Here is a 144,179-nt window from a genome sequence, read left to right as displayed (position 1 = left end):
GATGACACTTTCACAACACGCTTAATCCAATCTACTTGGAAGTGGCTGCCAAGAGGGGAGGTCCGACTCTGCCTTCTGGCAGCGTGTTCCCAACCTCCCTGCACAGCAGCCCGCAGCTAATGCAGCTACACCTTCTGCTCAATGAGGGAATTAGTACCACTGAAAGCTCTTCTCCTCCACTCATTTTGATCTTGATCAGCTCCCTGAGTCTGGTAACTCCATTCCTGCATGAGCCAGCAGAACTGGAGGGTTGACAGGGCTGGGATGGGAGTCAGGGGATGGAACAGGACCAGCCCTCTTGGCACTGCCTGAGATTAAACCAGTCAAGAAATAGTCACTGCTGGGTCTTAAAATAAAAAGACCTTCGAAAATAGTGATTGTATTTGGTTGTTGAAATGAAGGCTTTCATGACTTTATTCACCTGGATGAGGAATTATTTTAGTCTTTGGAAAATACCATATACCAATACCAATGAAAACTGAAAGAAACCTACTGCCTGTTTCATTATAACCACACTACTTCTCAACTTCTTTAAATGAGGCTTTCTTTTTTTTTTTTTTTTTTTTTTTTTTTTTTTTTTTTTTGCATTACACTGAACTTGAACACAAAAGCCAGTATCAGAAATGCCAAGGCCATGATGTGCCAGCTCCCCTGCTTATCCTTATCTCTGCTCAGGCTCGCTATAGGCTGTGTTTTTCTCTCAGTGTGTGATGCTACAGTTAATAGGAAAGGCAATTATTAGGGCACGTCAAAAGAGGAGCACTGCACACATCAGCAACAGAAACCAGCTTTCTACATTGTGGGCTCTGCTTTCAAAAGAGCTATTTAGACACTGATATTTCTCAAAGTATGGATTGGTGATCAGCCATCACTACTGAAACATTTTAAAAAGGAAAGTGCCTCCACATGAAAAATAGCATGTTAATAAAAGAAGCCAGGTTTAATTATACAATTCAGACAATAAAATATCATGAAATCACTTAATACTCCCGTCATTAGTAATTGCAGTTCAGTTCAAAACTGAGAGCTGTCTGGGTGACAAAACAATCTTGGTTTATCACAAATTTCAGCGAGGAAAATTCTCAGAGAGAGGGGAAAAGGAATTGGAAAGGACATACCTTGGCTACAGGGTGACAAAACTCCCCACTGCCATTCTCCCTTCCAAACATTGTACAACCTGTAGTAAATCCCTGAAGGAATGATTCACCTTGCATCTGTCTGCCTGCTCCAGCACATAAACTACCAACCAGAAACCAATCCCAGAGCAAGGGGCTGCCATGCTCCTGTGCTGTACCCTGAGTCATGGCTTTAGGCATTCTGCCCATCTTCTCAGTTCAAATACAATGGGGAGGTGAGATGCACTTAAAAAGGCTCAGCTAAAGTGTCTAAAGTGTCTGGGCCTGTGGGATATTGGCCCTGCTGTTTGTACCCCAAAGTTGCTAAGATATAACAGGCCAGAACAGAAAGACAGAATCATTTTAGAATCAGATGTATGTAGATATACAGGATAAAAAGATACAACTGATACTATGACAGACCTTACAAATATGGGACAAGCTTATTCACTGTTTTGTGATTTAACACAGAGGCACCTGCTTTCTCTGTAAGTTCTCTAAGCTTCTACTGTGCCATTCCTCCAGGACAAAATTCAAAAGCACAAGAACTGGAAGGTGCTTTCCTCATTCATCACTCTGGGTCAAATAAGGATATTTGAACAGGCAAAGAATGTTACTCCTTACAAAGAGTGCTCATTCTGGCAGTTGGCTACTAAAAAAAAGATATACGATTACTGCACTCCTATTTACAGATTTCCTTTTGGAAGGGCATTTATAGCTTCATTCCTTAAAACTAATTTTGACCTAAACTTGTCATGCAAGTCTGTGGTCTGGAAAAAAAAGAATTGCAACATTAGAACTAACACATTCAGGTATTTCTGCTTGTTTAGGGGTGACAATGACAAATGACAGAAAAATGCATGCAAAGCTGGAGATGCTGTTGCAATGCTCACCTTGATTGCACTTCCCTCAGATTTTGTGGCAGGTTACAACCCATTGTGCCCTTCTATTTCTCCTGTGCGTACTATCGCTTAAGATCTTTGGAAGCAACTGATGTTGTGTGCAGGAAATTGTGCAAAGCATTTGACACTGTCCCACACAACATCCTTGTCTCTAAACTGGAGAGACATGGATTTGATGGGTGGGAACTCCATGGATAAGGAATTGCACTCATTGAGTTGTGGTCAAGTGCAGAGCAGTGACCAAAGGTGCTCCTCAGGTGTCAGTGTTGGGACAGCACTGTTTAAAATCCTTGTTGGTGACAGGGACAGTGGCACTGGGGCACTCTCAGGCTGTGTGCTGTGGCCCCCATGCTGGAGGGAAGGGATGCCATGCACAGGGACCTGGACAGGTTGAGAGGTGTGAACCCTGTGAATTTCAACAAGGTCAAGCACAAGGTGCTGCATGTGTGTCAGGGCAATCCCAAGCACAGACAGACAGACAGACACAGGCTGCATGGAGAATGGGTTTAGAGCAGCCCTGAGGAAAACAGCTTGAGGATGTTGTTTGATGAAAAGCTTGACATGATCCAGCAATTTGTGCTCACAGCCCAGAAAGCCAAATGTGTCCTGGCTGCACCCCAAGGTGCAGGTCATGGGAGGGGATTCTGCCCCTCTGCTCTCATGAGACCCCACCTGCAGTGCTGCATCCACTCTGGGATCCCCAGCACAGGAAGGACATGGAACTGCTGCAGTGAGTGCAGAGGAGACCACAAAGATGATCAGAGGGGCTGGAGCACCTCTCCTAAAAAGACAGGCTGAGAGGATTGGGATGGTTCAGCCTGCAGAAGGGAAGGCTCCAGGGTGACCTTAGAGCAGCCTTCTGGAACCTAAAGGGGGCTACAAGAAAGCTGGAGAGGGACTTTCGACACAGGCATGTACAGATGGGACAGGGGGAAATGAGTTCAAACTGAAAGAAAATAGGTTTGGGTTAGATATTAGGAAGAAATGTTGTTACTGTGAGCATGGCAAGGCACTGGCACAGGTTGCCCAGAGAAGCTGGGATGTCTCACCCCTGGAAGTGCTCAGGGCCAGAGCGGATGGGTGTTGAGCAACCTGAGCTGGCAAAGGTGTCTCTGCCCATGGCAAGGAGGTTGGAACTACATCTCTTTCTATGCAATTCTGTTTTTATGATCATTGAGCTCTTTGGAATATGGTACCTAACACACTGTTAGCTATATACAAATAATAAAAACATTAACAGTTTAAAGGTATGAATAATAAAAGCAATACCTCCACTCAATCCCCTCCCATACTCAAGACTTCAGGGAAAGAAGTCAGTGAGGGAAAATCGCTGCAGACTTTTCTGCAGAGAGATTAGCTCTGTACCAAATCCAAAGGCACAGAAAGGAGATGCTTTCTATTTCTTTCTTTTTTTTTTTTTTTTTTTTTTTGTTTGTTTTGTTTTGTTTCCTGGTAAAACAGGGTGCAGAGCTTAAGTACATGATAATAAGATCCTAACACAACCTTCCCTCTGACCACTAACATCAGTGCATCTTTCAGCAAAGCCAGTCTGCTGATGACTCATGTTGTCTTGGTGCAAGAGCCTGTGCAGGGGGGGAGGAAACAAACCACAAAACACGAATATCTTGATCTAGTTAGAGCCCTCTGCAAGGAAGAGCTTTCAGAGGGAAAGTAGGAAGGTGACAGCCTAGCCTGACTCAGCTTAATCTGCTTCCATCAAGCACTGACCAGCCCATGATTCTTGTTCTTCCCATGAAACTCACACCCATCCCTTTATTTTTATGGAGAGAGAGAGAGAAAAGCATGGCTTTTTCCCTTATTTGTCCTTCTTTTGTATACACAGAAACAAGAGATTACTCATGAGCTGTAATAACAGATACTGCACTTTTATATATAAACCAATGCATGCCATGAGCAGTGTCCTTGAGGCTCCTTGGCTGTGAGATAACTTCTGCTGTAATCAATTTGTTAGTGCAAACAGCTCTGAATCTCATTATTTACTGCTCTTCTAATGTCTGCCTTACTCTGTATGGAGTCTGTTTCACTTAAGTGAGCTAAAAATGACAACTGCTTCTCACAGTGCATATCCCATGTTTTGAGCATTGCTGGGGTAGTTTGGCAAGTTGTCTTTTTGCCTGTGTGTGGCTAAGAAATTAAGTCACTTCCCAAAGTATTTGAGATCATAAAGATACTTTTTACATTAGACTGATGTAATTTGTCATTACACAAGTACCAGAATAACTTTATCAGAGCAGCCTAAAGGTTTGCTGAACTCTAAACAACTGGGAGACTTAAAGTGATCTGGTCCTTTAAAAAGAAACATAACTCCTTAATAATAAACCTAATCGTTTTAGATAGTGCTGCTGATGGAATATTTTCCCAATTCAGCATCTAACATACAAAATCTGCATTAAGACTCTGCAATCTCATCTTTGCTTACTGCAATGCCAGGAGTCAGCATTTACATAATTGCCTGACCACCCCACCTTTTAGGCCAAGTTTGTTTTACACAACAGCCAGCAGCAAAGTCATCCCTGGTTTTATCTGTTGCTGTCTTCCCCCTGCATTAAGCTATCACTTTCTTGATCCCAAGAGCCTCAATGCTCTCCCATGACCTTGAGAAGGGGAAGCTCTGAAGCAGCTCCCAGGTGGGAGGCTGGTGTGGCTCTCAGCAGGTTTGGGATTAGCAGGGCTGCTGGGCCCACACGGGAGCCTCGTGCACTCCAGCAACTGCAGCTTAGTCACAGACACAGCAAGGCAAACCCTTGAGTCACACAATCCTCCTCCTCTTACCCTAAGTTTAACCTGTAAGGAAATGCCACTTTTGCTGCCCCATAGCACAAGATTTCAGCTCCTCTTCCACCGAAACTTTTCTCTTGTGCTCTGTTCTTAGAATGCAAAGGGAATGGATGCCATACTCATGGCTGTGCTGTGCTAATGTAACACTGTTTTTCTGACATTACTCATAGTCTAAATCAGCATCACATTGTCTCTTGTGCAACATTTAAACAGTATTGTCTGAACCCACACCAGGAGAAGTTATGGGAGATCAGAAGGGTGAAACTGCATGAGCTGCTTTTGTCTGGGGTTTCGAGGTGCTCCCCAGCAGGAGCTGTAATGTGGTTTCCAGCTGGTGCAGAAGGGAGCCACACAGCAGAACAGGTTCTCCCTCTCCCCCTTGTCTCCAGAACACAACTTCAGCATCCAGCACAGGGCCCTGCACCTTTCACACTGCATTAGTTCCACTGCACAAAGACTGGCAAGCTGACATGTTAGGAAACCAGGGTAATCCCTCGCCTTGTTCCTGACTTTTTTCCTGGCACCTTCCCAAGAGGAATTGAAAACATTACAAAAAGAACAAGCATCGCCAAACTAAAAATTATCCAGCCTTACAAAGCTGTTCTTTACCGAAGAAAGGAAAAACTTTCCAAAAGGTGTATTTTTAAACATAGATTTAGGCCAAGTGTTTTAACTTACACAAACATCTGCCAACTAGTACCATGTCTGGAGTGCTCATGTTTTACTACAACATCCTAACAGTTGGGCTGAAAAATAAAGTGCTAGGGAATATCTGAATTTAAACAAAAATATCCTTGAAGTTAAGAGAAAAATTATTCTATTTTTAGAAGAAAAACCCCAAACCAACACTACCAAACAAGGCCTAAATTTGATGACAGTAATACAAAGTGAAATCTCAGTATGTCTACAAACTTGGCATTTCAGTGCCTGAGATGAAAATTTACATGTAAAGACTTACATATTTATTAAACATTTATTCTCTGTTATATATTGGATCACAACCAGCAAGTGCACTTTAATATCAGAACTTAATGTTCTAACACAATACGGACACCCAGTTCTGAGGTACTTTACTTGACAAAATGAAAAAAAAACAACTAGAGAGAAAGAAATCAATACAATCTGGATAACATAAAACCGATTAACTCCTGGTATCCAAGGAGGATTAGAGGAAAGAAATGCAGAGAGACCGGGGAGGCAAGTCTGCCAGACCTATTGGAGGGAGAGAAAAGAGCTCCCCACAGTACATTAAGATACTTCCCGAAAAAAAGCAAGAGTCATTGCTAGGCTTTGCTCCAACTGCCATGAATCGCTGCCTGCAGAGTAACCATGACTCGATCTTCTCAGATTTTGTTAAAGAGCCACTGACCTTCAATCCAACACTCACACAGAGCAACTGCACTGTGCAGCTGGGAACAGCTTACTAAAATTCAGGCCATGTATGGTTAAGTTTAATATGGTGATTCAAACATTTTAGATATGCCAAGTTACCATCGCTGCCTAATTGCTTTGATGGAAAGAAAACAAAGGCACAAAACCCCCTCTTCTTGCTTACAGATTTCTGTATCTAGTAAGGCAACTCTGAATGCGACATAGAAGAAAAACAGAAGAATTCCAGATGTTAAAAATATCATTTAATTAAAGAAAGATAAATCATACCAAAAGTTTAGGTCACTCTTCGTTAATACATTTGCATTTATTTTAGAATATACTCTACATCTGAGTAAAAAAGTTTTAAATAAACTCCAGTACATGTACAACCACAGGACCCGCCATCTCTCCCACAACAGAGGGATGTTCCTTAGCTCTCTGGGTTCCCTCCGAGGTGACAGAAGCAATTTTGTGCCAGTTTCGTTACGTTCATCGGCTTGAGTGGAGCCTCCTTATCGGCCAGCATCTCCACCACCTCGTAGGCACACGGGTTCAGCCTCCCTGCCGGGGCGCGCACAGCGACTGCTCGCCCCGGACCGTACAACGAAAAAAACACGGAGGGGGTCAAAATAATTAATAAACTAGTAGTGATTAATTTACATTTCTTTCTCTCTCTTGTGCGTTGGTAGAAAACCTGCTGCAGTCTCGGGAGCGCGCAGGGAAGCCCGGGCCCGAGGCGCTGCCCTCGGCCACCGCAGCGGCGGCGGCGCCGGGCGGGGACGCGCCGCTCCCGCCGGCTCGGAGCCCCTTCCCCGCTCCCCCCGGCGCTCAGTGCCCCCAGTTGCTGACGCCGATCTCCTGCTTGTATCTGTTGGTGAGCACGTTGGCCTTGCGGGTGAGCTTGGAGAGCACCGAGTGCAGTCCGCTGAGGTGGTAATGGAACTGCTGCTCCAGGTCCTCCTCCCCCTCGCCCTCCTCGGCGGGCCCGCCGCCCAGCTTGTCCTTCTTGCGGGCGGCCTCCTCGCCCGCCGGCGGCTGCACCACGCCCCACTCGATGTCGTTGCGGATGGACTTGAGCAGCATGTAGTGGCTGTACATGTCCCTGCGGGAGAAGTAGGCGCCGGGGTCGCCGGGCGGCAGGGCAGCATCCCGGGGCGGGCACACGGCGCCCGCCGCGTCCAGCTCCTCCAGCAGCAGCGGCACGTCGCGCAGCAGGCTGGGCACCATCACCGTCTGGTCCATGTTGTTGACGGCGCCGATGAAGCGGTTCATGGCGTTGAAGAGGGAGTACTTCTGACTGTACGAGTCGCAGATCTGCATCATGCTGGCGGCCGGGCAGGCGTGTTCAGCGACGCGGCTCGGAGCGGACCAGACCGCGGGGCTCCTCCGGCGGCGACCTCCTCCTCCTCCTCCTCCGCGCTAGCGGCACCGGCCGCCCTCCGTGCCGGGCTGCGCTCGGCGGCTGCTGGCGATCAGAGCCCTGCTGGGAGGCGGTGGCGCCGGGGTTAGAGGCTGCTCTCCGTCTCTCTCCTCCCTCCCCCAGCCCGCCTTCCCGTCCTCCCGTCCCCTCCCGCCAGCTCCTTCTCCTCCCCCGCCGCCTTTATCCGCGGCCCCGCGTCCTTCCTCCAGCCTTGCCCTCCCCGTCCCTTCTCTCACCCTCCGCCTGCCCTGCCGCAGCCGCCGGGGCTCGCTGCCGCCGCTGCCCTCCGTACAAAACCGGCCAAAACGCTGAACTTCCCCGCGACTCCTCCTGGGAACCGGGTGCGGGGGTGGCCGAGGGGATGGCAGCCCCACCGGTAACTACAATTGGAGCGGTCCCCGGCCGCCGTGCCGCGGGGAAGGGACCCACCGTAGTTCGAAGCTGTTCCCCGCTGCCCGTGGCCGCACTCCCATCCCCGGCGCCGTATTTATAGCGCGTATCTTACAACAAGGTGTTCCCCAGTGCCACCCCCCGTGCCGCCACGACAGATAAAGGCGGCGGGCGGCGGCCACGGCGGCTCCGCCTCTCTCCCCCCACCGGGGGAGGGCGCCGGGAGCAGAGCCCGCACCGCGGGCATCCCGAGGGGGCCGGGCCGCGCCGGCTTGGCGCTGGCGGCGGAAACTGCGGGGCTGAGGCCGCAGGGGAGCCGTTCCAGAGCGGCGGCGACTCCCTCACATCCTAACCCTGGGACAAGGCGGCGCCGGTGCCGCCGCGGGCCCGGCTCGCAGCAGGAGCACCGTGCCCGAGCGGCGCTGAGGGCCCGCACTGCCTCCGCCGGGCGAGGCCGGGGCGGGGCGAGCGGCTGCCGGGTGATTGACAGCCCGTGCCGCGGGACACGCGGGCCCCGCGTGCTGCCCGCGTTCTCCCGGCCCGCCCATTGGCTGCCGGGCGCGCGGCGAGCGTGACAGCGGCTCCGCCCCTCAGCGCGCCGCGTGCCCCAGCGCCAGTCGGAGCGGGCGGCCGGGCGGGGAGGACGCGGGGGCTGTGTGAGCTCGGCCAGGCTCGCGTTGCCACCCCTCAGCAGCGCGCCAGGAGCCGCGGCTTCCCCGCGGCCACCCCGCGCCGCGCCAGCCCGGGGGCGGCGGGGGGAGCCCGGGCAGCCTCCGGGCAGCCTTTGGGCAGCCTTTGTCTGTGTCCCGGCGCTGCGCGGGGCGGCCGGCATCACCCCACAGCCTCACCTCCGGGCCCAGCCAATCGGCGCGCCGCCGTCCTTTCCCCGCCAATCAGCGAGCCCCGCCAGCAGCCAATCGGAAACAAGAGCGCCCCCCCTCAACGCCCCCGCCCTGGTAACAGGCGGGTTGGCCGCGAGCGCCGCCGCCGGTCACGTGGGGCGGGGGGTGGTTGCCATGGTAACGGCGGGAGCATCGCCGGGCGGGCCGGGGCCGCGCCTCCCGCATCCAGCGGGGATGCCGGGGATGGACAGCCCGGCCTGAGAGGGGCCCGGCACCCTGCCCTGCCCGCTCTGCTCCCCACAGCCCCGGGAACCCCCGTCCCCAAGGCAGGAGGCCGCTTCCCTGGGTAGCAAACCCGGGGCTGGACCGCGGGCAGCTCGTGCGCTGCAGATACTCACAGTGAAGGAGTAGCCAGAGATACGGGCTGGTATAAAATTATGAGTTGTTCGCAGATAATTCACTACGGGGAAAAGAAGAAATTATCTCACCGGGCCAGAAAATTGGCCGCGACTTATATTTGCATCTTTATATAGATGCAGTGTGTCGTTAATAGACCATTAACAGTTTTGCTGCCTTTAATTGAAATGCAGCCTGCACTGAACGTTCAATACATTGGAAAAAGCAATAAATCTTTGGAAACGAGGGGAATTGGTTTATTGTCCAACTTTCTAAATTAAAACAATTAAACATTTGAAGAAATTAAAACTGAAGTCTTTACCTGAGGTTACGACATACTGGCTGGGGAGGAGGAAGAATTGGCAGAAACAACCCAGCTTGGAGCTGCAAAAGGAAGAAGTATGTGAGTCTTCAGTGTGATAGTATTTTATGAATTAGGGCCTGAGCAGGAAATTTGTTTCCCAAGAGGTATAGCCACACATTCTGCTTTCAACTGTAAATATTTCCTTATTTTAGTGAGGCATGTGCCTCACCCGTTAGGCTGAGACAGATCATACTTAAGTCAAACTTAACAGCATAAAGGAATTTTTTTTATACTTTCCTTATGTTCTGATTGATTTTGATATGTGACATAAATGTCCCTGGTACATATAATCTGCATTACGAACACAACCCTGGGTAGGTTTGATTGCTCTTTGGTTCAAACAAAACAAAGGAGCACATATTCCTTACTCCAGTGGTATGTAATTGACATGGCTGTGCACATGAGAGGAAAAGAAATGGCACTTGAGGAAAAGATGATCCCATTTAAGGCAAAAAATTTTGTATGCAAGTGGCATTTGTTTGAAATGTGTCCTGTTCAGAATGTTCTGGTTATCGTGGCCATGCAGACCCTGGAAGGGGAATCAGATGGAAAGCCCTTATCGTGCCCTGGGCAATGAGGAAGTTTGCATATGTTTGCTATCTGGCAGTTCAAGAAAGTGTAAATGTGCACCTTTGCCCAGCGTGGTCCTGGATAAGGCACCAGTAGTCTTTATCCAGCACCTCAGCTGGGTGGAGCACTCCTGATGTACAAGCCCAGCAGTGTGAGGTGAGACACCTTTCTGCTCCAATAAACTTGGTTCTGCTATTCAGGAAAGCAGGAGTCACATAAAAGTTACTATATTAGCTAAAAACCTTTAATTTTCCCTGAAATTAATGAGGGCTGGTGGTGTTCAGCTCTTTCTGGACCAGAGCCTTCTTTCTTTCTTCTTGCTGAAGAAGATGAGGGATGAGCTATGGCTGTTACTCTTTAGCTGCTCCTGTTAGTGAGCTATGAATGGCATTAACTGTGTGACTTAGCTGTCAACCTCTCTTTAGCCCCAGGAACACTGAGGTTAGTGCCACAAAGGTTGGCTATAGGAGCAGAGCTGCTACTGGCCTGTCTCCTCTGGCAGCATTAGCAGCTGTGCAGTGTTTTTCAAGTTAAGACAGATGATTCTGTCAGCTTGAGTGGGTTTTCATACCATTTGCAAGGCCTATCTAATTTCTCTGTTCAGTGGCAACAGGATAACAAACCCTCTTTGTTCACAGCTCTCCCAAGACGCGTGCTGGCACAGGAGAGGTGCCCCTGGCACGCTGCAGACCAGAAATGCCTACACTTTGGTGGCTATGAAGTTGTTCTGCTGCACAGTGTTTGCAAAATGAGATGAGATCTTGCGTGGGCAAGAAGTGATAAATATGTACAAATATTTAGTGTTGCATTCTTCAGCCTGGGAGTGCCATTTGGGCCAACATTGTAAGGGCAACATCTCTTGGGAATTTCATTTCCTCTCATAATCTGTTGTCAATGTGACATGGCAGATTAGAGTTCAGCCTTGGAAACTGAGAGTTGTGTCCTTCTATTCCTATTTGACATACATTTTTGCTCAAACTTGTGAGCTGCTCCCATCATTTTGGGGAGCAGTACAGATGCACACATTTAACACTTCTTTCTCTTTGTGGAAGCAAGTCCAGTTGTACCAAACACTGAACTGGGGAAACCCGTCATTTCTCATCCAGAAGGAATGGATGTAAATTTATCATCTTAATTGATGCCTCTCCATGAGGTTCATATAATCAGCCCTTGTAGCTTAACATGCTAATGAACAGGGTAAGTAGAAATCTAATATATTAAAGGAATGCAGACCAATTTGTCTGAGCCCTGCTGAGACCTGCAGTGTAAGTTTTGCAAAGATTTGCTCATCTCTCTCCTATCTTTCACTTAGCTGCCTTTTACTCCTCTTTCTGTTGATCCTCTGTGAGTGGAGTGATTCTCCAAAGTGCACAGAAGCCTCTGTGAGGATGTGCAGAGGGGTCAGGAGGATGTTTGGAGGAGGCAACAGTGATGGTAAATCCGCTTTCCCTCTGGCACTTTGCACGAGACCACACACTGGAGCTCTGTGTCCTCACATCCTGGCATAGAGCAGCAGTGCACAGGGAAAAGTGTGGGATCCAGCAGGAGATCTGCTGGCAGAGGGATCAGGGAGCAGGGCTGGACAGGTAGGCAGCTGTCTCAGGCAGCTCAGCTCCTGCAAAGCCCCTCTGAGTTGCCTGGCTGCAGTTTGCACCCGGATCTCTCCAGGTCTGTCAAATCCTTGTTTCCTCAGCTTTCCTGGAAATCATTACATACACAGCTTCAATCTGTTTGTCAGTTACTCTGGATTTTCAGGGCCTGGGATCCTCTAGCTAGAGCTGTGAGGTCGAAACAGGCTGAATCCTCTCCCTCCTTAAAGGATAGATGCTGCCACAGACTGTTTGCCTGGTGTGTGCATAGCATCCCTCTCCCTTGTCTCTTGCCAGCCCCATCCATCTTCCTGGAAGCTGGTCTGAGCAGGCACTGCAGTGTGCAGTGCCCAGGACAGCAGCAGCCCTTTTCAAATGGCTCCTTAGTGCTGCCATAATAAGCCTGATAAATAAAACATGGCTTGCAGACATGGATTTACTGGAGAGGGCTAAGGGGGCTGTAGCTCCCTCATTAGTATCTCCCGGTGCAGCATGTGTGCTCCTCATTATGTGGCACAGTGGCGGTTGTCTAGTCATCCATGATGAGGCTGCAGCCACTCCAAGGATGCACCAGGGATCCCAGGGATTCTTTTTTTTTTTTTCTCCTGTGTTAATAATAGGAATTTAGAAGGAAAAAAAAAAAGAGCTTGAATAGGGGAAGAATCCTTGAAGAGGATGAAGGGGAGAAGATTGCAACTGGGTCTGATTTTTTCCTCCCTTGCGTCTCTGTAAGTCAGCAGCAAATGCAGGGAAATCTGTATAGTTGTGCTGATATGGAAGTGGCATGAGCAGGATCGAGACCTCTGCACTGCACAAACTCCTAATTTGGGGAGCTTTGCTTCTGTTCATTCTAAAATGCTGCTCATAAACTTGTGGCCTAAGTATAAACTGTAACATCTCCCTCACAGCTTTTGTTTTCTGTTCAAGAGAAAGGATGCAATTTGGCTGATTTCAAGTCCCTCAAAGCTGGGGACTGAGGAATCTGGGTTAATCTGAGCATGGTTTGTGGAGGTTTGATCCAGCTTTTCTTTCTGGCCGCTGTTTAAATCCCTCCTACCTCCCGCATACAAGTTGCAACTGCATCATCTTAGTAACCCTGTGACCAAGAGGCATGAGAGTCTCCTGTGAGACTGTAATCTCACTCTAAACAGCTCTCTGGTGGGTGCTCCTGAGTGCTGATACATCATGCAATTTTCTCCTTTAGAGGTTTGCCGTGTCATCTCCACCGTGATCCCTGCCCTGCCTGCCCAGTGCCGGCGAGCCAGAGCCCAGGGCCTGCCTGGGAGATGTTCCTGGCACAGCTCTGCGTGCCTGGGGCATGCCTGGGGTCATGAACAGTGACAGCAACATCTGCCCCTTCCTCTTTGCCTCTCAGCCATGCCCTGGCAGGAAAGGAACCTTTTTAGGATGGCAGAAGACTTTAGTGGTGTAGCAAAGTAATCCTCAATAAGCTCAGGACTTTTCTGTAATGGTATTTAATATGCAGATAGTCAAACGAATGCCGCTGTGATATATTTTTATGGACAAATATTATATATTAAGCCCTGATTTATACGTTTGAGCGTAATACCTGGGGCTCTGAGGAGAGCCTTTAATCTCTGTCAGCAAGGCAGCACGCATGCTAAAGCGCCGAGTAAATCTGCACGGGAGTGCTGAACTGAGCGCAGCATATATCAGAGTTCTTCTGCCTGATAAAATTAAATACACCAGGCCACCTTTGTGTGACATTACTGGGCTGATTCGCAGGGGCTGACAGCAGGAAATGCCCATCTGTGCTTCCCACTCTGACCCAAACACACACCATTTCTGCTGCATCCTAAGGGTGCCTGTCTGTGCTTCCCACTGTGACCCAAACCCGCACCATTCCTGCTGCATCCCAAGGGTGCCACCTCAGGGTCTCAGAAGATGTTCCTGGGTGGAGGAAGGTCTCTGTTGGTGATGTTCCCCCTCCTTCCCTCCTATGTGACCGCCTGGGTGCAGCGGAGGGGGTGCCGGCGCCCTGTTTCCCCTTCATCAGTAAGGTGAGCATCGTCTCAGCACGGCGCTCTGCATTTAATAATCTCACCAGCTCAACTGTTTTTATCTGAATCTCCCTCCTGAGCTGATAAATCTAAATTGCACATTTTCCAACCCGCTTTAGCGGAGGGGGAAATCTCGCAGGTATCCTCAGGTGACGCTCGGGCTCTGCCGCGCCTCTCCGGCTCCATCTACTGCGCTTTGCCGAGACTGCCGCCCCTGCCCGCCCGCTCCCGCAGGAGCTGCCCCTTCATCCCGCCGGGATGGAGCAAAAACCGCAGCTCTGGTTTTGTTTGAAAGGCCCAGAGCTGCCCAGGTGGTGAAACAACTACAATACTTGTTCATTCAGTCCTATAAATGGTAATTCCTCGTTGTAAAGCAGACGCTGATGTCCAGCGCCTGGCTTGCTGCATGGATTCTTCACCAGAAGGAGCAGAACAAAGGTGGCCACTGTCAGTGGAGCTTTCTGCTGGAGCCAGAATTGGGGATGTGGCAGGATGAGGGGCTGGAGGATGTGGGAATCCACAGAATCAGAGGATTTTGGGAAAGCTGCAAAAAGCAGGCACCGGAGACAGTAGAACTGTGATTGGAGCTAAGCAGCAGCCATGAGATAGGGCAGCAGAAAAATTATTTAAAAAGTAGAAAAGCAAGGACAAATAGAACAAGGGTCTGTGTATTAATGCTTGTCTAGAATAACTCTTTAAGCTACAGAAAAGTTTATCTAGCGAGATATTAGGAAGTTTGAAGCTTAATAATGGAGCCCTGTGCATTCTGTTTTAAGGCTTACAAGCAGGTATTGGATTCAAAATAAACAAACATTGTTTTAACCAAAGGTATGTGTGCTTATAGTGGTTGGATAGAACTACTGTCAATGTTCTTTTGCTTTGTGTGATTGGTCAAAAAACTTATAAAGTGAGTTGTAACATTAAGTTCTTTGTCTGCTGCCTGGGATGTGAGCTGCTGGCACCATTGTCATAACCATGTAATGAGACTGATGCTGGAAAATAAAACAGCTCAAGGCAGTTCCACAGCAGTCCTGTCCCATTTGTGATTTGTACATGGACCCCAGCTGGCGAGAGAGGAGAGCTCTGTGTGGAGAGGAGGGGCCCTGCCTAGGGACAAATCTGCTTGTGCCCAAAAATGCCAGGGGGAAGATATCAGCTTGGATTTCTGATGGGGACTTAGAGGGTGGGATAGAAGCAGCAGAATTTTCCTGTGAAAGTCCTATCTCTTCATCTCACATTCAGTATTGAGAGAGAAGCTGCTCTGAAAGAATATCCTATTTTTCCTGGCTCTGTAGTTCAGAGCTGACATGGAGGCGTTGTGTGTCCTTATTATAAGCACTCCTATTATAGTGTGGTTTTGACTGGAGAATGCTGTGTGGTTAAAGAGGACTATTACAACCAAAAATAGTACCAGAGCTCCCCGAATGCTATGGCTATTATGAATTTGTAAGATTAATATTTAGTTGCTCTACAAAAAGCACCAAAAGCTGGAAGTCAAAATCAGAACAAAGTTGTGCTAGGGACTGCATATAACTTTTTTTTTTTTAATATATCTATTCACAGTGCGTATTTCTGTAGGTGATAGATTAACATAAAAATACTGCCAGTTTTTCAGGGTTGTAAAACACAAGGTACATCATGTATTATTTTTTAATTGAAACTCAAATTATCTGTTTGAAATGAATTTGTTTCAATGGCAAGTAACATGTTTTTCCACAGTCCTTGTGAAAACTGGAAATAAGGTAGATTTGGCAGCTTAGCCTATGAAGTTCTGGGGCAAATCTCTGAACTGAAAGACCACAGGGTTTTGTCTTGGCTTTGATGAAGTTCTGAAAAGAGCTAAATTAAATCCATGCTGTAGCCATATGTACAATTTTGTTCTACTGGAATAGCTTATAGCTGTCAGTGAATTTCCCCATTCTCCCAGCATTGTGTAAGGGATGACACAAGAGACTGAAGGTTACTCTCTCCACTAGTAATAGGCATTTGCAGCCTTAAAATTATTACAACAGCATTTTTTCATTTACATGATTGGAGAGAATCTGTTTTTGCAGTAAATTTGTATTTCAAAGCAGATTTTTGTGTCCATCATTATTGGTGGTTTACAAGATTTCTCTTCCTTCCCTCCCCCTCCCCCCCCTTATTTGGGAATGTGGGAACAAATGAAATAAACCCCCTTCATAAAAAATAATTTTGTCCAGGTGGAACATAAATCAGCCAAAAAAATATTATTCTACATGGCAAATAAAAAGCATATGCTGTATTATTTAAAGCACAGCCTCCATATTCACATACAAAATTAATGCTACAGTGGGAGGTAAAACTGATGGAGGCAGACAATGAAAATATTAGGAGTAAAACATCATGCCAGGAACAATTCAAGCAGAGCCACTTGCAGGGTCATGGTCGTATTCCATTTCAAATGGGCATGGAAATACACTGTGGGTTATTCTTCTCCAGAGATGCACACATAATAAGCACCTGCTCCCCATGTCTACTCTTCCCTTTTAACTGTTGATTTATTGGATGTTTCTGAAAGCTGTGGTCAGGCCTGTGAGGGATATACAACGTGGTGCCTGCAGGAAGGAATGGCAGTGGGCAGAGAAGCTGCCACGCTTCCATCCCCGCTGTGGGTTCCCAACAAAAGCTGGCTGCTCCTCAGCTTCCGAGGGAAAGGGCACCTCTGGAAAGTAAATCATGGCCCTTGTACCTGGCTCGCACCTCGGAAAGCAAAAAAAAAAAAAAAATAGAAACTGTGTTATTTGCTTCAAACTGGAGGAAATGGTGGGTAGAGAGAGGAAACAGGCAGTGTTCAGCAGTCCAAGGCACCAAAAGGGATCTTTGCCATCACATCACATCACATCACATCACATCACATCACATCACATCACATCACAGCATCAAGGAAACTATATATGAGTATAAAACATAATATTGCATGTGTTTTAAATGATTTTCAGAAGGTTGTGAATCCACCCTTGTTATATGTGTGGCAAGGTGCAGACCACATACTGCTGCTCCCTACTACACTGGAATAGTATCACCAGCGACTATTTTATTCTTTTCCTGGTTCTTCCTGGGTTGGGAGGGGTTTTCACTCCATTCCTCCTCTGAAGTGGAGCCTTACAAAATAAGAAATGAACATAATCTTCAGATAATGTTGAAGAGAGGTCACTACAAAGAGACTTTGAATTAATATGATGTTTATCCCTTTAGTTTAACAGCAACATCAAGAAAAAAAAATGCAGAGAATGTTCTTGCTCTCTGTCCTTCTATTTCACTATTCTCTGATATTTTCTTCTCTGCAGCAAGAGTGGAGCTTTGCAGCCATGAGGTCTTGAGATATTCTTGTCTTGGTGGCCCTTGAGACAAGGGCCAGAGCCACAATGGACAGAGCATGCCCATTTAGAAACAAAAGAAAGAAAACTATATTTAATTAAAAATGTGAATCAGAAAATGTAGGGCTATTGAGAATCATCCTGAACTGGACATTCTGTGTACATGGCTAAAAAAATGCACTGTAGCAACTGGAGTAATTAATGGTTCAGTTCCCCTATGATGGTAAGCAGTTTATTGACCTAGAACTACAAAATCATTCAAAATGACATTTGGCAATGTTGAACTTCTGACACAAATCCCCTGATGTAAGGAAATGGAGAGGGCAGCCACATTACCTTCCACTGAGCCCTGCTGTGTCTTTAAATAGCAGCAGGAGAGGTGCACCTCATTCAGAAAGGTAGGAGAGCAATACAGGAGCAAGAAACTCCTGTATTTTAACCCTGGCTCTTTCAATGGTCCTGAGTCAGTCACCTGGGCCAGACATTCAGGTGTTAATCATGAGTGTTTACACAGAGCTTCCTGTGTTCATTCCTGAGCCCCTTGGACCTGATTTACACACTCAAAGAGCCATCAAGGTGTTTAAAAGCCAAGTCCAGGTGGTGCCTGCTGGGCAGGATGAAGAAGGCTCCCTAAGGCCTGATTGTGCAGGGTCCTGATGGAGCTGTGAGTCCACCCCAGTTTCAGCTCTGCTTGTGATTCCTCTCAGTCAAGGCAAGGCCTGGCTCCTTGTGTGTTGTCACCTGCAAGGACACACAGCCTTGGCCACCACACTTTCTTCAAGGCCCTGTTGGGGCTTTCTTGCAGCATGCGTGCATGGGCAGGAAGGAAAATCAGCAGACCTTTTCACTTGCCTGGCAGATTGGTTCCTGGCCAGCAGAGGATTTTTGACTCAGTGTGAATCTTTATCTTTGACAGGTCTGTTGCAAGGAAAGCGTGTTTCCCAGCCTGACCTGCACACATGGATCATGTCTGCTCTACCGTGTAACTGGAAGGGGGCTTTGGGCACAGGGTTGCCAGAAAGCACAGCCAAACTTAGAAAGCAAGCACACCTCCCAGAACGGGGAGATGTGAGTTTACTCTGGTGTCTTTCAGCTCTAGTAACCTCAAGTGGTCCAGTAATCTCAATTGCTATAAATAACACCACAAATGTTCTTCCACAGGAGCTTTATCTTTTGGCTGATGCCATCCTTTTCAGTGTTAAGACACTGTTGTGCCCAGTTTTTGCTGTAGCCAAATGGGACTAGAAGGAAATCAATAGCTCCATTTTGCCTGTCACTTACTTAAGCTTGGTTTGAACCCATGTTTGTAAAGCTGAAGGCTTTTGTAATCCATTATTGTGTCACTCCCAGCCAGCCCACCTCTGAGAATTTAATATTCCTACATTTTAAGAAGAAATATATTGGACAATGAAAATACATGTGTGTTTAGTTTTAATGTTTAAATCAACATTTTTTTCTGTTATTAAGGCTGTGCCAGAAAGAGACTGCTTTGAAAGGAGACACATCTGCTCAGAGCAAAGACTTCCATAACTCATTCAGAGTTATTGGTCATACCCACAATATTAGTGATAAAAATTGATTATCCATTCCCACTTGCTTCACGATCCATAGCTTTTTTTCCCCATTCATATTGTAAGTTGGTTTATACAGAGTGAGGCAGTGTTACTTAAATAGCCAAGGAAGAGCATGATACACCTGATTAAAAGCCCCCAGCAGCAGAAAGCAGGATTTTTTTCATGTTAGTCTTGTCCTGTCCTGAAGGTAGAAATAATCTAGATTTGGCAAGTAACTTGACTTCTTTCAACCCTGAAGAGCAGATGCCCTTCTGTCAGTGTGTGTGCCCTGCCCACTTAGGATCACTGCTGCCCTTTTATCCCCAAGTGCAAAGTTTGGGACTTGGTAGAGCACTGCCATTTAAAGAAGAGTGTTCTGAGATCCCTAGCTCATTTTGAGACTACAACCAGCAGCTCATAGAAGGCAAGGGAGAGGAGGAAGGACTGAATATTGCAAGGACGGAGAGAAAAATTACAGGGAGGAGCGAAGCTCAAAGCTTCTGCAAAGCTTTCTGAGTGAAAGCTGTTTTGAACATCATATTTCAGCAGCAGGGGCTCAGCTGCTCCCAAGGAGGGTACCATGCATCAGACACCTCCAACAGGGTGGCATCATGCCCATTAGCATCCAGAGCCTAGTGCACTCTCCTGCAGCTGTCAGGAGAGCAGGAACATTCCTGCCATCAATCCTGTGTTCACAAGCATGGAAAGGACAGAGAAGTTTGGATATCCCCTCTGATGAAACTGTAAATGTTGCAATCTCCAATTTAGCTTGATCCTTGGAGTCTAACAGGTAGATATGGTGGGAGAATAGAGGTAACCCTTATAATTTGTGGTGTTGCAGTTGTGAGGATGAGTTTATTGACATGACTTTAACTCCCTGTTAAGAGGGTGATTAAACCATGACACTGGCTTACCAAAAATGGTGAGGGATTTACTGGCCTGCCCAGAGATTTTTTTTACTTAGATCTAAAAGATTTTTGTTATTTGATCCAAAACTGGGTATCCTGAGGATTCCACCTTTCCCTCTGTAACTCCTTTTAGCATAAACAGGTATTATCTGCACACAAGGGAAAGGAGAGAACAGACTCCTAATAACATTACTTCACACCTTAAGTGCATAGATGATAGCTTCCCTCACAGAGTTAAACACCCAAAGCACAGACTGACATGAGATTAGAAGAAGAGGTGTTCCCACTTGGGACTACAAAATGTAAATCTCTTTTTGTTCAGTAAGGGGATGAGACAAGTTTTGCCACTCGGTTGCTGTGTGATCCCTTTTGGAGCGAGGACTGCTCGTCCTGCACGGGATCTCGAGCAAGCCACTGCTGCCAGCAGGAGCAATAAGAAGAAGCAGCCGCGTCTACATCCTTAGAGTCCCCTCACCTCGGTGTTTATGAGCAGCATCCGATCTTTGGGGCGGTTTGGAGGAGGGAGGCAGGGCAGGGCAGGCAGAAGGGCAAGGCGGGATGCGCATCCCCTGCTCCGCCAGGTGCCCCCGCACCCGCGGCTGCCAAACCTGGCGCTGCTTTGCCATCTAGTGCCGCTCGTCCGGATTGCAGGAGCCCGGCATCGCTCGGAAACCCGGATGGAATTACAGGAATTCAGCTTGGGCTGTTTTGGGGTTTTTTTCAGCATTAAATCCCATCAATATTTCATGTGCCGCAATGGCTGCGGAGCCGTGTCTGGGAGAAGCGGTGGGTGTTTCGTGGGGTCGATGGCAGTAGGAAGGGAATAAATCACTGTGGCCACATCAGCTGCCTGTGAGCAGGGAAAACCCTTCCCTCACTATTTGCTGTTGCCTAAAAGTGGATATTTGGTGTCATTGGGATCTCCTGATTTGGGGTTGGAGCTGGGTTGGAGCTGTGACGGTTCACGTGTGACGGAACCGAAGCCTTGCAGCACTTTTGCCACCACTCTGCTTGTTTGGCAAGGAGGCTGCTCTGAGCTGTGGGGGACATGGTTCACAAGGGAAGGCTTGGGAGCAGAGCCAGGTGAATCCAGTGACACTGAGTGATGGATCCAATCAGCTTTGTGGACCCTCCCTCTCACCTGGAAATTGTTGAGTAGGTCACTATTTTCTCACATTTTCACTGATTGTGACAAGTAGATCACTATTTTCTCACACTAACTCATTCTTCTAAATTAGTTGGTCAAAAATTTCAGTGAATATAGGACATCCCTAAAGGATGTGCAGGCAGTTTCTTGGGGAGCCCTGGAGTGACAGGAATTATAGCTGGTTGACTGGAAGCACAGGAGCACTGTATTAAGCCTGATCCAGACACATAGGGCTTACGTGTACAAATTTCTGATTTACTCTCAGAAATAATTCTCCCCTGTTCATTTAGAGAGTGCTGTGTCTACAAACTTAGGGGCTCTGACATTTTTAAGACTATAACTAGATATGAAAAAATGCCTGAGATGCAAATCCAACCCAATTTCCCATAAAGTACAAATTAATATTTACTGAACCTTTTCATTTTAGGTTTAATTTCAACAAATTCTAGTCACCTCTGAAATAGAGAGGGCATAGATAAGTGAGTTTGGCTGCCTCACAATCAGTTCCCAGCATGTAGAACTAAAAGGTCTCATGCTTCATGAACTGAATTTAACAGGGACAGGTTTGGACTTTGAATACCATTTCCTTAAAGAAGAAAAAAACCAATCTTTTTGTTGGCAGCCCGTTTCCAGAGGAGTTTTAGAAATTATTTCTGGTTTTGTTATGTAAAACTTCATTCACCAGCTGGATCCACACAAACATCTTTACAGGCCTAAGAAAGGGAGGAGTTGGCATTGCTTGGGTAAAGGACAAGCACATAAGTGTGCCAAGCAGCTTAAAAAGCAGATAATGATGAGGCAAAGCAAAAGGAGGCAGGCTGAGTGAAGCTGGAGACTGAGACAGTCAGAAAGAGTGAAGACAATAACAATAATAAACTAATGAGCTGTTTTCAAAATGCCTCTCCTGCTGCACGGCAAAGCAGGGCAACAGCTGTGGCACCACAAAGAAAACTTGGCAGGTTTCAGGTAAAGCCATGCCACACCCTGTAGGCTTGGTGAGCTGTGAATAATACCAAAGTTTCATTTTACATGCTAGCACAGGCTGTATTGTCATCTACAATTCAAATCTTTGCCTAGGAGGTTATTGGGTTTGCTATCAAGAGAGAATAACAAAGAGGTGTTTGAAGACAGGATCCAGGGAGACCTGGTTTTCTGCAGATCCATGGCTGAAGGCTGAGCACCTAAGAGGAATTTGCACTGTGTAATAGCAGCCATGCCCACACTGTACCCTTTCCCTCAGCTGGGAATATTAATAAAGTCTTTTCTGTCCACCTTCCTGCTTTCCTCCAACCCACAGGAAATGTCTGTCATAGACATCGTTGGCCCTCTGTCACATTTGGTTAAATAGGGTGGCAAGTTTGAAAACTGTTGAGGTTACTTGGACTGAGAATCAACAAATGGCTTGAATTAGTCTTTTTCCCTTAGCAAACTCAAGTTATTCAGCACAGAGTTGGAGGGAGGAAGACTTCAGCCTTTAAAAAGGGATTCTATTGCAGCAGAAAGGAGCCTGGCAAGCATTTCCATCATTATCAACAATCATGACTAATAAAGTTACAAAAATAACAGCTGAGCTTTTATGTAATAGCTTACATCTTGAAGTGCTTTTCAGCTTATTTTTCCACTTTCAGAGTAATTCTCTGAAAATTCATGGCATTTTTTGCAGTGTTGCTATAGCCCAGTCCCTTCTTGGACAGGATAAAGACAATCACATGGATTACAGCACACTGGACATCAGTGGAGGGAGAGGAAATTTTAGGCAGAGACATTCAGAGAGATTCCTGCTTGATCATAAAATGTCAGAGTTTCTTTCATATTAAAGCAAGGAAGACAGGACTTAGATAGGAGATGTCTTACTCAATGATTTTTTTGCTAGACTGGGCAAACTGTGAGCATCATGGTAGGTGAGACACCCCAAAGCCAATCTCCTGTCAACACAGGGAGCTGGGTTTGGATCAGAGCTGTACTGTGAGCACAGGAGCACAGCAGTGTTGATTTTGTGAGATGTGCAGTGATGTGCGATCTCACAGATCCTAAAACATCCAGAGCACACACCAGATAATGCCTCAGATCCAAACTGAGTAAATGCCTCTCTTCTGAGGACTTGAATGCCAAAGATGTCTTCAAAGGCAGAGAACAAGCCATTGAAAAGCTTTTGAAAGGATTGCTGCTGAGCTGTGGTTCAGTTTAACTTTTGGGGCAGGATATTTGGTTGTATTCTTACAAAAATGTGAGCTGTGGAGTCTCTGCATGTATTAGGATATGCATACAAAGAGACAGAGAGGAAAAATTACTGAATACTTTCTACTTTACAGATTCTAAAATAGATGGTAGTTACACATTGAGGGGAGGCTGAACTTGCCTGCTATCAGCACAGAGACTATGATTGTGCCATTTAGAAAACATGCAGAAAAGGTAATATAACGCTTATTAATTAATCTTTACAGTATTTAATTAAGGTATTATTATCATTATTATTGTTATTATTATTATTGCTATTTTTCTCCCAGTGAGTGTGGAGAGAGAATGACTAAATAATTTGGGCAGACAAAGCATGATTAGGAAAGAAAAAGGTTTCTAAGCACTTAATTTCCCTCCATCTTGTTCCCTCCAGAAAGGAGAATAAAATCCCACGGTTTTTGCATGTAACCTTGGGCAGCAAACAATTAAACATTATTTTCTGACAGCTCAGCTTAGGTATTCCCTGTGTGCCAGGGAGGGTAGGAGGGGGCTGCACACAGCCAGTGTTTGGCCACTGACTCAAACTGGGACAGAGGGTCGATGCCAGGCATGACTAAAATCCAACAGATGGGCATGAGCAGCAAAGGGTCCTGGGTTTGTAGAAAACCCTGAAACTCATCAAACCTCAGTGACCTTTAGAGGGAGAAAGGAGGGGCACACCTGTGACCCTTTTCTTCTAAGTTCTCCTAAGCCTTCTGATGTTTACATTTTTGTAATGGAGTTTCTCACGCACTTTTATGTAAATAATTTTTGGTTTTGCATTCTTTCCTAAAAGAGGAGAAAATTGATAAACTGTTAATTTAACCAGTGTCATTGGAGAGGTGGCAATTTCATCCTCCAATCCAAAGTCACTTTTCAAATTTTATGTATATTGAAGTCAAGAATAAACTTCCCTTCTTTATACCTTAGAAGTTCCAGCATGTGTGTCATTTTATTTCGTGTCCTACTACAGCTCACACCTTTGCCTTTCCTTGGGTTCATATGAATGCAAGTTAGTGGCATAAATCAAGACCATCTTCCCCTGAGTGGGACACAAGGAGATGCCAGGAGATGCTGGAGCAGCCCCAGGTACAGCCTGCACCAGGTGCTGGTGCTACACCAGCTGTGATGGAGCTGATGGATCAACGGGATCCTGAGTAACCAGCCCTCCATCCAAATGCTCCCCTCTGATAAGGGATCTTGGATGGCTCCTGTAAAGCTCCTTAGAGCTATAGAAGCTCAGGTTTGGTTTTTTTTAATGAAATAATGGTTGTGGCTGGAGGTGGAATTGAGATAATAGAAGGATAAACCGCACTGAAGCATCCTTCTCTACCTTGTTGATGCAATCAGCAGAGATAGCTAAACTGAGGCCCAACACTTCAGAGAGACAGAGGCAGATAAGGAAGGGACTGAAGCACTTTTCAGAAGGGCTGAACCACTTTTCCATGTCAGTAATACCCTGTCAGGAGTGCTCTTTGATTATTTTTCTCTCCAAAATAACAATATGTGAAGTTGTATGAAGAATGTTTGGTAGGAAACACCAATTGTGTGTAAAGCTACTTCTGGAAGTTCTATAAATGAGCTTTTCAAGCAACTTACAGAGGTGTGAGGTCAATTTCCATCGAATTTTAATGGGATTTGTGCATCTATTATTTCAGTCTTGAACAAAATTCTAAAATTGTTGGTTTTCACAGGAACATTGCTTAACTACCTTCTTTGTACTGTAATAAAAAACACCAAAGTCCTTTAAATACAAATCAATATAATGGATAAAATTACCATTTGAAAATTGTAGGCTACTATAGTAATTTAAAGAAAACATTCTTAATCTTGCTAATCCCTATTCAAATAAATCCAACAACTACTTTAAGAGGCATATAATGATCTAATGTACTCAGCCAGCTCTGTGTCTCCTTGAATAACTCAAAGGGACAAAACAGAACAAAATTCCAGCCAATAGCCAGATGGGGATATGGCACAACTTAGTAAATTAAAGTAAGATGGGAGACAGATGGAGGCCTTTTCAGAAGTCAGATTTTGGTAGTTGGAAAGGATGGCGATACTCTGGCTGTGATAAAATCCCAGCAGATTGGACTTTAAAAAGCTGTGGGTAATGTGTGGTCACAGCCTGACATTAAAAGTCTGTAAACTGTTTGTGTAACTCCACAGATCTCGCTTGCCTCAGACAGGAATGATTTCTTTGGAGCATTGCTGGGGTTTTTGGCTGAGCAGTGCTGGGACACTCGGGATCCAGGAGGAGCAGCATCAGGAGGGGTTCCTGATTGAGGTGAGGAGCCCCCACCTGACTGCCTGTCAGGGCAGACACTTCTCCTGCCCACCCCAGAACTCCCAGGATATTTTCTCTCCATTTCAATGTCAGGGAGCAGAGTCACTGCAAAGTGCTTTCCCACACTCCCCCTTCCACTCCTTCCTTTTCAGCATCGTGGGAAATACTGTGCCCACACTTTCCATGAGGATTTCCATGAGGATTCCCTAAATGACTGTGTGGGGGGATCAGTTACACCATCCTGCACTTTGAGGTTTGTTGCTGTTACAATATTTCCTCTTTGGCTGCACTTCTTTCCCTGCTCTCCCCTTTCTGCTGGAGGTACAGCACATCATGTTCACATGGGAGGCTTCTGCTTTCTCCAAATCATTTGTATCTCATCAAGCTGAACTCGCTGGCAATTACCAGGTGGAATGCTGGCTGCTCTTTTGAATTGACATAATTTTTCATCCAGACTTTCAACCTGCTAACAAAGGCACTCGTGGTTACCTGCCAAGGTGCTACTCCCTGTCCTTTCCTTTTCTGTAACATAGTGATTTGGGTGCAATTTATATAAGGATGCCACAGAGTGAGGGGATGGCCATCAAAAGAATGTACAGTGACCTACATGGCCTGGCACATCTTCCCAAACTGGTTCCCAGCCTTGCTGTGCCTCATGAAGTCCCCTACAGGCCACAGGTGCTCGATCCTGTATTTCTTGTGTGACACACCACCTCTCCTCTCTTTAGTTCTCCCTGTGGACATCTTGTTCTTTTTCATTTTTTTTTTCGATTAGCAGCTTTCCAAAGGCAGAGGCACTTGATCATCCTCTCAGCTTCACCAAGCATGTTAAGTCTGTGCTGCACATCAACAGATGTCACACTGTTTGATAGATTATAGTTTAAGAGCGAAAATATGGCCATGCTAATGAAAGAGACACTTGTGAAGGTGGGAACCACAGACCATGGAACATTTTGTAGTCGTTGACACAGCTTGGCAAAGTCCTATTATTTATTTACAGCTGCATTTTGCCCTGTAGCATGAGCCTGATTGTGGTGGTAGGAGGGTGAAGGAGGCGGAATACTGATGATGCTTGTAAATGCCTCAGGTCCCTGCTGTCTCAGAATCACACAATGGGCAAGGTTGGAAGGGAGCATGTCCACTGCTCTGACTGTGATAATTGCTCTCTATCTGAGCCATGCACTTTCTTTAGCAAGTGGTTTGAGTTGCATGGCTGGGCGTGACCTACTTCAACCTCCTTTGCAATTTCTGAATTTCCCTGTTTACCTGTTTCATTGTCAGCTTGTTCACTGCTGCTTATAATCAGCAGGCTTTGCTGCCTCTGTGGTTGGTTTCTCTAGACACAATTAAATCGTCTGCGATTGACATCTGGCCCTGCTGAGGTTTGGGTTGCATCTTCTTGGCTGCCTCAATGTCCTCCTTGATTTGGGATTCTGATCACTGCCTGCCCAGGCATGGCACATCATCAATGGGTGCTTTCATTCCTGAGCACTCCCTTGTGCCTACAATAAGGCACTGAAGTGTTTCTGGCTCTCACAGCTCTCTGGAAGGTTATTTCAAGGCAGCCTCAGCTGGTGTGCCTGTTGTGCATGCTGGAGCCTCCAGCAGGACTGCACTGAGCTATAGGAATCTCTAAGGGTCCCCATTCCTTTGCAGGAGGACTGTGAGCTCTCCAGGGCTGATGTCTTCACACCCAGCCAGAGATCTCATTCAGAGTGTCCCTTGGTCCTTCAGTGGCTGATAAAATTCTGACCAAAAAACCTGATTCATGGAAGAATTTGGTTTCTTTCTGCTGTCTGTGATTTTGCCAGAGGGTCAAAGCAAGACCTGGTACCTCTCCTGTACCCCTTCTTTCCTCTGCTGTTTCTTATGGCTTAACCCAAACTGACAGCTGAGCCCCAGGCAGTCTCTCACTCACTCCCTCACCAGTGGGATGAGGGAGAGAATCGGAGGAGTAAAAATTAGAGGAGTCATGGATTGAGATACAGACAGTTTAATAGCAAAAGCCTTCTGTGGCAGCAAAGCAAACCAAGGAATTCATGCACCACTTCCCATGGCTGGGCAGGTGTTCAGCCATCCCCAGGGCAGCAGAGCTCCATCACATGTGACAGTGACTTGGGGAGACAAACAGCATCACTTCAAACATCTCCCCTTTCCTTCTTCCTCAGCTCTGCAGGCTGATCATGACCCCATATGGTCTGGGACATCCCTGTGGTCACTTGAGGTCAGCTGTCCCTGCTGTGTCCCCTCCCAATGTCACATGCACCTGCAGCCCCCTCGCCAGTGTGTCAGTACGGGAGCAGAAAAGGCCTTGATACTGTGCAAGGGCTGCTCAGCAATGACAAAAACACCCCTATATTATAAACACTGCTCTCAGCAATAAAAAACACTGCCCTACACCAGCCACTGTGAAGAAATGTAACCCTACCCCAGCCCAAAGCAGCACACTGTTACAGGGCTTTCTCTCATTTCATATGTTACAGGCTGTGCCATCCACACTCATCGTCTGCAATGCTTCTTTTAATCCCTTAATCTCAGGTTTGTGAAACATTGCAGGTGGTGACAAGAGCAGGGCTCATCTTTTCCATGGCATGCCCTTGTGTTTGTGGTGAACAGCCCTGTGCCTTTCCTATGGATGTAGTTGACCCCTTGCTCCTGGGAAGAATTTTTGCTTTTTATTGTTGTAGCTTTTGGTGATGTGCACCCTCTTGATCTGACAGCTCAGGTATGTGCAATCTCACAGCCTACAGCTTTTCTTTGTCAAGTTCATTGGCTTTGGTGGATTAAATGACAGGCATCCAATCTAGACTGTCACTCATTGGAAAGTTTGGCATGGCCAGTTTTAATCTTCATCCTAAATGTCCTGAATTTTGTGATCCTGTGCTTGCTTGCCTGCCCGTGGTAAGCTATAACAGTCACTAGATGTTTTCACAAGTGAGAGCCTTAAAAGTTGACAGGTGGTCTTCTCACTGTGCTTGAAGTTGCTCCTTTCTCTCCTGTAAAGACCCACCATATTCAACCTTCACCTCCCAGTATTTCCCATTTTGAGCTTCTTGTGATTCTTTCTGGTTGGAATCTCTTCAAAGTATTCATCCAATCTGTCTTGTTATTACTCCTTGTAGGAAAGGATTCCCCCTTCCCCCTGAGTTTTTTAAGTGCTTTCCCTCTTTACTCTGGTGTTTTCAGCCATGTGCTTTTTGATGTTTTCTAGACCCCACATTACAGATGTGTTCATTCATTTCTGCTTTGCCCAGTATGATCTCTGCACCCACACAGAGGCTGCCATGTATCTTTATTTTCTATAGCCCAACAGGAGATATTCTGCATGCCTGTAGGATGCCAAACAAAATGTGTCAAGGGCTGATCAGATTGAAGATGTAGGGTTTCTTTAATATGCCAGACTAACAAGGCTAATAATTTCTTTTAAGTCTGTTTTAAATATGTAGGATTTTTTAAAATATCTGACTTCTTATGCAGAACATTGATCTTTGGTAGATCATTTATGTAAAATGTATAATTCCTGAAGTAATGTTCTTCCCTTTTTACCCTCACTCTCAGCTCTCAACTCCCACCACTAAAACCAACAAAAAATGGCACTGACTGTGCTCTTTCCCATTTTCCTACCAAGAAGCAGGCCTTTTTCTGATTTACTTTTCATGGCATGCTTCCATGTTCCCTATATTTTATCTTTTGCACTTGGTGGCTGATCTGTAGTAAGATTTCTAAAGTAAACAGAGTAAATTCATACAGCCCCCCAACAGCACTGTGCTCCAGGCTGGGCGTATTTTGGAGCTGCTTCCCAGCTCTGTGTTCAAAGCACTGCCAAAGTCAGCTGGAAACTGGTGCCCCACAGTGACCCATGAGGAGATACAATGGCCCAGAATTGCTGCTGGGCTTAACTTCCCTGGATATAACCATGGGATCCTCTGCTCTGGGCAGAGACTCAGAGCCCCACAGGGGCTCTTCCACCTTGCACTAAATGAGAAATCTGTAATCTGTGCCAAGGTGGGGAACTGTGTTATTAAGTTCTATATTTGCCCTGAGCCCATGCACAAAGGCAATCTATTAATTGCACCCTTCCTTGATTAGACATTCTCCCAAGCAACTGAGCTGCATGAAAGTTCAGGCCCTGGCACAAGAGCCCTGAGCAAGCCCTGGCAACATGGTGTGAGGGGCAGAGCCCTGCTGAGAGGGGCTGGACCTGCTCTGGTGAACAAACTTGTTTAACAGAAGAATATCTACATCCTCAGTTTTGCACCTGTGATCCTAACTATATGAAGAGAAATATTTTTTAACCTTGTGGGTTTGGTGCAGAAATCTTGGTATCAAGCTCCCCTGATGATCAGCGTGTCTAATTGTGCATTTCAGCAGCATCTCATTTACACCTGGACTCATTAGTAAGAGCTGATTTACAGGAACAGCCACTGCTGGAGAGACAGGGATCCTCTCTTCCTTCATTTATCTCCCTGGGCCCTGACTAAAAGCACTCCTGAGGTGAAGGGAGTGGGCCCACAAATAATTGATATACAGCATTACTTGTTTTGCCTGGTGGAGCTGCCAGATCAATCAGCAGAAACCAGGGGGTCTCCGTAAAAATCACAAACGGGATGGGAATGCTGTGGAACTGCCTTGAGCTGTTTTATTTTCCAGCATCAGTCTCATTACATGGTTATGACAATGGGAAAATGCCATCAGCTCACATCTCAGGCAGCAGACCAAGAACTTAATGTTACAACTCACTTTATAAGTTTTTTGACCAATCACACAAAGCAAAAACACATTGACAGTAGCTCTATCCAAGCACTATAAGCACACGTACCTTTGGTTAAAACAACGCTGCTTATTTTGAATACAATACCTGCTTGTGAGCCTTAAAACACAATGCATGGAGTTCCATTATTAAGTTTCAAACTTCCTAATATCTTGCAGATAAACTTTTCTGTAGCTTAAGGAGTTATTCTAGACAAGCGTTAGTACACAGACCATTGTTCTATTTGTCTTGGCTTTTCTGCTGGCCTATCTCATGGCTGCTGCTTAGCTCCAATCACAGTTCTGCTGTCTCTGGGGCCTGCCTTTTGCAGCTTTCTCAAAACCCTCTGATTTTGTGGATTCCCACACAGGGGGCTGCCGTTTGTTTGCCATCCGTGTCTGAGCTGCCCCTGGGAAGGGCTGCAGGGGCTGCTGGGGACGCCAGCACTCCCTAAACCGGGACGGGCTCCGGCTCTGATGGAGATGTCAGCACTTGCTAAAACCGGACAGGCTCCTGTAGGAGCCTCGGGGGGTAGGACAGTCAGGACAGATGGAGACCAGAGATCTCTGAAGCCACGTCAGGAACTTGGGGTTTTTTGCAAAGGGCCTGGGTGCAGGGCCCTGCTGGGAGCTGCCAGCCACAGCTCAGAGCAGGCTGAGAGAAGAGAGGGGCAGAGAGGATGAGAGGGTGAGAGAGTAAGAGGGTAAGAGAGCAAAAGCATAAGAGACTAAAAGGGGCAAGAGGGCCAAGTTCCTGTTACAATACAATAAATCTTCTTCTGTGTTGAATATTCTGACTCTCACTAACCAATCTAGTACAAGATACAAATCCTATAGCATTTACATACAGCCTGTGAGAATCACTACATTACCATACTGTGTTACATTTTAAACCCTAAAACTCCTCTTTCGACCCCTTCTGCCAAGCTGGCAGGGTCTGCTCTGACCCTTGAACCTGTCTGCAAGCAGAGGGAATTGTTTCATCAAAAGGGCATTACCTTCAGCCAGCCACACCATTGTTTTCCAGTTGTTCAGTAACTGAGGGATCTCAAAGCTTGCTTTCATTTCAATCTCCCTTATAGTTTCCATATTCTCAAAATCTTTTTTTGAGAATATAGAAACTGTATTATCAAACAATCATATTTATAAGGCTTTCCTGTTTCATCTGCCCCAACAGGCTCCGGCGCTGCCGGGGATGCCGGCGCTCCCTGTCCTCGGATGGAGCCGCCGAGTCTCACAAAGAGGCGAGAACAACTTTGATGCATGCACAAGGTGAAATGGCAAGTACAACTGTGAAGCTCGAAGGGGAAGTGGCAGAAAGCAGAGCACAAGCTCCCGCTTGTCATTTAGCACAGACGAACGCGAGCGCCACCAGAACAACAGAATGATCCGATTAGCGAGCCCCGCAACGCGACAGGAGCGGCTCTGCAGAGGCAGGGAATCTGTCAGCTGTCATTGCAACACCGCCGCCAGTGCCACCGTGCACTGAGTGCGAACGAGGAGAGGTGCTGTAACAGGTGTCATTGCAATAGGGCTGAAAGGGACACTGCCACAGCTTGCAGACCTGAAATGTGACCTCTCCATCTCCTGCGTGGGTGTGCGGGAGGTGCAACGTTAGATTGCGCTGAGGGATCCTCTGCCTCCATGGTGACATCCAAGGGTGCAACAACCCTGAGTTGTGAAACTCAGCACTGACTTTGTTTACAGTCCAGAATAAGCAGAGGACTGTTTTGGGTGGGAATATTTCAACAAAGTGTCTGGTACAGCCATGCTTGGGACCAGTGTAGTGACCTCCCAAATCTCTGCTGCCCTGGAGAGCTGTGTGTGAGATCAGCTCTAAAAGCACCCAGACACTTTTAACTTGTCCTTCTCTGTGACCATGTTCACAGGGGTTTTCAGGATGAGGGAAGAGATGTAGATCTGACTCCATATTTCAGAAGGCTTGATTTATTATTTTATTTTATATATATTATATTATAATTATACTAAAGAATAGAAGGGAAAATTTCATCTCAGAAGGCTAGCTAAGCTAAGAATAGAATAGACAAGAATGAAAACAAAGGTCTGAGGCTCGGAGAGAGAGAGAGAGAGAGAGCTCTGCTGTGAGTGGTCACTGATTCTAAAAATCCACGAGACCAATCACAGATCCACCTGTTGCATTCCACAGCAGCAGATAACCATTGTTTACATTTTGTTTCTGAGGCTTCTCAGCTTCTCAGAAGGGAAAAAATCCTAAGAAAGGATTTTCACAAAGAGATGTCTATGACACTTCCCTTGCCACATTCTCTTGCTTCCCATAAGGCAAAAAATGTATTCCATTTCAATCAGAGTATAAGTTACACAGGTATATTATACAATGATGATGATGATAATGATGATGATGATAAATGGCATAATAGCTGTCTTTTTTACACATACACAGATGTGAGTGCCACCACATGCTTACATTATAGAAAATACTCAGTATATGAACTATCACCTAAGCATGGTTTATCTGATCATATTTTTACTCTGAAGGGTTATTGGTAAAAATAATGAGCATTGGTAAATTGAAAAGTGTTTATAGGGTTTCTTCTGGTCAATAACCTGCATAAAACAAAGAAGGTATGGTTCACATGAAGGGCTGGTTATCATGCCCATTTTCCACTTTCAAGATGGTACAGGCCATTTAATTAGGCTGCCATTCATTTTATTATTTAAATCAATCAGCCATGGATTATTGAGCTGTCTTGAGACTGTGCCTTGATGCAGAGATGTGCACCCTCACTTGTACCTTCTCCAGCTGGCACAGACACACAAATTTCTCAAGAAATCAAAACATTTAAAACATTCATTGGTGGAGAAATGACAAAAAGCTTGGTCCTGGAATGCAGTGGTGAAAATTGCACTGTCAGTACCAACATGGACTGGACTTCTAGAACTGGGAAATGCAGCTCTTGTAGATCTTGGCAGCTTGGCCTCTGGGCTGTGTCCTGCCCAGTCAGGTTTAGCCAGGTGGATTGGGCTGACTGCAGCATGGCAGAAAAGCCAGGCCAGTCCCTATCTGCACCCCTGGCATTTTGGTGGATGTGCTGCAGAAGGGATGAGTTTCCAATGTCTTTTGTGAGCTGGGACCCCATAAAACCACCAGATGAAACTGTGCTCTCCAGCAGCCAGAAAAGGGATCAAACTCCTGTGAGAGGGGAGATAGGAGCCCTCCCTGGCCATTTATCAGCTGCTTCCTGGCCTGCTGATGCAGGGTGAGCATCACAATTGTGATGTGGGTATTGCACCTGCCCTTGCACAGCCCCCTTTGGAGGGATGCAGCCCATCATGAGATAAATGAGGCTCCAGGGATGGAAAGGCCTCCTGCTTCACCTTCTAAATATACCCTTCTTCAGGCAGCAGGAATCATGGAATTACAGAATTATAGTCACAGACTGGTTTGGGTTGGAAGAGACCATAATGATCATCTCGTTCAGCCCCTCTGCAATGAGCAGGGACATCTCCAAACTAAAGGAGGCTGCTCAGAGCCCCACTCCATGTAGTGCCTTGTTGCAATCCATGTCTTAAAAGCAGCTTATTTTTTTTCCCAGAGAGATGACAGAATTTGCTGTGGCGTTTTGGGCACCTGTGCACACAGCATGGCTTGTTTGACCACAAGCAGAGAACTAGCATGGCCTTGAAAAATGAACACTATGTATTAAAAAAGAGAGTCTACTTATTTTCAAATACAAGACACTGGTTCGCAAGAGAGAATTAGGAAGGCTGAGGAGCCATAGATCTCCCACAGTCACAGCCATAGATTTTCCAGTTTGGAGAAATGTCAGTGACAAACACAGCAGCTCATTTGTCCCCCAGGCAGAATTTGCCTCCTGACTGCTGTAACTGTGCAGGGTGTCCAGCATTTGAATCCCTCCTGGGACAGTGTAATGGCTTTATCAGCTGGCAACTGAGTCCCAAACAACCACTCACTCACTCACTCACTCACTCACTCACTCCCCACCCACCCCAGGGGGATGGAGGGAAGAATCAGGAAAGAAAAGCAAAACTTAACTGTGGGTCAAGATGGATTAATAATTAAAACAAGGTAAAATATATTAAAAAAAATAAAATTATACTACTATTAACAATAATTGTAACTAAAAGGAAAGGCAGAGAGAGAGAAAACCCAAGGAAGACAAGGCACACACAATACAAAATCCTTGACTTAGTATAAGCACTACTTAGCAAAAACTTATAACATCAGTGTGTTATCCATATTGTTCTCATCTTAAATCCAGAACACAAACATGTGCCAGTGACTGTAGAGAAAATTAACTCTATTTCAGCTGAAGCCAGGACAGACAGGCAGATATATGCTGTCTCAGACATCTTTTATGAAAAATCCTTTCCTTAGGATTTTAACTCCTGAGAAGCTGAGAGGCCTCAAGAACAAAAGGTAAACAATAATTATCTGCTGCTGTGGAATGCAACAGGTAGATTTTTGATTGGCCTTTGTTGGATGTTTCTAATTAATGGCCAATCACAGTCATCGGGCTCGGACAGAGAGTCTGAGACAGCTACCTTTGTTATCATTCTTTCTTTTTCTATTCTTAGCTAGCCTTCTGATGAGATCCTTTCTTCTATTCTTTTAGTATAGTTTTAATGTAATATATATCATAAGATAATAAATCAAGCCTTCTGAAACATGGAGTCAGATCCTCGTCTCTTCCCTCATCCTGAGACCCCTGTGAGCACGGTCACAATGTGCAACCTCCAACGCAGGATAAAATGCAAATAAAAGAGCAAATCTGTCCACGTCCTTCCTCTTTGCTCTTGTCCATGTCAGCCTTTGCTCTTGACCTGCTGCTGTGCACAGCTGAGCTCCCAAAGCCCAGCAAGGCCATCCAGACAGGGAGCCAGGGGGAAAGGAGGGGCTGGATGTGAGCCCAGGGCTGTGGGAGCATCCTGGGCAGGACAAGGATTCCTCTGAGAGCCCTGCCCAGGGGTGCTCAGCGCAGCCTGTGGGTCACAGCCACCCAGAATTTGCTTTTGATGTGGGATAGGGTCCCTAGGTGCTGTATGAATGGGGGTTTGTGGGGCAGGTAATCTCTAGGGAGGGTTGGTGAGCATCTCCCACTCCAGTGAGTGCCCCTGTGCACCAGGTCACAGCTCCCACTGACACCAAACACACTCACCCTCTACCTCCCCTGGTTCTGAGCTTGTAGCAGCCTTTATGTCCCAGAGTCTGACCTGTCCTGGTGCAGATACAAGCAGTTGGTATTTCTTGGCACTGTTGCTGTGATGGCAGTAAATGATAATTCCATTTTTCAAGCTTCAACTATTCCTGCAAAAATTTTCCCTTCCTGGTATTGCAGGGAAATGGATGAGGGAAAATATGGACCCCAGTGCTGTATGAATCCATAGGAGACCTGGCCCTGGGCTTCCTTGGTTCTCCAGTAAAATCAAGTCTTCATCTCTTTTGTTTGTTTAAAAAAATGAAAAAAACCAACGCAAAATAGGGACAAATCTCTAAAAACCAAAAACTGCAAATACAGTTGCTTTAATTTAAAATATCATTGTATTACCAAAAAAATGTAATCTTTAACCACTGATACTTTAAATGTAGCAGTTAAGTGATTCCTAGTTCAATGTTTCAAAGCTAATTGCAGCTTGTTGAAGTTCTGGAAACTTCTACATTGGAAAAAAATCAGGTTTTCCCCCTTGTAAAGCTTTCCCTAGAGGTCTGCCAGCCTTTCCAACAATAACAGAGAATAAAACTCTAGTGAGTATTAAACTGAGGGACCTTTTTTTTTTCTCTTTATACTAAAATCATGACACAGCATGGAAACCAGCCTCCCCAGGGAGCTCTGTGGGAGCATTTCCCTTTAATCCCCACGACTCGACAGCCCAGGCAGCTTTTCCTTTTGGCCAGGAGCTGAGCAGTCCCATGTCCCACCCCATAAAGAGCTGGTGAGAGAGGCACTGAAGGGCTGATGCAGGGTTTGCAGCCCTGCTAAGGGTGCCTCAGAGGATGGTTACGGTTCCACATGAAAAAAAAAAAATTTCCCCCATGTACTTTGTTTTTGAAGTGAAGTAATTACATCAAAACAAATGTGTGCTCAAAGAAGCTTACAGCTGTGAAATTAGGCACCCATCATCTATGAAATGCCAAAACTGAGATTGCCTAAAGCAAGCCTAATGCAGCTCTGTGCTCATTGCGCTGATCCCAGCAGCCTCCACACTGCCTAGTAATCTTATCTTTTTTTTTTCTCATGGAATATTCCAAGCTGGAAGGGACCCACAAGGATTGTTGAGTTTCTACCCTCACCCCTACAGGCTGAGCTCCTTGGTGTGACTGAATTCCCCTGACATACCGAGGGAGATGTGCTCTGATCCCTCCCCATGGCTGCAGGCAGCTCAAGATGAGCAACGCTCAATTCCTGCTCACCCGAGGGGCTCCTGTCTCTGCACGGGGTGGGAGCAGCAGCCAAGGTGTGCCCAGCACTGAGGGGCTGGGCAAAGTCACCAGGGACAGCCTGGGCTGGCTCCAGAGATGGCTGTCACCCCGCGCTCCAGTGTCACCCCTGGCTCCAGTGTCACCCCTGACAACAGTGTCACTTGTGGCTCCATTGTCACTGCTGACTCGAGTGTCACCCCTGGCTCCAGTGTCACTCCTGTCAACAGTGTCACTTGTGGCTCCATTGTCACCCCTGGCTCCAGTGTCACCCTGAATCCAATGTCACTCCTGACTCCAGTGTCACCCCTAATTCCAGTGTCACTCTTGGCTCCAGTGTCACCCCTGGCTCCAGTGTCACTTGTGACTCCAATGTCACCCCTGACTCCAGTGTCACCCGTGACAACAGTGTCACCCCCAGCTCCAGTGTCACTGCTGGCTCCAGTGTCATCGCTGGCTCCAGTGTCACCCCTGGCTCCACTTCAGTCCTGAATCCAGTGTCACCCCTAATTCCAGTGTCACCCCTCTCACTCTAGTGTCACCCCTGTCTCCAGGGTCCCACGTTGTCCCAAGGGTGTGGCACCATCTCCAAGCACTCCTCATCCATGGGGTAGGCTATCATTGCTTCTCATGAGAGCACAGGGATAGCTGGGAAGGAGGAGAGGCTGGAGGCATTTTTTAGTTCTGGAGTGAGAATGGGCTCCCCAGAAAATAAGTGTGCAATAGCAGAGGGAGTGTGGGCAAGGAAGGTTTTTCCAGCAGTGTGCAAATGTGCTGTTGGCCTCCTTAATTAGACCTCCTGTCACAGACACATTTTCTGAAAAATCCTTTCCTTAGGAGTTTTTCTCCTGAGAAGCTGGAAGCCTCAGGAACAAAATGTAAACAATGATTATCTGCTGCTGTGGAATGCAACAGGTGCATCTGTGATTGGCCTCATGTGGTTGTTTCTAATTAATGGCCAATCACACTGAGCTGGCTTGAACTCTCTGAGACACAAGTGTTTGTTATCATTCTTCCTTTTCTATTCTTAGCTAGCCTTCTGATGAAATCCTTTCTTCTATTCTTTTAGTATAATTTTAATATAATATATATAATGAAATAATAAATCAAGTCTTCTGAAACATGGAGTCAGATCCTCGTCTCTTCCCTCATCTTAAGACCCCTGTGAACACTGTCACAACCTCCCATTACCCACTGTCTTTCCACAGGGAAAAGCCCTGGGGCTGAGCTCCCCAGCATCATCCTGGACCACTTCTTCCCAGTCGGACAGCCCAGCTTGGAGGGGAGGTTCAGCTGTTCACCTCAGGTTTGTAAATGTAACATTTACATTGCTTTTACAGCCTGGCTGTGCCAGCAGTCCCTGGTCAGCAGTGGCTGCCGGGGCTCCCACCAGAGCCAAGGGCTGCGGAGGACTCAGAGGGGAGCAGCAGGGATGTCCCCAGAACAGGGGCTGGTTCATCTGTTCACTCTGTGGGGGCTTTCTTCTGACAGAGAGCCCTGCCCGTGCTGTGTTCACCACCCTGAGCAGAACCAGGTGGCTGTGACGGGTTGTCAGAGCAGGAAAGGCACTGAATTGAGAGGCCAGTGTGATTTTTGCATCTGCACTAACACACACCTCACTAGAAAATGCCAACAATCGAACAGATGCAGGGGAAAGGGGTGCTGTCATCAGGAGCTCATTCCCTGTAGCACCAAAGAGTTCAGCAGTGGAGACTTCAGGGGCACACAACCCTCTGCCATTTGGCTGCCAAACCCCTCCAGACCATGAAATCACCACCTCCAGAGCACCAAATTGTAGCTATGATATTTTCTGAAAAATCTTTTCTTTAAGATTTTTCCTCTTGAGAAGCTGGAAGCCTCAGGAACAAAATGTAAACAATGATTATCTGCTGCTGTGGAATGCAACAGGTGCATCTGTGATTGGTCTCGTGGTTGTTTCCAATTAATGGCCAATCACAGTCAGCTGGCTTGGACTGCCTGTCTGAGACACAAGCGTTTGTTATCATTCCTTCTTTTTCTATTCTTAGCTCGCCTTCTGATGAAATCTTTTCTTCTATTCTTTTAGTATAGTTTTAATATAATATATATCATAAAATAATAAATCAGCCTTCTGAAACATGGAGTCAGATCTTCGTCTCTTCCCTCATCCTTGGACCCCTGTGAACACGGTCACACCAAATCACCACCTCCAGACCATGGAATCACCACCTCCAGACCATGGAATCACCCCCTCCAGACCATGGAATCACCACCTCCAGAGCACCACACAGACAGGTCCTGTTCCCCCCTGCCAGGCTCTGCAGGCACCACCAACACAATGTTGTGGCCAGCACTGCTGCATCTCCATTGGCTTTCTCAGCTCTGAGCCAGGGAAATGAGATCCTGCTTTTTGTATCAGCGGCTTCATCTCCTTCACAGGTAAGAAGACAAGTCTGCAGCACTAATCCAAGCAAATTATTAATGATCTTTCATTTTTATGCAACCAGTGCTCACTAGAGCAGGCTTGCCTCCTGTTTGTGACTGTCCTGCTGCCTCTGTTGTCAAACAATGTTGTTTTATAACAACATTTGTGTTGAAGTGGATTATTATGGGGTTGACTGCCCCTTGGGGTGCAATGAAAAGCATTCATTAATGCTCAGGGCAGGAGGGCTAATTACTTCTTTATAAAAAAATCCGTGCTAATTGCCAATAACTATTTTATTGAATGGGTCTCATAGAGATAATTTTGATTGTGTTTGATTTCCCTCTCATATTGTAACGCTTAATGCACAGTCCAGAGGAGCTGGGAACAGCTAGATTATCCAGATGAGCATGGGGAGGAACCCCAGCACTACAAAGACCAGTGGACCATGCCAGCCTGTGCTCAGCTCAGTGCTCCAGCCTGCTCTGGTGCTGGCCAGGATTTTCTGGGTCTTTCACCTTCCTGCTTCCACCAAGCAGGTGGAGACTTGTTTTCTGCACTCCCCCAAGGCACAGCATCCATTCTGGCAGAGAATTCTGCTCTGGCAGGGCAGAGGGAATGCCAAGGCTCAGGCAGGTTCCCTCCAGAGCTGAATTCCAGCTCCCCTGCAGGAACAGGGCAATCCCTGGCCCTGCCAGCACCAGGAATGCACACCAAAAGGAGTGGCACACAGCAAAAGGAGCAGCACACAGCAACAACCCTGCACCAGTGCTCCCACTTCTGTACTTGGGAGGAAAACTCATTCACCTGATCTTTGGGTCACACTGCACTCCAAGATGAAGAAAAATGCAGATAATAATTTGTTTGCTTTTATTTACAGATAACTACAAGGCTGAAGATACCGAAATATCAACACAAGCCCTGACCAAGTCCTTGCAGTTCTGTTGAGGAAGCAATGACTTACAGACACTACATTAAAAGCAAAGCCCACAGAAGTGCATTCAGCCTGTGGGAGGCAGAGTAGGAAAGCACCAGGGTCCAGAGGCTCCTGCAAAGCCTCAGGAGGTGCCGTGGGCTGCTGCTGGCTGTGAATTTCCCTGGGTGTGCACTGCAGTAGTTTCTAGCTGTCTGACCCCTACAGACTCCACAAAAGGCTGCTCTCAGCACCCAGGAGATGTAAGAGGTGTCCTGGCAGGCAACAATCCCCTCCAGACCAGACCTCAGACCCCTGAGGGCTGAGCTGCTGCAGAGCTGAGCTGCTGAGCCCACTGACCTTGGAGCTGCTGTCAGACTCACCATCAGACTGAGCTACTTCCCAATTCCAACCACTCTGACTGGAGAAGATTTTATTTCCTCTTTTTCCTTCTCCTGTGCCACCCCAGCAGTTTTGCAGGGCATCAGTCTTCTCTCACATCATACTTTCTAATTCTCTACTCAAAAAGATAAAGCACACAAACCCTACCCTCCATATGCAAGCCAGAAAGCTCTTTCCCCCTGGAAATCACAGTTTTAATAATATTAATGTTTTTAACTTGGTTGAACCATCTCCATTTTAAGAACAGATAGGCCTTTCAAAAATGACTTTTTTCAGTGCCCTGAGGGGTTTTGAGAGAACCAGATTACCAAAAAGTTGGTCATTTGGCACTTTCTGAAAGCATTCTGGAAATACCTCTGGGGGTTGCCTGGAATCTACTGCTTCTGCAAGTCTTGGCCAAGTATGGCAAATAAAAAATAGCATTCAGGTGATTGAGTAGCTGCTTTGGGAATGTTTGGAGTTGCACTGCTGCACAGTGCACCAGGGAGAGAATCACAGAATTACAGAATGGTTTGGATTGGAAAGGACCTTAAAGTTCATCTTGTTCCATCCCTCCCTTGGGTGAGGCTGCACAGGGCTCCATCCAGCCTGGCCTCTAGTGCTGGCTGGGGGTCCATGTACAAATCACAAACGGGACAGGACTGCTGTGGAACTGCCTTGAGCTGTTTTATTTTCCAGCATCAGTCTCATTACATGCTTATGACAATGGGAAGATGCCACCAGCTCACATCCCAGGCAGCAGACCAAGAACTTAATGTTACAACTCACTTTATAAGTTTTTTGACCAATCACACAAAGCAAAAGCACATTGACAGCAGTTCTATCCAACCACTATAAGCACACATACCTTTGTTAAAACAATGTTTGCTTATTTTGAATACAATACCTGCCTGTAAGCCTTAAAACACAATGCACAGAGCTCCATTATTAAGCTTCAAATTTCCTAATATCTTGCTAGATAAACTTTTCTGTAGCTTAAGGAGTCTTTCTAGACAAGCGTTAATACACAGACAATTGTTCTATTTGTCCTTGCTTCTCTACAGTTTAGATAATTTTTATGCTGACCTATCTCATGGCTGCTGCTTAGCTCTAATCACAGTTCTACTGTCTCTGAGGCCTTTTGCAGCTTTCCCAAAACCCTCTGATTTTGTGGATTCCCACACAGGGGGCCTGGATATTTTGGGTCTGTAATACACACTCCCTAGTTATTGATCACACAGGAGGACCACAATCTAAAATAAGTCCTCAGTGCCATCTACAGACAGCTCCAGACACCAAAAATAAATACACTGCAGCTACCAGGGAGCAAAACAGACTCCAGAGCTGAGGACTTGCTGTCTCAGCATGGCTTGCTTTTCATGAGCTTGCACACACCAAATATCTCCAGTCACACTGGACAAAAGTGAAATGACTTTTGAGTAAAATGTTTTCTGGTTGCAACAGGAACAGGTGCAGTGACAAGAAAAAGGCAAATGCAACAGCTTTTTACTTCAAAACCAGGCCAAGCTGGCAGAAACAGCTTGCAGAAAGCTGACCATACTTTACACATTTGGAGGGCAAAACACTTTTACTTACAAAATAGAGAAGTGTCATTTCTGCGTCAAATCTTTATTTTTGGATGCAGGATCTTTAGGAGGATGTTTATTTTTGTGATACAGGTTCATAGTGAAGCAGGCCTCACTCAGCCCTGGTGGAAGTCTGACATCCTGATCAATCCTTTCCCTCCAGTGGGATGCCACGTGTTTTATGCAAGGAGCTGGCAGTAAATTAACTTCCTAGCTTTAAAATTATCTTCAATATTAATGAGCCATCAAAGTCAAGGGAAGAATCACAGAAGACAAAATCATCTTAGGGGCTGCACTGGCTCCTCCAAGGAGCAGGAGCCTGAAGTCCTGTACCAAAGCCAGTTTCTTCTGCAGTGATGCTTGCCCAAGGATGGCAGCAGCAGCAGCAAGGCCTCCAAGAGCAGCCACAGTTCACTGACACAGTGAAACATCACCTGCACAGCAACATGCTGTGCTCTCAGCAGGGCTCAGGGCTGTCCTCTCAGCAGAAACCAGCCCTGGGAGGCAGCTCAGGACAGCACACACATCAGCAAAGGCTGTGGTGCACCTTACAGCCAAACCAAGCTGGCAGCTCACTGGGACCAAAGGTGCTGCTCCTTCCTCCTCCTCCCAGAGTCCTGCTTCATCTGTTGTCATGATTTTGAGGTGGATTTGGGAGTGCTGAGGTAACAGTTGGAATGATCTTAGAGGTGTTTTTCTCCCTAAATGATTCTATGATCACTCTCCTCAACCCCCAGCCATTCTTCCCACCCCTTCTGGGGCTTATCTGGCTGCCCAGCATCTCCTTTCGCTCCCACACCTGCCCACCCTTCCCTGGCCCAGCTGCCTCACTGATTGTGCACAGCACAATTTGCTCAGGCAGGGATGAGCAGCCAGAGCCAGCTCAGCACAGCAGCAGCAGAGAGATTCCTGTGCTGCTCATTCAGTTCACACAGAGGGCACAGAGGGACCCTGGAGCAAACACCTCTGGAAGGAAAATCCCACACGTTCGTGCCCGCCTGGCACCGACCCGTTCTCTGCTGTTGGGGTCTCTGGTTGGTCAGAGTGACCCTGAGAAATGTTATAAAGTCTCTTTTCCCAGCCCAGCGCTCGAAGAAGGAGTCAGAGCTCTTCGTTTCTCAGTCTCAAGGTTGTTTATTGAATCTTATATATAAAATTCCTTCTCCTGTCCAGCTGAGGTCTGCTCAGCAAGACAGTCCAGGCACTCTGCCTGCCCCCGGGGCAGTGTTATGTCTTTATACTAAAAACTACGTGTACAGTGTTTACAATTACTTTCCAATACCTATCACCTATGTTAGACAGTGAGCTTCTACTCTAAACCAATCTGTAAGTGCCAGCATCACAGCAGAAGATGGAGGCCAAGAAGAAGAAGAAAGGCAGGACACACCCAGATCCCTCCATCTTGCCCCTCTGAATCCCCATTCTAAAAACCCCAAAAATCTATTTTTCACCTTGTGATAAATTCACTATCATTCTACTTAATTTGCCATGGCTTCCAGATCTTCATCTAAGGTTGGTAACTTGCTCCACGGGTCATAATCAAAACCACAGGCATTTTGGGCTCTGTGCCAGGGTGTCTGAGCCCCCTGGCAGGGGTCTGGGCTGCTCAGGACAGCCACAGGGATGTCCTGGGTCCTGACACTCTGCAGCTCCGGCTGTGCTTCCTACATCAGCCAGAACCCCAGTTCTCCCTCCTGGAGGAAGGGAAGGGGAAAGGAAGGGGAAGGGAAGGGAAGGGAAGGGAAGGGAAGGGAAGGGAAGGGAAGGGAAGGGAAGGGAAGGGAAGGGAAGGGAAGGGAAGGGAAGGGAAGGGAAGGGGAAGGGGAAGGGGAAGGGGAAGGGAGCAGGGATGCTCCAGCTCCACCCCGGGCTGCCAGGGGGATGCCGGTGCCAGGCAGCGCAGCCTGGGTGGTCCCAGCCTGGCCAGGGGGTTTTCCCCAGGAAAGCCCCTGGCAGTTCCTCCAGCAGCCAGATCCTCTTCAGGGAAGCTGCCAAGAGCCCAATTAACACACCTACCCCATAAAAGCAGGAGTGGTGCTGCACTGAGAGAAACAATTGACCACGCACTGAAGGGTTTTGCTGAATGGATTTAATTCAGCGCTTACGCCTTAAAGCTGAGCTGTGCTCAGCGCTCCTGAATGGGGACAGGCACGTTTGGGGGCCTGCTGACCTGTCACCCAACATCAGCATCTTCAAAAGGAACAGCTCTTGGCACAAACAGCTCTTTCTTTCAGGAAAATGAAAAGGGAAAAAAAAAAAAAAAAAAAGGGAAAGAAAACCAAGGAGAGGCTGGTGCTTTTGTGCTCCGGAAGGTCACTGGTGACTCCTGAAGGATGCAGGGCAGCCTCACCCACCTCCCTCCCCTCCGAGGGGCAAGGGGAGACCTGCCCAGCAGTGAATAGAGGAGGGAAACTGGGGCAGCTGGTGGGCCAGTTCTTTCTGGCATGGAAAAACATCTCCCTGTGAACATCCTGTGCCTGCAGGAGAAGGGCATCGCTCCAGCACAGCGTAGCCCCAGCAACCAGCGAGGGGCTGTGGCTGCTCTGAAGCCTCAGAAGAGACTGCAAATGGGAGTGCTGTGACCTGCCAGTGGCTTTGTCCTCAGCACCATCCTGCTCGGCTGCCCAGCACAGATGCAGGACCTGCATTGGCATCTCCACCTCTAAAGATATGTGGTTCCTTCATGGCAGATGTTTTATTGAGGGCAGATTTAAATTTGGGGACTAGATTCCTCCTCTATTTGTAAAGCTCTTTTTCTCTTTCCTGCTCTGGAAGGGCTCTCTGAATGAAGCTAAAGAAGCTACTGGGGTTTTTAAGACATGCTTGCAGGGTTCTGCCTGTGTGGCTGTGAACCCTTCCAGAGCTGTGGGTGGGAGTGCACTGCCCATGCCAGTGCCACCCAAAGGTTCACCAGGATCTGATGCTGGAGGCACCAGGCAGGGCAGCCCCACGGACACTGGCACTGATGGAGGGACAGACAGACACAGGAAGGACTGGGGCTCCAGCAGCTGCACAGCTCCCACAGCCAGAAGGCTCCAGGACTTCTCAAGTCTCCTTCTCTGTCCACGCTGCCAAGCTAAGGGCTTGGTCCAGAATTTCCAGGTTTAAACTTCCATGGGTTTTCTGTCACATCTGTGACATTGCACTCATTCAAGTGATAACTGCCTGCCTTTCCACGAGCCTGCCCCTCAACCCCAAAGCTCTCTTCTCTCCTTTCTCACCAAAATCAAGAGAGAACTGCTTAATGCCAAAATCACTCACAGCACTAAGGATGGGATAACTAAACACTGCAGATTTTTAACAATTACAAGAAGAAAACTTGCAAAGCAGAGGGTATTTGTCACGTGGTGAAACCAGCTGTAGAAGGAGTTTTGAAACAATTCCAGCTCTTTCACTTTTTGTTTTTTCTTTTCTCAGGGTAGTAACACTTCTCTTTTACAAGCAAATTAGTTGTTAAAAAACACATAAAGACATGTCAAGCCAATCTGTGCCCAGGTGTTTCATGTTCACTTCCCCCCCCCCTCCCAAAAAAAGAGCTTTCTTATAACTAAAGAATGAGACAGAAGCAGCTAGAAATCTGTAATGGTTCCATTTATTAATACGTATATCACAAATACTCACAATATCAATGCATTCTCATTTGCATGCTAGACAGAGGCATTATTAAAAAAGTCCTATTTTTTTTAAAAAGGTTTTAAACTTTTGCTTTCCCCCAAAAATATTTCATATGCCTGTTATTTTTTTTGAGATTTTTTTTTTGTGTCTGTGTGTGTGTGTGTGTTTTTATTTCAATTTGATTCAACAATGTACTTGGTGGCTGCAACCTCAATGCAAAAGAAGAAAGAGAAAATAAAAATAAAGAACAGGAAAAAAGTATGAAGGCCGCAGTACAGCACAGTTCAATTAGTTCATAGCTACGTCATAAAAATAAAGGGAGCAAAAATTTCTGCCTTCACAGTAAGCAACAACACAGCTTAATAACAGTATTACACAGGATCAGGTTCCGAGGCAAAATGCACTAGACAAAGCCTACCGGGATACGCACTAGGCATACAACACTGAGTAAGAATCAAAGATGTAGAAGAACATCAGGAATAACAGTTCCCTTCAAGCACAACATTTTAACATCATTTTCAAGTATCTTTATGTTATGTTACTGATTCCTTTGTTTTTTGGGGAGAAGGGGGGACAGGCGCAGGGGAAGGGGGGAAAGGATGGAAACCTTAGTAAAGCAATAAACAAACCAAGAAATTAAGATAAAAACCAAAAAAAGAATATATATTTCATATACCGGTTTATATGGATGTGTGCAACACTTATTAACCATGGTGAAAGGCTAATTATGCCCTCCAGTCACTACATGCACAGCCCGATCAATGCTGTTAATGAGTTACCTTTGTTAACTTACGATGCAACTACTGAGTGACCAAGAACATAGAGACGGTGCCGTGCCCCGGGGGTGGCGCTGGCTCTGGGGGCCGAGGGGACCCGGCCACACCCCGGGTGGCACCGTGGAACTTCACAGGATGGGACACTAGGCGTGGGACACTGGGGGAGCGGGGTGGGTGCGGGTGTGCGCGCGCACGGGCTTGCTCGTGGGGGTGTGCGTGCGTGCGTGCGTGCGTGCGAGAGACAGTGTGTGCTATAACATTCATGGCAGTCTTTCTCCAGCTCTGCAGCTCCTGGTCTTCACACAGGCTCTGGACTCCACACTTCTCGAAAGACTGGAGAGCAGGGAGGATGGAGAAAAACCCAAAAAACAAAACAACAAACCAACAAGTGGGTCGCTTTGGTTGATATCAGTGTTCGCAGCAGGTGTTTTGCACAATTTCTTTTTTGGAATCCAAGAAATTCCAACAATTTCTTTGCTGGAACCCAAGAAATTCCAACAATTTCCTTGTTGCAACCCAAGAAATTCCAACAATTTCTTTGCTGGAACCCAAGGAATTCCAACAATTTCCTTGTTGGAACCCAAGGAATTCCAACAATTTCTTTGTTGGAACCCAAGAAATTCCTCTGGCTGCCCTGGAGGGCTCGAGCCCCTGCCCGGGGTGCTCAGAGACCTTAGTACAGAGCCCAAGACCCCTGTGCCTTTGATTTAGCCCTTGGAAAAAACAATTACCCACCTTATATGAAGAATTACAAGCCATGACAGTTTAAGTAGAATGATAGTGAATTTATCATGTGGTGAAAAATAGATTTTTTTTTTTTTCATTTTTAGAATAGGGGTTCAGGGGGCAAGATGGAGGAATCTGGGCATGTCCAGCCTTTCTCCTTCTTCTTATTCCTAACCTCCATCTTCTGGGCGCTTTTAGATTGGTTTAGAGCAGAAGCTCACTGTCTAACATAGGTGATAGGTATTGTTTTTTCCAAGGGCTAAATCAAAGGCACAGGGCTCTTGGGCTCTGTGCCAAGGTCTCTGAGCCCCCTGGGCAGAGGCTCGAGTCCTCCAGGGCAGCCAGAGGAATTTCCTGGGTTCCGACATCTCTTCCCAAGAAAACTGAAATGACAAAATTCAATACTGCATTCCCACCACCCTTTCTTCTTTTTCCCCCCACCACACACAAAATTGGGATGAAAATCCCAAAGCAAAGAAGCCCATGGGAAGGCTTAGTTCTCAATGAACACGCTTGGAATGAATGAATGAGAACTCAGAATGAGAACTTGCTCACTGTCTTCAGCAGAAGCAGCGCAGCCACAACAACACAGCAAGGCTTTTATAGCTTTACCACCTGGAAAATGGGAAAAGCTCACCTTGTTACACCATCTCGTACTGGTTAGCAGTAATAAACCGGGACAGACAGCATGCCAGCAGCATCCCGATCAACTGTTCCACACAGGACAGAGACAGAATAGAATTTCAGTTAAACAGAACAGAATTTGAGTTAAATACCTCAGTGCAGAGCATTGGTAAACATGTAGCTCATGTTCTGGAGTTATTTATGCCCTATTTTAAGGACTGCTCTAATTAGAAAAATAGCATTTAAATCTGTTTTCTGTCTTTGTCAGATCTTCCTCTTGATTTTTGACATTTATTTGACAGACAGCATGACTTTTTGGGATTTTTTAGTCCCATTGTCAATGTCTGGCCAAGCCAGATGTGGATGAATAAACTGCTGGGGGTATCAGCTTGTTACAGGCTGTGTTTCACTTGCTCCATGTGGATCCCTCACCACCACCCCTCAGCCCTGAGACCTGGTGCCTTTAACTTCTTTATCACTGTGCCAGGTTAAAGCTTCCTGATGTCCCACACTGGTTATGCTTCCTTTACAAGTGATGCAGCACTGTAGAAATCAGCTCTGTAAATCTGGAAATAACTTTTTAAAAAGTCATTCACTATTCCCTTGGCTGTCACTCAGATTATTGAAAACAGATCCCAGGCTTCCACTCATCAATAAGCACTCAGTCTTTCCAATGTTTTGCCTACTGCAGTTTCTTAGTGCTTCCTTCATGTGCCAACAGAGTTAATATGCTGTAAATAATTCAACCTCGCTTTTCTCATTGGGGTTGGTCAATTAATTAACTCCTGAGCATATCCAGAGCATGCCTAGCTATGACTGGCTGGCTGCTCTTCCAGATTGGCTGACCCTAACCAAAGCTACCAGGGTCCAGAGGCTGTGTTTTTGGTTGCCAAAACAATATGTTTTTGTCTTCTCTCTTTTTTCTTTTCTTCCCTTTTTTTCCTAAGATTATCTTGGTCTTCTGAACTATTATATAGAAAGCAGAGAGATTTCCATACCATGGTCTTGCCACAGGTGAAAACCTTCCTCAGCTCTGAAAAATCTCAGCTGATCCCAAGAAGACATTTTAGCCATTTTGTTGCCTATTCTACTCATCTCTGGGAGGATGATTTAATCAGTTCCTGAAGGTGTTGCTGAAAACCAACCACATTCTACAGGTTACCTGACACTCCGTTGTATTGCACTAATGGGAATTCTTAAAACGCTCCTGCAGCTGGCTCATGCACTGTTTCTTTAACTCAGATGAATTTTGGAGAATGAGATTTCTGTTTTGGACAATGCTATGTATTTCTCCATGCTCTGACAAGCTGAACAGAGTGAGTGTCTCTGGGTGGCCCTGTCCCACCTCCTTCATTGTCGTTTTTCTGTGTTTGTGGTGACTTTCAGTCTCTCTTCACCTTTCTTGGCTGGACTCAGAAGTTCCCTCTCTGCCTTACTGCATTTTTAAGTAAGATGAACTTTGCAGTGCATTTAATCCAAACTATTTTCCCTGAGCAAATTCCAGCCCAGATCCAAATCAATTCCTCCCTACAATGGCCAAGAATGTACATTGCAGTTGTTTGTTTTTCCCCACCACAAGCACTCAGGTCACAGCCACTTTCTTCTCAACCACAATCTGTGCTTGTATCAGGTTTACAAGGGGAAAGATGCTGTAGCCTCTACAAATAGGAAACCACAGGCTTTTCTTTCCCCCTTCAACTGCAGCAGACTTCCCCAGACACCTCTAATTAGGGATTCTTCTCTAATAATCAGTGTGTCTAAACTTTGTAGCATCTTCAGGAATTTAACAGTGTTTTGTTTTACTCAGCTCACTGCTAAGACAAATGGCAGGTTACTCATGAATCTATCTCCATCATCTTTGGCCCATTTATTGATTCTTGGCTCTGACCTTAGGCTGGTTTAGGCATTTAAAGGGTTATAATGACATAATGTTTAACTCTGTATTTCAAAAATAATGGCATGCGTGTCAAGCCATTGCACACACATTTTATTCAGCATTTTTAAGTCTTACCAGGACATAACAGAGCTATAATAAATAGTCTGGAAATGCTTTGAATGCATATAAAAACATGTGCTTTTTGATGTGTTGACTTCCACATTTAACCACAAGAGCACTGCTCCTCCTGCAGCCCAAAAGAGGCAATATTGTACTGAGCTGCTGAATTTTCTGCTCTTTCATTACAGGCAGAACTGGAGTCCTCTGCTTTTCAGTCAGGGTAGAGGCTCCCAGACTGCAGCACAAACCAGCACTCTGCACCCTGCCTTGCTCTCTGCATTTGTTCCAGCACTTGCCTCCTCTGCTCTTCAGGCAGGAGGAAGCTCCTTATCCCATTATGCTCCAGGTTACTGCAGCTCCTTTGAAAAATCAGAATTGGTGGTAAAGGATTCCCGCAAAGAAACTGCTGCTGGGAGCTGCATTCATTTCCCTGCACTCCCATTGCCTCTCAAATGCCCCATCTCAACTTTTATCCACTTATTCATTTATTTGATTCTAGTCTCTTGATTTTTGAGTGCTAAGTTGTCAGACTTGGTTCTGCATTTGTCTTCTCTCTTACTTTTTTCTTTTCTTCCCTTTTTTCTCCCTAAGATTATCTTGGTCTTCTGAGCTATTATATAGAAAGCAGAGAGTTTTCCATACTGTGGTCTTGTCATACTTGAAAATGCTGACAAATTCTTTGGTTTAGACAAGTGGGAAACCCACAACCCTCAGGTGTGTCTCCTGTCCTACCATCCTGCTGGCCACAGGTCACTCCAGCAAGCAGAATGCAGTGAATTTCTCATGGTTTCTAGGAGCAATCTCAGGCACATCTTAGTTCTGGCCATTGAAAACCACCCACAGCATATTTTGTAGCAGTCTTACCCCCCCTGCACACATAATAACTGGCTTTTTAATACATTTATTATGTAGGAGTTACCACTGACTGGAAGCTGCTCTGCATGACATATTTATTACACCTTATTATACTGAAGAGAAAGAAACTGAATTGCAATTAGAATTCCCATTTTATTTTGGGTCTTGGTGCTGTCATCAATTTTCATTCTTTGGGAGAATTTCTATAAATAGAAATGTGTTGAACTAACTTGGAATTCATCAGCACATCAGCTAAGCCAAAACTGGGGGAGGGGGAATTTAATCCATCAGGAATACAGGAATAACTTTTTAGCTCAATACCTTGTCATATTCTCAAAATGCAAATCTCCAAAAGTGCAAGTTCTCTGGCTCTGTTTTAAAAGAGAGAGTTGTCTGTGTCACATGTCCCTTATTTGAGTCAGCCTCCTGTGCTGTGGTGTGCCTCTGTCACAGGCTCTGCCTCCACTGAATCCACTGTGATTAACCTTCAGAAACAGCCCAGTCTTAGACCAGATTTCAAGTGTAAGAGGCTGATGTGGATCCCATTCCTCACCCCTGAGCCAGTCCCAGCCCCGCTGTGCTCAGGGAGGAGCTGGAGCAGACAAGGGTGGATGATTTCTGCACCAGAACCAAATCCACCTTCAGGCAGAGCTGCCCACACTGATGCTGACAGTAAAGAGGGTTCATGGCTGCATGGGAATTTATCTTGGAATAATGGGACCTGTACATGCCAAACAACTGGTTTGGAGCACATGGAGAGCACCTGATTTCAGCACAAAGGGAATCATGTGAACATTGCACTGAGTATCCCTTACTGACAATCTCTAAACCTCTCCAAAGAGGGTCTCTTGCATTCCTTCAGCCAATGCCTGCACTGTAGTTTTATCTAGGCACAGCTCTCCATCATCTATGCAGTTTGCATAATTTTATTCTCTGTTGGGCACAACACAGCAATAATTTTTCTGCTCTGAAGAGCACCTGCTAAATGGAAATTATTCCAGCTGGAAGTGAACATCGGCATCCAGGTCCAAAAACCATCAAATTTTATTTTGTTGTTATTATTTCAAACCCAAGGAGCAGATCAGACAAGGTCAGCAACACAGTGGTTTTTATAGATGGGGGAGGTCTGTGCCAGGCCTGTAAGATTTGCAATGCCATTACACCAACTTTCCCTATTTCTGGGCATCAGCACATTCCCCATGCTAGTCAACACCTAACAAATCACGTGAAGCATGCTTTGCTGTAGAAGAGCAACATGATTTAATTTGTCTTTTATTTAGATTAAACCTATTCTCAATAGGAACAGCAAAACCTCGCCTGCAGCTGGAGCCCTGCCTGGCATTTCTGCCAGCCACCTTAACCTGAAATCAATTTGTAAACACTGTTCCTAATTGGGCCCAGCAAAACAGATTACTCAGTAAATTAAAACTGGCCACCTTCTATTTTTCAGAGCCTGGGAGAGCTGTGTTTTCCCCCTCTGCAGCCTCTCTCTTCTCTTTTTTAGAAGTCTGCTAACACCTCAAGCAGCTGGGCATGTCCTCACAGTGCCAGAGCGCAGTGCCTGCTCTGGGCAGTGACATCCCCACCTGGCAGCAGTGTGAGATGCCAACACCACACCAAAACACACCTCATTTTCCCCTCAGTCACAGGGACAAAATGCCTTGCAGCCCTTGCTGCCTGCAGCCTGCCATGAAACACCCATTAAATGCTTTCAGGCAGTATTGGTCCTGACTTTTTCCCCTCAGCAGCATATTTTACAATTCTACTAGTCTCATTTTTCTTTTGGATAGCTTTACAGGAGGCATTTAAAAAGATGCTTTACAGCCTTCTGGCTATCTAGAACCCAAACTGAAGCCCGAGCCTGGAGTCCTATAGCAGCAATGAAACCATAATCAAGGCTGGAGAAGAATATCAATGCTGTCACCATTCAACAAGAATTAGAATAGCCTGTTTAAAAAAACCCTGACCTCCCCTTGTCCATGCACAAACAGCTCCAGATTGTTCACCTTTTCTGGATCCCTGACATGCTCTGGGCAGCTGCTGTTGAGATGAATCAACATTTCCACCCACACCAAACCACGGGTTGCTCACATCCAGCACCTTGGCCACAGGGCATCAGGTTCCCAGATATGCCCAAGGCAGGGCACTCAGCCAGTCTGAGCCCAGACAATTTTAGGGCTCCCTCAGGCTGTTTGCATGCTGATGGAGAGGATGTGGGGGCCATTTTCTGCATGGCTTAGGGACAGTTTTGCTTGTGCATATTTCCCTCTCTCTCAGTTTTGCATGTTTCCAGTATGGTTCTTGCTGTGACACATGGAGTGGTATGTAGAAGCATTTTGTTGAAAGATGCAGATGTTTTCCTGCCCCTTCTTGATCAGAACAGTCTGACCAGAGTTATACTTTCCCCAGTTCCTGTCTACATAAATGCAGTTTGGACATCATGGAGCAGAAAACCCTGCTTAGCTCTCCTCTTGTAGCTTTCATGCCACACTCCTTTGGGTACAGACAAGGAGTTGGTTTAACAATCTGATTTTGGTAGACTTAACATTTCTCACTGTTCAGTGTTAAAGGGAAAATAAATCAAATTGGTCACAAAGTGTCCTCTCCAGCCCCAGGTCCAGGATGGGGAGGCCTGAGGGTGCACTCCTTTGAATTCTTGAGTCCTTTAAGAACAAATAAGAGTACTTAGAAGATAGAAGCCTACCCAAACAATGGATAAGCTATTTGTCTTAGCGTTTATGCTCCATTTAAGCCAATGTTTTATTGGGTTAACCTCTATTTGACCCAGGGCAGGGACAAGTTGTTTTCCCTGAGCTAGTCATTAGCTCAACCGTAACTGATATTCCCAAGGAGAAACTTCATTTAAGTTGAAAAAAAGAAAATCAATGAACAGATGACCTCAGGACTAATGAGCATGCTGAGTTCAGTCCCTTTCCATAATCCTTCCTTCCTTGAAGTCCAGGTAAAGAAAAAGAGGGGAAAGAAAAGGGGGGAAGGGGAATGTTTATGCACATACCTGTGAGAATGCAATCCCAAAAGCCACTCCAGCTATGATTCCCATATTTGTCTCCATAAAACTGGTCACCAAGTCATAACAGCCCTGGAAAACAAACACCATCATTCTTTGTACTGACCTTCCCTGCCATGAATGCATACACACAAATTTCTCATTTAGAATGAACTCTGCTTAGACAATATTTCTGCTGTAATTTCCAACAGTGTCACCTTTTTTCTAAAACAGCAATTCTGAGTGAATGATGTGGAGTTGTGGCAAAACCAATTACTTTTAGAAATGAATGCATTTCAATACTTTTAAAATCTAAATGTGATGCTGCACTCATTTTTATGGGTCTTTTTAAAGAAAGTCAGTTAAAAAACAATATAGCTTTGACCTGAAACCAAACCAGTAACAGTACACCAATGTTATAATACAATACAGATGTCAAAAATGAATAAATGATGCTGATTTCCTAATACTCTAGATATTTAATAAAGTGTCCCTTGAGGCATTCTGCTTGCCTTTACCCATCAAAGGACACCAGGCAAGGCACTGAACAGCATGTAACTTTAAACCATGTAACAAAGTTATCAAGGGTTTTGTATGAATTTTCTTGGTTCATTTGCCTTTGGACATAAAATTCCCTGTCCTACTCCCCAAACTGAATTTTCTGTCTACTGACTTTCTTTCTCAGGCCTCAATTCACAGCTCAGACTGGGGCCAGAGGATTCATGTGCAATATCTGCCCTTCTCTTGGATAGACTTCTTTGAGATGCTCCCTCTCAGTATAATAATATTTGTCAAGTTTCTCCCCTCACCTATTTGATCCCTCAAAAAAGCATTTGAAATTATCTCCTACTTTGTGGTACCTAATTTAATCTAAACTTGATACATGATTAATGTGACTTGATACATGAAGAAAAAAAGAAAGAAAGAAAGAAAGATAGCACCAAAACCACTGCATATCTTTTTTTTTTCTTTCATTATCAACCCCCATTATCTGTCCCCATAACCCAAAGTCACTGCTCAGCCCCTTTTGCCACCTTCCTCAAATGACCAACACTCTGGCTGAAGGCCAGTCCTGAGGAGTTTTATACATTATAGCTTTATCCACTTGATCAGAAATTGGAAAACTCAGAAATAAGACTGAGTTGCCCTTCCCAGCTTGTCCCATAAGAGAGAAGTGTCTCCACATTTCACCCACATCCACACTCCCCTCATTCTGCAAGCACTGTAGGAACTCTTGATGGCCTCAGAGCATCAGGTGCTTGTAAAAAATAATAGCGAGAAGGACAAACAATGTTCTTTATTTCAGACAGGCCATTCATTAAATTGTACCATTTCTTTAACTTCTGTTATAACATCTCAAGATATTTAATCCTGAGAGCAATGACGTGCTGAACCTAATAGTAGCTGAGGACCAGCACAGCTGGTCCTGATTAATTTCTGAAATGTTTATGTGTACATATCAACTATGTTTTACCACAGTGTACAGCAAGTCTGATTCAAGCTTGCTTATTTAACCCATAGTTTGTGTGTCTTACATGTTATGCAATGAGATTAGATTTCTCAAGCAGCATTTTCATTCTGTCTGACATGGCTTAATGCTCTCCCAGCTCTCCTGAAACCAGTTCTGTTGAAGAGCCTTCAAGAGACGCAACACCGAAGCACAGTGGTAATTTGAGGGAGACAGAAGATCTTGTCAACAAAACATGCAATGGCAGAGTTGTGATCACCCTCCTCACTTGAAGAATCTGTTTTCCCAAGCCACAATAATCTGTTTTCTGAAGAACATTGCTTGCATATGGCTCAGTTGCTCAGTTACTGTGCATGGGCTGCAGGAGCAGGTGCAGGACAGGACAGAGGTGTGTGAGCACCTCTGGGTGCCAAGCAGACATCCAGAGCACAGAAGGGACAGTTTACAAAGGATCTGATCTTTCTTGACTCCATGCATCTGTTCCTTTATTAAGATTTTAGAGAGAAATGGTTCTTGAGGTTTCTCGGGAAAGAACTGTGATTAAAAGCACTAGATGAACATTAATTAGCTAATCCTAATGACAGCCCTTAAAGTTAGGTATTAGTGCTGTCTGAGACGAAGAAACAGAGAGCCTAAATAATTAACCCAAGGTCACTAAGCAAGTTAGGGTCAGAACTGGCAAAGAAAATCCAGGAATGCTGTCTTTTAGTCCTGTAATTATATTAGTTTAATCCTCTTTGGTTAATTCATTCTTAGTCCTCAGAAACTGCTAGTAATTTGATTAGCTCATAGACAACTCGTTTTTCTGATAGCTTTGCAAGAATCCACCAAAAGATATAATCAAAATATACTTGTCCACAATCATGGTGAGATGGGTCTTCAACAACACAGGGAATAAATATTTTCCTTTTTCTCCAACACTCAGAGAGCAAAGGGCCTGTTTCCAAGATGGGCAAGGAGCTTGGGTCAGGGGCAATGGTGTTTGGTACTATCTGAAGTGAAAGGATAGGGCCAAACAACATTTTCTCCTTCTTGCTTTTTATTCCCATGCACCTTTCAGAAGCATCCCACTTTGCTCAAATGTCTGGGACAACTCCAAGGTCTCACAACTGATGAACAGAAATCTGCAACTTTTGATTTTCAATGGCTATGCCAGAAAATGAGACAAAACCACATGAACTGCCAAACATCCAAATCTCCTCTAGGTAATTAAATCAAGTGATTACTTCAGCTATTTCCTGAAGAATCAGCAGTGCTTTTCTGTTAGGTGACTTGTGCATTTGACAGGAGAGCAAGGAGCAAGGATGGCTGGAAATGTGTTACAGCCCTGGCCAAGCACTCACTGATCCCTCAGTCATGGCTCACCCTCCATGCCCACGCAAGGTCACTGCTGGTGGTGACTGTGAGTTACTCAACCAATGGACACCACCAACATTCCACACATCTGCAACAAGTGACTCTCATTAAGCCATTGCAAAAAAAAAAGAAGAAGGGCTTAGTGGAAAATAATCCTCTAGCATCCCTTTTACAATAGATGCCAGAAAACGTTGTCTACTTGACTGGTTTTCAAAGATGTTTCAGGCTGTGCTCAGCCACCAGTCCAACCTTCTGAGTCACAGGTGAAAAAGACAGAAACAGAAGAGACAGAGGCATTTCCATATTTCCCCTGTTGTCCTCGGGACTTCTATTTATTTTTTAAACAGATCTCTGAAAATAAAAACAGAAAAGAAAATATTTCTTAAGTCTGACTAAGCTGTGCTGCTACTTAGAATGGTGATTTAGCCACAATATCATTCCTCTTACCAGCTATTCCCTCTCTTGCAAATCTCAAGTGAGAAAGAATTGATGAAACACTAGCACTTGAAGCAATAACTTGAGTAGCACTTCTTCAGCACAATGTCTAATGCATAGATGCTGCATTATTTTCCCTTTATTCTTCCCTTTCTTAGCATTTTCTGTATTTTTATTCTCTAATTATTCATTTTCTTCCTGTTCCCCCTACTTGCCTTCTCAATCCTACTTCTGTCTTCCCAACCCTCTCTTCCAGGTGACCCCAGGGAAAGGATCACTTTGGCTGGGCTGTGCTTGCAGCCCTACATCTTCAAAGATTTTAACTCGCAATAAATGTACCCACCAACCATAGCATTTGCTGTCAATCACCTGTGTCACCATCATATTTTCTGAAAAACCCTCTTTGCCCAGGATTTCCCTCCTGGGAAGCCAAGAAGCCTCAGAGAAAAAGGAAACCAATATTATCTCATTTGCTTCTCCGGCTTTTTTCTGCTTTGGAATGTGGTTTGGAGATTGTTTATCTAACAGTTTGATTGGTTTCATTGTTCTGGAGATTGGTTTCATTGGAGATTTGGTTTCATTGTTTTGGAGATTGTTTATCCAACAGGTGGTTGTTTGATTGGTTTCATGTGAATTGTTTTGACTTAATGACCAATCGTGGTCAGGCTGCGTTGGACTCTGAGGAGAGAGTCACAAGTTTACTATTATTATCTTTTAGCCTTCTTTAAGTATCCTTTCTTTATACTTTAGTATACTTTTTGTATAGTATAGTTTTAGTATAGTATAGTATAGTTTTAGTATAGTATAGCATAGTTTTAGTAGAATAGAATAGAATAGTATAGTATAGTATAGAATAGAATAGAATAGAATAGAATAATAAATTAGCCTTCTAAGAACATGAAGTCAGATTCATCATTTCCTTTCTGCCATGGGGGAGCCTAAAAATGCCCCAAACCTGTTTTTCCTCACAACTGCTGCATCTGGGATTGGATTTGAGAAAGGCCAGCTCAAAGAAGATGAAGCAAGTGCAGGACCAAGCCCATCCTTCCCATCACTCCAGCCTGACTTGCACGTTATCAACCAACCATTTGAAACGAAATGCAAGTGCAAGCCGGCACACACTGCCCTGGGGTGCTGGGTGGTGTCACAAGTGCCTCTGGCACAGGGTTACTGGTACCTTCTGGTTTACTTTAGTGGCAGCCACGGTCATGTTGCGCAGGTCCTGAGTGTTGCAGTCACTGGAGTTCATGCAACAGCTCGTAGGGATGCCGTGCTTGAAGAAGTAAGGGCTGGTGCTCCAGTTGGTGTAGCTCTGAATGCCACAGCAGCTCAGCTGGGAGGGGTAAGAGGCAGGTTTAAAACACACAAACAAACAAACAAACAAACAAACCAGAATTAAAACTAGATCAGAATCATCTCGGCCCACTGCATAAGCTCATAATCAAAATAATGACAGGGTACCTCAAGTTTTGAAAAGCAGATAACACCCCTGCCCCACTAATTACAAAAGTACCAGGGTACAATGTAACTTACAGAACATGGGAGCAGATGACCTACTAAAAGAAAGTATTATATGAGCAGAACTATTATTTGTAACATTTGACAAAGGTCCAGCCATAAACCCATCTTCTTTTAGTTGACAATCTTTTGGGGGTTTTTTGTTGTTGTTGTTTGTTTTCTTTACTTTTTTATTCGGTTAAAGATAACCCTGCAAATTCAAGACCTCAAAGCATTACACAGAATTGCATGTAACACATACAGTTTCAAACTAGTACAAATCAATGAGATGAAGCCTCTCTAACTCACCAAAATAATTTCTAGGACAATTCACTGAGCTGTGAATAGAAAGACACCATATGTTCACAGGGTGTATCTAGGAAGTCAGCTAGAAAACCCTAAATTGGGAAGGATGTTCTGATTTAGATCCTAAGATAGAAGTCAGAGACTCAAAAGTATGGAGTATGTGCTGAATTTTCTGCATGGAAAGGGCTTATAAGTGCATTTCCTGTAAAGAGAGAACTATGAATGAAATTAACATTCTGCTACAACAGAAACACTGAAAAACTACTCAGAACTATTTCGTTTGGTCAAATCCAAGGAATCAGAAATTTAAAATACAGGTTAACATTATGCAAACAGACAATTTGACAGCAGAATATACTCAGTCTGGAGCATTGCAGTAATCTGCTAACCAGGAGAAGCCAGGTTAGAGCACAGTTTCAACCATGCTGAAGGGTCCAACACAAGAGCTGTAATTTCTAAAGGTCTGGAAGCCATCAATACAATTACACTGACATTTCAGCCATTCACAGAGCCACAGTCATATGGAAAGGAAATTGGCTCATGGAATGTATTGCAAACTGAAGAAACAGCTTCTTGCTAGGGCAGAGCTTCCAGTGGGAATTTAAATGTGAATTTTATCAGTCTGTGTTGTAGTTGGTGGGCTTGGTCTCTTGTGGGTGGCATCCCCAGCTGGTTTGGCTGTGCTGTGGCATTTGCTCCTGCCCTGTGTCCTGCAGGAAGGCAAGGCAATTCCCACTGCCCTGCTGCCACCCTGAGGGGCAGAGAGGCTCCTGCTCCATCCCTCCAGCACAGCTTTCAGGCCAACCTCAGCAGCTTCCCCTCCATTTTCCTCTGGGGAAAAGATCCCCAGTTTTTCTCCTTAACTCACCAGGTCTCCTTTGCCAGCCTCTCACTGTACTTGTGAAGAGAACTGCTGCAGTTTATCAGTGATGCAGGACACAAGATTATAAAACCCTGTCGCATCCAGCTCAAATTGAAAACATTTTATGATCTTATTGGAAAATTCCCTTAGGAACAAGGGGTGTTCTTTAGGAATGGACCTGCCCCATAAACCTAATTCAAGATCTGGGACCAATAACAAGCCAGTGGGATAGGTCTTGCCTTTATCAGACAGCTTTTTCACTAAAATTTAGGAATCCTGGGCAAGCATTTCCTTTAGATCAGTTTTTCCAGCCTCTAACTTTGCTTGCAAATTACAGCTTGGAGATTTGATACAGCCATCAAAACTTCACATTTTGGGATTAAATCCGTGCTTTCTCTATTGTCTAAATTTTGGTACCCAGTTTGAGACTTACACTTTCCTGTACGTTATCCACTGCATGGCTCCGCTCATCATTCTTGTTGTAATTCTGGATTGCCTCAGTGTATGTCCTAAGGAAAGTATCCTTGATCTGTGAGGGTGAAGAACAAAAAACAGCCCACGTGAGCAACAGGAAGCACAACATCGGAAGCAGTTTTTGCAGAAAGCAAATTTCCTAACAAGACACCTAAACTAGCCCTTCCCAGTTGTTTTTAAGGGTGTTTTTAGAGCTGGCAGAGCTCCTTCTTAAATGTCAGGAATAATTTATGCCATTTTTCTAGTGGGATATCAGACATAGAAACAGGACCACCCCAGCAAACTGATATGTTAAAAAAGTACTGTAAAATGACTTAACCTATCAAAAAGGTATCATTTTATGCTTTTCTCCCTAAACACTTTGTTCCAGCTCTAATTCTGAAGGAAACTGCATGCTTCTCCCTGCTCATGGATGCCAGCTGTACAAACACCCTGGGACACAAGCCACTGGCACCAAAGTAAGTTATAAATCTCCTGACCAGGCTTACCCAGCACCAAAGGGATTTGGATGAGGGAGAAGAGGTCCCTCAGCTGGAAAATGTCAGGCACATCATCAGGAATGGCACTCTGGGTGGGAAAGGGGCTGGGAAGCAGATGATGTGAGCAACCCACATGGCTGTGGCCTTCACAGGAGTCTGCCTCTCCCAAAAGGGAGCAGCCTGACACTGGGGCTGTGGCAGGTTAGGTGGGATGAAATGGGAATCCTCAGCAGGTAGACAGGCTGAGGCTGTCCTAATGAGGCTCAGGACCTCATTAAAAACAATCCACTGCTTGCAAGGGTGAGCAGCAGAAAACTCTATAGCAATGGAAATGTCATGTCAAAAAAGCTGGAAAAGCAGCTCATTCAAAGAGAAGAGACAAGGAGGGTCTCTGGGGCTGCTCTGGTTCAGCACCAGCGACATGGAGGTCCATGGACTCACAGCCAGAGATAGACCTGATTACAGTGGATAAAGCAGGAGTGTTACTACAAATCTAGACCATCACGCTTTTTAAAGCTTCTTCCTGTCCCAGTTTCCTCCCTCACTCTACTTCTAATCTCTTCTTATTCTCAAGATAGAAATGAAATCCCATCCCACTCCCTCCCCACCCCCTCTCCCCCAAGAAAAAAAAGATTTACAAAACTGCAAGTCTGGTGTGATGCAGAAGTTTTCTCTGCCTTACATAAACCAGCATTTGCCTGAAAAGTGTGTTCAAGAAAAGCATTTAATCTATTTTGCAGCCCTCAGCATATGCAAAAGAGTAAAGATCTTCCATGGTGGACTCACAAAACCTGATAGCTCCAGAGTAAATCAGCAGGCAGCTGAGGGCAAAAGCTTTGGCTAAATCCCCTCATTTGGAACGGCACTGGTTTTTAGGAGCTGCACAGGTTATTGTGTAACAGCAGCCCCATCCCTGGAGATGTGCTGGAGCCAAGCTCAGTGCCCTGCACGTTCTCCATGCTCCAGGAACTCCTCAGCAGCTCCTGCCCTGCCAGCTGCAAACATTTCATCTCCCACCTTCCAGCTCAGCACACTTCCACCTACCTCGTGGCGAAAGACAAACCCTGAAATGCCAGCCACCAGCTCAGCCAGGAACACCAGGGACAAGAACATGGCATACTGGAAAGGCAGGAGGCAAGAGAAGTCAGAGCACGACAGGCTTTTGTCTCAGCACAGATATTATCACATGAAACGTGATATAATTTTGTCTCAGCACAGATATTATCATATGAAATGTAACCTTCCCCTCTAGGCACCCTTCAAAGGTGTTAAGAAACCAAAGGTCTTTTGGAGGAGATACACAGGTTATGACCTGAATGTAACACATGAGTTTATACAACTCACAACTGATATATATTGCTTAATGACTGCCTTTTCTGACATTTCTGTTTGCACATTTCCCAGCATTCTTATATAAATTAAAACACACTCACGTGCCAGAGGTGAATCCAAGTCTCTCAGGTTTTGCTCTTGCAATAAGGAATACAAACACACCTTTCCTGTTTGCATGGGGCTCTGCTAAGCTCAACAGGCTTCCCCAGGTGTTTTGGTTTGTGTTTATCTATCTCACTGCCAAACTAGGATCTGCTGCCTGGTTCCTGAAGTTTCTCCAATGAATGAACTGAAACATTGCCTTCACTGGAAATATTCTCACATAACACCAGACATATGCTCCAAATACTTTGCTGAGCCAAGGTCCATATTTGGCTTTAGGTGCAGCATTTGGATCAGGAGCTAAATAAACCTTGAAAACAGTGCTTTCAGTGTAGGCACTCACCAAGTACTAAAAATATATTTAAGCAGAAATAAAGAAGGTAAAGAAAAATTGCAAAGTGAGATAGTAAAATTTGAAGTTGGGGCTTAATCTTCTGGAGGAAAAATTACCTTTTTCCTCCACCTGTTAAGCAACAGTTAATTAAGAAAGGAAATATGTTAAATTCAGTCCTAGCAGGATTTAGTAGAGAAAGGGAAACATAGTTTCATGAAAGGTTATTGGGGAAAGGAGCACAACAGTGAAAGCAGAACTAGAAAACACATGTGTCCAATTAATGCAGCTGTCAAAACACTGTCTGTTCAGGAGAGAAAAGAAGTTTAGAAATATTTCTTATACATACAATGAAAATAAACCCACATGATTGGGACAGCACATGCTAGTGTTAGTGGCATAGCTTTAGGAAAGTTATGGAGCAGCTAGCAGAGCCTGATTTTTCCTATGGATTTATATCATTATTCACCTTTATCCCTTTCCCATCTGGGCTGCAGTGACTCCAGCAAGCCTGTGCACATGCCCTGAGAACCCATTACCAGCAAGAGACAGCAGAGAGGTTCTTGCCAGCTGATGGAATTGCAGCTGCTCCCTCTCCCCTTCCCCTCCCTGCCATCATTTGAGGAAATTAACTCCTTTAAAATGTCCTTTCTTTTTTAAAATGCAGTTAAAACTGGAGAAAAATTATCCCATCTCCTTAGAAAACCAGTCCCAAAATACTGTAGCAGGAGATGCAGTGTACTGCAGTGTACAAGCCCTTTCTTGCTAGTTCAGTGCTTCACAAGTGCTATTTCCACGCTTCAAATCATTTCTCATGCAGGAATTTGCTCCTGAATATGCCTAGAAACACAGTTTATCATGTAAGCTTGTTTAACCTGTAGTTATTTTGAATTTTAAAGTAGGCTGGAAAACTCAGAACAGAGAAACTCATATGGAGAGAGGTTAAAGTGGACTGAGGGACAGCTTCCCCTCTGCTCAGTGCACCTCGAGCCCCTGCTGCTTTTGAGGTGAGGCCAAACATACTATAAATGCTCTGCTTTTTGGGTTGAATTGTTCTATCCTAGTGAATGTTAAGAGAAAAAGAAGGGCTGGTGTGCTTTCATGAGGTACTAACTATTCTTTCCATAATTTCACATCAGGGTATTAAACTGACCCCTTAAAATACCATTCGAAAGAATTTCAGATTTATGATGCTTTGGGCATCTTTCAGATTGTAAATATATTTATCTGTGTGGCTCACAGAAATCCAGAATGATTGTAGAACAACTCACAGAGCAATTCAGCAGCACCACCCTGCTCCAAACATTTGGGCCTATGAGCCATGTGTAGCAAAATTCAGTCACAGTCAATCTAAAACTGGGTTTGGTGAAGAGTTTTTTCCCCCCTTTGCCCAAAAGGCACAAATGTTGAAAATAATGATGAATAAATTCTAGCTTATGTGCCTAGAAAGATCTGTCAGGGCGTGGGGGTGTGGCAGCACTCTCTGGTCACAGAGAGTGACAGGCACAACTTCCCCAGGCATCATCCTGGGAAAGGCTGTGAGAAGATCAGAGAAAAGAATGAGAAACAATTCTCATCTTAACCTGTTGTTGTGAACATGTGGAGTGTTGTTATGGAGATTTTTTTACCAAAGGGTAGGTTCTTAATTAGCCAATGGTGATGGTGTTTTAATTAAAGCACCAGTTAGGTGCAGCTGTATCGTAACTGTCTATAAAAGCAATGGGTTTCTTAATATGATAATAATAGTAAAGAGATTGATCAGGCTTCTGTGAATCATGGAGTCAGTGCTAATTATCACCATGGCAGTGACAGTGGGGGAATCCCAGCTGACCCCAAACCCTCCTCAGGCCCTGGGGTTTGCTCACCAGCTTCAGCATCCATGGGCTGCCCCGGCAGGTGGCGAAGCAGCCGAAGAGGCCGAAGACGATGATGGTGGTGCCCGTCCCGATGAGCACGTAGGGGGCATTGGTGGAGTTCTCAGCAATCAGGGAGATGTAGGTGCCAAGGGTCAGCTTGCCCCAGACGCCCACTGCCAGCAGGATAACGCCAGTGATCTGCAAAGAATCACAGAGTAATGAGCTGGGAAGAGACCTCTGAGATCATCGAGTCCAGCCTGTGCCCCAACACCTCAACTAGACTATAGCACCAAGTGCCACGGCCAGTCTTTATTTAAACACACACAGAGATGGTGATTCTACCACCTCCCTGGGAAGAGCATTCCAGTACTTTATTATTATTTTGGTGAAAATTTTTTTCCTAACATCCATCCTATACCTTCCCTGACATAGCTTGAGACTTGTCCTCTGGTTCTGTCAGTTGCTGCCCACTGGAAGAAGGGGACAAACCTGTCAGGAGCTGTGGATTTTTGTTTATTTCTTTTTATTTTTACTTTTTTTTAAGGTTGGGGTTAAATGTTTGAGATGGTATTTTTTGTTTGGATTTAGATGCTTATTACTTTTTATTTATAGTCTTATTGTGAGTTTTATACACTTTAATATACTAAAAATGGAGTTGTATTTCTTTATAAGGGCTTTTTAAGCATAAACTGTCTAAGAAATTATATTTAAATTATTTTTACTTTCACCTTAATTACTAACTACTTTTTGGTTCCTAATGTGGATTTTTTAATTTAATTATACAATGCTACTTAAACATTATGAAGAAGAAGGTGAATAAGAAGGACCACCTTTTGTTTTAAATTTATTTTGTTTTATGTATGCTTTATGTTTTTATTTTATGTATTGTTTATATATCCTAAAACTTTATATTTAAAGTTTTCTACCATGTGATATTATACACCTCTATTTACACACTTACAATCTCAGTTTTACCATTCAATTCTGGAAGCTTTCTCCACAAATTCAGGTCAAATGCAGCGTTCCCTTGGGGGTCAGTGCTTGTCAGCACAGAAAACCTAAAATTCTCAGCCAGCAACTAAAACCTAAAATTCTCCAACCAGGAGCCACAGGGGAGGGCATGCAAAGCCTTCCAAAGTACTCAGTGGCCCTGCAGGGATGTGCTGGTGCTGTGCTGCTGGCAGGTGGGAGCCTCAAGAACTCCAGAGGGACAGACAGATGAATTAAACTCCAGCATCGTTGCACTGAGGCTGGCACTCAAGGACAAACACCTAAGGGTGATCACTGCCAGGGGAGGATGCAGTGTGCACCTGCAGAACAGCCCAAGGGACACATGGCCAGCTCCTCGTGTCCCCCTGTCTGTCCCCTGCTCCCCTTGATCAGCCTCAGCAGGTGCTGGCATTTCTGCTGCCACCTTGGGACAGGATTAGCAGAGACTTCTGCTCTCCTGCTCCCACTGACAATGAGAATAAATCCAACTCTTGTCCATCTTTCAGTGCAACTGTGTGAAAAGTGCTGAATCCTTGTTATGGCACCCAACAGCTGAATATCAAAAAAAAAACCACTGAGGAGCCCACCAACCCACAGACAGCAATGCCCTTGCCAAGCCTGTCCCATCCCTGCACCTCACCTCTCCTTGTCCTGAACAAAAGTGGATTAATCAGCAAAATCTGAAAGCAAGCTGCAGGGGACTCGGAAATCTGCAGAACAACTTCTGGTTTCTTGCCTGCACTTCCACAAAGGGCTGGTTTCTGTGCCTAAGCTGCTGAAAGTTTTACCACCATCCCCAGGGAGGCATAAAAGCAGCCTTCACTGCCAAAATGAACAGGCAGCTTCACATATGAAAGAGAGCTCAAGCCTCCTAATAAAAATAATTTTTAGTTGGCTGTTTGAAACAATTACTAACCCTTTACTATGCATTTTAAGAGTTTGGTTTCCCCAGGTCTCAGGGGGAGCCTATTCAATTTATGGCACACAAAGACTTTGGAAAAAAGGAGGAAAGCCTCTTGGTGGTTTATTCCCCTTCTGCTTCTTAATAGAGCTCTGATTTACAGGGATTTAAGGAAATCCCTGAGTTTGTTGGGAGGTCTAAGCCTCTGGGAAGCTTGGCACGGTGCACAGGGGATGGGATGTTTGCACAAAGATGCTGAAGATGCACCTCAGGTTGCAGCAATGCTGGCTGGAATTTTGCTCATGAAGACAAAAAAAAAACATAAGACTCCCTACAAACCTTTCCATGACCTTTATTCAGCAGAGCACAAGCAGTGGTGTGACTAATGCCTACCTCCACCCCAAGGCAAGCCTCATTTCCTCATTTCCAAGACACACTTTTTATCACTATCTCTCTGTGCCATCACATAGTTAGGGAACAATAAATGTACTGGTTTCTGGTTTAGGTTTTAGATTTTTCTTTAAAAGCAGGAGAGACACGGGCAGATAGAAGACCAGGACAGTGCTGGCCTGAGAACAAGGCAGCAGGAATAGACACGGCTCCAGACACTCACCATCAGTACACACATCTTCCCTTCACCTCCTTCCTTTGACCCAAAATCTCTCCACCAGCCTAATTCTGTGAGCTGTGACAGAATTGTTGCAAAAGCAGTGTGCTGTGTGTCCCTTTACACCTGAAATTTCTAAAAGGAAACTCAGAGCACCTTCTCCAATGCACAATCCCTCCCACAGTCTTCCCTACTCCCTTTCCAGGAAAGTTTCAATTCAGACAATGATCATACCGGAGATGTAGAAAGTATTTTGGATATCCTGGCAGTCAGAGGAGAATGATTACCAGCCCTTTGACCTTTAGAGATCCTCTGAGCATCCAAACACCTAAACCAAGCACCTTTGTTTATCTACAAACACATGGAAGAGCCAGCACACATGGAGCATGAGAGCAGCAGTAACATTCCACCAGTGAATTCCTACAGCAAAACCTGGTCTTCATATGGCCCAGAAAGAATTTTAAGATTTGTCCTGGAGATGCTATTTGTCCTGGAGACAGCTACAGCCTGTGAGGGAAGTGTCATGACCCCAGTCCAGATCCTCAGCAGCCACAGAAAAAATTACCTGGCAGCTGCACAGCCCACCATGCCCCAAATGAGACATCTGGAGTGGTACAGAACAACAAGCATTTGCAAAGGAAAAAAGCTGCCAAAAAAACCAAAAAGGAAGAAGTTTCCTTCTAAAAAGCAACTGCCACACACTCCTATCTAAATGTAAAGACACGTGGGATCCTGTCTTTGGTGTTTTTAAGGGAAAGAAAAAGAGAACAGCGACCCAAAATCCCAAGTTTCAAGGCCTGTCACAAACTTACCAAATGCTTTTGATTCAGGAAAAAACTCCAGAGTTTTCCTTGGACTTTATGCAAGCCTTGTTTTAAGCAGAAATAGCCCACCCTGGACAACACAGGCAAAGCCCATATCCACATCCAAGCAGAGAACATCACTAGAGATTCCTGCCAGCAGCCAGGGCTGGCCTGATTTATCCATGCTTGGGACCAGTTCCCATGATCACAACAAGCCCCAGAAACTCAGGCAGGTTTTGTGGCCACAAATGGGCTTGCAAGTGGTTTGTGCTGGTTTTGGTAGTCTCTTTTTCATGCTTGCACCCTGTCCTACCCCCCACACTGTTTTGATGGATTTCCCCTGCACCTCCTGTTTCTTTTCTGTGTTCCTTCTCTAGTTTGAAACATTATTAGAAAGTTATTTCATCCTGGATTTCATCAAAATTAGATGATATCTTCCTTACAAAAGTTCACTGCAGTGGAAGCCCCTTGCACTCATGTTTCCTCAGCCAGGAAACCAGAGATGCAGCATTCCATAAAACATTATTAGTCCTGACCTTAATTTAGGTCAAAATTTTAAAGGTTAAAAGGAAAAAAAACCTCAAAACACAGAAGATATCCAAGTAGGGCAAGGACTGTAAAGGCTGCACACAAGTAGAAATCACATTGTTTAGCCCTGGCAGGTCTCACATTTCAGTGCCTCTGAGCCCAGGCTCAGCAAACACACCTCAGAAGCCCTTGACTGATGAGATGGCAGGAAATGAAGCAGGTGGGCCACCTGGACATTTTCTAACAAAAAACACCACTGAAATCATGATGATCCCACAGAATGTTTTAATCTAGATGAATTGGATTGTTCTGGCTTAAAAAAACCCCAAAATCTGTGAACCAACCTCCCCCCCCAACTCTGCCGCTTGCCTCTCCTCAAGCATAATATCACAGGCATATCCCACCAGTCACTGATTTCAGTCAGACAGGATTTCTAATCCCTTTACCTTCCTTCAGTATCAATACAGATGTTTCCAGTGTTACCTGCTGTACCACTCCTAGGTCTGGATGTGGTGGAAAAGTTACCAAGCAACACGCAGGCAGAAATACAGCAGAACTGACTGTCAGCTCTAACTCCACTTGTCCAATGAACCAGCTGCTTTTTGGAGACACACAGACAAAGATGTGGCCAACAGCACTGACACAAGGGTGTGTGCCTTTACAGGACACAGGGAGAGTCATGCCCTGGTAATGCTGGGCATTTCTAAAATGAGAACTAATACTAAACACATGAGGTTACTCAAGAAAAGGCAACATAAAAATGTTTGATAATTCCTTCTTTTAATAGTGCTAAAACAAAGATTAAACTATCAATCCCCCTCTTCTAGATAACAGCAGCAAAATCTGCAGAGAGGAGTATTCAGAAAATAACTTCTGAAAGTGCACTGTCTTTAGTTCTGTCAGAATTAGGCAAGAAAACACTATGAACTCATTTCAACTGGATGCACACCACTCCTAAAAAAGTCTGTTGTCTGCCAGAACCCAAAACCCACAGAGCTGGTGGTATGATCTGAAGGTTGCTGCTGCTGATACAGGAGGCATGAAAGGTTCTACACCTCACATCCCCAAAGATTCAAGACTGTGGCATTCACATTCTCTGAAAAAATCCCTTCGCCCAGGATTTTTCTCCTGAGAAGCCGAGAAGCCTCAGAGAAAAAGGAAAACAATTCTTATCTCATTTGCTTCTCCTGTGTTGTGCTCACATGTGGAATGTGTTTGGAGATTGTTTAGCCACAGGTGATTGTTTCATTGGATTCTGGTGTGAGTTGTTTTCACTCATTGGCCAATCAGGGCCAAGCTGTGTTGAGACTCTGGAAAGAGTCACGAGTTTTCATTATTATCTTTTTAGCATTCAATAACTATCCTGTTTGTATTCTTTAGTATAGTATAGTATAGTATAGTATAGTATTCTTTAATATAGTATAGTATCATAAAGTAATAAATTAGCCTTCTGAGAACATGGAGTCAGATGCATCATTCCTGCCTTTGTCAGGGCATCCCCTGCAATACAATACAAGACCCTAATTCAAACCCTTATTTATACTCAGAACTGCCATATGAAATATTTAAAGTTTGTCAATTACAGAGCTGAAGATAAATGTGCAGCAGGAATGGCTGGTTTATTGGTCCACATAATTAATGTCCTCCTGTTCATTACTGATGTGAGCAATTTTGATTCCTAAGGTCTGTCAAAATAAAACTTGGATGCCAATGCTGATTGCTGCAGAGCACATAGCAATCCCTTCTACTCCCAAAAGCAGCAGGAAGAGCTCAGCATTTCTCTGGACCAGCTCTTTATCTACAGAACTGAGATACAGGAGGGCAACTTCATTAATGAGGATCTATCTCACTGTAGGTATAACTCTTCTATTTAATTTAATATTTTCAACCTCGCTAAATGAATGAAAAATGTGGGCAACTTAAAAAGAAATTCAAAGCAGAGGCAAATAATCAGATACAAGGAAAATAACCATGGCATTTTCAGTTCCTCAGTTCCAAAAACTTCCTTTTCCAAACCCCAGCCTCCCTGCATTTTGGTGGAGGCATGCTGTCTCTGCACAGCTGTCCTGCAACCTTCTCCTCAAATAGGCTAGAGAAAATGGGCAATGTGCATAAAATGGATGAAGCCAGGGGAAGGCAGACAAGAACTATCTCAATCCATCTTGGTTGAAGCTGAAAGGTCTAGCAATAGGTTTAGCAGGCTGTGAGGAAATGAGAGAGGACCAAGGCACACAGCTAATTAGCTCTTCCAGACATTTCCCCAAAGGAGGGAAACTTTTTCATGAAGAAAACGTCTGACCTTGACAGCATCCAGAACAAATCCTGCTTTAAAAGCATGTCCAGAGAGACTTAAAAATAACTGGCCTACCTCTGAAAATTTTATAACTTTCCCAAAATAGGCAATGGATCACATTCAAAATGTTCTTGCTTTCCAGCTTGTCAAGCACTGGGAGTGGCTGGCTTTGAGTCTTCTCCTTCCTCAGTCCCTGGGCCCTCTTCAGGCAGGCAGGTGACTAAAAGTGATATAAATCTTCCTTTGAGCCTCAATTTCAGCTTTTCACAGGCAGGGGCAAAGCATTAGGCCAAGATACAGCAGAACATGGGAATGCCTGTGAGCCAGCAACACACCTGAATTCTCTGTCTTCACATGTGCTGATCTTGGCTACACCTGCAAACCCAGCTTGGGTCACCTTTGCACAGGACTGATCTCAGCTGGAGCGAACAGGAAATGAAGATGCCACCAGCTGCACCTTTGGAAGAAGGCAACAAGTTGCAAGTCAATAAATCATCATTTCTGGCCCCTTTGTAAACTGAGAGACAGCCTGTAAAGGTCACTGTGTTAGGAAAAAACACCTGCAGTGGCCACTCCCATATGTAAGTGTTCAGTGTCTTCTAGCTCCTGACTTCACCATTTCTTAACAATTTCCCCAGTACCAAACATAATTACTTTGTCACTCTTCTCTTGTAACTCAGATCTGTCCCTCTTCTTCTTTGTTCCTTACAGTTTTCCATGTAAATAATTCCTTTCTAAAAAGACACAGCCAAAAGGATTTAAAGGAAAAATGCCCTAAGATTAATCCATATTCCTCTCTGAGATGCCTTGCCTGTCTGTGGTGGTTTGACCAGAAAGAAGTGGGAATTCTGGGATGTTGTGGTCAAACCAATGGGTGCTTGGATTTTGATATTGGCACCTGGGCTAGCCAGTGGGTTTTAGGACACACCTCCGAGAACACCCAGGGGTTAAAAGCAGAGTTTCGGGCCTGGGAGGCTCTCTTGGGACTTCGAGGGACCGAGGTTGGAGCTCTCCCCCGTCCAGCCGCTGCCGCTGGGCGGGGGAGGGGCAGCCATGCGGTAGGCCTGGGCCTGGACAGAGATGGGAGTAAGGAGGCCTTGGAGGATGGAAGGGTGGAGAGCAACAAAAGACATCGGGCAGCCATCCTTCCCCCCCCCCCCCCCCCCCCCCCCCCCTCCTTTTGGAGACAGAGAGACAGAGAGAGAGAGAGAGAGTGCAGCCTGTGTTGGTGTGCTGTTACCTTGAAATTCAGTAAACATGTGCTGGCAGCAGGCAGCCCAGCTGAGGAGATGGGGCGGGTGCAGCCAGGAGTCCAGCCGCCTGGAGGAGTTTTTAACCCCCTTTGGACAATGAAAACCCTACAGAACATTAACCCTTCCTAGACGTGTGATAACAGTGGAGGAGGACTAAGGAAATGAGTGAGTGATGAAGGCCTGGACCAGAGAGAGAGAGAGTGAGAGATGTTGAAAGAAGGGAGAAGATGGAGTGGCATTTTATGCTGGACTCTTTTGTGTAGCCATGGACAGAGCTATGTTTCCGTGAGATACAGAGACTGAGTCCAGGGGGAGAAATGTCCCAGTGCCAGAGAAGATTCAGTGTGGGTACCCCTCGGCCCCAGGGGGTATATAAAATAGGGGGGGGATAGATGTCCCAAAGGTGAGAGTGTGAGATACTGTGGTTTTCTGGAACTGGACAAAGCATCCTTAAAAAGACAACCCTGGAAGCAGCCCTGATCCCTGTTCGGTGGTGAGAGCACCGGAACAAGGACGGAAGAGGCCACCACGACACACGGAAGGACTCCCTCTCCTCTTGAGGAGCTGAAAGTCTAATCTGAAGGGTGGTGTTGGACTTAGAATTGGTGATTTTGGAGGGATGTATTGTATTGGGAATTTAGGGGGGAGGAGGAGGAGAGTGTTTTTGTGAGGTTTTCATTTTCCTTGTTTTTTTTCTTTCTTTTGTGTGTAGTTTAGTAATTGTTTGTGTGTAGTTTAGTTAATAAAATTTTCTTTATGTTAAGTTTGGAGCCTGCTTTGCTTATTCCTGGTCACATCTCACAGCAGACACCAGGGAGAAGGTGTACCCATGGGGCTCTGGCTTTGCCAGGCCCAAACTATAACACTGTCTCACCTGGGCAGGCTGCCACACTTTGGGCTCAGGGTTTTCTCTCCCTGTTACACGTGTGGAAGGTCCACCACAAGGAATCTTGCTCCATCCCTTCACCTCAGGAATCTGTTTGAGTTATGATCCCTGCTGCTCAGCATCCATCCAGAGCTAGCTGCTGTCCCAACACTGATTATCCAGCAGAGCCCTTGTTGTTTCTGTGCAAAACTGAGATTCCTGTGCATTAAATCTACATGTGGAAAGCATCCCCAGGGATACCAGCACAGGCCAGCCACAGCAAGGGGGATGCTGCCTCTGCTCTCATGTCACCACTGGGTCAGAGCTTAGTATCCATCATACTCAAATCAGGGGACAACCACTGAATCTGCCCTGAAACACAGTGGAGGATATTTTGATTAGACACACTGATATCAAGCTTAACACCCTGTTCTGGCACAGCTCCTTTCTGTGAGCTGATTATTATCCTATTTCCTTTTCAATGATATTTTTAATTTTCAGTGTTTGTCCTAGCTGGGACACTATTACAAGAACATGAGTAGTTGTCCCAGGTGAGCTGACATGAGATTGAGGTCCTCAGAGGTCAAACTGTAGTGCTGGTAAAAAAAATGAAAAGAAATTGAAATACTGGCTGTCACACAGATGACAAAGTGAAAACCTAATTATCATGGAGCTGATCTGGCTTCTCACCACCAACTCTGCAGACAGCAGAGTGTGTACTAATCCCTAACTTTAATAGTGCCTCTATCAACTACAGAGTCAAATGACCTCTGAAAGGAAGTGGATATTTTATAAACAACCCAGGTGTTTCCCAGCACCCTCACCCATCCATTCACCAACCACACCCCAAGTTCTAAAGGTGCTTTCCTTGCAGGCTGGGGCAGAAATGACAACCAGGACTGAATCACTTACTCTGCATGGAAAACAGATTAAAAATCACATAGAGGTGAGTGCAACCTTCTCCTTGCAACCAGAAGAGGCCAACGATCATTTAATGAACAGCAGGGAAGAAAACATCACAGTAATTTTGTTTGCTGCAGGATAAAAAATTGGACATAGCCCAAGAAGTCCTAGGAACACTAACAAGGACTGCAGTGGGGAGGCAAGAACTTGAAAACAACCTTGCAGCATTGCTCAAAACTAAGGATTTCTTGCTAATACAGTGCAAATACATATTTTTAGAGAATTTTTCTCTAAGGAAACAATTGATTACATGCCACTTGTAGGAAGATTCAGGAAGAATAAGGACATTTGGGACCTGATCTCTATACTAATATCATGCCTGTGATGAATAATTATAACAAACAGCCATATTTTCATGCTGAAGATTATTACACCCTTACACTTTCAGGAAAGAAGTTGGAAATCTCAGTAAAATGAATTTCTTTATGATGAGAATTATACTTATTTTTATGTAAGGCACTTCATTAAATGAGAGAAGATATTCTGCTTTGCAGTTTAATCACCAGTGGCTCTGTTAATTGATGTATCTTTTAAGCCAACTTGCAGACAAAAATGTGGTCATCTCTGGATAAAAATAAAACCCAAAAATACATTTCTGCTGGGAATTTTCAGACCTAATTTCTTGAAATGTAGCTTTAAATACGCATGACTGAACATCTCGGGGAAAAGAACTTAGAGTGGAGACTTCAAAAGCAGCATCCCACTCTGCAAGGCTCAGGCACACTCCGAGCCAGAGGAACTGGGGATGTTTTAGAGGTCTGGCAGTGCACAGAACAGAAGGAACTAACTGATCATCAGCAGAGTGATACAGCCAGAGAATATTAACCTGTGGGGCAGAAAGTTTTTGGAAGCTTAAATGCAGCAGCTGTCCTTCATACTCTCACTTTAAAATCCCCTCAGTAGCAATACAGAGGTGACAGAAACATTATTTACACAGCATGACATGGCTTGGCCTCAAATTTTAAAGCAGCTCACCTATTTTACTGAGATATAAGACTTGAAATTATAAAAAATGCAAGACAATAAAATGCTTTGAAACAAGACTACCCCTAATTAAATACCTTTTTTCTTAAATGCTCTTGTTGTTTGCTTGCCTCCTAATAAATCAAGGCAAAATAGAAACTTCTATAATGCCTATGTGAACAAAGCAAAGGAATAAAATGAAACACACTGAAAAATAGTCTCTAGTGCTGTCCATGCCCATGGGACTCACACTGTGCACAAAGCCCACGCTGAGTCAGGCTCCAGGGGAAAGACTCCCTCGTTCCTCAGGACTGACCAGGACAGATTTTAAGAGAGACCCCAGCCAAGGAGTTTTGGTAATTTCAGTGGATCAATCAGCACATAAATTCCTCCCTGCACATGTAACAGCCTTACCAAGATTGGATTTAGCCGTAAGAAAACTTGAAAAGAATTAAAAAGAGATGTACAAGCTCATTAGGCACTGCATACCAACAGCAGTGGCATGAAACTCCTTCAGAATAATTTTTTATTCAAGCCACGACAGTCCTAATAACCTTCAGAAAAAGAAGAATATGGCACTGAGGTGTGAGATGATAAATTCAGTAGTAACAAATGCAAGGTCATGGTGCTGGGACCAATTCCGATTGAATTTGCAAATAATAGTGGAGGAAAAGGATTTGTGAATGCCAGCTGACCATGGTGCTGATGAGGATCTGCCACCATGATACTTTCTGAAAAAATCCTCTTTGCCCAGGATTTTCTCCTGGGAAGCTGAGAAGCCTCAGAGAGGAATGGAAACAATAATTATCTGATTGCTGCTCCTGTGTTTGCTGCTTTGGAATGTGGCTTGGAAATTGTTCACCAACAGGTGAATGTTTGATTGGTTCCATGTGAATTGTTTTAACTTAATGACCAATCACCATCAGCTGTGCCAGACTCTCTGAGCTTTCATTATCATTCTTGAGAAGCCTTCTGATGTATCCTTTCTCTTTCTTTAGTATAGCATTCATAATTAATATTAACTATGATATATAATATAACATAACATAACATAACATAACATAACATAAATCAGCTTTCTGAGAGCATCGAGTCAAGTTCTCATTTCTCACATTGTCCTGGGGACCTCACAAACATCACAAGGAACCACTCATGGCACACACATACAGCACACCCAAGGCAGGGGTGCCTTTCCAAAGGTGAGGAATTCCCAGAGGAGGCTGTTTCAGGAAGCTGAGGTGATGCTGCAGCAGGTCCATGGCAGGAGTGAGGGATGAGGAGGTGCTGGGGAGTCCCTTGAGCAGGAGCTGAGTTGTGTGGGGATGAGGAGGGGTGAGGGGATATAAACTTGCAGTGGGGGGATTACACTCCAAGGACAAGGAGCTGGTTAAGGAACTTCTCTGAGAAAGTCTAGTATCATTCTTTATTTTCTTGCTCTTTGGTTCCTCAATTGAACCTCAAACAAAGGATCCTCTGCAGCAAAAGATGCTGTTCCTTTAACCCTTATCCTGCTGTTCTTATGGCACTTTCCCCCAAGGGCATTTCCAATCCCACTTCACTTACGCTCAACTTGGTACTTCAGTTGCAAGTTTCTACACTGCAAAGTCTTGATGCATTTTTTGCAGTGCATTTTGCTGCACTGCAGCTGTAGAAACCCAGAATCAAGATCAGTAGAAAGCATCACAAAACATGCCACATCAAGAAATGTATCTAAAATTAACAAAAATTAATCTTGTTCTATTTGTGCCCCAGGACAGCCCAGCTGGGAACACTGAGCCCATGCTGGCCATGAACTCATGGAGGGTGCAAATCAGGGTGGTGAGGGTGGGAGCAGCCTCCTCCTCTGGGAGAGGGAGTGGGGGGGAAAACAGCAACACAACCAGAGCCTGCAAAGGGTCTAAGTTTTCATCCCTTCACCAGGGGATGGGGGCTGCACCAATGGAGAGCTGGGGTCCCACTGAATGCCTAAAAGGCTGGAGCTGGGAAGAGGAAGGGGGAAAGCAGGATCTCAGCCTCCATCCCTGCAGAGCCAGGCTGGATGGAGGTCATCAGAGCCTCTGGCAAGAAGGTTGTCAGCTGCAGCATTAATTTCAGTTCAGTCCATCCAAAAATCAGCTTGAGGGCACATGTAATGATAAGGTTTTGTTTAAAGTTGAAAAAGGATTTTATTATTGCAACCAAGCCCCTCATGTCCTGATCCCATTTTATGGAAAATCACTGGTTATTTACATTCTCCTAATCATACTCAGAAGGAGCTGAGGACTGCGATTCCTACTGAGGGGCTGCTTTATTTTTTTTTCCCAGAAAGAACACATTTGTTCCATCATTAAGACTTCTGGTTGTTTCCCTTTCTCCTGTCACATGAGCCATATTCTCCTTTTGTGTTCTTCACCATGCTCCAGTGTTTTCTGGAGCTCTGCTTTTGGAGGCAGTGCACACAAGATGGATCCCCACTGTGCTATTGTACAGCTCACATGAGAAATAAAATGCTTTCAGTTCATCATACCCAGGTCAGTCCTTCAAAACCAACCATGTTCTCCAAAACCATCTGCATTTGCTCTCACCCACACCTCAGTTATGCCTGTCCTCCCAAATGCAAGCAGCAACACAGTCAAGGAAATGAAAAAGGTGACTAAACAAGGCTAAGGTTGGCAAAAGTAAGGTTTGTTCTACTCTAAAACAGCCCAGTTTTGCCCAGCCAAGATCCAGCACTCTGGCTCTGCATCTACATGACAGTTTTCACACTGCCCTGTTGTTCATTTGTGCACAGCTCTGGTTTTCATGTGCTGCTTCTGTTTCATGAGCCAGAGCCAAAGCCAGAAGCTGGTTTTAATACTTCAATGCTTTTTTAGAGAGAGGAAGGAATATCTGTCCCAAATCCCAACAGGATGGCAGAATCAAAATCACACCATGGCTTATAAATATGCTTTCAAAATAGTTTAGAATGTGTAACCATTTATCAAAATTCTCTGAATAAAATTAAAAGAAACAACTGAATTGTGTTTTATATTCCTATACATACACATTTACTGGTGCTTAAGTGGTTGAGACACTGGAGTTCCTGTTAGTGGGGATTCACTTGAGAATGTGCCTGAAAATAAAGGCATATTCCTCATATATTATGGGTTTTGCTACATGTCAGAGCTGCCTAATTCAAATACTGACACTTTTGAGTGTGTATGACTATATGTGCTTGCATGGGAAAAGAAATTTTCTGCAGGAATGTAGAAAAGAAATTTTCTACATTTTGAGTGGTCTCCAGTCAAACTGCTAAATTCCAGCTTAAATAAAACCAAAAAACATCAGCCAGAGCAGAAACAAAAGTTGAAATATTTCAACCCAGATGTTTGATTACTAAAAAAAACAAAAACAACACTGCAAGAAAAAAACAAAACCAAACCAAACAATAAAAACCCAAGCAAAAGCAAACTAAGCCAAAAAATTGAATCAAACCAAAGGAACACAAAAGAACCTCAGCAAGAGAAAAGACAACAAAACCCCAAAGGCCACCACCACCACCACAACAGCAAAGCCAGTAAAAAATACCAGATAATTACAATACCAAAGACAAAAGTGACCTGCAACCCTATTCCCCACCAGCACGGTGATGCCTCCAGGGAAGCCTTTTAACCACAGATCTGCCACCAATTGAAACTCATTCTTTGGCATGGGTCCAGCAGCTGTGGGATGGCATCATGCAGGATTCCTTCATCCCATCCTGAAGCTCTGCCACAGCTCCTGTGGGAGCACAGGGACAAATGTCTGAAATGTCTGAGCCATTTGTGGCTGAGCTGCTGCTGCCAGTCCCCTTTGGAAGAGCCCTGGGAGGCAAAGGCTGCTGCTTCCATCTTCATCCCTGCCTTGAGCCTCCACCTGGCCTGTGCAATTTCCTTTGGCAAAACCACCAAAACACCCCAAATCTGAGCAGGACTGCTCCTGCTGTTTGAGATGCAGTATGAGATTTGCAGAAGGGATGGATTACTCATGGGTTTTAAATAAAAGTCTTTAGATTTCTACATCTAGTACTTGGGGCTCACTTGCTGCTTAATCCTTCAAGTTTTCTTTTCCTGGAAGAGCTGCAATGATGTCCTAAATGACAGATGGACCAAACTGTATGGGATTTTGCATATCTTATTGCTATGAAAGATGATTAATTTTTAAATACTTCTAGGCTTCTTTATTCCTGTTCATCTCATCAGCTGTAATCAGGTTTTGATATTCAGTTAACATACTTGCTAACCAAATCTGCAATCAATGCAAATAAATTAGGCAAGTGGGTTGTTTAAAGGAAAGGAAGGGAAGGACTTTATCTGATTTTGGCTGTGGTGCACACAGTTCCAGAGGGCAACTTGCAAAGCCTTTCTGAGCCTCTTGGAGCAGCCATCCCACTGGATTTTGGTGCTGCTCTTCAGTCCCCCAGGCACGAGATAAATTCCACAGAGTGAGAGAAGGAGATGAGGTTTGTTCTGCCTGGAAACTCTTCTGAGTTTCCTTTAAAGTGCCTGTCTACAGCAGCTGGCTAAAGCCTCTCTGTGTGCTTGGTGCTAGTGCACTTCCATCTTCCCTGGAAATTGGGCTAATAAACCCCCCTATGTTTACATAAAGCAGAGGAGAAATATGTTGAGGAAGCAATTTCATTTTCAAGCTTGAATGGAAGTACTGCAATTAACGGAAAGAAAAAAGACAAATATAAAAAGTAGGCATTAAAAAACTGTTATGTGTTTCAGAACAGCAATTAAAGGGAATGATTCACTGCAGAGCCCCTGTTGAAAAGATTAAAGAAAACCACTGCATCTTTCTCAAGAAGAATTACAGTTTGGAGGGGGATTTCATGCTGGTATAATGCTAGTTTATTTACAGATATTAAATATTTATCTTACTAGCATTCACATGAGCAGTAAGGCAAGCTAATGTTACCATCATTGTACACATAATTCTGTTTTATTTAATTTGACTGGTTGTTGTAAAATTCATGTTTGCCCTGTTGCCATTTGATCTTATTCAAGCCTCATCTCTGCTCTTTATAGGTTCCAATTTGGGAAACCACCTACTAACAACAGAATATAGAAAACTTTAAAAGGCTGAGCACAAGGCATAAAAATTCCTGATTACTCTACCAAGCTTTCCTCTTTTACTTCACCAGCTCTTACTACACCCTGCCAGCAGCTGTCACCGGGAGTGTACTGTGAGTCCAGGCAGGGATGAGGCTCCCAAATTTGCCATCCTAGCTGGCTGTAGCTGATGCACACTGTTCATCCAGGAGGACACACCAGCACCATGGTGGTTTACCAAATCAAGGAACCAAACAGCAAGAAAATAAAGAGTGATATTAGAGTCTCTCAGAGACGTTCCTGCATCCTAAGCTTCTCTCAGCTTAGGATATCAGAGCCTGGGAGCAATGACAGAGCAGCAGTACCAGCAAGGAAGGAAACAAAAATCAAACTGCTCCACTCATCTATATATAACAAGAGTAATTAAAGAAAAAATTAAAAAACCTTGGCACCAAACAGTATGGAAAAGACCAGACACACCTTTTCCACCTCATGCTGCCAAGCACAGTGTTAACACACAGCAGAGCTCTCCCAAACTTCTGCCTACTTAATTAACATACAGAATTATAAAGACCTGCATTTTGATATGGGTTATATTAAAAGGGGACCCTATGGTTTCCAATCATGGCAGGCTGTTGGGGAGCTCTCTTGCCTGCATGTTGTGGAGGTCAAAGCTTGGGAATTGTTCACTTTCCAAGGATTCATAGGGGGAAAACAAAGGCTGCTTCCAGCTGTGACAGCCCTGCCAAACAGTCCCAGCAAGTTCTGCTTCTCCAAAACCAAAACAAGCTATTCCTACCTAAGTGTTACTGACAGGGAATGCTCCAAAATCAATGTCTGGAGAAGACACAACGCAACAAGTGACAGGAACTTCTCTGAGAGAGTCTAGTGTCATTCTTTATTTTTTTGCTGTTTGGTTCCTTGATTGAACCTCACACAAAGGATCCTCTGCAGCAAAAGATGCTGTTCCTTTAACCCTTATCCTGCTGTTTCTTATGGCACTTTCCCCCATGGGCATTTCCATTCCCACCTCACTCACACTCAACTTGGTATTTCAGTTGCAAGTTTCTACACTGCAAAGTCTTGATGCATTTTGCAGTGCATTTTGCTGCACTGCAGTTGTAGAAACCCAGAATCAAGATCAGTAGAAAGCATCCCAAAACATGCCACATCAAGAAATGTGAATATCTATAATTAACAAAAATTAATCTTGTTCTTTTTGTGCCAACAGGGGCATATTTTCAAAAGATATTCCAGATACACTGTGAATCAAGCACAGCAGGGCTGAAATTCACTGACCTGTAAGTCACCCAAACACCATGAATGAAACACCAGATGAATGCCTTGTCAATTAAAGAAAAAGTACCACTCTGTAACACAGCAAGAAAGACAAACAATCTGACTTACAAAGTTCTGTGCAAAATGCAAATGGGTTAGAACTAACCCCTTCTGCCATTACACCATTTCAAGAGATCAGGCAAAAACCTTTGTCTCTCAGGCCACCAAGCTCTTACCATCCACCTTCCAGGTTCCCACTTTGTGTCTTTCTAGAGAAATTATAGGAGAAACATCCAACCAACCACATCCATGTCCTAAACACAGAAAAGGGACTTGGTGCATCCCTTCCAAGAGCAGTGTGGGGTTGCCAGATACAGGAGAGGGATTTTTGGGAGCTCTGGATGGTCCCTCTGGCTCAGGGAGTGGGGCTGAACACTTTGGTCAGCAGAGCAACCTGGACTTAAAGCTTTAGATGGATGTTATTCACAGAGGCAAAAAGCTATGGCTGGATGCAAAGCACAAATGCATAAAGGAGTGTGCAGAGGAGAACACATCCCAGGAATGCTCTACATGGGATAAATGATGCCTCTGTGAGATCAAGCTGCCTTACAAAACAAAGCTTAGGTAAGTGCACCCCAGGAGATGCCTCAAAGCAAAGCAATGCTTCAACTATAATGAAAAAATGTTGTTTCTGTGTACTTTGCCCTCTTCCCCAGTGGAATTGCTCAAACAGAGGCAAATGCTTTATGCCAACATGACAAAGTAAGCTGAACTCACTTTAGTCAAATTTGCTGATCAATACAGAACTGTAAGGGCTTCTAAAGCACATTTACACTTCTGTTGAGGAAAATATTTTCTCATTCAAATGGATATTTTAATGTCAGCACAAGTAAATACACCCCTGATGCATCATTACAGCAACTGCACTGTTTAGGAATGCAAACACAAGAAAAAAGTAAAAAAAAAATATTAGAAATATTAGAAAAAAAGTTAAGTAAATGTAGATATAGTTTACATTGTACAAGCTCATAAAGTGTCAGTATAAATGGGAAACTAGGGCCCACCTATTGAAAATAAAATAATATTCTTGCATGGTCATATCACTGGGTATGAGCCATTGCCTCCACTTCTTGGAATGAGTGGCATCTGGAAGCAAGCCATCAGCAAGGTATTACCTTCACTTTTATTTCTTAAATTTTCAATGTCCCATCAAAATGCAACAATATTATGAAAATATTCCTTTCAAAACTTAAAACCAGCATTAACTTTCATATCCAGATGATCAGTGTACATCTTTAGCAGCATTGCCTGCATTACTGCAGCTAAATGAAGCAAAACCCCAAGGTTTTATTAGTTTAAACAGATGTTCTACTTTTACCAAAACAAAAAAAATTACCATAAAAATATTTTTTCTAGTTTGTCTCACTTGCTTTGTTAAGTGAAGGCACAGAGGAAAGTAGGAAGTGGGATAAAACCATGCAGAAAGCAAGGCTCACTGAAGCTTGGTTATTGCAAATTAACCCAAATAACCCTTTCTGAAAAGCAGACTCACTTTTTATACAACAGAAATACCACAGGAACCATCTGAGCTCCCTGCAGGAAACCTGCTGACAGAGCACCACGAGGAAAACACAAAAAAGCTGTACTGAAACAGCCTGATGACAAAGGAGCTGCCAACACAGGGGGAGCTGCAATCACCTGTGCCAGCAGGAGTTATTAGAGAAATTCTGCAAGCATTGGAGCTGCCTTGCTTTTATGAGCGTCACAAAAAATGAGGGGCATCCTAAGGAAAGTTTATTGAGGACGAAAATGGCCAGCACTGGCACAAAGAGGACAATGGAGCAAATGAAGGCATTTCACACCAAAACAGAAGGAACTTGAATAACTGTGCAATGTCCCATGAGTTAATATCCTAATAAGTATACAGACCTCTGGCATAGCCTGGTCTCAGAGCTCAGGAATTCCAGATGAAAGGCCTGCACCAGCTGCTCAAAAGGTGAGCATTAGCTACCAGGGCAAAGCAGGCATGGAAAATGCTTGTGCAAACTGTGTACTTCCAGCACGTGGAAATAAGGGTACTACAGAGCAGAGCCCTGATGAAATCTCCTCTGGAGCAGAGTATGATTTGTCCAAATTCAGATTATTACACCATGAGTGTGGAAGGCACCATGACTGCTGCAGAAATCAGAATATACTGGGCTGCTCAGGGGGTTCCTTCAGCAGCAGCAGCACCAGGGATGCTCACAACAGTGCAAGGTCTAAGGGCAGCTTTATTGGCAGTTTTCAGTCATGCTCTTAACTCTTTTCTTTCTGCAAGTACACATGGCCTATGTGACTCTGTGGATCACACATAAAACTGGTTACACAGCCAGTTTAAATTAAAGCTGGCTGGGAAAAAAAAGAATAAAGGTAGATCTCATTTACAGCTTTTATGTTCCAATTTGACAATTCCTGCTACACCTGACAATTTTTGCTACACTTTCAATCCCCATTCCTCTAAATCTCTAAATCCACCCAGGATTACTTGAACAGAGTTCTCAGGTGTCACTTTTACTTTCTTAACACCTAAAAGTGTTTCACTCCCCCAAGGACAAAGAACACCCACACCCACAAAATATTGCCTGAACTGACAGCAGAAACACTGAAATAAAGGCTTAGAATTCTCCATCCATGAAAACACTTTGTAGACTACTTATTAGTCTATATAGGTCACTTATTTTAACAGATTTTAGGTATCTAAACTCTAAACCAGAGTTGTGAGCTGCCATGTCCTCTATTTCTTTCTTCCATCTCTTGTCCAAAAACCCAATGTTGATTTTAGTTGTCAACACTACTAAGCATGAAGATTGAGCCCAAGAATGGGCATCACAGGGCAGAGGATAAAAAACAGAGGCTGCAGCTTCCATACCCACTTAAACCAGATTGCAGAGATGTAAAAAGCCTAACATGTAAATAAGGACATTTCAAAAGCACCAAGATACTCAGAAGAGACAATGCAGTAGAAAACAGACACCTAATTTCCACAGGCTGTCTTTCACTACACAGAAGTCCAGCAGCCTGACCATCTGAAAACTTCAGGACCTATCAGCACTTTTAGGTACCTAAATGGAAATGTGACTCTACATGAACATCATCTTTTCTGACTGCTCTCGTGCCAGCATTAATCTGTCCCTTCTCTTACATCCCTTGAATTGTGTTCATTTTTTCCATTTAAACCATCTTAGAACAGCAAATCAAAGTATTCTCCCTACCCTCAGCCTGTTAATATAGACACAACATTTTTACAGTGGATTTCTAATATAGACATGTAAGTAAAACACCAGTGGAGATGGTTGCTGTAAGGAATTTAATATCACATTAAATATCCTCTGCAAAGAACATAAAATCAGTGACATTTTGACCATCAGGCCTTGGGGAATGATCTGTACTCCCTGCTCTCAGCATGCAGGCTGGTGCTGGGCTGATGCTGAGCAGATGGCTGCAGAGCAGCTTTGGCTGGCTCTGAGCCATCATTTTGTTTTTTCCTGCTCGTGAAGGTTGGGTTATTTATTTATTATGTGGCCTGGCACAGTTGTGATCAGGGCATGGTGGAAATGCAAACCCACGGACAATAAGATGCTGTTTGCATTGAGGGGCTGTTCATGATCAAACTTTGATTTTCTGCTGCCAATTTTCCATTTACCACCTCTGGCCTAATAAAGCCTTCCCTCCAGCTCATTGTCGCTGCAGCTTACAGCCGCTAATGAAATGCTCGGCTGTTTCCATGGGGGCTGATATTGATGGGTTTTTCCTGGAGTTTTCTCTCTTTACTAACAGCTCTGAGGATGTCAGCAGAGCTCCTGCAACCCCTTCTGTTCAGCACAAAGGTTAGGATCTCAAACTAATTGGCATAAAGATAGAAGAGTCTTTAATTAAAGATCTGTGGCAGTGAAAGGGATTAAATACAGATGCAGGATCCTTAGATGCTAAATTTAATACAATTGTTCAAAAGATACACTTTTAGTAACTAAAAAGATGCTAATTTTTCCTTTATAAATCAATTCGTCTAAAAATGGTAACTTTTATTTTAAACTCTTTCCCTATCACTAAGCTTCGCCCAGATGCTCGTTTTGACATTGCATTTGAGAAAAAAGCCAAACAAGATCTGAGTATGTGTGAACTAAAGTAGAAATAAACTCCATTTGACTCCAAACTAAGATCCACACAAATTATGCTGCACAGAATCAATAACCACTCTGCCTTTTGCATGCATATTTAAAAAGGCCTAATCCCACACATAAAGGCAGCAGGTTTAACAATTACAAGACAATCATCAGACAGACTTTAGATCAGCCAGATGTCCAGAAATATATTGTTAATCTCAACTGTAGTTTTACCTCCAAAATTACTCTGTATCCTATCTTCTGCCCCCCATGCCTCATTTTTAAATCCTTCCATTATTCACTCCATAGCTTTTTATTATCCTCCCCTTAACTCAGTGTGATCAGTTAAGTTCCAGCAGATGAACACATTCTCCATATGAATCAGAAATCCAGCATTGCCACAGTGCTGCCTGGTATTTACATGTAAAGTGGTAAATCTTATAAGAAGAAAATTAAAATGACATCAATTTATACTTTGCATTAAGTGGATCAGACATCTCCTCTCTCCCTTCTCCCACCCCCCAAAGCTTAAATGACGACAGCAGTACTTAATCTTTTTTGCTGAAGGATGTTAACAGCACTGGGCTATGTGTTCTGCTCCTATAAGTTTGCTGGTTATTAAATACTTTTTCTGCTTGGTTGCTTTCAGGCTTAGAGTCAAGTTAAAAATAAATGAATACAATGCAATTATTGATACTCAGTTCTGAACCAACTTTAAACATTTAAGAGGTAGAGATAGAGGTACTCTAATAAAATTTATTTCCTTTATTTCAATTTAGAGGTGAAAGACAACAAAAATGCAACATTTCTAATGACTGACAGGGAAATGAAAGCTGAGGAATGCTGTGTGTAATTGACCTACTTCTAAAAATATTTTGATCAAAACTAAACACCAAGCCACTCCCTTCACCCCATACAAACTCACAAATAAACCTGGTGTGCTTTGCTCAAAAGGCCTTCTCTTACAAAAACCCACTTCAGTATATTCAAGGCTTAAGGTTCTGTCTTGGTTCTGGACCTCAGTCTGAAAATCAAGAGGGTGTTTCCCATCTCACAGCCCAGAGCTGCCCAGGGCAGCAGAGAGATGAGATCCAGGTGAGGGCCAGAACAACCAGGGACACCAGGCCAGACCCTGCTGGAAGGAATTGCTTCCTTTATGGTCCCTGGTCCAAACACATCTGACCAAGGCCTCTCATCCTGGAAAGTGGAGACAAAAACCAGACTTTGGTAGGTTGAGTGAGCCCATGACAGACCGAGCAGGTGTAGAGCTGCACAAGGTGACTGAGGGTAAGAAAGTGATGGTGCAGCCTTGCTTGAGTCCCAGGTGGAACTGCAGAACGTGGCAAGGCTTCAATGACACCTCCACTCAGCCAAGCACTGCCCACAGCTCCCACACCACCAGCTGCACGGGCAGGGGGGGCTGAGAAAGGCAAGGAAAAGCATCCTGTGGAAGAGTAAAGCCAAAGGAAGGATCCACAGGGATTACTCCATCCAACCTCCTCCCTCCTTCCCTCCCATCCAAACAGAACTAAACCAAACCAAACCAAACCAAACCAAACCAAACCCAGGGCACAGAGAACTGAGCCAGCAGCCAAAGCTGTGTGGGAGTGTGACTATGTTCACAGGGGCCTTAGGATGAGGGAAGAGACGAGGATCTGACTCCATGTTTCAGAAGGCTTGATTTATTATTTTATGATATATACTACATTAAAACTATACTAAAAGAATAGAAGAAAATATTTCATCAGAAGGCTAGCTAAGAATAGAAAAAGAAAAAATTATAACAAAGGCTTGTGGCTCAGACTCCTTGTCCAAGCCAGCTGACGGTGATTGGCCATTAATTAGAAACAATCTCATGAGACCAATCACAGATGCACCTGTTGCATTCCACAGCAGCAGATAATCATTGTTTACATTTTGTTCCTGAGGCCTCTCAGCTTCTCAAGAGGAAAAATCCTCAGGAAAGGATTTTTCATAAAAGATGTCTGTGACATGGGAGTGCCTGAGCATTTCTGCTGAAAGCCAAGGTGTGAACTTTGCCTCCCCACCCCAGGGGCCCCAGCTGCACAGAAATATTTGTTTTCCCCCAGATGGAGGTGGCAGAACCCAAATGCAGGCTCAGCCTCCCACCACCCAGAGCACAAGGTCTGGCGTGTGAGGACATGATTGCCATCCCAGACAGGGATGGTGGAAAGGAGCCCTGGTGGCTGCTGGGCTGAGCAGGAAGGCAGCAGAAAGGCCCTCACATGAGGTTTTAACAGCAAGGACACAAGCCATAGGAAGAGAAGTGTAAAGGCTGCTCTTCCATCAGCCAGGGAATAAAAGACAACAGCCTCTATCCTTCCACGTTTGGGGAAAGAAGGAGACAGAAGCAAGCAATGAATGAGGAAGGCACAGCATGTGCATGGTGAGGATCACAGTCACAGATCCAACACCAAGCAATTCTCCACCTCACACCAACCACTGGTACCTGCTGGCTCCCTGCAAGAGAAGCAATACAATTTGCACTCTGCTGAATAAATTCCTCATTTCCTTTCCCAGCTATCTCAAGTGACAGTCCTTCCTCTTATCACAGCAATGTGCATTAGTAGAATGAACATCACCCAAGGCAACTGGGTGAGCTTGGTTTGCTTTTTTTTTTTGCAGGAGGAGGAGCTCACATCACAGCAGCATGCATGAGGGATGCTGGCAAGAAGGTATAAAGCAGCTCCAGGGATGGCCAACAGGAAACTGAGGACTAAGCGAGTCCCCTCAAGATGGCTTTGGGTTATTCTGTGGAATGCAGTCCATGGCAGGAAGAAAGCAGAGGGAACTTTAGAGGGCTTTAAGTGAAGAGGGCAGGTCAGAACATGTTGCAGTAACACATACATGGACAATCATCTGTGCTAAGAATAAATTATCCCTCTTACAGGTGCTGCTTTATATCAAATACCATCATTAGGTTCTTTAAATTGTGGCAAAGCACGTGAAGAAAGATGGAAACAACAGCAATCCATACCTCACAACACACTGGCATCACTCCAAAGTGGAGCATGGGCTGAGTCTGTCAGCTCCAAGCTCTGATTTCCCAGCAAACATCCAGGTCTCACACCACAGCTCCCATGGCCACCAAAACTTCCAGTTAGCCGGAATGAGGAATGCAGCATAACTTATCAAAATAAAGGTGGGCGAAATCCAGTTGTTACTGGATCAAAATGCATCTTTTCAGACAATGCAGTGAGCATGTGCATGGCCAGAATGGGATTTGCATTTTGTCACAGAAACATGGTGGCACAATGTGGTTTTCCTGTATGGATTTTTGTAGCTATGATCAAGTTTTTTTTTCTTCTTCAGTGGAGTGGAGTAATTCAGGCTTCCTCCACAAGCTCCTCTTTCATGCCTGAACTGAATTTTCTGAAAGCTACACCTATGCAGCATCTCTTCTGCTTAGGAAACTTAAGAAAAGCATCCCTAAGAAAAGTGTCCTTTCCATACTCCTCCTCCTTGCAAGGAAAAACCCACACCACTGCTCCAGCAGGTCACCATGGGCTGAGCAGAGACAACCCTGCCCCTGCAGCATTGTCATCCCAAATTTGTTTCCAAGCATATAATTAGTAACTCAAATGCTTTTCTGGAGTTTTCTTTCCCTCTGTGTTTTCTTTTATTCTGTTTCCTCCCAAGTGTCCTGAATCCATCACTGGAAAAGGATCCACTGTCATGATGACAGCAAAGTAAATTCTGGGCTCCCCTTCCTTGTTGTGGGCTGCATTTTCTGCAGCTCTCAAACAGCCAGGCAGGCTGGGCTGGTGAGGGCACCACTGCATGAGCATCACCATGTGATGTGAACCATCCCCTTCCACTCCAAATAACTCTGCCAGCAGGGAGCAAAGCAAATAGGGAATGACAAGGCAGAGAAAAAAAAAAAAAAAAAAAAAAAGGAAGAGGGATGGAGTAAGACAGCAAATGAAAAGATGGAAGGAAATGACACAGCAGACACAGCTACAATGTTCCTATTGTTCTTTTACAGCCCATCTGTGAAGCCCTACATGCTTTGTTAGTGCATCTCTTTTGTAGGAGGAGATGCTAGGAAAAAATCAGTCTCTGGTATGCAAATGCTTGCTGCTGTAACTACAGCTGGGTAATAAAAATCCTTGTTACACCTTTAACCTGCCCCTATTTTACTGCGAACCAGTAAAACAAAGAAAATTCTAGGAGGTGAGATCACAAGTGTATCAAAGAGCCCTCTGCCAAAAAAACACACAAAGCCTGTTGCCCTCTAAAAACAGTAATCTGGTTTATGGCCTTAAACATCAGATAGGTTACACATAGAATTGATAATGTACATTTAGGATGGCTGAGTGACCATTTCATCCTTAGACACTTGCACATGATGCTTACACTGTCATCCTGTGGTGGTTTGACATCTTCTAAGCAGAGCTCAAGCCCCTGATGGATTCCAAACACCAACAGATAACTTAAGACAGCCACTTGGCTCTTAAATTTATGTCCAAATCTTTAGCAGACAGTGCACACCTGCAACCTGCAGGCCAGTTCTGCTGAAGTCTCCTTGCCTGCTGGTTCAGCCACAGGGCACAGAAAACAGGAATCAGCACAAATCTCTGCTCAGCCTAGAGGTGTGTCACACCTGGTGTCCCTTCCATCAGGGCTGGATGGGAGTGCCAGGCAGAGCCCAGAAATCAGCACGTGGGGCTCTCTGTGCCCCTCCATTCCTCCCCAGCCTCTGCTGTCACAGGAGGCTGCACAGAGCCACCAGGCAATTAAAATAACAGCGTTGCATTTGGGCATGTTCACAGCTCTGTGCAAACAGAGGGATTAATTAATCCCCAGCACAGCAGAGCAAGGTAAGCACTGCTCTCCAGATAGAGAAAAAAATGACAGAGGCAGCACAGAAAAGCCAGGAATAAAATGCAGGTCTGTGCACCTTGTCAGACTTGATTTCAGTCCCTTGGGCCACAAAGCAAAACATTTGCCTTTAAAGGGAAGTGATTTACAGTGATCTGGATCTCAACCTTGACCTACTTTAACAATTATAACCAGACAAGGAAAAAAAATCTCTCTCTCAAATGCTAATTGAAGGTTTTAAATCAAAATCATCTATTGCAGTGCTGAGGCATTTTCTGTACAGAAGGAGAAGCAAACCCTCCTGGCTCCATGGTGGCAGGGTCCTGAGCTCATTTACCCCGGAGTGATGCTGAAAGGCAGTGCTGGGATGTTTTCACAAACAAGCAGAGCTCCTGGCTCCCCAGTGATACCTCCTGTGTGACAGCAAGCACAGAGCTGTCCTGCTGCTATTTAGAACCAATTGCTAAATTGCAGCAAATGCAGCTAAAATACACAAGATTAGTACTTTTGTGCAGAAGTGCCTGGTGTAACCACCCCAGGGGTGCTACACAATACTGAAGTGCCATGAAACAACCCCTCTGCTGAGGCATGGGCTGCACTGCAGGATTTGGAGCCACTGCACTGCATGAAACCTTCAGCACAGGGAGTTTATTTCACTTTCACACAAAAGCCAGGTGTCAGGGAGGAGAGGACAAACTACTCTTTGCCTCAGTTGATAAGAGACACCATTCTCCAAGGCAGGAGGCAGAGTCCCCTGGGTTCACTGCAAACCTAAGATCTTTGCACTCTCTCCTTCCCCACAAATGATTGAGCAGACTTTCATGTGATCCCTCATTCTCTGGTGAGCAGGTAACTATTGCTATGTAGGTTAAGATCCAGTCATCTTCCACACCAAAGATTGCAGAGTGCAGGGTTATTGCTTGGGAGATGCTGTGGCAGTTCCAGGCTGATACTGTCCCTTAGTGCTGCCTCTGCCACCCAACAAGAGCCTCCCCTGGATTCCTTATTTAAAACATCGGAGCATTTAAACATCCAGTCAAGTCCAGCTGTCATTCCCAGTGGAAAATATAGTAAATATTTTACCTGATAACCTATAATGGATTTGGGTATAATCCAGACTATGAACATCCCTGTAAAGTGCAGGTTTTAATTTTTAGGAGTTTTGTTTTCTGCATGGGATGGCACACTGACACCATGAACAAGGATGAAATGACTCTAACAGTCCAGCTAGAACAATGTTCTGGTATTATCACCAAAGTCTCTGTGGAAAATAATTCCAAAATAATGAACTAAACTCATGGTCTGACCAATGACAGGACAAAGGGGGAAGGAAACACTAATTTGGGCACCTTCCTATGGAATGATTTCCGTGAAAACTTTACAAAGCAAAGGATGGGGATAATAAGCTCAAGGCATCCTCATGTTGCTCTCATTTTTTGCCCTGACACCTTTCTCTGGAGCTCTCACTCCTCTTGGTCACAGCCTGGCTCCATCAGCCAGAGCCCTCCCAGGGCTGCCCTTCAAGATAAGATGCTTGGTTCATCATATATAAGGGGCATAAGGGGCATCATATCTCCTGCCCTGCTGGAGCACTTCTGCTCTCTCCAAAACATCCTCTGTGACACTGGAAGGCTGGGACTTCACAGGTAATTCAGTGGGACATGGACACACACTGGGTCTCTGGTGAAATTCAGGCTCCCACAGCACTGTCCCACATGTTGAACAAAGCCAGTGTTTTCTGAAGTCTCTTCTGTGCAGAATTCAGCCCTGCAGTGCCAGTGGACATAAACCTTGGCATTTCCCTCGGGTTTTCTTTGGGGGCAGGCAGCAGCTGCTGCTCCTGCTCTGCCCTCCCTTCAAGCACTGAGAACTGGGATGTGTGGCCATCTACTCATGGAGTCATGGAGATAAACAAATTACAACTCTGCCTGAGTGGTAAAGGTGGGAAACCTCTCAGGCAAAATCCAGGATGGAGGAGCTTTGGAACAAAGCAAAGAATAAACCCAAAGAAACAAGGAAGAGAATAAAAAGAAGACACTTGTAGCTGTTACCTCATTAAACTGACAGAGAAAGATGGGACAAGGTGCTGATAATTCCATCCATATAAAAGAACAGCCAAGACTGCACTGAGGGCAAAACCAGGAGAGATGGTGGAAAAGCCCATTCTGGAATAGAGCACTACTCACTGCACAGGTGAGTATCTATCTATCTATCTATCTATCTATCTATCTATCTATCTATCTATCTATAAATATATATGGAGATATATCTATGTCTACACCACAAGCTGTGGCTAGTTTCTTACCTTGGGACTGGGGATTGGAGAGGAAAAGAAAGATGAATTTTCAGGCACTCTACCTAAAACTGGAACAAGAGTCCAATCTGCAGTGTGCCACATAATATTAATCACTATCACCTCACATTCCCTCCAAGGTCTCACTGCTCCTACCCAGAGAGCAGGCAGTAACAGGTATTACAAAGGTAACTTGTGAACACAAAACAAACCATTACAGGGCAAGCCACCCTTCCTATTAGCAATGTTCTTGCCATCCATTCCTGGTGTTCACAGAGAAACTTTGTTATTTCTAAGCGACACAGAACTTGAGCACCAGGGGGAGGTTCACTGACACCTTCTTGGCAGCCACACACAAACCCCAAGCCCCTGAGCTGGAATTGCAGTGAGCTCATATATTGAAATCACAGAAATCACAGAACAGTCTGACTTGGAAGGGACCCAGAAGGATCATCGAGTCCTACTCTTAAGTTTTGCTGCACCTGCCACACAAACATGTGCATTTACTGCTCATTCTGCTTGTTTTATCCTCATTTTTGTCCTTACTTAGCACTCAAGAAAGGGAGGAAAAAAAAAAAAAGATATGGAAAATACTCAGTTGTTCCTAGCAAAATTATATTTCTTTCTTGCTGAGAATGCAGCATAATTTTGTTCCCAGACTTGGCCATTTACTCAAAGCTAAGCAGCAAAACTCTAACTCTTTTGGGGAATTAAGTGTTAGAGCAAGAAAATATCAAAGAGCCAGCCAAAGGTATTCAGCTCTTCTGCAGCATTTGCTGTCATCAACCTCCTCCTCTCCAAGCATCAAAGAAGTTCTTAGTGAAATTTCACTGGAAACATTTTAAAAGAGAATGCACTATGTTAGTGCAAGCTTTTAATTAAATGTATAAAATTTTATATATATATATATATATATATACACATACATACATACACATATACATACATATATACATATACATATACACACACATATATATACATATAAATACACACATATATATATATATATATATGTATATACACCCACAATTTATTGGAAGGTCTGGCCTCTTCAAAATCCTTCCTTAGAGAAGGGTTCTTCCCCATGGGGGGGAAAACATCATTCCAAAACACAATAGCAACAGCTAAATTAGTTTCTTTTCCAGCAAAGCTACTGAAGATTTAAAATCTCATGTCAGAGCTACTCTCTTGGAAAATTTTTAAGCAATTAACTGCATTACCTGGTGCTGCCACGAGATGTCAGGGAGCAATAGAGAAAAATTAGTGTTGCTGCCCTAAATCAGGAGCTGGCGTTGAGAAGGGGAGGTGACAGTCACCCGGCCATGGCAGCTCTGACAGGGATGTCCACATGATTCTACCCCTATTGACTGCAACGCCTCTTATCACACCGTGATATCTTACAGGCAGGGAGGCTTCTTTCAAATAAACAGCCCCAGGTTTTGAGAGCATCGTCGGGGGATGGAAGGAAAAAAAGGAAAATCAAGCTTGGTTTTCTGAAGCTGGAAATTCAAAAGAAAAACCCTAAGGTAATGTAACGGCATTATGTAGGTCTTAAAGGCACAGGGCCCAGAAATACCCAGCTTCCAACAGTAAGATCAGCCCTGCTTTGTGCACATGTAACAATATTTTTACATGTACTGCTACCTTCTCCCTTTAATTATCATGCTGTTGGCAGCAAAATTTTACACATTTTATTCAGAATCCCCACCCTCTCCAAATCCTGTTTCAGTGATGAATAAAATGCAGAAGGATGCATTAGAGGCTCTATAGCAGCCACACTGTTCCTGCCAAAATTGAAGAGTCCTTTCAAGTCACTCTGTAGCAGAGTCTGAGAGCAGGAATTGGAATATGTGATGGGGAGGAAGGGCATACAAGGTGACTGCAGCAGGAGATTGAAACTGTGGATTGCTCACAGGTGGTGAAGCCACAATTGGGCTTGGATGGCAAGATGGAAATGTTAAAAAAGAGCTACCCTGTACCTTCCATATGTCACCTTTCAGAAATGCTTTTCAAATCCTACCACAGCTAGGTTTCTGTATCCCTTCAGTATGATGGATACAAGGCTTGGAGCATGCTGAAGTCTGTTACATGATGTAGGACACTTACACTTTCCTGTAATGAGAGTAAGAATTTTAAAAATGGGTATCTTGGGTCCTCTCCAGAGTAAGATGGAAGTGCTACAAGTCCCAGGGGAAGGGGAAAATTCCCACTTCTCTTTCAGAGCACATCTTGTTGAGGAGCAGGCCAAGAACATGCTCAAAGCTATGGATGTTTAAATTACATATTTGACTCCCTTCAGGCACAGAAACTTGGAGGTCCAGAGGAAAGAAACGTTTCTATGGCAGATTGAGTGACTGAAAAACACCTCTCAAGGCTGAAACAGGGCTGAAAACAATCAGGTGAAGAGAGGGAGGCCTGGCAAAGTGGCCAATAGCATATGGCAAATTAATTATTTTTTTGTAGGAGCTCTGCATGTATGATTTTATACATTGCATTCAATGATTCTACATACAGATCAACATCCAAGTACAAAAAATCTACGGAGCTGTGTTTTGAAAGGGAAATCCGCCACCCCTTAGGGCTTTGATTAGTGGGCAGCTCCTCAGGAAGCTTGTCCCAGGAGCTGGGTGGTCTGTGAAGAGGACCAGCAGCTGGGGAGGCAGCTGATGCCCTGGAAAGCTGGGAGCAGATGGGAAGTGGAAGGATGGATGTCAGCAGGGGAGCGGTGTGGGCAGCGCTTTGTTCCGGATGCTCCTGCTGAAGGCAGGAGATTATCGCTTATGTGAGCAGCAGATATATGGGCAGCAGCTCCAGCTCCTCTGGATGCTCTGCTTCCCCTCATAATCCCTCTCCCAGGTGATGAGAGCAGCTGACCCAACGCTTTCCCGTCCTCTCTGGAGCACAGAGCAGTGTGGAGTACAAGGTAAACAGAGCAACAAATTGGTTTGTGCCAACCTCAGCATAAAACACTCGGTACACACAGCCCATGACACATGAAAACTGCTTCAGAGGGCTCCAGCTCCAAATGCCTCAGTGAGGAGATGTCCCCATCCTTCTGTTCAGCCAGAACACTGAGGAAATCCCATGACACTGAAGAGCAGTTCTGTTTGCTGTGGTGGCTCTGGCTGTTGCATGCTGTAAATGCAGCCACTGGGGCTGTGCAGTAGTTCCACAGTACATCAGGAGCAGACACTTCTAGTATCACACTCTGCAAGCAGTACTGCCTCCTAAAAATTCCTTCAGGTTATGGCAACTTGGGTGTGAAGCAGGTCCTCAGGCTTGCAGTCTTGTTATCTGATGCCAAATGCTTTTTAGAGCTATCTTTTTTACCAAACAAATTTATTCTGTAAACAACACATGAAAAATCTCCCAAAATATACTTGTATCTTTACTTATTTATAAATCAGTGAGTAAGTCATGAAAGGGGGCAGACAAAGAGGAAGAGATGGGTGCAAACAAGGTGCCCAGGATTCTAACATAGGTATGGATTTGAAGAAAAAACTTGACTTTGAAAGATCAGACTGCACAGTCGTCTGAAAGCCTTATGATGTCATTTCACTCGTCCAAATGCACATCAGCAACCACAGGAGAGATTAGTGGTTCAGAGCCTCACCACAGAGATCCAGGCACAGACCTGCTGAGTTTGCTGTGGGTTTTTCACAGAAATGGCTTTATCCTTGCCTTGGAGAGTAGGAGGCTGCATGAAGGCATTAGAGGAGACTCCATGCAAACCACTAATTTGAATTAAAGGCAAAGCCTGGAGAGCTGTGCTCCAAGGGCTGATCACAGCTGCAAAGAAAGGTTGGCAGTGCACACCCCAAATTCTTCAATAAGCAAACTTGAACTTATTTGATAGATTGCAGAAAAAAAACCACTCTCAACAACAAAAAAAAAGCCCCCAAGTTTGTTTGTGCCCAGTTTACTTCCAAACATTCCATGTTTGTCCAACTCTCAGGCTGATCATATCCTGCAAGTGCAGGCACCAAAAGGAGTTTCCAGCTCCTACTGCCAGCATTTGAGTTTGATAGAATCAGGTCAAAATCAGTCTTGCTCAGTCTGACGTAATGCAGATTTCTGGATCCTACCCCACTCACCAGGATGTGAGACCTCATTCTCCCTTCCCACAGTCAAGCTCTTAAAAACTGCCAGAGAAGTGCTTATGCTGTATGTTGACATATCACCAAAACCCCAAACTTTAGGTGCAGAGATAATTTTCAGAGGAGGGAAGCACATTTCCTACCACCACAGGACAAAATAATGGAAATGGATAATGTGCCAGAGCAGGCAGGTACCTTAACTGAGAACAACTGAAGTTAACTGCACTCCCAAAATCTATTAAAAGCCAGTACAAATCTTGATGTCCTGGCTTATCACGTTGTAAATAAAAATAGAGTGAGCAGAACGTGGTATCCTCCTTTCCTAGGTTTGGCTCCCACAGAAACATTTGGTGGTGTGCACCGTCACAATTTCTTCTCCATCCTCCTTCTCAGGTAGATTATGCAAGTCAGAAGGTCAGGGGGATACAGAATTTTGCCAATTGATCAGTGCAGACAGCAGTCTTAGCTAAAAAAGATCCAGGAGCTTCCAACATAAGAAAATACCTCCAGAAAATAGAATTTCAAACCTCATAAGGGTTCCAAGTGGTTTAAGCAGAGTGAGCTAACATGGTAAGGACATGGTTAAAGGAATGTACTGAAGCTGTTTCCACAAATGGATCTGCACATATTTCAATCAGTGAGGTATTTTAATTGATGAAAGCTTCCTGTAAATTCAAGGGGCTGCACAGAAATATCTGTCAGGCCTATTAATGCTCCAGTACATCTCTTAGAATATACTTGGGGAAAGCAAAGACCGTTCTACCATGAATTACAAAAATAAAGCCTCAAATCAGTCTGAAATCCAGGCTGAAAAGTCAGCTGGCTTTGGCACCGGGCAAGCACAGGCATTACAGCAGGAGCTCTGTGCATTCACTGCTCCAGCCAGTCTGAGCCCCTGTGACAGCAGCAAGCGGCGCTGATTGCCACCAGCTAATTATAGAGCTGGGCTCAGGGCAGGGCAGCCTGCTGGGGCCGTGTGAAGGCAGCACCTCCCTGACACATTCACCAGCAGCCCTCCAAAAATGACCTGACCCTGCGCCCTCCACCTCACAGCCCCACTGCCGACTGACCACGCTGGGAGAGGTGCAGGAGCCCTGGGGTGGTGCCTGTTGGTGCTTGGATGCACCACGGGCTGGAGCAATGATGTGCAGAACTCCATGATATCAGAAGGCTAATTAATTACTTTATTATACTATATTATACTATAACTGTATTAGAGAATATTATTGGTATTACCAATATTGTGGATGGGACATGCCTTGGCTTGTCTGGCCCCTGTGGCTGAACCAAATAGTGGCAATTGTGGTGTTTCACCCCAGAGACACTTTTGGCTATTTGGATGCTGCAGCCGGGCACTTGGAGACAAGTTCAGGCAGGCAGGAGCTCTGGTGGTGGCAGGATGGAGCTTCCTCTCATAGAGGGTCTGCTCCTCAGGTTTACTTCTGCTGGAGAAGCTTTAAGGCAATGGTGAAAGAAAGGAGTTGGTTCTGACGGAGCGTTTTGATCCAGAGCTTTATTCCTGGCCCACAGGCCTCTGAATCCAGCAACAGCTCCAACAGAACTCCTGGACCACGTGGTTTGCTTGCCCTTTTACCCGGGGAAGGGGAGGAGGGAAGGGGTAGGAAGCCACCAACCAGGTACAGGAGGGGAGGTCTCAAGGGACAGAGGACACCTGGATGGCCCAATGCCCCCAGGGGGTAGAGAGCATCTTTTGAATCTGCCAATCACTCAGATGCCCTTCTGGAATGCCAGGATTGACACTCAGTGCTTTGCAGGGGTCAGGGTGGGGAAAAGAGGAATGACTGACACACCTGGCAGGGAATCTTCAGGGGAGAAACCTGGGGTTTTGGGATAAACCCTGAAATCACACTGCAACAAATATTACACTAACAAGAACTATCACTAACCAACTAACTCGTGACTGTCTCCAGACCAACAGTCCACACAGCTTGGACCTGATAGGCTAATTAACATAAACAATTTCTACTAGAATTTAATTACTAAATTCTTTCAGGTAAACAACTTTTTTAACACATGTGCAAACACTAGGATAACAAATGAGATAAGAATTGTTTTGATCATTTTTTTCTCTGCTTCTCTCATAGTTTCTCTTTGTTCAGAGGGCATGTGAACACAACAGTGGCCCATGGCAGCTCCTCCAGTCCCACATCGTGACAGGGAGCACCTTGATGTAAGAAAGCTCAGGCCAAGGTATGGCATGGAGAAAGGGATAGGCATTCCAAGCCACTCCAGATCTGGGGAATCTTTTGGAGGAAGAGGAGCTGGAGCTGTTGAAGCTTGCAGGGCACCTGCTGCCTGCAGCAGTTTCCACAGGCAGGCAGGTGACCAGAGAGCAGCACTGCTACCAGGCTGCACCCCCTGCCCTGGGGCATGGCCATGAAATAATAACTGCTGCACATTTATTCTCCAACCCCCACTGTTTCCCAAGAATGAGAAGCAAAATAAAACAGGGAGGTTATTCCTCAAATGTTTTCCTTGACCTGGAGAAAGCAACAGCTTGCTACAGACTTCCTGCTGGCCTGCCCTCGGTCAAAGCAACCCAAAGGGCTGCTGCACATATTTCCATCTCAGAGTTGTTTACAGAGGTTTGTCCTTCCCTCAGGCACTTTCCTACCCAGTATTAGCAGTGATGTGTGAAGATACTTTGGTATCAGTACTCTTTTCCTGGAAGTGTTCCAGTCCCTCAGCCCCAGTGACTGCTCTGAAGGGCAGCATTAGTCCCAGCCTCTGCATTTCTCACCCTGTACAGGTTTCCCAGGTTCCTTTCCATAGCCAGAGCCAGAGCCTTTCCAGGCAACAAGGCACACATGGATTTGCAATTTGACTCTGCCAGAGTATCTCTGTAAGACTCATATTTAACAAGAAGACTGTTTTTCCTATACTCCTGATAAGCAGGCAACCAAAATGATGCCACACAACCTTAAACATTAAAGACAGCAGAACAAGGCAATTCTAAAGAGATACTTAACATAAAATCAGTGCTAAGTAGATGGGGAAACAGGGATGAGGAAGGAATGAAAAATAAAGCCTACAAGATAGCACATCTTAGTTACTTTTCTATCCACGCAAGCTGCCTCTCTTGGAATCAATTCTAGTTGCACCTAAACTAAATCTGATCAAAGTTGCTGTAATAATTTTTATACTTAAAGTATCAACTCATCAGTAAGAATGAAACACAGTCAGCTCATCAAATGCTTCTCATTATTACAGTCTTTCACAGCAGGAGCCTGCATCTCCCATCACTGCAGACATCTGCTGTGCTCATCAGAAACCCAAAGAGAAAGTGGCACCAAGACTCTTCTCAGGATTATTTCAGTTTGAGCACTTGCCTGTGCCACACACCCCATCTCCAATCTCCCCAGCTGTCACACATGGAGAAGTGCAAAAGCACTATGAAAAGAGCCTACTGCAAAACCCACACACTGGCAAGGGATTCGGGGACCTACATAGCACTTGAACCCACATTTGCCTTCAGTCTGTGAAATAATTTAGCTTTTAAGTCTATAAGGCCTTTTAACATGGGAGCTTTCAGTGCCAATCTTCCTGAATGCCAGCACCTACTTACCTGCTTTTGAACATTTTGAACATAAAGCCAGGAGTATGGCCATTTTAATGTCTGCTGCTTCCCAGCCTTCAAAAGCCTTATTTTTATGACTGATTTACACTTCGCTGCATGATTTTTGCCTCATATGAAGATTTTCATGTGAGGAACCTGCACTGAAACCCCCATTATTTTGGAAAATTACTCACTGTTCCAACTTGACTATAACCAAACTGAAGAGGAAGAGAGTATATTAGTAGCCCATGAGTTTTCACTTCTTCAGGAAGGCTCTAGATACCTCTGTACAAAAACATTTTTATAGTTTTTAACATCATGTACAGCCACACTTCCTTGGATGCTGCATTCACAGATGTTTCTATAAGCAACCAATGAAGCACAGTCTTGGTGAAACCAGCAACAAATGGAGGACCCACATGGGTGTCATTAATGGGACACTGTAAAAGCAAAAAGAGATGTCAAGAAGGTTTCCTTCTTTCCTCTTTTTTTGTTTCTTGCTCTTGGTTCTATTCCCTCTGAAGGAGAGGAGGAAGTAGAGGACATGCTTATTAAAATTTGCAGCACACAAGTCTGGAGGGAACGCAATTACACCAGAGGACAAGATTAAATGAGATTATTTCATCATCTGAAGACATGCTTTGAAATTCAACACGGCCAGAAGTACAGTTACTACAGGCACTCAGGAGCAACCAACAAAGAGAGGTTGGGGAAAACTATTCTGAGTGTTCAGACAACAGCTCTTCAGAGGGAGATTTGGAGTGTAGCAGGCTATAAGGGGAACATGCCTGGGTGAAGTCATACTGTTATGAAAGCTGAACAGGCTGGGATTACTAAACACAGGAGCCCACATCACCTACAGTATAAGTCATTCTCCTGCTCTGCTCAGCTTTCAGAGCCCTTGAATGAAGAATTATCTCCCACACTGAGTACTTTAAGTAAATAAAAGGGCACCAAAGGAAGAAAGTACAAAAACCAGGAAAAACATCTAGAAAATAGGACTTGTCAGGAGGCAGTGCAGCAAATGGCATTGTTTTCATCTAGTGAGGAGAATGCTATGAGCAGGGTGATAATGGACTGCTATGTACATAGCAATGTGCTACAAAAGTCAATAGAACAATCTGTTCTCCATAACCACAGCAGATAAGGAGTAATGGGCTGAAACTGGAGCAAGAATGACTCAGATCAAACATTATAAAAACTACATATAATGATAACAAAGCACAGGAATAGATTTTGCTCAGAGCTCTCTAAACACAGGGTAAATTAACAGCAGTGGTGCATCCCTGAAGCACTGCTGATCATATCCAGGAGCAGGAAGAGGACCTTGGCAATCTTGTGGCATTCTCCCCTCATCCCATTTTTTCCCACTTTTCCATACATCTCAAGCTGTACAGCTGTAAGCACTAAAAGCTACAACAATACTACAACCATAAGAGCTACCACAAACCTCAGTGAAGTTTACATGCATTGAGTACCTCATTAATACCAACCATTAAATCACAAATGTTTTGTGCTGTCTGGTCAGTGTGATGGCAGGGAAGTGCCTTTTACTAAGGGCATGATTCAGCTGACACAGGATTAGCAGAAGAAGAGAAATTTCAGCCACATATCACTCTCAGCCCTCAGCAGAGCCAACAGAGACAACTGCCCATGGTCAACACCTGTTTTGGGATAAAAGCTGTGCTCTGTGCTGGCTGGGCAGGCACCCTCAGGCTGGCTCAGGGCTTGGCTCGAACAGTGACATTTCTTGTACAGGTAATCAATACAGGATGATTTGTCTGTGTGCACTGAAACAGTCACCTGTGCACCCAGATGTGATGGTGTTTGCAGGGGTCTTAGGACGAGGGAAGAGACGAGGATCTGACTCCATGTTTCAGAAGGCTTGATTTATTGTTTTATTATATATATTATATTAAAACTATACTAAAAGAATAGAAGAAAGAATTTCATAAGAAGGCTGGCTAAGAATAGAAAAGGAATGAATAACAAAGGCTTGTGACTGACTGAGATAGTCCGGACAGCTGGGCTGTGATTGACCATTAATTAGAAACAACCACATGAGACCAATCACAGATGCACCTGCTGCATTCCACAGCAGCAGATAATTATTATTTACATTTTGTTCCTGAGGCCTCTCAGATTCTCAGGAGAAAAAATCCTAAGGAAAGGATTTTTCATAAAATGTGTCTGTGACACCCAGCCCCTCAGCCAGAAACCCACGCTGACACTTCCAGAAACTTCCTGATCAGTGCAGCCAGAGAAGATGCTGCACAGCACTGGCAGGTCTCAGACAGATTTTACATTTCTCTTCTAAAAAGATTTTGGCTGTAACCTTTACTACACAAGGGAGCAGAGCATTCTTCAGGGTTCTCCTTGATGTTATTTCATATGGGATGTCAGTATATTTTTAGAGAAACACTTCTTTGAAAGATGTACCATTAGCTCTGGATCCAGAGCCTTTTTTATTTTTTTTTCAAGACACAACTTGGGAAACTTCCAGACAGGAACAGCTCATGTAGCATCCTCACTGGAACATCAGGCTTAGCTTCTTGCAAGTAAGAAAAGCAGAACCCTTCAGATTACATTTCAGGTCTGGGATCTGCCCATTTGCACTGGGCTCTCTCCTGGTGGGGCATGGCCTCTCTGGAAAACATTACAAAGCCAGGGCAGTGCTGTCCCACAGCTCATGGACCTTTTACAGGGTGCAGGAGTTGCTTTTTTACACCCCAGCATTCATTCCAGCCCCCGTGGGGCTGGGAGGGCATGGAAGGCATACACAATTCCCCTACTGTGGAGCACAGAGATAATTTCTTCTAATTAGAGAACTCTAAATATTTGGAAGCCAGCATCTGTTATTGTTCTGGAAACTTCACACGGCAATAAAAGATGGGTTGATTCTGGCAAAAATTCTTCATAGCAAAACAGCATTATCACGCAAGAACAGAGACATTTTTCTGTTTTTCAGTGCAGTAATGCCAAAAGATACATTACAGCCAGTCAGACAACTCAGCTATCTCTAAGGGGGAAGAAGGGCAAACTTCTAAATATGAAAATTCCAAATGAATTGCATTCAGATATCCCCCCTCCTCTCATAGATGAGCCTGTGAAAAAGATTTCTGATAAAAATGGCACAGAACATCAACTGAAAAATAACCATGAATTCGTATTCAGCTGCATCTTTCAGATGCCAATACAACTTGTGTGACTTCTCTTCCCTGAAATGGCTTTGGGGGGAAGGAACAGAGAAAGGAGAAAAAAGAGAGAACTGACAAAAAAATTGTCATGGAATTGACTTTGGGAACAAATGCTATGTCAGCTGGAAGAAAGCCAAACTTGAGTTGAAATAGCACTTTGCTATATTCAACTCTACAGATTTTTCTGACTGGAGATGGCTCCACTCAAGGACACTGCCATAATAATTGGGAACATGCTGACATCTGCATCTGAGGCTCAGTCTAGTCAGAAGCTGAAGTATGAGAAAGAGGCAGTTAGATCACGCTGGAAAGCTTGCAGTCAGGACAGCATTTTGGAGAAGGCTGCCTGTCTAACTCCAGAATGTCTTCCCAGGCTTGTTGAAAATACTGGAAAACAGGAAGCTGATCCTTTACTCAAACATTTGTCTCAGCAAACCCAAGCTACCCACTTCACTTGATTAAAATGTAGTTAATTCACAGGCTTTCCTCAGGCTGTACCACAGACTATATTTGTTGGCCTGTTGCTGGGACAGAGTGATTCTTTCACCTGTTTATTAATTTTTCACAGGTCTAGTTATGGTTGAAAGATTTACTTTCAAATAGCAAAATTCCCATATGAGATAAAACCAGAAGGCTTAACAAGTAACAATTTGAGTCATGCTCTCTTCTTGCCATCAATTTTTAGTGTTGGGAGCAGCAGAAAGGGAAGATGCAAAACAGAGATGATGCACAGATTTGTGAGAAATTACTCATCAATCTAAACCCCAATATGCAGCAGGGCTAAGAGGAATTTAATTTCAAATGAAAAATGTCCAGTCACCAGCGCATAAAATTGCTTCTCAAGAAGTGGCATTTCCAGTTGCAGACTGTGTTCTGTTTAGACACATAAAATCCATTGTGTTCCTCTTCCCCTTGGTATGCAGTGCATACATGAATGGGAGCTGCTGCTGCAGAAGCTCATTTTGCTCCCAGGGTTGAAGGTGATTGCATTCCTTCTAATTACGTAAGTAAATTCCACTGTCATGGTGATCTTTGTGACAGGAACAAATGTGTAATGCATGGGAACAACAGGGCTTTGGGACCTCAGCAGATCACCCCACTCTGTTCAGAGGATGCTGGGACCTCTCTTTCTGATGCTCAGTTCCAAACACATCAGGCACCAAACAGGCCTAGCTGCTATTTCTGCCTTGCTTCACTTGCTGTGATGAGGTTCCCTTTCAGTTTGCTTCCCTGCATCCATCCATGATGAAGGAAAAGAGGTAACAGGATTTACTTCATGGCTGTTCTAGCTCTGTGTACAGGATCCAAATTCCCACTAAAATACAATAAATAATTGGTTTTCTGTTACTTATCTCTTTGATTTGAAATTAGGAGTCACTTTCATTCATTCATAGGCCAGGAAGATAAGGGCTTGCTCTGCCATCACATGTGTTGGTTTAGCACAGCTTCAGGATACAGTGCTTGCTGAGTTTGTTTGAACTTTCTTTTGGTTACCAGGCCTTCATCCAAAATGTTCTTCAAATAGAAGAATTTCCTCTTTTCCTAATACTGGCAGCATCATAGCCAGTCTCCTGCAGTGCCCACCAAACCAAAAGCTGGGGAAATTCTAGAAGAAAGTAAGATTTTGCTTCCAGCACATACAAAAAAACCCGAAGGAAGTAGGATAGAGAAAACAGTTTTCTTTAGGAATATACCCCTGGTTTGCAACTGACTGTGATTCTACCTGGGACTGTCTAAATCCAGAATTAGATCTTTGCCTTCCAGGACAAGTGGGCAGACAATGGGAGGCTCAGAGGACAATAATAGTACAGCACAAGGGATGGGCATCTTCATTTCTGTCATGGGGCTCCCTGGGACACCAAGGTAGGAACTGCTTTGTCCTATTCCTGACTTGGCTCACACAAATGGTCAGGCACTCACCCTGGCCAGGATCCAGCAACCTCCTCCTGATCTTCATGTTCCTCACTTGAAAGAGTTTGGCACCACATGAGTTTAAGTGCAGAGAGGGTTTCTAGACAGCCATGCAGATGACCCTGAAGCAATGAAAACCAGCCAGGAACCTTTCCTCAGCAAAACCACATTTGCTCTTGCAATGTTACATTTTCTTTGCTGTCTCCATCAGGGACTGATTCGACCTGACACATGACCTGCAATCCTCACCAAAACTACCTTTTCTCTGTTCTGTGTTTTCCTTTCAGGCTGACTGTTTGATCTCACCTTTGCACAGAAGTCTCCAAGGGCAGAGGGCAAAAGGGAGCTGCAGGAAGGATGGAGGAGAGAAAAGTCGCACCAGCATGTGGACAGCAGCACAGACTGCAGCCTACAGCAGAACAGTCAGAGCTTTCTCTTGCTGGTGGGAACAACTCACGTGGCAGAAGATGAAAGTTGGTGCTGTTGAACTTTACATTAATCACTGTCTGCAGAAGAGGAGCTGTAGCAGCCTGGCTCTGTCAGTGTGGAGTGCATGGAATCACTCAGGGGTGCTGGTTTCTCCTGCCATGGGGATGTGCTGCATCAGCACTCCCAAAAACAGGACCATGGCACAACAGAAAAACTTGGAAACGGCTGCAGTTAAAGCAAGGAAGGATGCAAAATGACAGGATGTAAAACCAACACCCTCCTCTTCCCAGAAAACCACAGACCAAACTCAGAAGATCTTGAACAGGAAGGTACTCATGAATTCAGTAACAAAATGACTTCATATTGTTAAAACATCCTTCCTTGTCCCCAAAGGCTGCCACTGTCTCGCCAGCAGAGCAGGTGAGGACACTGCACTCGTCTGCACATCCCCTCAGCACGGAGGATGCATCACTGCATCATTTTAGGAGAAACACACTGCATTAGCATGTCAGGTCTCAAACGAGCAGCCTTTTAGATTGAGGGCAAACCCAGCATTTTTGGTTTAAAACAATTCCACTTTGGGAGCTTCCCATTCATGGGGTTCCAAGAGCATGTGCCATTCCCTCAAAAGCTGAGCTGGCTATTGCTGCAGAGGCAGCTCTGCACAGGCCATACTCCCACAATGTACTTCACATTTCTCTGCCCACACCAAGCCCCCCTCTCAGCCTGGAAGAGGGCAGGCACCAGATGCTCTCAATGCAGCTCTCTGTTTCCTAACTCAACATTTCACAGCCAAAAATAAACCAGCCCCAAACAACTCACTGGTTTGTAGGTACTGCACATCCTATCTGTTTCATCATCTAAAGCCAAGCTCTGTGCTGCAGGAACACCTCAAAAGAGAAAGGCTCACTGGTGTAAAGAAATGCAAAGGCAAATGAAAGAGGGCAGGGGCTCTATAAGGAAAGCACTCTGGCACGTCTCCTCCTCGATGGCTGGGCCCTCTGAGCAGAATACAAATGAAGAGCATCTCTGACAGCCCAGTCTAACATCTCAGCCCCCTTCAGCAGCTCAGGGCACAGACACAGTGCAGGCATTGTCCCAAACACACTGGGCACAAACAGACTGAGAGCCAGGCCCACAGACAAACATCACCCTATTGAGACTGAACACAGCCTTAAAAATATACTAACAGATCCAGCTATTAACATGCCTGCACAGAACAGAATAGGGGCAGAGCACTCAAAGTGCTTGTTCATCCCTCATCCTCCATTTTAAGCTATAACGTCACCCTGTAATTAGCTGAAATAACCTCTGTTCTGCTCAGCCTTCCACTGATGAGAGGCTCACAAGAAGCATGAGTAGTCAGAAAAGGTTTAAAAATACAAGCAGATTTAACAGCAATGACAAGAGACATAAAGAACTTGCTTTTCTTTTGTGTCTTTTTTATTTTTTTTCTTTTTGTTTGTTTGTTTTGTTCATTTTTGTTTGTTTTTGTGGTTTTGGGTTTTTTTTATCTTCAAGGGCTGATTAGCAAGGATGTCACCAGTTTGGTTTTGTAAGCTAGTTCATAATAATTAAGAGGGAATAGACTCATCCTAAATGGGAAGAGACTTTTCCAAAACTTCAGTTCTAAGACAAAACAACCATGGCATTGCTAGGAAATATATGGGCATTACATTCTTAAACAAAGGTACATTGTAGAATCCAGCAATGCTGAGGTTTAAAATAGATTTAGGACAAAAGACCTAATACCAAAGCAAAAGAATTAGCATAGCAAAATTTCCATAAGAAATAAAAGTTGAGGATGTCATATATTTTACTGACTGATCATCCTTGCAAAAAAAAACATGGGTGGGGATTAACTGTGGGCAAATGAGGGAGCCTACATTTAAATAGCAGATAATTCACAAAGTTTTTTCCCTCACCTCTGTTACTCTGCGAGCATCTGATTCACTGGGCCTTTTGTGTTTTTTCTTTAATTAAACATTTCAAGCCATTCACCACATCTGACTAATGAACCCTGCATATTTCATTCTTGTTCTGTGTGCAGATGGGTTGTACACACAACTGTGAGCACTGTGGCTTATGATGCATAAAAAAGCAAATGTAAATTCAAAAATTAAGAAAGAAAAATCTAATGTAGCTTCAGAAGCTTGTGAGAAATAAACAGTCTGAGTGCTGGGGAAGCTCAGGCTGTCAGAACACGAGGAAAACCTCCAAGAGCCATGAATGAAGATGCAAAAGGTAAATGGACTGGAGTAACAAAATTATTATAGGCAGGAGTTGCTCTTATAGAGAAAATTATGACCTGCACAGGAACAGCAAACTGTTCTCAAGCTGATCACGTTCTGTAGGTGCTACATTTACACAGACTCTAATGAGAAACACAGGTTTAATTAAGCTTTTTATTTAAAGAAAGGAGCTGATAAAACATGAAAAAGAGAACCCTACATCTCTGGTATGCACTGCCCCTTCTTTTAGCTTTGCTTGCTCAAAAATCAAACACAGAGAAGATTAATTTATTGGTTGGAACATAAAACCAATTAAATAAATAAACAGCTTGTCACTCTGACTTCAGAGTGAATCTAGTGGAAAATTTTTTTCCCAGGAAACCTATTTTGGGAAAGCAATAAACCACAGGGAAGGGCAAAGGCTAGAGGCATAAAAAAAACCCACCTGGAGACACTGTGCTATTTCTGATGTGATTGAGGATTTTTTTGGGAAGGAGCCTGCAGGAGCTCTATGCTCCAGCCCTCCTACAAGAGCAGCCCACAGCTCTCAGGTGCCTGGGCATCTCACTGCACCTCCAGCCAAGCAACCACACTGCTGTTCCCATCCAGATATCCATGGGCTGTGTTGTTTTTCCTCAAACAGAACTTCTTTTTTCCCTCTATTATTTTGCTCCTGATCTCTATGACTACAGAAAGAGAGTGGATTCCTCTGCAAAGGTACAGAGCAATGAAGCTGTGCTTGGGCTTGATGGAATTAAATCACTGCTGAGGGGTCCAGTTCAAGGTGCACCATTACCACCCACCCCTGTGAGGAGGTGAGGAGCAGCCCTCTTCTGCTGCCAGCCCAGACTCCAAAGTAGAGAAAATTACTTTACACAGCACAGAAAATGTTTCCTTTGGCAGCAGTTATGAAAATGTCATTCATCCTGTGCATAGCCTGTATGCTCCAGCATAATAAAGAGGGTGATTGAACTGTCTTTTAAGGAGTTTACTGGGTCACATTTCTCCTGGACCAAGGCCAGTGCTCCCATTATTCCCCAGTGCTGGGTGCACATTGCACAAATCCTCTACTGGTCTCAACCCTTGTTTCTTACTGATGCTGACAGTACCAGAGAACAGAAATATTGTCCTGGTTTAGGGCAAATTTGGGAGAGAATCTCCAAAGGGTAGCCCCTCCAGAAAGCAAACCCACATGGCTCCTCACCCCAACCTGTTCGGGAAGTATTTTCAGAGAGAAGTGGAAAGAACCTGTTTATTTAACAGGCACAGCACCCCCAGCACACAAAATGAACAATACAGGATGATAACACTCTGGAAAAAGATGACAAATTCAGAAAGTCTCTCTTGGGGGTGGTCACTCTGTTCTCAGTCCCTCCGGCGCTGGGGCAGCTGCTGCCCAGAGTAGGCCCCGCTGGGCCACAGGGTGCAAACTCTCGGTGTTCCCAGGGCCCAGTCTGGAGCAGGTTCAAGCTGGTTCCAGAAAGGAAAGAAGAAACAGACCAGGAAGAAATTTGGACTGTTTAGCTAAACTAGCTAATGAGCAGAAGCAAGAGCAAGCAGAAGCAAAGCAGAAGCAAGAGCAAGAGAGCAAAGCAAAAAGCAAAAGCAAAAAAGCAAAAGCAGCACCATGTACTGCCCTGTCTGTGTGTTCCACCAGGCTGATAAGAAAACCCAAACAAAACTTTCACTCTTCAGAGCCAGTCTTGAAGGCACAGAACATAATATCCAGCATAAACAGAACACATGAATGGGGATACAAGCATCATAACATCATTATGAAGCCTGACATTACTTCTAGTGTCAAACACGCTTCCAGAGGTTGTCTAGGGTACATTAACAATCTTGCCATCCTTGATTCTTAGGTGTCCAAATGGCCAAGAGAAGTGGAGCCTGTGCACTTGTATCTGTGTCATCCAGCACACAACCACTCTTCACAGGCTTGCATGAGGATAAGAAGCAAACTAAAATACAGTGTGGGGTAGGATAATGTGAGAGTTTGATTATGCAAGACATTAAAGTTAATGGCACTAGTCATTTAAGGACAAATTGTGCCAGGGACGATGGTTTTGCAGAGAAATGCACTGACAGTAAATTGGACTTTCCAGCCAGACATTTGTGCAGCTTCCTAAGGCAGCCAGTCCTCCTCCCACCCCAACCAAGGAGCCACATTTTCCAAAAAACACTGAATGCTGGGGGCAAGAGCCCGTGCAGGGGCACTGCTGTGTCCTCTCCACAGGAGAGCTCAATGCCTTGAGACAATCACTGATGCATTATGGGGTTCTCCTGAAAACCAGCAAAACACAGAGACATCAGCAGTGCCACAGTCACTGTCTAAGGCTCTCCAGGTCACCAGGAATAGCTAGCAAACAATTAATCTTTTGCAAAAGGAAGCAATTTCTTACAAAAGAAGGAAAACCAGAACAACTATTTTTTTCCATTTCCTTAGCTGTACTATTGGATTTCTCATCTGTTTAACCTATAGGTCTTCTAGAGAAGTTATTTTCTGCTTTTATTTAAATGATTCAAACATTATTTTAAGAATAATTTAATATTTTAGTGCTTTGGGTACTAGTACTTAAGCAAATCTCATCAAGATCCACATTTCAGCAAGGATTTCCATAAACTGAAGGCAATAAAGCTCTAGAGAATGGCCTGGGCACACTGGGAATCAGCAGCAGTCACGCTTCCAGAGAAGGATGGGAGCAAAGAAATGACCATAAAACCCATGATTCATCCACAGAAATCAGCCTCCCCCTGCACAGCATCCCAGCTGGCTCACTCTGGAAATCGTGGGCAGAGAAGAAATTGCAATAAGCTCCACCAGGAGTTCTTTGCTGCACACTTGGTTTGGTGACTCTGCAAGGCAGAGTGGCTTCCCCAGTCCAGGTGTGAACACACAAGACCTCAGGTGGCCCCAGAGATGTCCCTGCATCAACAGAAGACACCCATGGAAGGTAAGGACTCCACAGGACACAAAATAAATAGGCACAGAGGTACATTTGCAAAGCCTGGCAAAAAGTTTCACTCCTCACTCCCGTTAGACTAATGGGCACAAGAACAAGGAGGTATTCTTTGTGCTGCCCAGATCTGGATAATTCTGCCCAGAAGGTCCATCTGTGCAGTTTTAAATAATTTCAGATGTAAAAGCAAAGATGGGAAAGTAGGGAGGAAAATAGCAGAAAAAGAAAAGAGGGGAAGAGCCTTTGAATCTGTCTATTAATAATGTTAAAACTCCAAATAGCTTCATTTCAGACCCAAGACCTAATTTACTGTGTGGCAATAGCACTGTCACTGTACTTGTCACAAAGAGCCATTTTGTCCCAGTGAAATGTGCCCTTGGAGGCATTACTGAAAAGCCTGCAGGACAGGAGATTCACTTTCTTGTCTGGAAGAAACTTTCAGCCTGTGAGCCTTTGACTGAGGTAGCTATGCACAAACACAGCAAAATGATGTGCCCTCTTTGCAGCTGCTCTTGCAAGGGCTGTAAATCAGCATTAACCAGCACCTCCCCTAATGCCAGAGAGGCATACAAGGAGGATTTTGCTTTTGCAAGAGGCCAGGAGCATTCTGGCAGTGGTGATGGCATTTTGGAGGGCAGTGAGGTGCCCAGCTCCCACTGGCCAGTGGAAGGGGAAGCTCTGCTCAGCATCCCTCTCCAAAATCCTCTTGGCTCGTGCAGTTTCAGGAGCCAAAAGCCTCCTGTCTGGTCTGCTGCACCAGCAAGGAGCAACTTTGAGCCAGAGATCCTTCCCCAAAGCACCCCAGAGCTGGGAGAGCAGACATCCTCCCAAAGAGATTTAAAACCAGACATTTGTCCAGGCAAGAGGCAGCATGACAGATGCTCCATGGATTTTCTCAGTGCTCCGAGTTACATTTTTGAGCCTCACATAAGCTTTCCCTGCTGGGATCTCCACTGAAAACTTGGCTGTGAAGAGGCTGCAGCTGCGTGGGACTGCCTGGCAAAACCCCCAACTCCAGGGCAAGGATGCAAAAACCAGAAGGAAATGTAGACACTGCACCACAGGCACATGTGATGTGCCATTTCTCTGCTTCACACTGCAGCAGTTGGGTTCTCTGGTGCTCCCAAAGAGCCACCAAACCCTGCCAACACTCTCCTTTTTCTGCTTGGTACAGCCCAACAGTGTTTCTGCAGTGCCACCAGCAGCTGTTCCCAGAAGAAAATCCAAGCCAATTTTGACATGTCTCCCACAAAAGAGGTAATTTTAACCACACTGGGTACACTACAGGCAACATTTATATTTGCACAGGTTTAAATGAGCAGGGTGCAGTTTTCAGTACATGCAGATCAAGCTGTGGTAAAAATTGAAGCTTGTGACACTTGTAGGAAGGAAAGCTGGACTGATAAGTGGTGACTCAGAGAAGCTGGCACTGAGGAGCAAAATGACAGAACGTTTAATTAACAAATTAACTTTCTACTCTCTTAAATAATCATTACAGTCTTGCAAACATCCAAGAATATAGCATTTAATTTCTACCTACAAGGCTGTCCCTGACATTTTTCCAAGCCTTACTTCCCAGTTTCCATTAAAAACAAGTTTACCTACTGCACCACCAGACGTTCTGCTGACAACAACATTCTGCTCTGAGCACTTCTTTGTAGCTGCAGGACGTATTAGCCAATTCCTCTGAGTCACTTCTAGCAGAGTCTCACTCTATCAGCAGCACTGATTGTGTGAGTGTCTGTTTGCTTGGCTGCCCTCCAACCACACCAGCTTTTCTGACTAAATCCCCTGCTCTCTCTCTGAGCAAATAGGAGTCAGGAGGCTTGCAGAAAGTCTTCTTCCTATTGGGAGGGGGACTCAGCAAAATAATTCCTGGAGACCTTTTTCTGAACTGACTCGGAAGAAGGAGAGGAATATGGACAGGAAAAAGATAGAACCATGCATGTCACCATACGAGTCTTAAAACCTTTGTCCCTTTATGAAAATTTCAACCTTTTGAATTTGGGTGGTGCGTGGAGTTAACCAGAGCTGATACTGATGGTTGTAGCACATTTCCAGAAAACACACAACTAAAAGAAGTGGCTGAAGCTACAAAAAGGTATTTTTATGTGCTAACCTGATCCCCTAAGAATCTGGATTAAAAATCTGCCCAGACAATTTGAACTCCTGTTCTCCCTTTTGGTCACTGTTGTTTCCCCACTCCTGCACACAGCCCTTGCTTCCCACACTGGAAAAAAAGATTTACCATTAGCAAATGTAAGGGGCTTTTGCAAGAGATTTGGCTCCTGTATCCCAAGATAAGCCATCTGCAAGGTCAGACAGGCCCAAGCCCCCATTTTTCTCTTTGAGCATCTACTCTCACATCAGTCAATCCTCAAACACAACAGCCCAAATTTCTCCAGCAGCCACCATTTGGGTAAAATAATGAGTGTCAGTGTTTAACAACCAGATGGGAACATCAGCTCCAGACACCATTCAGACAGGTCCCCTGGGCTGGGACCCTTCTGCAGCCCTTGCAGAAGCAAGTCACCTATTACTTACACAGGGACTGTAACAGGCATTTAATTGTAATTAACAGTTTGCTGAAGGAAAGGCAGCAGTAGCAGGGCCAGGATACAAAGGAAAGGGATGCTTTCCCTCCTTCTTGGGACAGGGAAAAGAAGCAGAGATCTCCAGAGATTTGAAAGAGCAAACAGCAGCCAGTCCAGGTACCTCGGGGAGCCCTGTTGGAATGGGGAAAAGGTGTCTTGGCCAGGAGAAGCAACTTTAGAAGGAGGAACTTCCCAGCAGGCAGTGCTAATTCCAGAAGCCCTGATGGACACACAGTGGGTAGTGCTGGCTGGGGGTCCATGTACAAATCAAAAACAGGACAGGACTGCTGTGGAACTGCCTTGAGCTGTTTTATTTCCCAGCATCAGTCTCATTACATGGTTATGACAATGGGAAGATGCCAGCAGCTCACATCCCTGGCAGCAGACAAAGAACTTAATGTTACAACTTACTTTGAAAATCTTTTGACTAATGACACAAAGTAAAAGCATATTGATAGTAACTCTACACGTACCTTTGGTTAAAACAATGTTTGCTTATTTTGAATAAAATATTTGCTGTAAGCCTTAAGATACAATGCACAGAGCTCTCTTATTAAGCTTATAACTTCATAATATCTTGCTAGATATATTTTTCTTTAGCTTAGGGAGTTACTCTAAGTGTTAATACACAGACTATTATTCTATTTGTCGTCACTTTCTACTTCTTTTATAACTTTTCTGTTGACAAATCTTATGGCTACTGCTTAGCTCTAGTCACAGTTTGCTGTCTCTGAGGCCTGCCTTTTGCAGCTTTCCCAAAACCCTCTGATTTGAAGGATTCCCACAATCCTCCCTCTCAGTCCAACCAAAAAGAAACCTTTGTAACCATGTCGTTTATTAGCTACCATGTGTTTTATATTTATAGTTTTAGTAGAATATATTTGTTCATTACTTGCTTAAAGCATCTTTTTCTTGCATTAAGCATTGCCGTATTACACCACAGCAACAGGGAATGAGGAAACAATCCTGTCTCTCCTGGCTTTTCCCAGGGCACTCTTTCCATCCTCTGCATCTCAGCACCCTGCAAACACTTCCTCCCTGGAGGTGCAGGCTGGCTTACGGCGTTAACACCGGCGGGGACACCGGGCTTGTTTGTCCCTCTGGGGCTGTTACTTTCCCTCTCTTACTGAGTGACCACCAGTGGAGACACTGGGGTTGTTAATGTCCCTCTGGGGTTGTTTATTGCCCTTCTCTTATCCCATTACCACCAGTGGGGACACTGGGGTTGTTTATTGTCCCTCTGGGGTTGTTATTGTCCCTCTCTTACCGCGTTACCACCAGCAGGGACATCGGGGCTGTTATTGTCACTCTGGGGCTGTTATTGTCCCTCTCTTATGGCGCTACTACCAGCAGGGACACCAGGGCTGTTACTGTCCCTCCCTTACCGCGTTACCACCGGGGGGGACACTGGGGCTGTTATTGTCCCTCTGTGGTTGTTATTATCCCTCTCTTACCCCGTTACCACCACCGGGGACACCAGGGCTGTTATTGTCCCTCTCAGGGAGGGCGATCCCGTATTAGGAGGATTAAGGTCAACCCCAGAGCGCATGACAGGATGATCCGCTGCAGGCACGGTGACAGGGTGTCCTAGGCTGACTATATGATGCTTTTATCCCCAATCATCTTGTTCTGTTTATGCTGAATAATAAGTTTTGCACCTTTCAGACTTGTTCCAGAGAGTGAAGGGGGAGAGGAGAAGCAGCAGTTTGTTTTCAGACACTGCTCTCACTCCTCCACATCCCAGCGGATGGACTGTGTTGTCTGCGGATGGACAGACAGCGGGACAGAGCTCTCTTTTGCTTTTAGTTAGTTTAGCTAGCTGAGGCAAAGAAGTTTCCTGGACTGTGGGGTTTTTTCCTTTTCTTTGCCCTGTTTAACCTGCTCTGGCCTGAACACCCAGCAGAGCACCGGCAGCTCCACCTGAGGCCCACCGGGCCGGGCCGGGCCTGCGACATTTCCAGCACCAGAGGGACTGATCAGAGACTGAGTGAGCTGAGCTGCAACCCGGGGAAGGGACTTTCTCAGTTTGTCATCTCTTTTGGAGCACAAAGGGGGTTTTATTGTTCAACACTGTTTAGGTTTTATTGTTTAATAAACAGGTTTTTTCCACTTTTCTCCAAGGAGATAGTTTCTCCTACACCGGTTGGGGGGAGGGACCGATTGAATCTGTTTTCCTATAGAAGCCCCTTTGGGGGGGTCTCTCCAAAATTTGCCCTGAACCAGGATACAAGGACGTGGCACACGGGACATGGCACACAGGGACAGGGCACATGGGACACAGGGATACAGCACACAGGGATACGGCACATGGGACATGGGACACAGGGACACAGGACACAGGGACGTGGCGCAAAGGGATACAGCCCACAGGGATATGGCACACAGGGACACGGAACAAAGGGATACAACACACACACAAGGACACAGCACATGGGACATGGCACACAGGGATACATCACACAGGGACAGGGCACATGGGACACAGCACATGGGACACGGTACATAGGGATACGGCACACGAGACACAGGACACAGGGACATGGGATGCAGGGACAGAGCACACAGGGACACAGGACACAGGGACACAGGGACACAGGGACACGGGACACAGCACATAGGGACACAGCACACATGGCACACAGGACATGGGACATGGCACACAGAGATACGGCACACAGGGACATGGGACATGGCACACAGAGATACAGGACACAGGGACAGGACACAAACCCCACCTGGCCCCGGAGCTGCTGCCAGGGCAGACCCCACCAGCCCCATCCATGGCAGAGAGCTGTCCCGGCATAAGCAGAAGACACCCATGGAAAGTAAATAGGTACAACACAAAATAAATAGGCACAGAGGTACATTTGCAAAGCCTGGCAAAGGGTTTCACTCCTCACTCCCATTGGACTAATGGGCACAAGAACAAGGAGGTATTCTTTGTGCAGCCCAGATCTGGATAATTCTGCTCAGAATTATCTGCGGCAATTTTAAACAATTTCAAATGTAAAAGGAAAAGTAACCATGAACCACACACCGATGGCAAATCACTGCCAACACGCCCCATCTTCAGCCCTTTCCCAGCAAGACACAACATTTTGGTCAAAATATTCCAGCATCGCTTTGGCATCCCCTCCATCCTCCTGGCACCCTGCAATGTGCCCTCTTGTACTTTCTGAACAGCTTGTGAGCCAAGATCCTTTAAAAAATGTTAAAGAAATTACACCAGAAAAGTAATGAATTATTCCAGTGAAGTGTGTCTTTGGGGGGGGGGGGGGGGGGTGGATCTTTATTTTCTGAGAACAGTAGCTATTATTTGGGTCCTAAAGGAACAAGCCACCCCTCTGCACATTTTGGGAAAGCAGAATCACAGCTTTTAGATACTAACTATTCACCTCATGAAACTAAAGGAAATTTAATTTCATACTGAATAACGTAGCTAAACACAGACCACATTTTGAAGCACAGCATCACCCACAGAAAAAAAACCCAAACACAAAACCCCCTAAACTGAAGACTTATTTCTTGTCCAGAATATCACTTTACTGCTGACTTAGGGCAGAAACATCAAGCTATTCTTAACCAGCCTGGTCATAGTCATTTTCTTCAACAGCAAAGCAAAATTTAAGTTTCTGGATGCTCAGCAACTGCAGCTCACAGCATTTTTAGTATTGTGCAAGCAAAGCCACAGGATTCCCCTTGCACAGTGTCCTGACAAGAGGCCTGACAGTGCAAGAGTTGCCTGACATGCAAACCAGGCATGGTGTGGGCAGCCAACACAGTGTTCAGGTATCCACAGTGTGAATCCCCTCTATGGTTGTGGTTGTTTTATTTCTTTGATAACTGATGGTCCCCACCCTACTTATCTCTACCTCTTCATCAGCCCTTCCCCCACCTGCAGGGGAGACCCCAGCCTGCAGCTCTCATGCACTCAGGTGATGCAGCATTGATTTTCAGCAACCATTCTCTCTCTCTCTTGCTCTTGTTTCATGGCTGAGCAGCAGCTTTGAATGCTTGTCTTCCCTTCAGACACTTAATAGCTTGATGTATTGAGAAACTACCTCTTAAAATTATTACACAGCTCTGTATCACTTGATCTCCATCTCCCAGCACCAAAACCTGTCATGCACAATCAAGCCAAAGGAATCTTTATTTGTGGCATCACAAGGAAAGAAGTAAGAACCCTATAAATTAGGAAAACTGCTCATATTGCAGTGAGTTCAGAATGGTTGGTACTTTCTGTCTCATCCTTTCTTTAGAGCTAAACCCACTTTTTCCAGACCTGCCTGCTACTGATTTTCCACCAGTATCTCAAGTGAATAAATCACTCTGTTCTTTCTCATAACCCCAGCTTTATCACAGGTTCCATACCTAACAGCAAGAAAAGAAAAAAATAACCCTTAGTGTGGTTTTGAAATCAGTGCAAATGCAGTTAATATTTACACAAGAAAACCTCATTAAGCAAATCTTTATGTCTAGAAATCCAACCTGATGTGATTCTACTTTTCCAATCCCCCTCCCTACCCCCCTTCTCAGCTAGCAAAGCCAGCTGGAATGATCAGAATGATGGTGCCCAACAGTTGGTGTTTGGTGCACAAAACAGCCCCTCCACTCCCAAACCTCTCCCATTGCTCAGGGCTGTGATGGGATCCTGGGTGTGCCAGGTGTCTCCTTAGCAGCAATCTCAAGGTCAGATTTTCTTTTAAGATCCACTTCCTGCAGAAAATGATGAGTTCACTCTACCAAAGGTAACTGGAAATCCAATCATCTTCACTGCACAGAGAAATACAGGGGTGTCAAGTGAGAAAAAGGAATGGAGCCCCCTTGGAGAGAATCACAGCGACCGCTGAAATATTAATGAAGCTCTTTATTTGAGAGAGTCTAAAAAGGACTTTGAATAATGCATTGCAAGCAAGGGTACATCAGCACTGGCTTTTTTATCTGAGAGGCAGCTGGCATTTTAAAAATAGACAACTTTCAACTTGATGGGGGTAGCTCACCAGCAGAGGAAATTATCCAGAAATGCACCATCGTTTAGGAGAACAAAGCAGACAAACATGCAGAGCACAAAGAAAGTTCATTAGTACAAATGCTCTGAAGCAGTTCTCTTTTCTCAGAACAGACTTGCCCACCATAAGCTCAACTTCACTATTGTTGGGTATCTCAACATATTCTGTCCCTTAATGTCACCAGAAAAGTCTCTTTAAGCAACTCCACAACACGCATGGTCTGGCAAAGATCTAATGATTTGCACTTGTAAACAAAAGAGATGCTCTGTCCCACCCAGGCAGCTCATGAATTTCTGAAACTTACACTTAAAAATAGGATCATTAGTGATACTGGCTTTTTCATTCAATAGAAGAAAAGGAAGTGGGAGAAAATGGAATTTTGATAGGAATGGAAAGTAAGACCCTGGAAGCTGGCTGTCCGGCACAGCTGACTGGGCATGTGGAACACCTTGGCTTTAGGATTGCACTGAAGGCCCAGTCCCACTGCACAAACACCTCCAGCACATGGAACAGACACATGGGGTGCAGCCAGTGAAGGGCTTGGCTCGTTGGGGGGTTCAGTGCTCACACTCATAAACAGCAGTGTGGCTGATGACAAAGATGTTGCTGCAACATGCAAAGATGTTGCTTTGTGACAAGTCCCCTAGAAGGACAGTTCTTCCAGCCAGAGATGTTTCCTAAGTACCCTTGATATGCACTCCTTTTTCCTGCACAAAAAGCTTTGAAATACAGTCTCACAGGCATTTCCAAAGATGTGAGGCTGGATTCAAGGCACAGGTGTCCTTGTAGTGGCGATTTTCATGGCCAATGCCATTGGCACAGTTGATTAGTTAGTGAAAACTCTGTGAATCTTGATGCCACCAAGAGGGACAACATGACAAAGCTGTTTGGGAAAGGGACTGACAAGGCAGTTTTGCACCCACACAACTGGAAATTTCCCTCCCTGCTGTCAGTGCCACACTGTCTCCCCTCCCACCAGCCCCTCTGGTTCTGCTGCACAGACTAACCTGCACATAAAGGGGTTTTATGCCACGATGGCAAGTTGAAAAGAAGCACAGGGATGTACTCCCCTACTCATTTCCCAGGGTTCCTCTATCCCAATACAACCCCTGAGACACACGGATCTCCCAAACTATCCTGCTCCCACACCATTTCCCTTTGCTCTCCCCACCAAAGAGTGGCGTCAGCGGGGCAGCAGCTCCTCACGCTGAGGCACAGGGAGCAGAGAGGGGCATGAATAGGCCCCACAGTGAAGCACCAAACCCAGTGATACAGAAGTGAAATGTCCCAGAAAGCAATGAACAGGGCCATGAAACAGAATGCCCTGCCAGCCTTATCTCCTCCTTCACCTTCCTGATTATTCTGCCTGGCCACTGATTTATTGTACTGGCCAACAATTGACTGGTTGGTTGCCTCAATTACCTGTTTTCCTTTGCTCTTCTCCATTAACTTCTGTTTTCTTTTTCCATACATCCTCCTTCTCTCTTTCTGTGAACCCAACCTTTTTCTTTGGCATCCTTGCACAACCACATTTCACACAGCTACAAACAGGCAGCCACCAGCACCAGCACGCACCTCACTCCTGGCAGGTGAAGGAAGAAAAGCCCAAAGGAAAGACAGGAGGAATTCCTACCCCAAAGACATTCCATGCTATTATGGCCTTAGAGAAACTCTGACAATGGCATTAGGGCAGGGATCCCTGATGTAGCCTTGCTCTGGGGGTGAGCAAGGGGTGCTGCCCCTCCAGGCACCCCATGGCCAGCAGCATTCACTGCCTGCTGCCAGAGGACAACACAGGAGCACAGGAGGAGGCACTTGGACACCACCAAAGCACAGTGTGAGCCACACCACAGGCAGCCTGCCTACAGCAGCATCCCTGGGGATACCTGGGTGCTGCTGCCAATAATCCCACAGCAAGTGAGAGCTCAGCTCTGCACAGAGACTGTGCTGTCCAGGGGGGTGAGTTGTGAAGGACATGAGGGGTAAGGCACCAGCATGCACAGGGACGTCAGAGGTGCAGCCCAGTTTGCACTGCTGACATCTCTGGGTGTGCTGGTGCCTCAGCTGATGTCATTGCCCCCTGTGCCAGCACACAGCGCACCAAGGTGTATGCTTCTGCACCTCCCTTTTATTTTCTTTTTAAAAGTGTGTGCTTCTGCACACTTTTATTTTCTATTTTTTCACCTCTCTTCACTCCTTCCCTTCCTTTTTTAAAATGCAATGCAGCTTTTTTTTTCTTCTTTTTTCCCCTGCTCACTGCTGAATGTAGGAAAAAAAGCAGCAGAAGGGCACAGCAGGAGGGTGTGCAGGGTGTGCAATGCTGCTCAGGGCACAGGTGATGATGAGGGCAGGGCAGTCTGCCACACTGAGCACTCACAGTAAATAACTGCAGCCTCATTGGGAGGGCATTAAAACCCCAGATACAGCTGGCACAGGATGGGTTTAGTGTGGTTGTGCTACTCAGCACTGCTGTAAATCCTGCATGCCCTGCAGCTGGATCCCCTGCCACGGCAGTGCAGCTGCCCCCTCTCTTGTTTTAGCAGTTCCCAAGAGGCAGATCCCTCCCAAAATGCTGAACAAGGACAAAAGCACAGGGAAAACAGCCTGCAAGTGAGGGCTTGGATCTCCAGACTGTACCACAGCCTCAAAGTCCCAGCATCTGGACTACTGACAAGCTGGGAAGAGTTTCAGATAGAGGGAGACCTCAAAGGGGGAGGCAAGTTTTTCTGAATCAACCCAAAAACATAAGGTAAACCTTTAAACTCGGGGGAGGAGGGAGAGAATAACAAAAAGAGAGAGAGATGATTTCATAATTTTTTTAAATAAAAGGAAAAGGAAGTGCAAGAGCTCATGGTGTTTGGGATGAGGCATTCCCTGTGGAGCAGGTCATAAAATCAGAGGGAACCTGCTGGTTAGCCAGAGAGAAGTATTGAAAATGGAATAACTGCTTCTGCTGGAAGCATCAGAAACAGAGTGAGCTCTGAACTTTGGGATTACATCCAGGATGTTCAACATTATTCCTGATGATAGTATTTAGGTTAGGTATATACACAAATATCATTTTATCATTTGTTCACCATTTGTCTTCTACTCCTAAAGCTGGGAGCCTCAAAAGTGCAAGCCAGGTGTGCTGCAGGAACACTGGCAGCTAAGTCAGGAGCAAAAATATATAAAACTTCAGTAGTGGGATATTTGTGAGCAACTAAGTCCCTTCATAAAGAGAGTTTCAAAACAAACAATGCTAGAGTTTTTCTTTGTTCAAATACCTACATAACCAGATTAAGTTACCTTAATTCTTCCAACTTTTCTGTATGAATCATCTTTCACATATTGTTTGATGTAACAAAAAGCATAATAAATCTCCTGTCTCTACAGGCCTCCTCACCTCCTCCGACCAATTTGAAATATGTAATGTGAAAATCCACATCTTCCTACAACAGGAACCAAGTACAAACACTTCCATTTTACAGTCCTCCTGTGGTTTTCTTGCCAGTTTCAAAGTCAGGTAAAAAACTGATGGTTCAGTGAGTCAGAGACAAGGCCAGCAATGGATGCTGTTATGACAAGGATATTCTCCTTCCTGAGCAGGTGATGAACTGCCTTTTCCTCCAGCAAAACCAATGCCAAACCCATCCAAAAGGAACCTGCCAATTTCTATCTGTCTGCAAGACTGATTTATCAGATCAAAGTATTCTGATAAAGATCTTTTTGCCTGTTACTTGTGATATACACACAGATCTTTGAAAAGGAAAGTTCCACGTTTAAACTCTGGTGTGAAGTTTTGGGAGGGATGTGGCAGCTAACTTTGGAATACGTGTAAGTCCTACAGCCCTTACATCATTTCTTTGGTAACTTGTCATGTCCATCAAGAAGAAATACAGCAGCCTGTGTATGAGCTGCAGCCAAAGCAGTCTGTGGAATAACAGGGGAAGGAATTCCTCACCATCCAGCTCCTCATCTCCCCACTGGAAGAAGGGGGGAAAAAGCAGGTTCCTCCTGCTACAGAGAGACCTGACCTGGACCAAAGCCATTTGTTAGTGGTTTTCCACCCCCTCCTTTCTCATCAAGCCACTAACAAATTAATGAGCTATTTCTCAAGAGCAGAGCTTAAGGGAGGGAAGTGCAAGGGAGAGTTATCATTAAATACTTTGATCCCTTCAGCAGCTTGTATCCAAAAGCAGGTGCTCCCTCCTTTGCTGTTCTCCAGCAGGAATGCCATGGGACTCCACCCCAGAGCTAACAGGGAAAAGGAGAACCAGGGAATGCCCAGCTCCACCTCCATCAAGGGTAAATGCATTTGACTGTTCTGCACAGCCATATATTCTATGTCTCCTGGAGAAAATGGGGATAAACTTCCCTTTCCTTCCCTTGAGTGACCAGCCATGTGTTTCTAGTTCTGTCTCCATACACAAATTTGTTGGTGAAAAAGCTTTTAAGTGAATGCAGAATCTGGCCTTACCCTAAACCCAAGCAGGTTTGTGTACATGGCCCAGGGGGAGAGGAGGAATTGTCACCACCTTACTTGGTCTCCTCTTCCCTCCCAGAATGTTTTAGAGCCATTCTTCATGGATTTTTCCTGACACATTGCCAACATTTTCTGCTTATGCTCAAAGACACACATCAAGGCAACAGGAACTACAGTCAACACAATGATGTAGCACTAGGAAAGTGCAGAATTCATAAGGCAAGTTGTGAGACAAATCCTTCCAGGCCAGGCTGACAAGAAGGGTCTTCCCCTAGCTCAGCTGCCCAAGGATAAGGGCATATCCTGACAGGACTGCCTTAGGTTATCTTCCACATCATTCTCTGGGCAGCTGTAATGAGTTTTATCTACCACAGGTTATTATTCTGCTGCTGAGAGTAGAAGGCAGAGGGTGGTGAGGCACTGGAAGAATTTGCCCAGAGAATGTGGCTGCCCCAGTCCTGGCAGAGTTCAAGGCCAGGCTGGGTGGAGGTTTGAGCAGCCTGGTGTGGCAGGTGGCATCCCTGTCCTTGGCAGGGAATTGGAAGCAGAGGATCTTTCATGTTCCTTCCAACCCAAACCATTCTGTGGTTCTGTGATTGCACCATCCCAGGACTGACAAAGGCTCTTGTTGCCTTAAACAAAGCAAGGACTGCTCAGCCTCTGTCCATGCAGGGGAAGGGAAAGAATTTTAATATCAGAACCAAATGATATGTTATCTTCTAAACTGAAAGCTTATAGTACAGAAAAAAAAAAAAACCCAAACCCAAAAACACACAAAAAACCCCCAAACAACAACAAAACCAAAAAAAAACAACCAACCAACAACAACAAAAAACTAAACAAAACCACCAATCCCCCCCAAAAAAAATCCCCAAAAAACCACAAAACCACAAAGTAATGAATTTCCTATGATTTTCTGATAGTGAATTTTTCAGTAAGAAGTGTCTCACATTTTTATTCATGTTGTCTCTTAGTGTGAAGAGAAGACAGCTACCAATATATACTCCAAGAGCCCTCTGAAAGGCCTGATGTACCAAATCTCAATCATGTGGCCATGTCTGGGATCTCTCAGCCTTTTCCTGCTGGCACCTGGACAAACATCCAATATAATACAGCACACAAAGCAAAGGTGGCTGTGGCTAAGCCTTGGCAGAATCAGAGTTTGGGCTCCACAGACTGTGTTTAAGATCACAGCTTTCTTCATTCATGCTTTTTCCCTGCCCCCTTGGAGATGTGCCCACTGCTACAGATGAAAACCAGGTCGAAGCACAGGGGGTGCTGCCAGCCCAGCATTAGGAAGAAAAGAAAACTTGCCCAGAACATGAGCTCTGCAAGGCAGCCACTTTCTGACACATTCCCCTCTCCTCTTTGGCCCTTTGCCTAGCATGGCACTCAAGTACTTTAGTGCCAGAGCAAGCTAGAGGGGGAAATAGTGGTCAAGCCACCTATGATTAATTCTGGCTTTCTTCCTGCAGTTTTGCATTGGTTACTCCATTTTCAGGCCATCCTGTGGTAGAGCAAGATTACATCATGGACCTGGCTGCTCTCTTCTGTGTATTTTCTATCACATAGTGCATTTGATTACAGGATAAGCAAAAAGAAAAAAAAAAAAAAAAACAAAAAAACTAGCAAGTAAAGTAATTTTATCCAAGAAGAATTTCAATATTATTGATCTAGCCCAGCATGAACTTGATTTTCACATATGCCAAGACTTCAAACAGAGAATACCAAAAATCAGATCTCTGCAATTCCAGTGCCAGCTGTGCTTCCTCCTGGGAAGCATTCATGATGCAATCCAAACCACATATGTAGATAACACTGGCTCCTACCCCTGTGATCCTTCCTGTCCTCACTAGCATGGGCCATCTGTTCCTGCTTAGCAGGCAGCCCCACCAGACACTGATTGGTACAACTTGCATGAAAAGTATGAAATAAACTGCCAGCAGAAATGGCATTAAGAAGTCTTTCCCAAGCAATTTACCATTTGAAAAGTGTAATTTAAACTGCACCACATAAGGTGATAACAGAAAACAAAAGCATGAGCTAAGCCACAGAGCAATCTCTGTCCCTACATGATACCCACTCAGGGGGAAGGAGAAGTGGGAAACAGAAATCATGCTGTGGCTAACCTGAAAATTCTCTCTGCCTGAAAGCAGCATGGTCCAGGAATGCCAGAGAAATTACCTTCTGCTGAGTCCCTGCTGAGCCCTTTGCCCTCTTGCTCACCAAGCCATGGGAGAGGGTAAGAACAAAACAGTGACTGCTTTAAGGCATTCTGCTCTGCTCCCAGCCTGACCAGCTGGGCATTACAAGGGATTTTGGAGAGAAATGCACAGGGCCATCAGAAGAAAACCAGCCTGTCATTCACCCACTCAGATGCAAGATGCCTGCTAGGATGAGTGATCACATCTTTCCATGAGCTGTCACCGCCTACACCCACCAAACACCAAAATACACCTTAATCCAGGCTAGTGAAAAGCCTTAATTTAACTCTGACACAAAACCAAGAGCAGCCAGCATTAATTTCTTCCAGAAAGGTCTCACTGGGAAGTGGGAGAAAGCACAAGTTGCAGAATAAGCTCTCAGCATGAACAAACTCCCTTCTACTTGAAGAAATCCCCAAATTAAAAGTTTCCTCCAAGCAGTAAGTTACCTGATACCCTTTTCCTTAGAACATGTTCTAGCCTTAAATGACAGCTTGGCAAGCCCCCACTGTCCTTCCCAGCACAGCCTCTGCCCCTGCAGGTGCTAGGATCTCTCCCTGTGCTAAAGCAGAGTCCTGAGAGCTGCATCCTCACACAGAGTGCTCTTTTTAGCTACCTGACTAAAATTTATTAAACAAAACTGCTAATAACTCTGTAGCTGTCATAATATCCACTGCCTGAGTAAACCAGAGAGAAACTTCTTTGAGCCAGTAAGTCAGTCCAGCTCCTTGAAGCACTTGACAATCCCACTCACAAGACCTGGCAGAACCCACAAATGACAAAATTCAGGTCTTTAACCAGAACTCCACACTAGCAAAATCTTCCTCTGTGTCTTCGTGTCCACAGCAGGGTAAAGCAAACAAACCACCCTGCTCTGGAGGTCACCACTAAAACCTGATCCTGCCTGCCACCCTTGGAACACTCCACGGAGATAACAGATCCCTGGCACTCAGCACAAAGAGGAGGAGGACATTCTTGAGCAGGTACACCAAGTCTCCTCTCCATGGGGAGCTGTGTCAACATGCCGAGTGATCTCCCAAAATAAAGGTGCATATCCATCTACAGAAATGTGCAGCTCTTTCCCTGAAGATAAACTATTCCCCCCTATGCCCTGCATGACAGGAATATTTTTTTTCCCCCACAAAAGGGTTTTCCTGTGAAGTCAGGAAAGTTGCATGGATAATTCCCAGCTGTGGAAGCCCATTCACCTTGGGGTTGCTTTCATGCAACTCCCTCTCCCCAGATGCTGGACAGCCTGAAAGGTTTTTTCAGAGCATTGTCTATGCAGCTTCAGAATAAAGAAGCATCATGGTGTATGAATTTCATAGCTGAGATACAGCCAGCTGCTCCATCATAATCTGTCTTCACAAGCAGAATTCATTAAACTTCTCCAGAAGCATTCCCATATTCTACAAGCAACATCAGGTAACCCTAATTATTATTTCAGCTTTCTACTCCTGCAATTGAAGTAAGATGTCAAAGTGAATGCTACAACATATTAATTATTACAGTTAGGGACTTAAAATAACTAACTCACAGCTGTGCCACATCCTAGACATATTGCCTGACTTGCAGCAGTGGCTCTGTCTTATCAAATGGACATGCCAACTACTATTTTTTAAGTATTACCACTGGTAAATAAATTCAAAGTTAGTGTTGCTCTAAGTAACTGCACAATGCTTCTTAAGACTAGAGAAAATATAACATACAGCTATCAATGTTGTAAAAAATCCCATCTTATCAATATACAGGGTGCAGCCAGAGTCCAGTTTTTTTCTGAAATTAATCCAATAAATGCACTTTGCCATGCCCTCTGATGCCAGCCACAATACTCAGCATTTATTCATCCACCACCTGACTCAGGTGGTCACACTCATCAACACAGAGATAAGTCTTTTGCTCTTCTATTATGTTAGTTTAGACTTTGTTTTCATAGAAGCTGTGAAATTTTAAACACAATTTTGCCTCTTTTAGGGTCCATCTAAACTTCAGTGGGACCACCACACCAGAGGGTCACATATCTTCTTGTAAAATGATGCTGTGCTGTAAAATCACAGGGTAACCAAAGCAAGTCTAGAGACCAGAGGCAGAATTTAACTTGACAGAGGAAGGGGAAGAAAGTTTATCCTGTTGAGATATCTAGCACACAAATTAATGACAAACCCTCCTAACCACATGTCTGTGGGAATTCTGAGGAACCCAAGCCAGAGTAACTGCCTGTTTCACTGAACATGAATATTAAGCACAGGTGAGTTTCAAAAACCATTGTCTGGCTGCATAAGACAGTTTGGTCATGTTTGTTTCCCACTGAATTTAAGCAGAGAAAGAAAGATGATGTTGTAAGATATTTTACACCTTTCATATGGACCAAGCTGAGTCCACCCACATGTGCCCATCAACCAGAGCTGATGTAATTCTTCTTGAAATGTATTTTTATTCCATACTCTTTTCCTTACCAGTATTGCACTAACATATGATGTAGAGCAAATATGTTTCCAAAGGGGAAATTTTAGTGCCACACAGACTTGGGCTTGGTTAACAACTGATGAGCTGGTTAATGGTACTAGAAGAAAAACTGGGTAGTTGTCTGCTCCTCACTGATGAGGTGGCTCTTATTCTTATATCATTAATGACTTGACTGATTGCTTAAGAGCTAAGACTTAGCACAAAATTCTTCTCTATATCCTTCAGATTTAGAGGTCTTCAATCTTAAATATTTTTTATATTCAATAGTGCTGGAAAAAATAGGAATTAATTTTGGTATAATGCCTGTTATGACACTGGAAATTAAGTGAAATTAAGGGTAGAAATCAACTAAGTGGTTGTGATTCAGTTATATTCTTTATATTTGGGTATTACATTGCTCTAGGAAACAACCAAGCTCCTTGCTTTAATACTGGATATTCTTCATGGCACAGGGATTAATCCTGTCTGGTCCCCAGCAATCTGAGGTCAGTGAGCAGGAGGGAAGGGAACATGTTAAATCTGATACTTCTGTTAAAAAATAGCTATGGTGCAGCATGCTCAGGTTTCTGTACAACAGGGACCAAGTTTGTTTTGTGTTAAAGAGTATTACATGCATATCATGCCAGCTCACAGAAACTCAGGCAACTTTTCCATATCATTCTGATAATTCCACGAGCTGAAAATTCTCCCTACCACAGACAGACCTATTTTGAGCACAACCATCTTGTCACAAAGCAACTAGCTGTTGCTTACAAAACACAAAAGTCCTGGGAGTGGGAGGTTTTATTTTTGTTGCTGGTTTCTGTTGAAAATTACACAAATGCTGGATGAAATACTGTTTATGACCACACTGGCTGGTCCAGCACATCTCCTGCAGTTTGTAGCTTCACTGGTGAGTAGAGAGGCAGGCTGAGCAGGCACAGAGGGCACTGAGCTGCCCTTTCCATGCTGGGAGGATGCCCAGTGAAAGCATCACTATAAAGTTGGAGACCAATAAAAAAAGGTTTAAAAAGGAGTGTTTTTTTCATATGGAACTATTTATCTTCAAGACCATGGGCAAAACCAGCAGTTGCCCCATCCTGCCAGTGAGAGCTTTGCACAAATGCTTTGAAAGCTGCACAGACATCCTGCACATATTCAGTACCTGCAGCAAGGTCACACTGCCTCCTAGAAAGGCTCTTACGTGTCCCCAGTCCTACCTGCCATGGCAGAAATAAACCTGTAAGGTCATCTCTGTAAACTACATTTTTTTGTTTTTAAATGGTGTGACATACTGCTGGAAAATCCTGATTCAATCCCTTTGCATCAGCTCCTGTTTTGTGAGAACTGGAAGCAAAGAATATACCCCAGGGTTGTTTTGTATGTTCCAGGAAATAACAGGGAAACATTCCTGCAAGTCAGCTCTCCAACATCTTGAGGTCCCGATTCTTTTTTCAGGAGGTTTTAGATCACACTTGCACAGAAAAAAACCAAACCCTGAAGGTGATGCACAGATGGCCCATAGGTTATTCAGGGACAAGAGATCAATTTAAGCCTCTAGATTATTTGAACCCACACAATTTAACTCAGCAGTTTTCCTGAAATATACTTCAGGAAAAGGAGGAACTCAGTTCCAGGTGACACGAAAGCTGACTTCAACATTTACAAGCAACTTCACATTTGATCAGCTTTAACTGACTCAAAGATTCAGCTAAACAAAGAAAGGAGCTCTGGCGTAGCATCACTGACCTGAAAACAGAGGAAATTTGAAAAAAAACCCTCAAAAACATGCAATAATATCAGCTCCTTATTTCCTCTAAGACATTATTTTGCAGGTAAATTGAATCATACTCTGTCTGCAATCAGTGCACACCACAGAGCAAAAAATGCTACATCCAGCACAGGGCAGCTGCACCAGTGAAAATGAACCCAGCCATAAGATGCAGCCATCAAGGTACTGACGGTAATCTATCTGTATTTGTTTCCTTTCTTTGTTTTCAAAGGGAAACAGACATGCTCTTAATTATCTTCCCATTCCAAGCCCAATTAGAGCCAGTTAGATGTTAAGTACTATTGAAGTGAAACAGGAGGATTGAGTTTCTATCTGTTCTGTTAATGCATACCAGGAAAGTGCCTCCTCTTCTATCTTAACCTATTCTCCCAAGAATGAAAGGCACAACTTGTGTGACACATTTCTGTGTATTGACTCTCTTTTGATGCAGGGGAGGCCACTAAGTTGTAATAAAAATGCCTCGGGCAGGACGCTATTAGGGAAGACAACAAAAATCATGGATTCTCCATGGCAGGAAATCTGCAGCAATCCTCCATCTCAAATAGCTTTTGGAATGACTTGGATGTGTTTCCATAATCTGTTTACAATGTCCTCCACCTTTTCTTTGGTTGAGGTCACAGCAGAGTATCTCGACAGTCCAAGCAAGCTGCACACTGCCATGCACCTTTGTATTATCTTCAAGCATGGACAAACATCCCAGTCCAGGGGGATATCCAGGTGTAAATCCTTGCAAGCTACAGGAGCCTGCAGGCCCCAGGTCCATATCTCTGCCACAGACTTTCACCTGTGGCTGGGCTCCAAGCCCCAGACACAACTTTGAAGCCTTGGTGCTGCCCAGCTGGATTGATGCCATACATGCCATGACATAACCTGTGATGCCACAAACTGGCCTCAGTTTCAAGTCCAGACACAAAAAATAAAAAAGAATTTCAGTGCTACCTGGAATATTCAGAAAATTCTCATTTATTTGAAAAAATCAATTTTTTTTTTAGGATTTCCCAAATCACTAAGTTTATCTCATTGAGAAGACTACCTCCATCAAAAATGTCAGGTTTTGATATAGCTCCCATTTACTTTCAGAAACATACAAAAATGAGCAATTTCTCATATTCTTTTGCCAAAAACTGCTAAAAGGAATTCTCCAAACACTTCAAAGTTCCTTCCAGATGGAGGCCAACCCATGAGAAACTCCATCCAAATGACAAATGTTTTTAAAACTTATCAAATGACTAAATCAGCATGGCCTAGCTGAATCTTCAGCTGCAGGAGATGTACTCAGGTTGAGTTGCAGATGAGCTTTGCTGGTGGCACTCAATGCAATTTGCTGTTCCTGTTTGTGCATTCTCTGAAGCAGTGCCCATAATCCAGTCAGGAGCAAGAGCCTGAGGAACTTGTCAGCTTCCCTGGCAGCTCCAATCCTGTGGCAGCAGCAGGTCTGAGCTGATCATTTCTGCTCAGAGGCATTAAGGCACTGAGTGGTTATGTGGGTCAGACAGCAGGGGCTTCCTTCTCTTCCCAGTTTAAAGGGAAATGTAAGTGCTCCTCTTCCTATGATATTTACAGGGTTTCACTCTCTTTTCTCCTCTCTGACTTCTCTGCAGAACCTTACAAGCATGCCAGCCTTTTCCTGAGCTCTGCTCCCAAGATCCAGAGGCTTCTGCAGGTTAAGTCCATCACATCATTATTCACCCCAATTAAACTCTTTAAAAAGACCCTTTTTGAATATAATAACAAAACAAAACAAAAAAAATTTCAGTTTGATCCATCCAAATCCACATTCAGCCCAAACCAAACCCAACCTTTCCCCAAAGCTCTCAGCAAATATCTCCCAATAATAAGTGATAGCAAAATTTCAACCTTCTGCTCAGCCCAGGCTGTTGGTGAATGTGGTGAATCCTGCCTGGCTTTTGGGAGAGGGGCACTGCCAGCATCACACAGTGGCCAGCCACCAGCTGAACTCAGCACAGCAATTCAGGGAGATGGGAAAAGCAAGAAACAAAGAGGGAAGGGGGGCTGCTTGCATCTTGTAAAGATTTTAGTACTGTCCCCAGAAACACAGGGATGAAAAAAACACATCTGGAAAACGTCTTGCAAAACTCTATGTAGAAATTACAGCAAAATTATTAACATTATTAACAACATTAACTTCCACTCTTTCATTACAGTAGCTCCTAAAAATCCTGTGTCCTCCTCCCAGAGCTCAAAGAACCAGCTCAGCTATGAAATAACAATAATGCAGTAAGACACAAGTGTGCCATCCTTCAGAGTCCCTTTAGTGCAAGGGAAATTCAAATGCTTCCCTCTGCTAACCCAGAACTGTGATAGAGACAGAACATTTCAACCATCTGCCCACCACCATGAGGAGAGCTAAGATGGAAACAAGCCTGCTCTGCCCATCTCTCATCTCTGAGACATGATTAAATGCTAATTAATAGAAATGAGCCTAAAGAAGAAACATCATGCAAATAAAAATGGCTGCACAATGTCTGTCATCTGCTCCCCACAGTCACTTCTGAGTCCTGCATTTTATTTTAAAGATTCAGTCCTGAGGTTTGCAAGGCACTGAGATCAGCAGGGCTGAAAGTGCAAATTTGGTGGCTGCAGAAGGGACTCAGCACTACAGCAAAGCCAGCATCTCTCTAACAAGCATCACTGGGTTTAAACAGCATGTGAAATATTGAAGGAGATGCTTCTGCAAGCTCACATGCACAAAGAGCCTTTCTAGATACTCATCTATTAACTCACTGGCACGTAAATTTGTAGGACAGTTGCAACAACAGAAGAAATGATGATAAAAATCCAGAGATGGAGACAACTAACAGTACCAGGTAACCTAATTTCCCTTCCTGACAGCACAGGGAATTGATAGTCACAGAATCAGAGATAAAATCAGATTATTGGATCCATTTTAAATTCCCTTGGTTTACCTAAGATAATTGCCTCCGTTTCCTTGACAAGCAAAGCTGGAATGAAGCAGCATCCAAGGACTCTACTGCTGTTTTCATGGAAAAGTGCTAACAAGGCCTCCCCAGCACCTTTCCCTAGAATTTATATTTACCCTGTTTAGCACACAACAGGTTGCTCAGAGCAGGAGGGAACACTAAACAGCCAAATGTTTACTACACACACAGTGGCACTCCCCCACAGCCTCCTGCCCTTCCTTGTGGATAAAAAGGGCTCCTGCCACTGCTGGGTTATGAATGCATCCTGTGCCTTCCCAAACAGAACTGAAACATCTTCCAAGTCCCCCACCATCCCCCTTCACCAGCACAAACTGACCCATTTGTGTGAAAATGTCACCATCCTCAAACCACAGAACTGTCCAGATGCAAACTCCAAGGTCAAGGGGTGGCACTTGCTGAGATGCAAGCACAGCTCCACAAACAGGAAAGAAGGAGGATTTAGCCAACAGCAAAGTCAATTATTCCATTAAATGAGGTGCAAAATGCTAATTTGTACGAAAACCACACAATTTTCAGAACGTGAAAAATCCCAATCAAACCCCCACTAAACTAAGCCAAGGTGTGTACATGTCCCAAGAAGGAATTTACAAAGCTGACTGGAGTTATGGTTTCAAACACCATCTAGCCTTTTTTTTGTTGTTGTTTTTAAAAACCCAGTTATTTGTTTAGCCATCAGAATTCACCTTGGGCTATGCTTACTGGAAAACACCATTATCTTTAATCTTTCATGTATATCATTACGAGAACAGAACAGGGAACAACTGACTTAAGGAGACAACTGCATGAGGTTTGTGCTGAACAATGGAGCACTTCAGATCTGTCATGATGGGGGGATACTGGGCATTTTTGAGAGCTTGGGGGTTTTTTGGGATTTCAGGTAACTACATTTGAGCAATAACACTTCTTTCTAAAAGTATAGGAATGTTGACTTTGCAGTCAAATGGAACCACCAAGAGATTGAGCAATCTAAGCCACATGGAAAAGCTAAAAATTTCCCAAAATATTTCATCTAAAACCATCTGCTAACATATATTTAAGAAGGATTAAAAGAGAAGAAATACAGGCATGGTAAGAGGTATTAAAAAGAACAGACACATGCAGGAACCAATGCAGAAACACTGGAAAGGAGATTTGGGGAGAAAACCAGTTATTTCAGCAACCCAGCTGGACACATAGGGGACATGAGTAATGCCACTAGTAACTCAAAGGGACACACAAATTTAATCCCACATTGTAATGCAGAGCTCAGATGGCTGCATTTGAGGATGGGTCAGGAGTTGAGCCATAAATCTGTGTTCCCAAGCAGGCTGCCACACTCACGCTTTGTCTCAGCCATTTCCTGGAAAACAGCTCTGTGAGCCCTGGAATGGCAGGGAAATGCCCCCTCCACCCTCCTGCCACAGTGGGAGGTGTCTGTCCCAACAGCAGAGCCACTCCCAGCACCACAAGTTGCCCCTTTTGGGGGAATTCTGAGAAGATGAAAATGGAGGGGAGGCACTTTAAATCACTCACCAGGACTTCCCACACCTCCCATGCCAGAGGGGCACTGAGCCCACCACCCTTCATGGGGCCATCTCCAGACCCCCTGACCCCCACACCAGTGGCACCACATTCCCAGAGGAGCAGGCAAAAAGAAGAGGAACCGTATGAAAACACACAATTTGGACCTTTTTTAAAATCACAGCCCTGCAACACTTATCTGCCCCACCTCTCTCCGGCCCCCTGCCAACTTCCAAGGGGTCACACCAGGAGGCACAGGTCTATTTTCAAGGCAATAAAAACTCAGAAAACCAAACTACCATGAACTATGAGCAGGTACCTTAGTTCTGATTTTGTCACATAGCCAAAGACACACCAAGTTCTAAGAACCTAATGGAGTCCCCACAAACTTTGGAAGACACTCTTCAGATCAGGGACCCACCTTGGAATATTATCTAAATGGAAACTCTATTTACATGTTTTTATGACACTAATGACAGCAAGAAAACCCCATTCCAGCAGGACAGCACACACAAAGCACTCATTTGGTGCCAAGTGTCTCACAGGGCCTGGGATCAGAAAATAATCACTTTGCTACGGTGCCTATTTGGGGCAACAACAAGCTTTGCATGGAAGACAAAACCCATTTTCCTCAGCCATATAACTTTAGGATATGAGTGCATGCCCCCTTAAAGCTCCCTCCCAAAACACTGAGGCAGGCAGTTAATTTGGTAACAAAATATATTTAGAAGGCTACAGTAAAATATTAATTATACACATGTTTTAAGACCAAAGGTTACTTAAGTACTAGACAAATACAAGCTACTGAGGGGTGCTTCAAGGTTTCTCTCTCCTATAAAAAATTCACTTAGAATTCTAATTCAAAATTCATTTTCTCTTAAAAACAAGACAGGCTCTAACTCGGATTTCTACGCAAGCAATTTATGATACCCAAAAGGAAAAAATAAAAATAGCTAACAGCCAAGCAGAGCTTTTATCACCCTTTTTTTTTAATCTGCTAGTTCCAAACCAGATGCATTCAGTACAGAATTCTGATTAGGAAAAAAATGGCTGTTGAATTTTTATTACTACATCCCTTAAGGACCAAAAGCGGTAACCTTAGGCATTTAATGTGTTCTATGAATAACAATACATATGAGCACACAAAAAGCTTGTTATCTCTGGAATTTTTTTTACCATGTTGATACATTTACAGAAAGAAGTTGGGAAGTATGGTGAGGGGGAGGAGAAGAAGCTATCAAAATAACAAGTTATATTAAACAAAACCTGTTTGGAAAGGAACAAGCTACGCAGCATGAAATTTGAATGAACTGTGTCTCCCCATTACGGTCCTACAGCTCCCATGAAATCTGTGCAGCCTCATTTAATGCTCATACTAAAAGCCTTCACCTATACACATCTGTCCCACAAATACAGATGCAATTCATATTTAAGCCTGACAAAAAATCACTTATTGGGGGAACATGCTGTGCACACAGACTTTCGTATTTTATAAACAATGTGAAGCACACAGGAGTCCTTCACGATGGTTCAGAACAGCTCACTGGAGGCAAAGAAGCATCTTCTCCCCACTCCCACAGATTTGTAACCACCTGACCCACCAGGCAAAGGGTTGCCACCACACACCACCCTGCCACAGGATGAGTTTCTGCCCTGTGCTGTATCACAGCTCCATTCCCACAGCTAGGAAAAAAACCCCATACAAACTGCAGCTAAGCAACACAGAGCTCTCTCCTTCAGAAATCAGCTTACAACCTCTCCAAAAAATGTGGGAAAGCCGTCAGAATAAAAATTTACAAACCAGCCATTTGTGGTCCTGGCATGGTTTCCCTCTGGTATTTAGCTCAGTCCAAGAAAAAAAAAATTAAAATAGTTCCTCCAATAGAATCCTTCCCATATTTTCAGCTCTGAGAATTCACAAGGACTCAAGTTGAGTTACACTGACTCTGGAGCCAGCAGATTCTAAGAGTACAAAAATCTCCCCAGAAAATAATGGAGGGGGAGGTTGAGGGAAGTCCATACATCCCTCAGCTCTCAAGCTTGACTGAAAAAAACAAAATGAGCATACAGCCAGAGCAAGCCATGTTTTTGCTTCCTCATGGCATCCTGCTCCAATTTATTCTTAATGGATTCAGAGCCCAGAAAGAGGACAAAAATATGAATTAGATTTTAGCACAGGAGAACTGATAAAGACTTAGAATCTGCTGTCAAATGCTCTGGACCTTTACCAAATCCTTTGCTGTCTTCTCCCACTGACACCTGCCTATGTCCCTTGGCTGGTGCCTTGAGAAACCAGATGCAACAGCAAGCATGATTCTTCATTCTCCTTCGATCATGGCTGCAGGATTCTGTCCCCAACCATTGATTTCCTCCTCCTTCTCCAGGCTCAAGCAGGAGGACAAACAGAAATTCTGGTAACCATCAAATGTTAAGTAACTGGAAGAGTGGGCCATGCCCTTGGAGAAGATCAGGCGACACAGGAGCCTGACCCACAGCTCAGAGGAAAAGAATTCACAGCAGAGCATCCCACCAGCACAGCTGTGTTGCTGGAGCCATTTCCTGGGTTCTGACAGAGCCCAACCTGAGCTCAGCTGTGTCATTTACCCCACGAGGTCCCAGCTGTCAACCTGGCCTAGCATCCTGACAGCCTCCGGCACAAATGCCCTCGGCCAGCTGCTTGGCTCAGGGTACAATTCTCTCTTTTTAAATGGGATTAGCGCTGGTGAAATGTGCTAGCTCAACGGGCATGCTGATCTAAGCCCTCTGTTTATTCGGGCTGCAGCAGATAAAACAATCACTTAAAAAAAAAAAAAGATACAATTTTAAAAGATGCCAATGAATTTGCCTGAGCTTCTGCAGTTGCTCACTCATCACAGAATGAAGAGGGGTTTCTCACAGATCTGCTGAGAACTGAGGATTGGAAAGGATGAATCTTGAAACTGTGGTAAGTATATAAACTTAGCCAGCTACCTCCTTGAGAATAATGTGAAGAATCTACTTGCCAACAAAAAACCCAACAGATAATTCTGGCTTCCTATCTATTTCAGTCATCAGACACCTCTGCTGCCACCAAGATAATTAAAAAAAGGGGGGGATATGTTAAATATCGGGGGGGAGGGGGGTACAAGGGAGCCAATAACACCGAGATACTGCCATAAGTATGGATAAACAAAAATGTGTTTTGGTTATGCTTTAAAAAAAAAAAAGCCTATGAAGTTAAAATTGAAACAGCTGAAGTCCTGTGTTCACCGTAAGGATGTCAAACGTTATTGCCATGAATAAGCAATTCTTTGTTTGGAATGCCTTTTTAAGCAGAAAGATGAAGATTTGAATCAGTGTGTTCCACAGTGCAGAGCTACCAATCCGAGAGAGCACAACCAGCTCCCCCGGCTGGGAAGTGACAAATGCGCCTCAGCGCGCTGTGCCGATGCTGCGCGGAGCAGGTCCCTAACTGCACACAGCGGGGCCATTACCGTGCGCTGTCACCGTGTGCCATTAAAAGCTCCTTAACCTGCCGATGGCCGCCGCGATGCGCGGCTGCTGCCGGGGATGTGCTGACTAACAGGCCGGGGCGCTGCCAAAACCTCCAGCCCCCTGAAAAACACGGCCGGGCCGTGTCAGGCAATCGCGGCAACTCAATTAATGCATCTGGGTCAGCAAAATGGTTTGCGGGAGCCTGAGCCCGGTTACGAAACGCGGGTACCGCGGCCGGGGCTCGGGCAGCAGGTACCGGGTGCTCCGGCGGCATCGCCCGCGGAGGGACGGGCAAGCAGCGGGGACACGGTCCTGGCAGTGGGGACACGGTCCGGTAATGGGGACACGGTTCTGGCGGTGGGGACACGGTCCTGGCGACAGGGACACGGTCCGGCGGCCAGGGGGGCGGTGGGGAAGGGGCAGGCTATGGAGGCTTTCAGGGAGACCCCTGCAACTTTCCCCCGCGGGGGCTCGGGGGGATATGCTTGCCGCGAGAGGAGGCAAACCCCATCATTTTTAATACATGGAAATGTGTGTGTATATATATGTGTGAGCTCATATATATATGTGTGTGTGTGCATGCAGATCTGTATCCGGCGGACATGCCCCGTCCCCGCTCGCCCGGCGGTGCCAGCCCGGCCGAGCCGCGTTGCGGAGCCCCCGGTGCCCCCAGCCCCGGGCAGGTGGGGCCGGGGGTGCCGGGCCGTGCCCTGCCGTGCCCTGCCGTGCCCGTGTGCCCGCGCCGCGCCGAGCCGCACTCACCCAGAACACGAAGGAGTAGATGATGAGGAGGGTTTTCAGACACGTTATCACGGGTTTGGTCTCCATTCTCCTCGATGCCATAATACTGAGATCCCGGCTGCAGGCTGGGCGCGGGAGGAGGCGGAGGAGGAGGGAGGGAAGGGGGAGGGCGAAGGGAGCGGGGGGGCGGAGGGAGGTGAGCTCAGCGCCCGGCTGCCGCGGCCGGGCTCACCGCGCCTCCTGCTGCCAAGCGGGGACCCCCGCCCGGGCACGGGGCTCCGACACCGCCTGCCCGGGTGACATTTACCTCAGGGATGGGGGAGCTGAGGTTTTGAAAGATGAGGTGAAGGACACCCCCGGCCGCCCCGTTTTCTCGGGAAGATGCTCGGAGGCGTCGCTGGGGCTGCTCAGGGGTTTGGGGATGGAGGCGCTGCACGCTCGGAGCTGCAGAGGGAATTGCCCGTACGGGAGAAAACATCCTTCAGTGTCACGGTTAGAATGCGTGTTCCTGCAAGCTTCAGAGGTCTGGAGAGCACAGCAAGGGCAAGTAGCGCAGATTTGACGGTGCTCTGGTCACAGAGCAAGGCTGTACCTAAGAGCAAGAGCTCTGCACCGAAGCCATGTGCAGGGCCGGGGCTCCTCCAGCTCTCCGCCTGTGCCGTGCCTCTTCTGCAGCTCTATGCAGGTGACTGTGTGGAACTGTAAGAGCTGTGACCTATGGACGGTGCCTTACAAGAGCCTGGCCTCTGGCCTTGGCTTTATGTCAGCCTCGAATGGGAACTCTATGCTAAAACTACTCTGGACGTTGAACCCCACCTAAACCGAGCAGAAACCTCACACTTCTATGTCTTTGAGACCCCCAGTTTCAGCTGGAGCAGAGCTGAGTGACAGCACAGCCCGCAGAGGGCACAGAGCACCCGAGGGAGCCTGCCCCTCCTCATTGTCACCGCAGCCACCCCTGGGGATGGACAGCAGGGAAATAACCGAGCTAGTCTGGGCATGGAAAAGGAGCTGATCCTGCAGAGCCCTGGCAGCAAAGCAGTGGTGTGGAATAAAAAAGGCTTGTGGGCTGGCTGCCTCCAGCAGAAGCATGGCCAGAATGAGGGCACACATGTCCTGGCTGCTGTGCCGGGACCGTGGGCAGGCACAGAGGGGATGCCTTCAGGGTTTTTTCTGTAGTTCACATTTTTGGGGAGGTTATGTGTGCAGGGCAGTGGGTGCTGGAGCACTTTGTGTCCCTTCTGAGTGGTGTGGCTGCACACAAAGCAGGGATCTGAATTATGCCTTTAACTGCATTAAAATCAAAACAAGGTCAGCACTAAACAGCGAATCTCCTCAAGCTACAAAAATAATGTAGTTGGTGCAGCTGAGACATATCAAAGTGATGAAACAGCCCTTGCCATTCAAGAGACAGTGTTTGAAAAACAGAGTGAGGAAAAAAATGGTTCCTGAGCAAGTGCTTTTGTAATATGCAGAAGTTTTGCCATGAAGACTGATGCAGGATTTTGCTGGGTTTAACTTATGACTTTTAGAGCTGTAAGCCTACTGTTTCCCAAAACAATGAAGGCATCTAAAAGATGCTTGGAGAGGGAGTATTCTGCAGGAGATATGAGGGTTTTTTTAAGCAATCACCACTTTTGTGGAAAATTCAGATGACAGGTGCATAAATCTTTATTGGCTTGGCCATTAAAATGTAAATAAGTGCACTAACTGCAAAAAATTGTATTGACACCAACAACAGTTATAAATATTCACTGTACAAAAATTACACTAAGATTTTTGACAGAAAATAGCTCGAAGCTGGAGAATTCTCTTCCTTCCTCTCACACATAGGCTGTAGAAAGATAAATGCTGCTATCACAGCCCAGGGGACAGCAGCCATTTATTTCAGTAGCTATAGTTATACTTCCCCTCCCCTTCAGGTGTTTTTAAGAAAGCATGAAACAAACTATAATATCAATCAGAATGGGTATTTTGGTAGATGCTGATTCTGACAAAGACTCACATTTTCTGCCAACAGCATGTGATTTTTGGTCACACTGTCCCATAGTGCCTAATTTGGGATACATCCCCTGAGTCTTCTCAGAAGGATGTGCTGGGGATCTAAACTGAATGAGTGCCTACAAAGCCTCCCTTGACAGTGCTGTTAAAGCTCACAGGATTCTGCACCAGGGAACCAGAGAGAAAACAGAGGTGCAAGAAGAAAAGCCCACATCAGGAAATACAGCTCCTTTCTTCAGAAATGTCAGGCCTGGAGGGGATGATGTCCTGAGCACTGAGAAACTGAGGCTCCATGATATCTCCACCTGAGCCTACAGTCTTCTCACCAGGCTGTCTTTGGAGGACTGTCTCAGTTCCTTTTTGGCATGCAGTCAAGGAGGATATACTTTATTGGATGTAGATGCAAATTTTGGATTAAAAATGAGAATGTCTGAACAGAGCTGAACAAAAATCTGCCTGATTACAGCAAATACCATTAAAATATGACAAGAGCACCGAGCCATCAAACATTTTAGGCTTAAATGGAATTACTGAACAATTGCTATGCTTTATGTGTGGCTTGGAAACACATCTACCTTTTAAAAATATTTTTATCGTAGTTTTGCAGATTTGGGAGGGCAGATTCTCAAGTATCACTTGAACAAAATCAAAGCAAGCCTTTCTAAAGCAAAATACATTTTCAGTTCTGTAATCCACGTTTGCAGAGTTGGGAACATAATTGCTCTTCACATCTCCCCACAGAGAGAACGTTCTTGTAGTTATTCAAAACAGGACATTTTTGCCTAACTGTGTCATTTGAAAAATATTTCTTTAAAACACTGGCAGTTTTCAGGGGTTTCTTCTACAATTTATAAGCTTGTATTTCTTCGTAATGCACAGGGAATATCCTGTCTTAATAAGTCTGTTTCAAAGCATCAGTCTAGAAGGAGCTCCTTCATCCCTTGGCAGAGCATTGAAATTGAAAATGAGGACTTCCATCCTTACCTGGAGCTGATCTTGGCTATTTGATGGGTAAATAAATTCTTTCTGAGGGTATAGGGGGAAAAATGTAAAGGTCTCACACCCTTCTGCAATTACAGCAGGTGAGAAATGTGGTGCTTTGTTCTCTTCATGCCCATTCTGGCCTTTCGTTCTGGTTTGCTGTGGTGATGTTGAATGTAAAGGCAGCAACCTCTGCTATCCTTTATTGGGCATTCAGGTTTATAATCCACACTCACTTCATCCTCTCTGGAGAGCAGAGGTTTGAGGGGTTTTTGTCCTTTTCCCATTCCCCCTGTCTCCATGTGACCTGCCAGAGGCTGTCCTCAGCTGGCAGAGCCTGCATCACTCCATTGCAGAGTAACCACAAATTTTGTGGCAAAATGCAGGAAGCAGGAGGAAAACCAAGTGTCTGACAATTTTTCTGCACTCATGGGTCACAGGTCAGTTCAGGCAAGTCTGTGCAGGTCCCACTGCCACCTCTGCATCACGCATCCTTCAGCTCTAAAAAAGCAGAGCTCTCACAGCAGCCAGTTTGTCACATGGCTGGTGGCACATTTGTCACATGGCTGGTGGCTGCATGCTTTTGGCAGATGCATCAGTGGGACCAAGCTGCCAGGCCCAGCCCCCAAAGTGTGTTTTCTAAAGATGCCTCAGGCTTTATAGGTCCCCAAGGAAGAAATATGGGATACAAAACCAGTGCCGGAGAATGATTTGCCAGTAAAGAGCCTGTAAGGAGATAAATGTAGTGTTGACAAAGTCAACCAAGGTATTTCCATTTACCACAGCTTGAAAAGAAAGGCCCAGTGTCCTGCAGCACAGGCAAAAGGGAGCACACACAATCAACAGCTTCAGAGTTTGGCAACAGGTATGAGTTAGGATGAAATTCATATTCAGCACTGATTCAATATAAAGGGCTCATGGGATGGCTCTGCAGTGTTGAGATTGTGGTGCTGACCCCGATGGGCAGCAGTACCTGTGTGCAGAGGAAGTAGTAATGCTGGGAAACTTTCTTAAACCTTTTGAAAAGATCTTTAGGATGCATTGTAGGAAGCACCTCATGCTTTATGAATATATGTATTCAGTATATGCTCTAATCTTAGGCCAAAAAGAGATGTCCTTTATCCCATCTCCCCTCAGAGCAGACATGTAATATCTGGTTTTATCAGTAACTTTGATACCAATAAGCTTTTCATAACTCTTCATATTTCTCAGAAAATGCCTTGATTGAAAAGGGAAGTTTACAGCTGTTCTGTAGGCAGGTATTTCTCATGGCCTGTGATGACTTTCCTGATTATTCCAGAGCTTTGTGAAATGTCCTCTTGAAGGGAATGGAACAGAAATACATTTGTGACTAAGCATAACTACCACAACAGGATAAATTAAGATCACCAGCATTTACAGAGGGAGGGTGGAGGACTTGGAAAAGATAAGAGGTCAGAGAGCAGAAAAGGGCATATAAACACACAAAGAGCAGGTCTATGTTATTTCAGGAGAAGCATTATTACATCTCCAGATGGTGGGAGTTTTGACACACAGCAAGAAGAATGGAGCCATGCAATTTTATTATCTTCATCTTTAGCAATAAAGTGACAATTAACCCTGCACATTTGCCAAGTCACTCAAATTGGTTTGTCACACTGTATTTCTCTGTTTTTTTCTTTTCTTTGTAGTTATGGATAACAGCACCAGATTCTCTCTTGTGTATCCCTGGAATACCTGGACATTTTCTTAAGGTCGGTAGGTAATTTACAATAATCTTGGGAGGAATAACATAATTTCTTCTTCTGGAAGGATCAATGTGAGGGGCCCAGAAACATCTATGAGGTCCCCCTCCTACATGGTTTTCTGTTACTTGCTTCTGTCAATGAGTGTGGTTGGGCTGCACTGGGTTAAACTGTGAACACCAAAGCATTCAGTACTGGTTGTATTTTCCTCCTTCTCTTTTCTTGACTGTACCATGATTTGTTTCCACTAGATTTCTCTTTTGTCTGCCCTGAAGCAAAAGCAGGCAGAGCTCGGCCTCTTCTCCAGCGCTGGCAGAAGTTACCCATTGTCATGGCTGGTCTCTGAGAGTTTGCATAAGGAACAGGGGCAGGAGAGCAAATCCCAACTTTTCTGTCTGCAGCAATCCCCCAGTGGGACAGACACAGGCTCCTGGCTGACCTGGGAATGTCTGGCTGAATATTGTGTGGTGTTTTCTGGGCTGGGCAAGAGACTGGTCAGCCTGAAACCTGCAAGGACCTGCCAGGCCCTGGACCTTGGCTCTGATGGCAATCACAGGTGGTGGCACATGGGGGACGACCCTGACATCTTTCCTGGGGTGCTGCTACTCTTGTTGCCCCAGTTGCAGACTCTGGATTTTTTGTGCCAGCCATAAGAGTGTTCAAATCTTTTCAGGAGAGACCACTCCAGCTTGGAATTAGGTTTCGGAAAACTTCATTTTCCCCTGAAGCTTGCTTTTCCTTGTATGCATCTCAGGCCGAGTTCCAGAGGGAAGGAAACAATAACCTAAGTTTGGAAAGGGAATTCTGGATGTCCTCAGCTTATGGGCAGTGGGATGGGGAAGGCTCAGGTGTGAGACAGCTGATGGAGCATGGGCAACATGGGTGCTGCTGAGGGAGATCAGGGTGTGGAGTGTGATAGTCCAGGGGACAATGTGGAAAGCACCACAGAGGCTCTGGGAACGCCAAGAGCTCTTTAGTAAATAGCCATACTCAAGGTAAAATTAGTACATAATCATAAAATTAGTATATAATCATAAAATTAGTATATAATCATTGTGTACATATCATAATCATATCATGTACACAATGAAAGGAATTTGAGGAACACTGCATGGATTTTGATCCAATGTGTTTTCTCTCTATATGGTGTCTAATTTTCCTTCTCCTCCTCTAAACAATGGCTCTTCTTCTTCTCTTCAAAAAATGAGATGATTGATTTTTAAAGCTGCCATGTATCTAACAACAATTTGCTAGTGATGAAAAGAGAAAAAAATGACAACAAAATTGTAGCATGTTTTAGTAAATAGAATTATGCTGTATCAGGCAATAATATTTTAAAAACAATTCATTACAGGTAAAGTGTAGGACAACAAATCTTAAAGCAACCAAAGAAACAAGACTGATACTTGGAGCACATCTTGTGCCCAGTGTAAGCAAATTCCTGTTTTTCAGGGACAGCCTGTTGCATGTAGCATACAGGTCAGGTATCTCTTACATGAGCATACAAAAGCTCTGGCTCCAGCTCAGAGGCTCAGCTGCTCTTTGTGGAGCAGATTCCTTCCCTGTGATGCTGGGGAATGCTGCTCACTCAGATCCTGCTTGTTTCTTGGCTGAGCTGGGAGGTGGACAAGAGCAGCTCTGCTTCCCTTGTGCAGGATTTTCTTGCCTTGTGCCCACATCCCTTCCTTCTGGAGGAGCAATATGTTCTCAGAGACACCCACTGCTTGTCCCTGTCAGCTCCCTCATGAGCAGCCTCCTTTCCTTCACAGCCACCCAGCAACTCCCTGAGCCTTTGGGTGAGGAGCTCTGCTCCTCTAAGACGCATTTGTGCCTCAGTTTGTGCCAGTCTGGCAAGCACAGCCTGTCTGACCCTGAGCACACCCTCCTGATCCTCCTGGGCTCTGGGCTGCTTGGGCTTGGGGCCAGCTCAGGTGAGGGGTGCAGGTGTCCCATCTTGAATCAAGCCTTTGGGAAAGCACTTGGTGGAGATGGAAGGGCTGCCCTTCTCTCTGGAGGAGCTTTTAAGCTGGGCACTCTCCTGATAATGCTGCAGCCACATTGCAGCCATGCCTGTGCTCCAACTGGCCACCCACCCGAGAGGTACTCAGGTCAAGGAATGCAAAAACAGCTCGTTCACAAAGCCTTCCTCTCCTCTCCTCTCCTCTCCTCTCCTCTCCTCTCCTCTCCTCTCCTCTCCTCTCCTCTCCTCTCCTCTCCTCTCCTCTCCTCTCCTCTCCTCTCCTCTCCTCTCCTCTCCTCTCCTCTCCTCTCCTCTCCTCTCCTCTCCTCTCCTCTCCTCTCCTCTCCTCTCCTCTCCTCTCCTCTCCTCTCCTCT

General features: G+C 44.9%; 2 protein-coding genes across 5 annotated transcripts; both read right to left on the bottom strand.

The window, feature by feature from the left end:
* Positions 1 to 5,775: 5,775 nt before the first annotated feature.
* Positions 5,776 to 8,292, bottom strand: MID1IP1 (MID1 interacting protein 1). Of its 4 annotated transcripts, none has more exons than XM_058825367.1 (2): positions 7,844 to 8,292; positions 5,776 to 7,670 (listed from the first exon to the last, which is right to left on the bottom strand). In XM_058825367.1, exon 2 carries the CDS (start codon positions 7,508 to 7,510, stop codon positions 7,016 to 7,018), a length of 495 nt encoding a protein of 164 aa, XP_058681350.1. In that variant the 5' UTR covers positions 7,511 to 7,670; positions 7,844 to 8,292; the 3' UTR covers positions 5,776 to 7,015. The 4 variants fall into 4 exon arrangements, with proteins under 4 accessions (XP_058681350.1, XP_058681353.1, XP_058681352.1 ...); XM_058825370.1 differs by having other exon boundaries at positions 8,037 to 8,292; XM_058825369.1 differs by having other exon boundaries at positions 5,776 to 7,667; positions 8,037 to 8,291.
* A 36,963-nt stretch (positions 8,293 to 45,255) lies between these two features.
* TSPAN7 (tetraspanin 7) lies at positions 45,256 to 137,364 on the bottom strand. The gene is made up of 8 exons (XM_058824998.1): positions 137,160 to 137,364; positions 63,784 to 63,972; positions 61,198 to 61,272; positions 59,634 to 59,729; positions 57,713 to 57,868; positions 53,286 to 53,369; positions 47,432 to 47,504; positions 45,256 to 46,401 (listed from the first exon to the last, which is right to left on the bottom strand). Exons 1-7 carry the CDS (start codon positions 137,238 to 137,240, stop codon positions 47,436 to 47,438), a joined length of 750 nt encoding a protein of 249 aa, XP_058680981.1. The 5' UTR covers positions 137,241 to 137,364; the 3' UTR covers positions 45,256 to 46,401; positions 47,432 to 47,435.
* Positions 137,365 to 144,179: the final 6,815 nt, after the last annotated feature.

The sequence above is a fragment of the Ammospiza caudacuta genome, chromosome 2, assembly GCF_027887145.1.
Source record: "Ammospiza caudacuta isolate bAmmCau1 chromosome 2, bAmmCau1.pri, whole genome shotgun sequence".
NCBI classification, from domain to species: domain Eukaryota; kingdom Metazoa; phylum Chordata; class Aves; order Passeriformes; family Passerellidae; genus Ammospiza; species Ammospiza caudacuta.
This window is presented reverse-complemented; position numbering and strand designations above follow the sequence as displayed.

What these genes read in the sequence shown, in the direction of transcription:
- MID1IP1 (XM_058825367.1), bottom strand. Translation starts at nt 7,510, where the DNA reads ATGATGCAGATCTGCGACTCGTACAGTCAGAAGTACTCCCTCTTCAAC.
- TSPAN7 (XM_058824998.1), bottom strand. Translation starts at nt 137,240, where the DNA reads ATGGCATCGAGGAGAATGGAGACCAAACCCGTGATAACGTGTCTGAAA. An exon ending in GGTTTGTCTTTCGCCACGAG is followed by an intron (nt 59,730 to 61,197) that starts GTAGGTGGAAGT and finishes TCACCCTCACAG; the next exon opens with ATCAAGGATACTTTCCTTAG. An exon ending in TGGATAACGTACAGGAAAGT is followed by an intron (nt 57,869 to 59,633) that starts GTAAGTCTCAAA and finishes TACCCCTCCCAG; the next exon opens with CTGAGCTGCTGTGGCATTCA.